This window comes from Orcinus orca, chromosome X (assembly GCF_937001465.1).
Source record: "Orcinus orca chromosome X, mOrcOrc1.1, whole genome shotgun sequence".
Lineage (NCBI taxonomy): Eukaryota > Metazoa > Chordata > Mammalia > Artiodactyla > Delphinidae > Orcinus > Orcinus orca.
In genome coordinates this window covers 132329715-132473893 of record NC_064580.1, presented here as the reverse complement: position 1 = coordinate 132473893, position 144179 = coordinate 132329715, and the positions used below count along the sequence as shown (strand labels likewise).

At 40.4% G+C, this 144179-nt stretch overlaps 1 protein-coding gene across 1 annotated transcript; it reads right to left on the bottom strand.

Annotated features, from left to right (window-relative positions):
• Positions 1 to 71957: 71957 nt before the first annotated feature.
• Positions 71958 to 139418, bottom strand: VAMP7 (vesicle associated membrane protein 7). The gene is made up of 8 exons (XM_004285939.3): positions 139258 to 139418; positions 124364 to 124518; positions 118798 to 118855; positions 116681 to 116818; positions 107073 to 107163; positions 85562 to 85629; positions 77885 to 77977; positions 71958 to 73767 (listed from the first exon to the last, which is right to left on the bottom strand). Exons 2-8 carry the CDS (start codon positions 124507 to 124509, stop codon positions 73699 to 73701), a joined length of 663 nt encoding a protein of 220 aa, XP_004285987.1. The 5' UTR covers positions 124510 to 124518; positions 139258 to 139418; the 3' UTR covers positions 71958 to 73698.
• Between the last annotated feature and the right edge of the window lie 4761 nt (positions 139419 to 144179).

Sequence of the window (144179 nt, the reverse complement as noted above, 5' to 3'; positions counted from 1 at the left end):
TAAAGTGAATTAAATGCTAAAGTCGTGTTTTGTATTTTTAATGACAATGAAAAAGTGCAGCACTGATATTTGTTACAAAAATAAACATTCTTAGTGAAAAAAGCCATACAGAAAAGCCCACCTAGATCCCATACTCATCTTGTCTGCTTCAAATCCATCAAGGTTGTCCAAATGAGGGAGAAACTCAGTAATGGGTCCAGAAAAAGAAAACTGGATCAGGATGGAAAAAGACATTTTCATACAGTTGGGACAGTAGGTGAAAGTTGAAGTGGGGCTGAGTATTAAATTATAATGTGGACATCAGGATTTCTTCATTTAGGGGTTATGTGCTGGTTCCTTGGGAAAAACACACTGAGCATTTTGTGTGAAGTGGCAAACGTGAGTACTTTTTGCCATGATTGCAACTTTTCGCTACATTTTAAATTACTGAAAACTAAATTACTTTTCTAGACAACCATGTCAATATCATGCCAGAAAATCAGATAACAGAGACATCAGATTTTGTGATAGAGGCCAAGACTTACCCAGACCACGTTCAACCAAAGTTGTGATACTTATTTCCCTTGTAGGACTCCGCATGGTATGAAGAGGCACCGTGGGAAGAGTATATTAGTAGCTACCATCTCTTGGGTCCTGTGGATTACCTGGAGTGCAGTAGAAACTGTGAGATTTTAGTATTGCAATTTTTCACATTACTTCAAAAAATATGTTAAAAAATAAATTCAGTAAAGTTGCAAAATACGGAATCAATATACACAAATCAGTTTTGTTTCTATACACTAATAATGAACCACCAGCAAGAAAAATTAAGAAAACAATCCCATTTACAATTCCATCAAAAAGAACGAACTATTTAGCAATAAATTTAACCAAGGACACGAAAGACCTATACTCAGAAAACTATAAAGCATTGATAAAGAAACTGAAGACACAATAGAAAACAATATTCCATGCTCATGCATCAGAAAAATTACTATTATTAAAATGTTTGGGAGAGGGGGAAGACGGCGGAAAAGTAAGACACGGAGCTCACCTTCCTCCCCACAGATACACCAGAAATACATCTACACGTGGAACAACTCCTACAGAACACCTACTGAACGCTGGCAGAAGACCTCAGACCTCCCAAAAGGCAAGAAAGTCCCCACGTGCCTGGGTAGGGCAAAAGAAAAAAGAATAAACAGAGACAAAAGAATAGGGACGGTACCTGCACCAGTGGGAGGGAGCTGTGAAGGAGGAAAGGTTTCCACACACTAAGAAGCCCCTTCGCGGGCGGAGACTGTGGGTGGCAGAGCGGGGCAGCTCAGGAGCCACGGAGGAGAGCGCAGCCACAGGGGTGCAGAGGGCAAAGCGGGGAAATTCCCGCACAGAGGATCAGTGCCGACTGGCACTCACCAGCCCGAGAGGCTTGTCTGCTCACCTGCCGGGGCGAGTGGGGCTGGGAGCCGAGGCGCAGGCTTCGGTCAGAGCGCAGGGAGAGGACTGGGGTTGGCTGTGTGAACACAGCCTGAAGGGGTTAGTGCACCACGGCTAGCCGGGAGAGTGTCCGGGAAAAGGTCTGGAGCTGCCAAAGAGGCAAGAGACTTTTTCTTCCCTCTTTGTTTCCTGGTGCGCGAGGAGAGGGAATTAAGAGTGCTGCTTAAAGGAACGCCAGAGACGGGCTCGAGCTGCGGCTAAAAGCGCGGACCCCACAGACAGGCATGAGACGCTAAGGCTGCTGCTGCTGCCACCAAGAAGCCTGTGTGCAAGCACAGGTCACTCTCCACACCCCCCTTCCGGGGAGCCTGTTCAGCCCGCCACTGCTAGGGTCCCGGGATCCAGGGACAACTCCCCTGGGAGAATGCACGGCGCGTCTCAGGCTGGTGCAACGTCATGCCAGCCTCTGCCGCCGCAGGCTCGCCCCGCATCCGTGCCCCTCCCTCCCCCCAGCCTGAGTGAGCCGGAGCCCCCCGAATCAGCGGCTCCTTTAACCCAGTCCTGTCTGAGCGAAGAACAGATGCCCTCCGGCGACCTACACGCAGAGGCGGGGCCAAATCCAAAGCTGAGCCCCGGGAGCTGTGCGAACAAAGAAGAGAAAGGGAAATCTCTCCCAGCAGCCTCAGAAGCAGCGGATTAAAGCTCTACAATCAACTTGATGTACCCTGCATCTGTGGAATACATGAATAGACAACGAATCATCCCAAATTGAGGAGGTGGACTTTGAGACCAAGATTTATGATTTTTTTCCCCTTTTCCTCTTGTTGTGAGTGTGTATGTGTATGCTTCTGTGTGAGATTTTGTCTGTATAGCTTTCCTTTCACCATTTGTCCTAGGGTTCTATCCGTCCTTTTTTTTCCTTTGTTTTTTTCTACTTTGTTAAAAAAAATTTCTTAATAATTATTTATTTTAATAACTTTTGCTTATTTTACCTTACTTTATTTTATTATCTATTGTCCTCTTTCTTTCTTTCTTTCTTTCTAATTTCTCTCCCTTTTATTCTGAGCCGTGTGGATGAAAGGCTTTTGGTGCTGCAGCCAGGAGTCAGTGCTCTGCCTCTGAACTGGGAGAGCCAACTTCAGGACACTGGTCCACAAGAGACCTCCCAGCTCCACGTAATATAAAATGGTGAAAATCTCCCAGAGATCTCCATCTCAACACCAACACCCAGCTTCACTCAACGACCAGCAACTACAGTGCTGGACACCCTATGTCAAACAACTAGCAAGACAGGAACACAACCCCACCCATTAGCAGAGAGGCTGCCTAAAATCATATTAAGTCCACAGACACCCCAAAACACACCACCAGACGTGGACCTGCCCACCAGAAAGACAAGATCCAGCCTCATCCACTAGAACACAGGCACTAGTCCCCTCCACCAGGAGGCCTACACAACCCACTGAACCAACTTTAGCCACTGGGGACAGACACCAAAAACAACGGGAACTACGAACCTGCAGGCTGCAAAAAGGAGACCCCAAACACAGAAAGATAAGCAAAATGAGAAGACAGAAAAACACACAGCAGATGAAGGAGCAAGATAAAAACCCACCAGACCTAACAAATGAAGAGGAAATAGGCAGTCTACCAGAAAAACAATTCAGAATAATGATAGTAAAGATGATCCAAAATCTTGGAAATAGAATAGAGAAAATGCAAGAAACATTTAACAAGGACCTAGAAGCACTAAAGATGAAACAAACAATGATGAACAACACAATAAATGAAGTGAAAAATACTCTAGATGGGATCAATAGCAGAATAACTGAGAAAGAAGAATGGATGAGTGACCTGGAAGATAAAATAGTGAGAATAACTACTGCAGAGCAGAATAAAGAAAAAAGAATGAAAAGAACTGAGGACAGTCTCAGAGACCTCTGGGACAACATTAAATGCACCAACATTCGAATTATAGGGGTTCCAGAAGAAGAAGAGAAAAAAGAAAGGGACCGAGAAAATATTTGAACAGATTATAGTTGAAAACTTCCCTAATATGGGAAAGGAAATAGTTAATCAAGTCCAGGAAGCACAGAGAGTCCCATACACGATAAATCCAAGGAGAAACACACCAAGACACATATTAATCAAACTGTCAAAAATTAAATACAGCAGGCTTCCCTGGTGTCGCAGTGGTTGAGAGTCTGCCTGTCGATGCAGGGGACACAGGTTCGTGCCCCAGTCCAGGAAGATCCCACATGCCATGGAGCGGCTGCACCCGTGAACCGTGGCCGCTGAGCCAGCGCATCCGGAGCCTGTACTCCACAACGGGAGAGGCCACAACAGTGAGAGGCCTGTGTACCGCAAAAAAAAAAAAAAAAAAAATTAAATACGAAGAAAACATGTTAAAAGCAGCAAGGGAAAAACAACAAATAACATACAAGGGAATCCCCATAAGGTTAATAGCTGATCTTTCAGCAGAAACTCTGCAAGCCAGAAGGGACAGACAGGACATGTTTAAAGTGATGAAGGAGAAAAACCTACAACCAAGATTACTCTACCCAGCAAGGATCTCATTCAGATTTGATGGAGAAATTAAAATCTTTACAGACAAGCAAAAGCTGAGAGAGTTCAGCACCACAAAACCAGCTTTACAACAAATGCTAAAGGATATTTTCTAGGCAAGAAACACAAGAGAAGGAAAAGACCTATAATAACAAACCCAAAACAATTAAGAAAATGGGAAGAGGAACATACATATCGATAATTACCTTAAATGTAAATGGATTAAATGCTCCCACCAAAAGACACAGACTGGCTGAATGGATACAAAAACAAGACCCATATATATGCTGTCTACAAGAGACCCACTTCAGACCTAGAGACACATACAGACTGAAAGTGAGGGGATGGAAAAAGATATCCCATGCAAATGGAAACCAAAAGAAAGCTGGAGTAGCAATTCTCATACCAGACAAAATAGACTTTAAAATAAAGACTATTAGAATAGACAAACAAGGACACTACATAATGGTCAAGGCATTGATCCAAGAAGATATTATAACAACTATAAATATTTATGCACCCAACATAGGAGCACCTCAGTACATACGGCAAATACTAACAGCCATAAAAGGGGAAATCGACAATAACACATTCATAGTAGGGGACTTTAACACCCCACTTTCACCAATGGACAGATCATCCAAAATGAAAATAAATAAGGAAACACAAGCTTTAAATGATACATTAAACAAGATGGACTTAATTGATATTTATAGGACATTCCATCCAAAAACAACAGAATACACATTTTTCTCAAGTGCTCATGGAACATTCTCCAGGATAGATCATATCTTGGGTCACAAGTCAAGCCTTGGTATATTTAAGAAAATTGAAATTGTACCAAGTATCTTTTCCGACCACAATGCTCTGAGACTAGACATCAGTTACAGGAAAAGATCTGTAAAAAGTACAAACACATGGAGGCTAAACAATACGCTACTTAGTAACACAGTGATCACTGAAGAAATCAAAGAGGAAATCAAAAAATACCTAGAAGCAAATGACAATGGAGACACAATGACCCCAAACCTATGGGATGCAGCAAAAGCAGTTCTAACAGGGAAGTTTATAGCAATACAGTCCTACCTTAAGAAACAGGAAACACCTCAAATAAACAAACTAACCTTGCACCTAGAGTAATTAGAGAAAGAAGAACAAACAACCCCCAAAGTTAGCAAAAGGAAAGAAATCATAAAGATCAGATCAGAAATAAATTAAAAAGAAATGAAGGAAATGATAGCAAAGATCAATAAAACTAAAAGCTGGTTCTTTGAGAAGATAAACAAAATTGATAAACCATTAGCCAGACTCATCAAGATAAAAAGGGAGAAGACTCAAATCAATAGAATTAGAAATGAAAAAGGAGAAGTAACAACTGACACTGCAGAAATACAAAAGATCATGAGAGATTACTACAAGCAACCATATGCCAATAAAATGGACAATCTGGAAGAAATGGACAAATTCTTAGAAATGCACAACCTGCCAAGACTGAATCAGGAAGAAATAGAAAATATGAACAGACCAATCACAAGCACTGAAATTGAAACTGTGATTAAAAATCTTCCAACAGACAAAAGCCCAGGACCAGATGGCTTCACAGGCGAATTCTATCAAACATTTAGAGAAGAGCTGACACCTATCCTTCTCAAACTCTTCCAAAATATAGCAGAGGGAGGAACACTCCCAAACTCATTCTACAAGGCCACCATCACCCTGATACCAAAACCAGTCAAGGATGTCACAAAGAAAGAAAACTACAGGCCAATATCACTGATGAACATAGATGCAAAAATCCTCAACAAAATACTAGCAAACAGAATCCAACAGCACATTAAAAGGATCATACACCATGATCAAGTGGGGTTTATTCCAGGAATGCAAGGATTCTTCAATATACGCAAATCAATCAATGTAATACACCATATTAACAAATTGACGGAGAAAAACCATATGGTCATCTCAATAGATACAGAGAAAGCTTTCGACAAAATTCAACACCCATTTATGATAAAACCCCTCCAAAAAGTAGGCATAGAAGGAATTTCCTCAACATAATAAAGGCCATATATGACAAACCCACAGCCAACATCGTCCTCAATGGTGAAAAACTGAAAGCATTTCCACTAAGATCAGGAACAAGACAAGGCTGCCCACTCTCACCACTCTTATTCAACATAGTTTTGGAAGTTTTAGCCACAGCAATCAGAGAAGAAAAGGAAATAAAAGGAATCCATATCGGAAAAGAAGAAGTAAAGCTGTCACTGTTTGCAGATGACATGATACTATACATAGAGAATCCTAAAGATGCTACCAGAAAACTACTACAGCTAATCAATGAATTTGGTAAAGTAGCAGGATACAATATTAATGCACAGAAATCTCTGGCATCCCTATACACTAATGATGAAAAATCTGAAAGTGAAATCAAGAAAACACTCCCATTTACCATTGCAACAAAAAGAATAAAATATCTAGGAATAAACCTACCTAAGGAGACAAAAGACCTGTATGCAGAAAGTTATAAGACACTGATGAAAGAAATTAAGGATGATACAAAGAGATAGAGAGATATACCATGTTCTTGGATTGGAAGAATCAACATTGTGAAAATGACTCTACTACCCAAATCAATCTACAGATTCAATGCAATCCCTATCAAACTACCACTGGCATTTTTCACAGAACTAGAACAAAAAATTTCACAATTTGTATGGAAACACAAAAGATCCCGAATAACGAATGCAATCTTGAGAACGAAAAACGGAGCTGGAGGAATCAGGCTCCCTGATTTCAGACTATACTACAAAGCTACAGTAATCAAGACAGTATGGTACTGGCACAAAAACAGAAATATAGATCAATGGAACAAGATAGAAAGCCCAGAGATAAACTCACACACATATGGTCACCTTATCTTTGATAAAGGGGGCAGGAATGTACAGTGGAGAAAGGACAGCCCCTTCAATAAGTGGTACTGAGAAAACTGGACAGGTACATGTAAAAGTATAAGTTTAGATCACTCCCTAACACCATACACAAAAATAAGCTCAAAATGGATTAAAGACCTAAATGTAAGGCCAGACACTATCAAACTCTTAGAGGAAAACATAGGCAGAACACTCTATGACATAAATCACAGCAAGATCCTTTTTGACCCACCTCATAGAGAAATGGAATTAAAAACAAAAATAAACAAATGGGACCTAATGAAACTTCAAAGTTTTTGCACAGCAAAGGAAACCATAAACAAGACCAAAAGACAACCCTCAGAATGGGAGAAAATATCTGCAAATGAAGCAACTGACAAAGGATTAATCTCCAAAATTTACAAGCAGCTCATGCAGCTCAATAACAAAAAACCAAACAACCCAATCCAAAAATGGGCAGAAGACCTAAATAGACATTTCTCCAAAGAAGATATACAGAGTGCCAACAAACACATGAAAGAATGCTCAACATCATTAATCATTAGAGAAATGCAAATCAAAACTACAATGAGATATCATCTCACACCAGTCAGAATGGCCATCATCAAGAAATCTAGAAATAATAAATGCTGGAGACGGTGTGGAGAAAAGGGAACACTCTTGCACTGCTGGTGGGAATGTGAATTGGTACAGCCACTATGGAGAACAGTATGGAGGTTCCTTAAAAAACTACAAATAGAACTACCATATGACCCAGCAATCCCACTACTGGGTATATACCCTGAGAAAACCATAATTCAAAAAGACTCATGTACCAAAATGTTCATTGCAGCTCTATTTACAATAGCCAGGAGATGGAAACAACCTAAGTGTCCATCATCAGATGTATGGGTAAAGAAGATGTGGCACATATATACAATGAAATATTACTCAGCCATAAAAAGAAACGAAATTGAGCTATTTGTAATAAGGTGGATGGACCTAGAGTCTGTCATACAGAGTGAAGTAAGTCAGAAAGAGAAAGACAAATACCGTATGCTAACACATATATATGGAATTTAAGGAAAAGAAAGAAATGTCATGAAGAACCTAGGGGTAAGGCAGGAATAAAGACACAGACCTACTAGAGAATGGACTTGAGGATATGGGGAGGGGGAAGGGTGAGCTGTGACAAAGTGAGAGAGTGGCATGGACATATATACACTACCAAACGATGGCTAGTGGGAAGCAGCCGCATAGCACAGGGAGATCAGCTCCGTGCTTTGTGACCACCTAGAGGGGTGGGATAGGGAGGGTGGGAGGGAGACGCAAGAGGGAGGGAATATGGGAACATATGTATATGTATAACTGATTCACTTTGTTATAAAGCAGAAAATAACACACCATTGTAAAGCAGTTATACTCCAATAAAGATGTAAAAAAAAAAAGAAAGCAAGGACTGGAACAGATATCTGTACCCCATATTCATAACAACATTATTCACAATAGCCAAAAGGTGGAAGCAACACAATGCATCCTTCAACAGATGAATGGATAAGTACAGTGTAGTATATACAAAATGGAATATGATTCAACCTTTAAAACTAAGGTAATTCTCACACATGCTACAATGTGGATGAACCTTGAAGTCATTATGCTAAGTGAAACCAGCCAGACACAAAAGGACAAATGTTCTATGATTCCACTAGTATGAGGTATGCAGATAAGTCAAATTCAAAGACAAAGTAGAATAAGGTTGCCAGGGGTTGAGGGGAGTTAGTGTTTAATGGCTACGGTTTCACATGGGGAAAATAAAGTTCTGGAGATGGATGGTGAGGATATTTTTACAACAATGTGAATGTACTTAAGGCCATAGAACTGTATACTTACAAATGGTTTAAATGGGGCTTCCCTCGTGGCACAGTGGTTAAGAATCCGCCTGCCAATTGCAGGGGACACGGGTTCAAGCACTGGTTCTGGAAGGTCCTGCATGCTGCAGAGCAACTGAGCCCGCGAACCACAGCTACTGAGCCCTCGTGCCACAACTACTGAAACCTGTGCGCCTAGAGCCCATGCTCCATAACAAAGGAACTCACTGCAATGAGAATCCTGCACATGGCAACTAAGAGTAACCCCCACTTGCCGCAACTAGAGAAAGCTTGTGTGCAGCAACAAAGACCCGACACAGCCAAAAAATAGAAAATAAAATAAAATAATTTTTAAAAAGGTTTTAAAAAATGGTTTAAATGGCAAATGTTATGTGTTTTTAATCCCAATGGAAAAAATGAATGAAATAATGATCAATGTTACAATGTGGATAAACACTGTAAACATCCCAAGTGAAAGAAGCCATACAGAAACCCACCCAGATCATGCTCATCTTGTACACTTTCAATCCAGCAAGGTTTTTAAAGTGAGGGAAAGCCCCAGTGATGGTTCCAAGAAGAGAAAACTGGATTCGACTAGAAAATTACATTTCCACAAAGCTGGGGCAGCTGGTGAAAGTTGAAGTGGGTCTGTGGATAGGATTACAATGTGGAAACCTTAATTATTCCTCACTTTGGGGTTATGTGCTGGTTCCCTGGGAGAGTGGCCCTCCCACTCTCACAGGGTAAAACAAACTGGAGTATTTTGTGAAGGTGGAAAACTTTATACTGCTATTTAAAGTCTTTTATACACTTGAAATTTACTAGAAATTAAAGTACTTATCAAAACAACCATGTCATACCATGCCAGAAATACAGACATCACACTCTGTTATAGAGGCCGAGCCCTACCCAGATTCAGTTCACCCACAGTGGGGATGCTAATCACCCTTGTAGGAGTCCACACACCACAAGAGGCACCATGGGAAGATTATATTGGGAGCCACTATGTCTTGGGTGCTGTGGATGACCTGGATGTAGATGAAACAGTGGGATTTCTGAATTCTAGTTTTCCACATTCAACCACCAAAAAACTGTTACAACTAAAAAATGAATTCAGTAAAGCTGCAGGATACAAAAAAAAGAAAAATCAATGCACAAAAATCATTTGTGATTTTATACACTGATAATGAACCATCAGAAAAAGAATTTTTAAAAAAAATCCCACTTACAGTTGCATCCAAAAAGATAACTAGGAGTAAATTTAACCAAGGACGTGAAGGACCTGCACACTGAAAACTGGAAGACACTGATAAAGGAAACCGAACAGACAAAAATAAATGGAAAGATAACCTGTGCTCATGAGTAAAAAGAATACTGTGAAAATATGCATTCTAAGGTGGGACTTCCCTGGCCGTCCAGGGGTTGGGACTCTGTGCTCCCACTGCAGGGGGCACGGGTTTGATCCCTGGTTGGGGAACTAAGATCCCGCATCCTGCATGCCACATGGTGTGGCCCCCAATTTTTTTAATTTAAAATATTTTTTTAAAAATATTTTTTTAAAAATATTTTTTAAAAATAAATTTTTTTTAATTTAAAAAAATATGTATTCTAGCCAAATTAATGTACACATTCGACGCAATCCTTACCAAAAGTCCAATGACATTTTCCATAGAAACAGAACAAATAATCTTAAGTTGTGTGTGGAACCACAAAGGACCCAGAAGAGCCAAAGTGACCCTGAGGAAGGAGAACGGGCTGGAGGCATCTCCCTCCCTGATTTCACACTTCATTACGAAGCTACAGTCCCCAAAAAGTGTGGGATTGGCACAGAAACAGGCACACAGACCAGAGGAACAGAGCAGAGAACCCAGGAATCAACCTACAGGCATGTGGTCAGTTAATTCACAAGAAAGGAGTCAAGAACATACACCAGGGAAAGGATAGTCCCCTCAATAAACAGTGCTGGGAAAACCAGACGCCACACTCCAAAGAACAACACTGCACTCTGTCTACACCACACACAAAAGGGGTCAAAAACCCAGTTTTCCACATCAAGCTCTTCCTCTCCTGGGTCCTCTGAAGACAGACACCCTCAGCGGTCAGCCACGCACAGGAACCTTCTGCCCACTTTTCCTCACCTTCTCCCTCAGCGGCATCACCTCCCAGCAGGTCCTGAGGAGACCAGGCTCCTGTCAGCATGAACTGGACCCCACGGTGTCCCAAAGCTGAAGGCCCAGCGGGTCCTGAGGAGACCCGGCTTCTGTTAGTGTGGACTCGACCCTGGCTTGTCCCGAAGCCCGGCCATCAGCGTGGACTCAGCCCCGCACCTTCCAGAAGCCAAAGCCCCAGCAGGTCCTGAGGAGACAGGGCTCCTCTCAGTATGAACATGAACAACATGATCTGAACAGACATCCCACCAAAAAAGATATACAGATAGTAAAAGTCATACAGAAACAAGCTCAACATCATATACCATTAGGGAACTACAAATTAAAATCATGAGATATCACAGCACACCTATTAGGACTGCTAAGCTCCAAAAATATGACAATGCCAATTGCTAGAGGGCGAGGAACAAAAGGAACTCTCCCTCATAGCTGGGGGGATGCATGTGCAGCCACTTTGTAAGACAATTTGGCAGTTTTTTCCAAAGCTAAACAAGTCTCACGTTGGGATCCAACAATCATACTTCCAGTATTTAGGCAACTGCTTTGAAAATCTATGTCCAAATGCAAACAAAGATGCAATTATGCACAGCAGCACTTCCATAATGGCTAAAAACTTGAAGAAATCAGGATATCCTTCAAAAGATGAATGCATAAGCAAATTGGGGTACATCCATGTCAAGGCAAGTAGAATATGCCACCCCAAAATATGTCTCTCTGGCATAAGGATTATTGGTCTGCTTAAAAAAAAAAAAAAAAAAAAGAGCTTCCCTGGTGGCTCAGTGGTTAAGAGTCCGCCTGCCGATTCAGGGGACACAGGTTCGAGCCCTGGTCCGGGAAGATCCCACATGCTGCAGAGCAAATAAGCCTGTGAGCCACAAGTACTGAGCCTGCGCTCTAGAGCCCAAGAGCCACAACTACTGAGCCCGTGTGCCACAACTACTGAAGCCCGCACGTCTAGAGCTTGTGCTCCGCAACAAGAAAAGCCACCACAATGAGAAGCCCGCACACCGCAATGAAGAGTAGCCCCTGCTTGCCACAACCAGAGAAAAGCCTGCACGCAGCAACGAAGACCCAATGCAGCCAAAAATAATAAACTTTTAAAAAAATCTCAGAAAACTGAGATTGCCGTTTTATGAAGGACATTTACAACAGAGAAATCTCCATTTATAAGGGTATGTCCCTCTTTGCACCAAAAATAGAAGGATAATTAAATCTTAAGTAACTCTTTTCAATGGGGAAGTCCTGACTTAAATGTGCAAACAATCATACCCTTGTTTACTGTGCTTTGCATGATAACCTGCCATAACTGGCCTTCCCCCCCTTCCCCAGCACCTTTCTTCTGTTTTTAGCTGAAGACGGTATTTAAGGGGATGGTTTTGGTCATTTCAGGGAGTGACTCAGTTTTCTGTGGTATCCCCCTGTATTCAGAAGGTATACATGTTATTAAACTTCTGCTTTTCTCCTGGTAATCTGTCTTTTATTACAGGGGCAGGGGGCCTCAACCAAAAACCTAGAAAAGTAGAGGGAAAATTGTTTTTCCTCCCATACACGTGCAGTGGAATACTACTCAGCAGAAAAGAATGTACCACCAACCTATGGAAAGACATGGATAAATCTTCAGTATATACTGCTAAGTGAAAGACTTCAGTCTGCGGAGGCTGCACACAGTATGACCCCATTGATGACGTTCCGGGAAAGGCAAAGCTACGTAGATGATAAGCAGATCAGGGGTGGGGGGTTTGAAGTAGTCCATGTGATACTCTAGGGTGGATACCTGTCACTATGCATTTGTCTAAGCCCACAGATGTGCATAGCCCATCTATGCAAGGGGCCAATCATAATCTATTCAAATTTAGTTATTTAGGATGTACGAGTGTTGCAGGATGGAATACATAATGTCACAGAATCTAACTGTATTAGAAATATATGGAAACAACTCACTGTAGGGGATGGGATAAAAGGTGCTGACCTAAGTCACCTTTGGAAATGAATGGAATCTGTAGACTGAAGGCAAAATGGACCGTATATAAACAGTGGGCTTTATTCTACGAAGTTCTTTCCAGGGTGTAGTAGCTAACAATTCTGAAACCTCTGCACATGTAACCTGGAAAGGAGCAATGCACAGATAAATGGCAGATGGTGGGAGCCAGGGAGCCAGCCACAGCCTTGCTGTGGGAGTGGGAAGTTACAGATAAGCAAGGGGAGAGCCTCTGCCCTTGTAATCCTGGATCTGGGCTTCCTGGGAGGATGTTGATGGGCCGAGGGAAACACACAGATATTCATGCTGGGAAGACCCTGCAGACACAGGAATTTCACACCCCATCTTTCCACCCATACCTGCTGGAAACACTCAGCCCTCCATAATCAGTCAATTGCAGCGTTTAAGACATTCTCACCCCCAGGCAGATAAAGGAGCATGAGGGTCTTGCTTACCCCTAAGCTGTCCCAGAATCCAGGCCCTGGGGGTGGAGCCAGGTTGGGGGTTCCTGGGCCTCTGACCAGCAGGTGAGAGGAGGGAGGAAGCCCCGTCCTGAGGACAGAGGTTCCCTCAAGTCTGTGAGCCCAGGAGCCCCGATGGGGTTCATTCCCAGTGCGGACATGGGCAGGGCCTGCAGTGGTTCTCTGTTCCCCCTGGGCCCTTTGATGAAGCCATGGCAGCACTGGGCCCAGACGTCTCCTGGCGGTGTCTCAAACTCTGACACAGCGGTTTTACAAAGGAACAAGAGAATGGAGCTGAGCCCCTGATGGCCACTCCTTTCTGGCTCTGAGTTGCTTCCAACAGGACCGCAGTCACCTGCACAGTCTGCTGTGACCGATCTGCCCCCATTGGCCTTTCCTCTCCCTCCCTGTGATGATTCCTGTGACATTTCCAGCCTGGACCCGTCTCCCAGGCCAGACACCTCTGTCCAGCCACTGCATCCCCGTCTCCCTTGGGGGCTAACAGGCCCCTCAGAGGACTGGGCCAGCAGCTCCCCACACCCAGGAGCAGCCCCACCTTCCCAGGTTGCTGAGCCCAGGCACCGGGTGTAACCAAGCAGGACCCTACGGGGCCTTCCCAGGACAGACCCCTCCCCCATACCCTCTGCTGCAGGTCCTCTCTGAAGTACCTGGATAACAGTGTCTGATGCACGCTTCCTCCACCACCAAGTGGAAGAAATTAACTACTTGATGATCATGAACAGGTAGCCCCGGAGCTTCTGGCGCCTAAGAATTTATAATGTTAACCGCCTGTTACCTCACCATCAACCAGAGAATTGTGCACCAGCTGATCACATACCCTGTGATGCCCCTCCTTCACCTGGCCTTTAAAATTGCTTTAATGAAATCCTTCAGGGTGTTTGGGGCTTTAGAGCACAAGCCGCCTGGCCTCCTTGTATTGGCACTTTTACAATTAAAGCTGCACTTTCCTTCACCACACCCGGTGTCAGTAGACTGGCTTTACTGCACTCGGGCAAGCGGACCCACGTTTTGTTCGGTAACACTGGGGTCTCCCAGGCTCCCACCCTCCTTGTGCCCCAGTGACTGTCACCTGCTCCTCCAGAGTCTTGTTGCAGCAAAAATAGAAATGAAGTTTTCCCTCCCCTGAGAACAAGGAAAACAAAGGGAACAGCGAACAGGCTAGAGAAGAAACATAACCTGGCCTGAAAGAGTTCATCACTCCTTGTTTTACTTTGTCACTCATTTGTAGTAACTAGATTTGTACTTTACAAAGCTAATCTCACTCCCTGACACTATGTAATTTACATTCGGCACCCATCACCCCTAACTCTGTGTGAGTTACATCCCCTGCCTCTCACTCCCTAACCTTATTATGTCCAGCATTTACATTCTATACGCCCCTCATAACAAATCACCCCCTATAGTTTTTCATTTCAGAAACAAGGTCACCGGCCGATAAACCAGAGGCAAACAGACGCAATTACCAGACTGCCGGACCCCAATTACCGGGCGGCCTGATGCCACCTATGACTGTTTTGAAATAATGCAAAGGAAAGGAGGAATGCAAGACCTTCACTACTTTGATCCTTATCCTATACCCCGGACTGCGGGAGACTCACATATAAAATCTTCCCTGATTTTCAAGGAGGGGATGCCCAGTTCTTCAGGCGCTAGCCAGCTGTGTCTTCCCTGCTGCCTGGCAGAAAAATAAAGCCATCTCTCTCTTCCTCCAAAATCCCTGTCTCCGTATTTCTGTTCGGCCTCGGTGCACAGGGAAGCCGAGATTTCGACAACAGTCTGTGGCCGGTTCCCACACTAATTCCCCTCTACGCCCACAGCCCTGGCCCAAGCCCGATCTGGTGCCTGGTTCCTCCATCAGGCCTGACAAAGCTCCCTGCCCGCACGGTGCGTCTCACATCCCACCCCAACCTGCTCTTTCTGACGCATAAACGAGACTGACTCTCTCCCACCTGTAATCCCCCAAATGTTTCCCCACTGTCGCTAGGGTATCTGCTGGGAGAGACACCTGCCAAGGCCCTGAGAGTCCCCGGCATCCCCACTAGGCTGCTGGCTCCTGAGTGCCCTGACAATGAGCACCTCAGCAGGCCAGGAGACGCGGCAGGAAACCCCAGAACTGCTCACCTCAGGACTGGGCCGGCACTGCCACGGCCTGATCAAAGAGAGCAGAGGAGGCTTCCCCGGCTGGGACACAAACTCTGCACGAGTGGCCTCTCCTTGAGCCATTACATCACCTCGTGTGACTTGAGGGAAGGAAGGACTGAAGCACACTTGGTTCCTCAGGAAGATGGTATAGGCTCAGTCACGTCCCCCCAAATTCACATGCTGAATCCCTAACCCCCAGGACCCCAGGATGTGGCTGTATTTGGAGATGGGGTTTTTAAAGAGGTGATCAAGGTAAAAATGAGGTCACTAGGGTGGATGCTAATCCAATAGGATTGATGTCCTACAAGAAGAGATTAGGACACAGATAGGCACAGGGGGAGACCATGTGAGGACCTGGGGAGAAGACGGCTGTCTAAGCACCAAGGAGAGAGACCTCAGGAGAAACACCTTGATCTCAGACAGCATCCAGGACTGGGAGATGTCTGATGTTTAAACTACCCTTTCTGTGGTATTTGTTATGGCAGCCCCGAGCAGACTCATACACAGGGTAAATCAGGTCTCAGACTGGACAGAACCCACTGTTCATTCCTCTCTATGTGAGTTACAGCAGCCTCAGGAACTGAGGAGGGGGTCCCCAAGGAGAGACACAAGATAGAAGTTGCTAGGCATTAACATGACTGCATTCATGTGAATTATGCCTGAACTACATTCACATGAGGTAGTTTTGTCCTATATGTACACCCACCTTCACCACCCTACTCAGCACCTTCAGTCTGAACTGCAGATCTTTGGATTCACCACCTCCACTGAGACCACTAGTTTCACCTGCCGTGAACCACCTCCTATAGGATTTCCAGAACTACAAAGCATGGAAGAGCTCATGCTGATGTGTAATCACGTTTCACAGTACCCACAGACTGTGCGCTAGAATCCAGGAGACCCCACCATGACATCCAGGTGACCCCGCCATGGTGGAGCCACCCAGTTGCCCAATAGAACCTGTTTTCCTTTTCCCTGTTCATGGCTACCCTGTACCTCCCAGCCTTCCCACCCCTTGCAGCTGGGGTCCAGTGTCTCGTGTTACCAACGGGAAGTGGTAGAGGTGGTGAGGCCCTTGGCCAGCCTGCATCCTAGGATGGAGGGCATGGTGCCCACGTGGTCACCCCACCCTGCTGGTTGGAGCCCTCCACCCAGAAGCAGGGAAGAGAAACAAGGTGTACAGAACCTGGGCCCTGACACCCACCTGCCCTGGACTCTCACATGAAGGGGACAGAGACACCTTGAGCCTCAGTCCATTTTGGGGGGAACACTTTTTGTTCCAGTAACAAACCTTTGCCCTAAAAGTCAAGTTGCTTTACAAACCCCTCCCCAGCTGTCACAGAAAGTCAGGCTTAACCTCACACACTTTTCTCAAACCCCATCTCACACTGAGACCACCACTCAGGTGACAGTGCTTCAGAGCAGCCCCTTTAAAAGATACCTGGAGTTCAACTCCCCCAGCTCTGCCTTCAGCTTAAAGGAGAAGTTTTCTTGACAACTTTGACAAACCTGCTCAGTTTCCTTGACATCAAAGCTTTGCAATCTCCCAAACTCTTCTCCTTCAAACATTCCTATTCTAGGCTTGCTGCACCTAAAGTGAAAGTGCTGTGATCATGTGCCAGAAAGCGATTCCTCCAAGCCTGTAGTTATTGGTTACATGATGCTATTGATGATGAAATCCCAGAAGAGCCACCTTTGCAAGGTAACTGCTTCTGGACTTGGCACTAGGTCTCCTTCCAAGGACAGGATGGAGTGGCTGTTTTCATGGGCCTTATGGTGGAAGAGCTCACCTTCTGATGAAGCCAGGCCTTGATACTTTCCTAGTGATTCCAGGGTCTTCATTCTCCCCAGACCCCCACCCACATGGCTGCTGTCTATGCCAGTCTAAACAGGACCTTGGTAATCTCCTAAAATGAGGGTTATATTATACACAGATAATGGGTTGAATGGTGGCCCCAAAAGATGTGTCCCCCCAGAACACATGAACAGGACCATATCTGGGAAAAGGGTCTTTGGAGATGTAGTTAAGGATCTCGAGGTGAGGTCATCTTGGGTTAGGGTGACCCTCAATCCAATGACAGCATCCTTATAAGAGACAAAAGAGGAGAGACACAGACACAGACTAGAAGGCACGTGAAGACAAAGGCAGACATGGGAGGAATGCAGCCACAAGCCTGGGGATGCCTGGAGCCCCCAGAAGCTGGAAAAGACAGAAAGAACCCTATCCTGGAGCCTCTGGAAGGACTTCAGCCCTGCAACACCTTGATCTAAGATATCTGGTCTTGGACTTCCCCGGTGGCACAGTGGTTAAGAATCCACCTGCCAATGCAGGGACACAGGTTTGAGCCCTGGTCCAGGAAGATCCCACATGCCATGGAGCAACGAAGCCCGTGCGCCACAACTACTGAGCCTGCACTCTAGAGGCTGCGTGCCACAACTACTAAAGCCCACATACCTAGAGCCCGTGATCCACAATGAGAGAAGCCACCACAATGAGAAGCCCGTGCACCGCAACGAAGAGTAGCCCCTGCTCGCCGCAACAAGACAAAGCCTGCGTGCAGCAACAGAGACCCAACGCAACCAAAAATAAATACATTTTTTAAAATAAATAAATAAAATATCTGGTCTCCAGGACTGGGTGAGGATGAATTCCCGTTGTTTTAAACCACCCAGCTTGTGGTCATTTGTTAGAGAAGACACAGAACAGTCACACAGACCCTGCTCTGTAGGATCCTGGAAGTGTGGATGTCACTACACGCAGACAGAGGCTGGATTACAGAACCCTTAGAGTCAGCATTGGGCCCTCAGAAATCCTAAAGCAGTGGCTGGACACCAGAATGTCGAGGGGTCAGTCAGAAGCCCATCCCTAAGGGTGCCGGCTGCACATGGCCTCCTCAGGTTTTTATGCCTGTACATGTTGGGGATAAGTATTTCCATCCTAATTCAGGACCTCTGATGTCACCGTTCACGTTGCTAATTAAGAACCCACTAGTTACAGAGATGAAAACCCTATCAGGACACTTGCTCCAGCGGTAAACAATTCTGAAGTTGGTCAGAGGTGGGGAATTGTCTCCCATGCAGCCAGCAGCCCCCTGGCAAGGAGTGTTATTGCAAAGCTGGTGGACCGTGCAGAGGCATCTCTGAGTAAACGTGAGCTGACCCCCAAGCCAGCTGCTCCTGAACCTTATCCCAGGTAAAACACCTAAATATGTGCAAACACCTTACAGGCTGGATGAAAGGGCCAGTGACAGCACGCTTGCTGAGTTAGCTCCTGCAGGCCATGTGAGATGGTCCTGGCCTGTATGCTTTTCTGAAAGCTTTCCATTTACCTGAGTTACCCCTCCTGTCCTGGCCCCCACTACCTTTTTCTTGCTTCCTCACCTCTGCCTGGGGAGAACTTCCAGTGGCAGGTACAGGCAACACATCCTCTTCCTCAGCAGGTAGCAGCCCGGCAACTCCTGCGGAAGGTCCAGCAGAGCCCCACTCACAGCAGGTCACCCGCAAGGCTATGGATCCTCACTCCCTTCCACCAGCCGAGCCCCACAGCCACTGACAGGGCAGGAAGTATGGCGTCAGGTAAGCTGCAAGTACTCTTGCTGCCTGGAGGGGTTGTTTATACAGACCTCAACTCAGGCACACCTGGGGAGGGCTGGCTGGCTCAGAGTTGCAGAAAATGGACCTTGCTGCACTGGCCCGGTCCAAGGAACAGGTGTGGGGTCCTGAGGATCAGGATAGACAAGGGGCTGCAGCTCTGGCTTGTTTTCTAATCATTTTAACTGGCCCATAAGTGGGATACAATTTCAAAAAGACCTTCTCCTCACAAGAGGAATCCAGGAGTCACGGAGAGGAGGGGTGGTGGGTGGAGACAGGGGCCTGGTGTCCCGGATGCAGTAGAAGCCTCTGTAAAGCCCAGTGGAGGGAGCCCACACAGAGTAGAGCTCAGGATCACAGACCTGTCCAGGAACTGCTGTTTGTTAGTTCAGGTCCTGCTCTGAGGTGCTCAGGGTCAGCTCTGACCAACAGGTAGGCTGGTGGTGGTCTGCAATGAGGGCTACATGCACGGTTCCTATGCGCCAAGCCCTGCCAGGGTGCCTGCCCAGGTGAGCTCCATATCCTGGGAGGGGCCTGAACACGAGAGCCCCGTGCACTGGGAGGGGTGTATGAACAAGCTCCCTCTCTTTGCAGCTGGCACAGAGTTGCTTAGGATGCAGATTAAAATCAGCCGAGGGCAGAAGTGAGGAGCAGGGTCGGGGTCCTTCAGCTGTGGCCACCCAGGGAAGCCCACCTGAATCCTGAGGTGCAGAGTTTATTGGGGTCTGTCACGTCAACATCGGGACCACCATGTGCCGGATCTCGGCTTTCAGTTCCCGGGGGGGCCTCAGGAAGCCCCACCAGGCCTCATGCCATCAGCACAGACCAGCCTGGAGCGAGGCCCACACAGCACAGACACTCCCATCAGACTCAAAGTGACCTTCTGGAGCCAGGAGCAGAGGCCCGGCCCCTCTGTGGGCAGGTGAACCCACACCGCACAGGCCCTGGTGCAGTGCCCGTTCCATGTGGTCAGCATGGGTGCATACGGGTCAGCCAGTGTCTGTGTGTCTCAGCCTGTAACCACTGACCACATTGTCCTGCTCTGCTCACAAAAGCGAGGCCAGTGGAGGGACAATGGAGACATGGGGTCAAAGCCGGGTCATGGTCAGGTGAGAAAGGGTCCGAGGAGACAGAATACTGCTGCTCTTGCCTGATGAGCTTGACGTCACCCTGTGGTCAGTCATGTCTCCCCACATCCCACGTTAGGGCTTCCTCTCCTGCGTCCTGGGGCATGGTCCTGCGTGGGTGAAGCGTTTGGGAGCGTCTGGAGGGAGCCGGCACCTGTCAGCACAAGTGGTCCGAGGACACCCCCAAGGATGGGCAGGCATGGGAGCCCAGGGGATGGTCCTGCATCAGCCCTGAGGCTGGACAGAGGCTGTGGAGCTGGGGTGATGGTGGTTGTGACAAAGAGCTTACCACCTGACAGGAGATAGGCCAGCCCGGGCAGCACGGGGAAGTGAACACTGTGCTCCACGGGAGGACGGAGAGACCAGTAGACTCAACCACTGGCGTGAATATCCGGGCTGCTCTTTGCAGGCCTGAACCCGGCCCCGCCCCCAGCGGCTGAACCTGGCCCTGCCCCCAGTGCCCGGGACCTGGCACCGTCCTCGGACCAATGGCCTCCCTCCAAGGCTGGGTCTATAAACACAGAGGCAGTCAGCTCCAGGTAATCAATGGATCAATTTATTATCAGGTAACTTACAAGGTGGTATCAGGATTGGGGGACAATCGGAAGGATGTGCAGCTGCGCTCTGCATGGCCACGGGGTCATTGGGACAATTTATAGTTAACACAGGGGGTTGCTTGGAAACAGTACGTGCATTCCTAAGTCAAGGTTTATGAATGGGTAACTGTTCTCATGGGCGCCGGGAACACGTCAGCAAAGGTTTTCATTGTTTGGGGACTAACAAACCATAGAGACCACCTGGTCCTAATGATTATTAAACAGTCTCTATTAACTAGAAAGGCCTTGAAGACAGAGAAGTAACAGACAACACAGTACAGTCCTGGGTAGGGTCAGTGAAGGACAGGAGGAGCTGTACGGACCCAGGACGGCATCAGTTATGCTGACAGCCTTACACGGGGGATGCAGGTCTGGGGAAGGTGCAGGCTTGAGTCCCGCAGGGGCCGCAGAGAAAGGGACGTGGGCCAGGCAGTGGGGCGGGCCTTGCACCTCGAAGGCACAGGGGTCGTGGCCCTAAGAAGTGACCTCACGCTTGCTCGTAGGGACCCCGCTGTGCAGGGTGGACACGTCTGTGTCCAGGGTCATGTCCTGCTGCTTTGGGACCTGACTGCTCAGACCTCTGCGTGACTTCTGCAGGCCATCCTGAGCAGGAGCATATTGTGTCAGGAGTCTCAGGCAGGACACATCCTCAGGGTTCAGAGAGGACCCCCAGGAGGCCTTGGAGGCCAATTCTGTTGGGGGAGGGGCGGAAGGGCTCAACTCCAAGCACCGTGGGGAAAGTGAGCAGGGCAGCGGGTGTCCCATGTGGACGGGGCGGTGTTATCAGCTCACCTAAGAAAATAACCTATCACGGCTCCTGTGCGTTATATAAAAATCACGTTTCTACCATGAAGTTCTCAAGTAACTGGAGGTGCTCTGGTCTTACTCTGCAGCCGTGCCCGTGTTTCAGCAGCGACCATGGACTGACGGCAGTGTCGTCCACTTCACCTGGTAGGCCCCAGCCTCGGGCTGAGAGGAGTCAGGCCACAGGCCCCAGCGTCCAGGGCTGCGGTCAGTCAGTCACCAGTGCATGGCCACCGGCCCCAGGAGGCTGTTCACACTTGATGATAAAGCTGGCCAGCCCTCCCAGTGGATTCTGTCCTGCGCTGCTGGGGCTGCGTCTACACTTGGGTTGAGCCCTGGGTCTGCCTCTGGACCGTCCCGGTGTGGGGTCATTCACTCCCTCCTTTACACTCCATGGTCCCCACATGGTCACCCAGGAACCACGTGGGCAAGCAGACGGGGTCTTTCAGCAGAAATGCGAGTTCCCTGTGGTGTCAAGTTGTTGATGTGATGAACGATGTTTTTTTTTTAAATTGTGGTAAGATATATGTAACATAAAACTCACCATTTACCATGAAAGTGGACAACTCAGTGGCATTTATCACGTTCAAATGTTGTGCAAGCACCACCTCTATCTGGTTCCAAAGCATTCTCAGCCCCCCAAAGGAGAACCCAGCCCCATCCCCATGAGCAGTCACTTCCCATTTCTCTTCCCCTCCCCCAGCACCTGGCACCACTAACCCACTTCCTGTCTCTCTGGATTTGCCTATTCTGGATGTTTCCTATAAATGGAACCATACAGTTTGTGGTTATTTGGGGGTGGATGTTTGTGTCCTCCCCAAAATTCACATGTTGAAATCCTAACCCCCAAGGTGATGGTATTAGGAGATGGGGCCTTGAGGAGGTGATGCGGTCATGAGAGTGGAGCCCCCATGAATGGAATCAGTGTCCTTATAAAGAGACCCCAGAGAGCCCCCTGGCCCCTTCCTCCATGTGAGGACACAGTGAGAGGACACCATCTGCAACCAAGAACAGAGCTTCACCAGAACATGACCATACTGACACCCTGATCTCAGACTTCTGGCCTCCGGAATTGTAGAAAATACATTTCTGTTGTTTAAGCCCTCAGCCTGGTATTTTGCTATGACAGCACAAGCAGAATAAGACAGTGTCCTTCTGTGCCTGGCTTCTCTCACTGAGCATCATGTTTTCAAGATTCATCCACGTTGTAGCCTGTGTCAGAGTTTCACTCCTTTTCATGGCTGAGTAATATTCTATTGTGTGGATGGAGCACATTGTGTGTATCTGTTCTCTATTTACCAGTTCATGGCCATTTGGGTGGTTTCCACCTTTTGGCTGTTGTGAATCATGCTGCTATGAACATGCATGTACAAGTGTTTGTGTGGACATGTGTTTTCCTTTCTCTTGGGTTTATACATAGGAGTGGAATTGCTGGGTCACGTGGTGACTCCATGTTTGACATTTTGAGAAACTATCAGACTGTTTTCCAAAACTGGCACCATTTCACATTCCCACAAGCAGTGTTTGAAGGTTCCAATTTTTCCCCTTGTTATTGTCTGTCTTTTCGATTCTAGCACCTTAGCAGGAATGAAATGCTATGTCATAGGGGTTCTGTCAGCCCATCAGTCCCTCACTCCTTTTGTATCAAGTATTTTGTGACACTCCCCTCACTTTCTGAAATCAAATGCAGAGGTAACGTAATCTCTATACACATATAATTTAAATATAATTATATTTATGTATCTATGCAGTTATAGTTACAATACAGAGGAGCATTAAAGGGAAATATATTTTAATGAAATAATACATAATTTAACAGGTGAGTGCTTGGCTTCAACTACACTAAATAATCAGATGTTTGCTTGAATTTTTCTTCAATTTAGATGAAGAAAAGGTAGATAACATTCAACTGAATTCAACCTTTATATTTAATGTTTGTAAATGAGAGCAAATAGACATCCTTGTATATAATTTGAATTACTGTTGTGACAGCAATCCTGGTGCATTTGCTGGCAATTCAGAAACTCTGAGCCAGGAGATACAATTTTCTAAAATGTTGGAGAATTCTTGTTAAAGTTCTGAATAACTATGAGAGCAAGCTTTCCTAGAATCACATCATTGTTATATTCCTGCATAATTTAGCGTATCTTAACGGCATATAGAAATAACTTGTGTGTAAAGTAGAACAGAGTCAGATTCTTGGCTCAGAAAATCACGAGCAGGCCCTTCCCAGGAAAGGTGGGGGGCACAGGGCAGCCCTTCCTGCAGGAGGCCTGGCAGCTCAGGGCACTGCCACAATGTGCCTGAGAACCCCAACCTTTGTGTCGAGCACAAGTGCACCACTCCACGTGTGCCTGGGAGAACCCAGCTGAGACCAGAGGTTCCCAAACAGGGACATGTGCCCCCTGTCCAGGGTGCAGGAGAGTGCATGGTTTGTAAGGGGGTCACTTTGCAGCTGCCCCTGAAACTGGCCTTCCTGGAGCCCCTGCTTGCAGAGCAGCTCACGTGCAGAGGGACTCTGGTGCAGTCCCCCCTTCCTAGGACATTAAATCCTTAAGGCCCCATAAATGCAAGACATCATAACTTGGTTACCATAACAAATACAACACACAGGGCTGCTTAAACAACAGACATTTATTTCTCACAGTCCTGAAGGCTGGAAGTTCCAGAGCAAGGTGTCAGTGGGGCTGGTTCCTGCTGAGGCCTCTCTCCTTGGTGTGTACACGGCCGTCTTCTCCCTGTGTCCTCATATGGTCATCCCTCTGTGTCTGTGTCCTAATCACCTCTTCCTATAAGGGCACAGTCACGTTGGAGTATAGCCCACCCTAGTGATTCCATTTTACCTTAATCATCACCTCTTTAAAGACCTTGTTCTCCAAACACAGTCCCATCCTGAGATCCTGGGGGTCAGGACTTAACATGTGAATTTTGAGGACACAATTCAGCCCACAGCAGGCACATGCCTTTCCTGGCCCGGGGATGTTTGTGTTAAGGGCGAGGACAGGAGATGGGACAGGTGGCCTCAAGGGAAGGCAGGAAATAAGCTGTTGGTGGAGCCAGGACAGTTCTGTCACGTGTGCCTCATCTATCCTCCAACTACATGAGAACCACTGCCCCCAAGTGGGAGCCCACTTGGACAAGGTGTCCACAGCGCTGGTGAGAGGGGTGAACACAAAAATGTGTCACTTTTTTAATACAAGCAGTTTTTTTCAGCTTTTCTCTACATGAAAGGAAAGATCCCAGGAAGGTCAGGACAGGATGGGTTGTCAACTGTCATGCTGTCCAGGGCTGCGGCTGTTCCCTGGAGCAAAGTGCTCTGTGACTTCTTCCTGGTGGGCGTGCTTTCCTGGAGCAGCCAGAGCTTCTTTTGTTTAGTTTCATGTGTGGCTGGTCCTCATCAAACCTTAGAAAATGTCTATAACTTTCTATTAATAGAGTATCTATCTGTACACTTTTCTATTAATACAGTGTATTCTACCTGCTGACCTGATCTGCCCTGTCCCACCTGCAGTAAATGCCTCTCTACTGCCTTGAAGTTTGACCGTGATAAAGTCATTGAAGGCATTTTTTTTTTTTTTTTTTGCGGAACGCGGGCCTCTCACTGTTGTGGCCTCTCCCGTTGCGGAGCACAGGCTCTGGACGCGCAGGCTCAGTGGTCATGGCTCACAGGCCCAGCCGCTCTGCAGCATGTGGGATCTTCCCGGACCGGGGAATAAAACCATGTCCCCTGCATTGGCAGGCAGACTCTCAACCGCTGAGCCACCAGGGAAGCGCTGAAGGCATTTTTAATCTTTATGTCTTCTTAGTTACTTATTCTGAAGCTAAAAACCAAAGTTTGATACAGCCACTCCCCACACTCACATGTACATTTCCAGAAAGTGCAAAGTAATCTGTAGTGATGGATAGCAGATCCAAGTTTGCCTGGATTGGGGAGAGCAGGAGGAAAGTTCTGGGGATGAAGGTATGGATGAAATAAAAACTCATATTTTAAGGCAAGACAAGACAAATTAAAAACATAAGCTTTTTCTCTACCCTTTGGCCTCCTCCCTCCCTACTAGTATGCATGTGCATTTGCATTATGTGTTCACCTGACCTCCCCAGTGACAGAAATATCTGTTCACACACAAAAATCATTTTTTCTCCTTCTGGCAACAGCCGTGTAACTCCTTATAAGGTGGCATTCCTTTCCTTATCCTGTAAGGGGTCACAATGACCCACCACTCACCTTGTACGTGCAGACGTCTTTGGTGGACTTTATGGATAAGGCCATTATATCATTTCCCTTAAAGATAATGATTGGTGCAGAACAGACAGGTCAGACGACCTGGGGAGATACTGGGCTGCACCTAAAAGAAGTTCTTAGCTTAAATACTTACTTATGACATTATTAAAGTCACTAGCTATATTACTTGTATTCTGCCTATTTTACAAGATTATTCTTTCTTGCATTACCAAATGTGTGACCGAGCGTCCGATAAAAATAATGATGACTACGTGACCTAAAACAATTGTCAAATACATAGTTCTATAAGATCAGTGATTGTAATAGTGTAACTCTAGATATGGGAAGAAGCCACAAGAGGGAACCATTTCCTGGACCATAACAGACTAGTAGGACAGGCGGCCCAGAGGCTTTGGGCTACTGTTAACAGGGCCTAGTCCAGTAACAGAACATTGAGTGGCCTATCAAGGAAATCCTCGCCTAAACTGGGAATGAGCATTCCTAGCACCGTGAGATAAATTGGTCACTAAAAGTCTCCCAAACCTTGGTCAAAATTAAGACCAAAAGGGAGGGGTTGTAACATGAAGAATGTTGCCCACCAACCAGTTCTACAAGAATTGTCATCACCCACCACAATCTCTGACTTACAGGACACGCTGAAAGGAATTCAGACAACAATCAGGATGCAGCACTTTGTGCCCTGGGAAAACTGGCCCGCAGAGAGTTCTATATTTTCAGGAGAAAATTTTTATGAACCTGGATTCTTGCCTCTTCCCACACTTAGAAAAGCACTAAAACCATTAAGGTATCTGTTCCTTGTGAATAGCAGTAACCTCCTACCAAGCTGTGTGCTTGGCTGCACGCACCCCTTCATCAAAATCACATATAAACTGGCTTCCCCCCTTGCCTCCTCAGGACAGTCCTCAGACCTTTCTGAAAAACTGTCTCCTGGGTTATAATCCTCAGGTTGGCTGGAATAAAGATTTCCATTTCTTTCTTAGATTGACCATTGATTAATTTTTCATTGACAGTATAATCATTATCTTGATGGGGTACATGTGTTTCCAAACCTATCAAATTGTACACTTTAAACATGTGCATTTGTCGTATGTCGATTACACCTCGATAAAGCTGTTAAAGTATCCCAGCGTTTTAGGTAATAATGCATCATTGCATGTTCAGCGGCTTAATGAGAAGTGACATTTTGATCTCTCCTGTTTCTCCAAGTTCACCCCAGCTCCATCATCTTATTCTGATCTCGGTGGGGCTGCTGTTTGCCTGCAGTTTGCCTCTCACCGGTTTGGTGAGCCTCCCCTCAACACAAGCACGCACTTCTTGCAGTGCACATTGAAATGAGTCTTAACTATCAGAGAATCCAACCAGGCCTGTTCAATTGTTGCAACTTTCCTGGGCCATCAGGTTAAGCAAGACTTTCTCAGTGAAAGAGTAGCTGGTCAAATTGACAGTTGCTCAATTGCTGAGCCTAATGAAAGCTTTGTCCTGCTTCCTAGACACTGAGAAGGGATTCTCATAAATCCTCTTGAAAGTTTTCCATGGTTTGCTTTCAGCAAGATTGAAAGAAAAGCTAATGACATCGTCAGCTGATAGATTACCAAATATTTTGTGTAATATTTAGGTAGGTAATTGGGAAAGAATAAGTGACATTTTTAAAACAAAACTCCCACTCTTATCTGAACAAGGTGTCTCAGTGCTAATGTGTAAAAGATACAAACTAGGAATAGATCCAATTTCTGAATCTTTTCTCTTCCTAGCAAATAGTCATGGTCATCCTTGAATGCATATAAAAAATAAAAGGGAAAAGTCACATTCATTCTATTAAAAGATATGTTTCCAAAAAGCATTTATCGGGCTTCCCTGGTGGTGCAGTGGTTGAAAGTCCACCTGCCGATGCAGGGGACACGGCTTCGTGCCCCGGTCCGGGAAGATCCCACATGCCGCGGAGCGGCTGGGCCCGTGAGCCATGGCCGCTGAGCCTGAGCGTCCGGAGCCTGTGCTCCGCAACGGGAGAGGCCACAACAGTGAAAGGCCCATGTACTGCAAAAAAAAAAAAAAAAAACCAAAAAGCATTTATTTTTAATAATTATAAAATATGTGTAATAATATATATACTGTTTTAATGAGTTGGAACTACTTATAATTGTAATAACAATTAAGAAAAAAATGCAACCCTTAGAACTCTATGATCATAGTAAATAAAACAAAAAATTAATAATCTATTTATAAACATAGATATGCTGGGTAGTCAGTGAGACTTCTAGGCATCAAAGTCCATTGCATTGGAATAAGTCTCTGAGTGACGTGGAATGAAAAGACAATTTCAAATAAAAAAAGAAGAACAAGAAGTTGGTCTGAGATGTTACATCCTGTGTGATTCCAACCAAATGACATATTGGGGAGGGCAGATTACAGAGACAGTAAGAGGATGGTGTTGCCAGGGGCTGGGGCATCAAATGGGCAGAGCACAGAGGATTTTTAGGGCAGAGAAATACTCTGTATGATACTATAATTGTGGATACATGACATTATGCATTTGTGTATATATGTATATGTGTGTGTGTGTGTGTGTGTATATATATATATATATATAGTGATGTATACACACATACATGTGTAAAATAACTCAATAATCAATAGCCATACATATGTCCCAATAATACATAGCCCAGTAGAAAACTGGGCCAGTCATAAACAACATTTCAGAGGAGAGCAAACTGAATGGGCCGGTCGACAGTGGTGAGAAGGTCCTCAACACGTGCCTTGACCTACGTGGTCTGAGGTCCCACATGGCTCTCCTTTCACCCACTGTGTTGGGGGAAGTTGAACCAGAATGTCTGGCCCTGTGTGTCTGACATGCCTCTACTGGCCCCCCAGATATGGGGCTCCTGGTGGGGGAAAACGCAGCCCCTCAAGTCCTTCTCCTTGGTCTCAGGTGCAGGGACCACCTCTCCGTGGGCCAGATGCCTTGGCACAGAGCAGCCACTGGTGGGGGTGGCCCTCGCTGAAGCAGCTGAAGAGGAAGGTCACCATCACCATGGAGGTGACACTCTTCAAGTAGTACTTGCCCAGGGGACATACTCTGCAGGTGCAGCCACTGAGGGGGACATAGCTGGGGACATGGGAGCTGCTGGGGCATGTAGTGGGGGAAGGATGCTCCACACCAGGCAGGGTCGGTGGCTCGAACCTGTGGCAGCTCTGCAGCCCTGTGGTGCCCTGCCCGCCAAGATGCCAGGTGCACCTGATCACGTGTGTTTGCACCACTGGTGCATCACATGTACCTGATTTCTCACACATGTGTGCTCACTGCTGACCCCACATGTGCCTGATGTCAGACACACGTATGCTCACCTGCTCACTGCAAACCCATCACATACACTTAATCACACTGCTCACTGCTCACTGCTGCCTGTCACCCCCAGACCACATAGGTTGAGTCCTATAAGGAGGACAGAGTTGCCCTGCTGGACTTCATCAGCTGGTCCAGTGCTGCTGCTGTGAACTGGACCCTCACACGGGTGCTTCCTGGCATTCTTCACACTCGGGTCATGAGTTGCACTCTCCTGCCCACGTCAATTTCCAAGACCAGGAGGGCTCAGATCTCTTCCAGGGGCTGGCTTAGGTAAGGGGCTTGCTTGTTTTCTGGGCAACATTATCTGTTATCTCAGAGTGAAGGGGTATCGTGTACCCCACAGGGAGACATCCATTTCCTGACCCCAGGGCCTCAGGACGTGACCTCGTTTGGAAGTAGGGCCTGGTCGTGTAAGTAGGTAAGACAAAGACATTAGGGTGGCCCCAATCCTGTGTAACTGTGTCCTTATAAGATGAATGGAGACACAGACACGGAGGGAAGCCATGAGAAGATGAAGGCAGAGATGGGAGGGATGCAGCCACAAGCCCAGGGACGCCTGGAGCCCCCAGGAGCTGGAAGAGGCGGGAAGGACCCTCCCCTGGAGCCTCCGCACTTTCCAGCTAGACGGCTACCATGAGTGGGCCTGAACTGAAGGCAGCACCGTGGCCCTGACCATTCAGTCTTGCCCGCGTGGTGCCCTGGGGAGTGGCTCTCACAGGACGCGGACCAGCAAGGTGTTTTCACATGAGACCGTAGGACACTGGTCCTGTAAACAGGCAGGCCCGTCTCACCTTTCCTTCTGGGCTCTGGTTTCACGGGGGACTGGGCACCGTGTGGGGTGGGCCTTCAGCCTCTGCACAGGACCCCTGGGTGTTGCTTAAAAGTGCAGGTTACACCCCAAGAATGACGGAAGGTGAAACTCTCATCTGTCTCTGTGGATCTGCCTGCCCCAGGGGCCTCGTGTGAGTGGAATCACACAGTAGTTGTCCTTTTGTGTCTGGCTTATGTCACTGAGCATAATGCCCTCAGGGTCATCCACGCTGTAGCCTGTGTGAGAATTCCCTTCCTTTTTAGGCTGAATAACATTCCTTTGTGTGGATGGACCATGTTTTGGTTTTCTGTTTAGCCATTAATGGACACAGGTAGTGTCTACGTTAATTTCTCATGTCTTATAATATTCAGGGAGTAACTTGCTCAGCACAGCCCCGACTCTGATGGGGTCAGCACCTCTTTCCTCAGAGTGTCCTACTGTTCAGTGAAGGGGGTTCATTCTCCTCAAACTCAGCATCAAGAGTTGGGGAGTTGACAGCCCCCACTGGGTCTCCTTCATGTGAGACTTTGCTTTTGAAAGAGCAGGCACCATGCACACAGGGGTGGTGGGCATGGGATATGGGCCCCTGGTGGACAGGTGGGTCACTGGGTGGAGATGGGGCAGTGTGCAAGGAGTTCAGCCTGAGGGTTCTCCACTTGGATGGCTTCCCTTGAAGAAGACAGTGCAGTGCCCATTCTGGGCATCATACTAGTGCAGGAAGTCACTTGACCAGAAGCCATAGGAGCCATCAGGCCCACACACACACACATGCTGCTGGGAAGCAGGACCTGAGTGTGGGGCTCTCGGTGACCCTGAATGTGCTACGTCTGGAGTCAACCCGTGGGATGGACTGTTCTGCCCAGGCTTCCAGTGCAGCTGCCTCCTGCTGGAAGCCCAGGACGCTGGAGTCAGGCTACTTCTGGTCTGTCCTTGCAGGAGCCTGGGCTGCACTACATGAAGCTCCCTGCTCACCCTGTTACCAAGTCCAACCTCACTCTGCTCACCACATGACAGGCCAATAAATTGGGAGACGAGATGTTGAGGCAAGGAATAGTGACTTTAGTTGGAAAGCCAGGCATCCGAGAAGGTGGCAGACTAATGTTCTAGAGTACCATCTTCTCAGGGCCTGGATGCCAGTTTCTTTTATAGAACAGAGAGGGGGAGGAGGTGAGGAAATAAAGTAAAAAGGCCATTAGTCTTGCAAAATATCTCCCTGTTTGGCCAGCAACAGGGAGGGGATGTGATGACTTCTTCTTTTCTGCAGCCATTCACAGGTGGGCAGGGTCAGAACCTCTCCCTGTGAGCAGAACAAAGGCACTTCAGTTTAACATTCAGGCAGAGGGGCAGGGTTCCCCGAGGCAGGCCATTATGTATGCTTACAGCTATAGACAGCATCCTTTTAATGATTATAATAACAAAAGCAACTAAAACAAATGTTAAAGTAAAAGAAACAGATCCAACATGGAGTGAAATTTTGTTCTTCCCTGTTACAATTCCCCACAGTCGATGTTCATTCCACAATCTTGTGGGAAAAGGGGCGATGACCACTCTAACTGCTTCCTGAGGTGTAAGGTTGACGAGGGGTGATCATGGAATAGAATTGATCAGCCTTGTGCAGGGAATAATTCTTAGAATTTTTAGTAAATAGTGAAACTCCCAACTCTTTGAACCTGATGCTGTGTTGTTCAGTTGAATAGGATTAAACAAGTAGATTAACCCACCCTTGTCCAACTGTAAGGAAATTACAATCTCAGGTTAAGGAGTTTAGCAGTTTTCTTTGTATGGGAAAACGCAAGAGTCTGGGCTCGCTGAAATCATTCCTTTGATATGCACCTCAGCTATCTGGGGACTGAATCCTGCATTTTCACATCCTGAGTTTCCTCAAGGTTCACCATAGGGAGTGGCTGCAGTCTGATGGCTGCTAGATGGCAGGCATTCTTCCTTCCACAGGGCTCAACAGCTCATGTTGGAGGGCTGCAATCACCAATGACTGTGGCAGGAAATATTCCATTTCTCAGATCCTCCTCTTGGTCTGGAATTCGACCAATATTTGGGAGACATTTCATGACCAAATTTTGTCCCACAGCACTGGGAAGGCTCATCCAAGATCAGGTGAAAATTCTTGTTGATATGCCACTCCAGGTGCTAATTTCCAGATTAAGCCCTGGTGATAATTAAAGATTCTCTGTCTTTCTAGTCTATTATGATCCAGAAAATGTTTTCCCTTATTGCTTCCTCACATACTTAGAATCACAGTATTACAATTATTCTATAAGAGTCATAAATGTGATCTATTTCCTCAAGATGTTGAGCTATCATCAATTGTGTTGGAAACCTGGTTACATACTAGGTACTCTAAGAGACAACAATCTTATAAAATAGACAGTATATAAGTAATGCAGCTAGTAACATTGACAAAGTCATAGTGCAGTAGGGAGACACAAAACATAAACAATTTGGAAACAAAGAACAAATTAAAACAATGCTTAATATAACTAGTTGTAAACCAGTTACAGTAAACCATCAAGTCCACAGGAGAGCTAGCTGGAGAAGCCAAATTCTGGCAGGATCAGGTAGAGAGAAAAAGCTAAATGTTTCACCTTTGTTTACAAGGGTATACTTTATCAACTTGTTGTAGGTCATAGCATAAGAGAAAAGGTCTTTCTGGAAAACAAAGATTAAGGCTAGTATATTTCCCAAAGTCATAAAATTATAAATTATATTTATCAGTTCACTCAGTCCCATGTAATTAATTCCTGTTGATCTAGATGAAGTAATGTTTTCCCATTAGTTTTGTCATTTGTTACCCAGTCTAATGGTATTATCTAAAGGCTATCAGAAACTTATATTTGTTAAAAAATTTCTTTTTATGAGCCTTCTTTTTTTAAATTAATTAATTAATTAATTTTTGGCTGCGTTGGGTCTTCGTTGCTGCGTGCGGGCTTTTTCTAGTTGCTGTGAGCGGGGGCTACTCTTCGTTGTGGTGCGCGAGCTTCTCATTGCGGTGGCTTCTCTTGTTGCAAAGCATGGGCTATAGGTGTGTGGGCTTCAGTAGTTGTGGCATGTGGGCCCAGTAATTGTGGCCCACAGGCTCTAGAGCGCAGGCTCAGTAGCTGTGGCACATGGGCTTAGTTGCTCTGCAGCATGTGGGATCTTCCCAGACCAGGGCTCAAATCCGTGTCCCCTGCATTGGCAGGCAGATTCTTTTTTTTTGTTTGTTTTTGCAGTACGCCGGCCTCTCACTGTCGTGGCCTCTCCCGTTGCGGAGCACAGGCTCCAGACACGCAGGCTCAGTGGCCGTGGCTCACGGGCCCAGCCACTCCACGGCATGTGGGATCTTCCCGGACCGGGGCACGAACCCATGTCCCCTGCATCGGCAGGTGGACTCTCAACCACTGCGCCACCAGGGAAGCCCCTGCAGGCAGATTCTTAACCACTGCACCACCAGGGAAGTCCCTATGAGCCTTCTTGAAGATGTGGCAGTTTTGCAAAGCATCACCTTAGCTGCCTATGAATGATAAAGGTCTTAAAAAGATAAGATTAAAGATCTGATTACAATTCTTCTTGGCAAAGAAGCTTATCGAAGTTGTTGTGACATACAACACTTTAAGGTAACAACTAAAACTATAAAATTATACCAGGATATATGCAAATTTCAGAAACTTTATATAATTTTTAGAATGTCTATATCAATAACATTTATTCATACTGTACAATCTGAGGAGGCTTATCATTCATTTGACAATGCTTTCCATGTAATTTAGCATACCAACCAATTCTAGTCAGTTTAATATATATATATATTCCCCCCCCACCCCCGCCTTGGAGGTGCCTCAGGGTCACAGTTCCCTAGCCCCAAAAAAGGAAGATTCCCAACCAGTGCCCCATCACTACAAAAGGGAAGAACCCCAACCAATGCCCCATTGGAGATGAAGCTGAATGAATGACCAAGGCTAGTTCAAAAGGGAAAATCCCAACCAACACTCTGCCATAGGCAAAACCTACACAATAGGGAAGGCTCTCAGGGGCCCTCTGAAGCATCCCAAAGCTAGCTGAAGTCAAAAGAACTTTAATTAGAATTTGATAGGAAAATCATCAAAAATATCAAAAAAAAATTTTTAAACATTTGGTCAGATAGAAAATTTAAGAACAAATACAGCTCAAAGGCAAGATAGTTCACACAATCTGTTATCAAAAGCAGCATTCTAAGTAAACTTGTTCTCTTAGCAAAGAGGCACAAAATCTGGTCCTGCACCAGTCTACTTTTAATAACAAAATCTATTTACCCAATTTAGTTTAATCCAATCTCAGCCTGACCATGCATAAAACTCCTTTTTACTCAAAACATATATCCCACTTTCCTATTATATAGTGAAATGTTTCATTATTTTTAGTAGTTTTAATTACATATTTAAATTAGAATCTCCAACTCTTAAAAACCTTAATTTCTAGTGAAAACCAAGAGGCAAGTAATAGTCACCAAATCTGGAGAGACTACTTTAGATAATTTTCAGAACATAATTATTCGTATAGAGTTTACCTAAAAGCTCTTATCTCGTTTACATTTACTTTAAAGTTTCATCATATCAAGTTATTTTCCTTGCAACAGATGTAATAAGGTCTTATTTGATTCCTACGTACAAAAAAGTATTATGCTTAATATTAATGACTCTGAAGACATGTCTATATTAATTAGATCAACAAGCTTAAGCCACCTTCAGTACCAGATATCAGTTTAATGTTGAATATTTTCTAGATCATGTGAACCTAAAATTCATTCTGTCCAGTTTTATATTCCTGAGTATTTATATAAGCACTTAATTTTTTAAAAGTCAATTAGGTAGAGCTCTTTTACGAATTAATTTTGGTAATACCATACATCTACAACACACATAGACACATACAAACACACAAACAGAGAGACATAGTTCTCGTTTCAAAATTTCAGCCCTGAGTCAGGTACAGCATGTAAAATCCATCAGTTTACAAAAGCGGTTGGATTAAAATTGGGTTCCTGGCAATGGAACAAATCAAGCTCACTTGTCTAGATGGCTAAATGTTTTTACTAATGTTTATGGAAAAGACACTTAGGATTTCTATTTATCCTTGACAAGTCAATTTCTAAATTACTTTACCCTCTTTTCAAAATTTGCGTTTTAAAAAGATGGCAGAGGTAAAGGGTTCCTGAGAAGACCAGGTAGGACATTTGCATCTTAAAGATATAGGCAAGTTTCCCCTAGGATGACTTTGTTTCCCCTTTGTTTAATACTTACAAGCCTGTTAAGATAAATAGGGAAGGTTTGGGGAGTGGTAAAAGGATTGGTGGGTTTCGGATTATTTTTGGAGCCACACCTCTGGCCCTGTAAAGACTAGATTTGTAAAACAAGAACAGTTTTTTCAAAGAATTAGGTGGCTACCTCAATGATATTGAAGGACTGACATACCCATTTACCTACTTTGGAACGTTTTACTCTTAGCTGCTGTGATTCTTCTGCAATAGGAATGCAGAAAAAAGGCATCTTTTAAGTCCAGGACTGAGAACCAGCCGTATTCTCCCAGAATAGTTGTGAGCAGAGTGTGTTGATTGGGCACCACAGGGTTTAAGTCTTGGACTACTTGATTTATAGCCCTCAAATCTTGGACAAAGCGATATTCTGCTGAGTTTGGCCTTTTGACCAGTAGGATAGGGCTGTTATATGGGGACCTTCAAAGTTTAATCAGTCCTGTTTTCAAAAACTTTTCCAAAATTGGCTGAATTCCCTTTTGGGACTCTTGTCTCAGAGGATATTGTTTTAGATTAGGTGTTCCAGCATTCCTTTTACAAAGGAGATCTCACCCTAAAAGGGGGATTGAACACTGGATGTTTCAGGGTGAGGTCCCCTAGTTGGCATTCTAGAGATTGTAAGAACGAACGCTTTTGTACTTCTCCAGAAACTCCCTTGACCAGGTTAGACTGGGATGTTTTCTGTGCCACCTTGGTGTTTACCACAGAATATGTGACACCCGTATCTATTAGAAAGTCAATCAACTTGTTCCCCACTGTCAAAGTTACCCAGGACTCCTGTGGGGAAATTAGAATCAGATGTGTCAAGCCCAAGGGAGTCCCCTGGCCTCTTCATTCATTAACAGAGTGTTCCTCTCTTTTTAACATATGAGAGGCTCCTGTCCTCCTTCTATTATTCTTTAGTCTAGGACAATCTTTTTTCCAGTGCCCTTCCTCCTTGCAGTAAGTACATTGTTCCTTCCCCAGTGTTGGCTTACCTTCCTTTAGGTTACCCCCCTTCTGGGAATTCAATGCTACTGCCAGAAAGGCTGCATTTCATTTTGCATCTTCTTGCTTCTGTCATTGTTCTCTGTTGTTGAATACTTTAAAAGCAACATCTACTAATTGAGAAGTGTTCATTCCAAATGCACCATCTAAATTCTATAATTTTCTGTTTATATCTGGGGTGCTTTGCCCGATGAAGGTCATATTTACCATCCTTAAGTTCTCAGGGGCTTCAGGGTCTGTATCTGTATACTGCCTATAAGCTTGATAAATCCTTTCTAGAAACTCTATCTTGGTAAATCCTTTCTAGAAACTGTAGAAATCCAAATGAGGATGGATCCTCATTTGGTTTTTGTTTTATCTCCTGAATTTTCTTTAAGCTCTTTTGTCTAGGTCCCCTCTTGGATTTTCTTTCAGACCACTGCACCATAAGGCGGCAGCCCTCTGATTCCTTTTCCTCCTGATGCAATAGCATAAAAGCTTCTACACATGGAATCTCATCTCTTTTCCCTGCTCTTTTGCAAAACACTTCTAATTGCAAGATCATATAATAATTGAGTGAGCCATTCAGGAGCCATCATTCTTCTATCCTAACATATATTCAGTTCACACCCTATTACAATAGTACATCATGTCTTTCTTAGTCCACCATCACAGCTATGTTTTGCCCATTTATCTAATATATGCCCCAAAGGGCTCTCCTTCAGGATAGATGGAGTATTTCCCATTTTTATAAGTTTGATAACACCAAAACACAAAAGATGCAAACAAATTCCAACACAAAAGCCAAAAATAAATTCCAGCATTGATGCACACAAAACCAAAACCAAAACCAACGAACCGCTTCCCAAATCAGGTAGAGTCCAACAACAATTCCCCTCTCCAACAGGTACCCTGACCAAACAAATTGGCTTGTCCCATAAAGGGAAAGCCAAAATTGAGGGGGGAATATGCTCCTGGGGTGCACACCAGAGTGACTTACCCTCCAAAATCGAGTCCATCAACTAGCATAAGTTTGTAGTTTCCTTGCTTCAACTGCCAAGCGCTGGGGTAGCAGGTGCTGCTTCATGGAGTTTGAAGAGAAGATCTTCAGGACAAATGGTCCCAGCAGCTGCTAGGGCCTTGCCCTAAAATTCCCTGACCAGGACTGGCTAGCCACGAGCAGGAAGGCTCCTGGCTGGCTAAGCCAAATTTGTTACCGAGTCCAAGCTCACTCTGCTCACCACACAACAGGCCAATAAATCAGGAGATGAGGTGTTAAGGCAAGGAACAGTGACTTATTTGGAAAGCCAGGCGTCTGAGAAGATGGTGGACTAATGTCCTAGAGTATCATCTTATTGGGGTCTGGATGCCAGTTTATTTTATAGAACAGAGAGGGGGAGGATATGTGGAAGTAAAGTAAAAAGGCCATAAGTCTTGCAAAATATCTCCTGGTTTTGGTCAGCCTCGGGGAGGGGATGTCTTAATTTCTTCTTTTCTGCAGCTATTCACAGGTGGGTAAGGTCAGAATGTCTCCCTGTGAGTGGAACAAAGGCACTTTAACATTCAGGCAGAGGGGCAGGATTACCCAAAGTAGGCCATTATGTATGCCAATGGCTATAGTCAACATCCTTTTAGTGATTATAGTAACAAAAAGCAACGGAGAGCAAAAGTTAAAGTAAAAGAAGCAGATCCAACATGGAGTCATATTTTACTCTTCCCTGGATCCCAACCATAATGTGGCCAGAGAAACTGGTAACATTTTTGTTTTGCATGCCAAAATGTTTAATGACAGAGAGATTTTGTTCCGTTTCCTGATGTGGGTGAAGTGTGGAGCCCAATGTTGATTTAGTCTCCAAGCAATGTACCATGAGAGTGAGCCCCCTGTCCAGAGATGAGAGACCCCACTTGTATGACCTGTCCTCCTAGGAGAGCAGCCCTAAGGTAGTTTAAACCTGACCAAGTTCTGTCTACACAGTAGATTTAGATCTCCCATATTCTATCTACACCGAGTATGTTTAGACCTGACCATATCCTGTCTACACTGTGATATTAAGACCCAAGAGTGATCTGTCTACACTAAGTACATTTATACCTGGCTATGTTCTTTCTGCACTGGAACATTGGAACATTTATCTGAAGGTGTCCTGTCTACACTGAGTATATTTATTTATTTATTTATTTTGGTAAGAAGAGATGCTTTTACTTCCCTGCTTTGTCCTCTGCTATTTTTTTAAATTTTTTAATTTAATTTTATTTATTTTTTTATACAGCATGTTCTTATTAGTCATCAATTTTATACACATCAGTGTATACATGTCAATCCCAATCACGTAATTCAGCCCACCACCATCCCCAACCACCTGTGGTTTTCCCCACTTGGTGTCCATATGTTTGTTCTCTACATCTGTGTCTCAGCTTCTGCCCTGCAAACCATTTCATCTGTACCATTTTTCTAGGTTCCACATACATGCATTAATATACGATATTTGTTTTTCTCTTTCTGATTTACTTCACTCTGTATGACAGTCTCTAGATCCATCCACGCCTCAACAAATGACTCAATTTTGTTCCTTTTTATGGCTGAGTAACACTCCACTATATACATGTACCACATCTTCTTTATCCATTCATCTGTCAATGGACATTTAGGTTGCTTCCATGACCTGGCTATTGTAAATAGTGCTGCAATGAACATTGGGGTGCATGTGTCTTTTTGAATTATGGATTTCTCTGGGTATATGACCAGTAGTGGGATTGTTGGACCATATGGTAATTCTATTTTTAGTTTTTTAAGGAAGCTCCATACTGTTCTCCATAGTGGCTGTATCAATTTACATTCCTGCCAACAGTGCAAGAGGGTTCCCTTTTCTCCACACCCTCTCCAGCATTTGTTGTTTGTAGATTTTCTGATGAGGCCCATTCTAAGTGGTGTGAGGTGATGCCTCATTGTAGTTTTGATTTGCATTTCTCTAATAATTAGTGATGTTGAGCAGCTTTTCATGAGCTTTTGGCCATTTGTATGTCATCTTTGGAGAAATGTCTATTTAAGTCTTTTGCCCATTTTTGGATTGGGTTGTTTGTTTCTTTAATATTGAGCTGCATGAGCTGTTTATATATTTTGGAGATTAATCCTTTGTCCATTGATTCGTTTGCAAATATTTTCTCCCATTCTGAGGGTTGTCTTTTCGTCTTGTTTATGGTTTCATTTGCTGTGCAAAAGCTTTGAAGTTTCCTTAGGTCCCATTTGTTTATTTTTGTTTTTATTTCCATTACTCTAGGAGGTGGATCAAAAAAATCTTGCTGTGATTTATGTCAAATACTGTTCTTCCTATGTTTTCCTCTAAGAGTTTTATAGTGTTCAGTCTTACGTTTAGGTCTCGAATCCATTTTGAGTTTATTTTTGTGTATGGTGTTAGGGATCGTTCTAATTTCATTCTTTTACATGTAGCTGTTCAGCTTTCCCAGCACCACTTGATGAAGAGACTGTCTTTTCTCCATTGTATATCCTTGCCTTCTTTGTCATAAATTAGTTGACCATAGGTGCATGGGTTTATCTCTGGGTTTTCTATCTTGTTCCATTGATCTATGCTTCTGTTTTTGTGCCAGTGCCATATTGTCTTGATTACTGTAGCTTTGTAGTATTGTCTGAAGTCAAGGAGTCTGATTCCTTCAGCTCCGTTTTTTTCCCTCAAGACTGCTTTCGCTACTCGGGGTCTTTTCTGTCTCCATACAAATTTTAAGATTTTTTTGTTCTAGTTCCATAAAAAATGCCATTGGTAATTTCATAGGGATTGCATTGAATCTGTAGATTGCTTTGGGTAGTATAGTCATTTTCACAATGTTGATTCTTCCAATCCAAGAACATGGTATATCTTTCCATCTGTTGCTATCATCTTTAATTTCTTTCATCAGTATCTTATAGTTTTCTGCATACAGGTCTTTTGTCTCCCTAGGAAGGATTATTCCTAGGTATTTTATTCTTTTTGTTGCAATGGTAAATGGGAGTGTTTCCTTAAGTTCTCCTTCAGATTTTTCATCATTAGTGTATAGGAATGCAAGAGATTTCTGTGCATTAATTTTGTATCCTGCAATTTTATCAAATTCATTGATTAGCTCTAGTAGTTTTCTGCTGGCATTTTTAGGATTCTGTATGTATAGTATCATGTCATCTGCAAACAGTGACAGTTTTACTTCTTCTTTCCCGATTTGGATTCCTTGTATTTCTTTTTCTTCTCTGATTGCCATGGCTAGGACTTCCAAAGCTATGTTGAATAATAGTGGTGAGAGTGGACATCCTTGTCTTGTTCCTGATCTTAGAGGAAATGCTTTCAGTTTTTCACCATTGAGAATGATGTTTGCTGTGGGTTTGTCATATATGGCTTTTATTATGTTGAGGTAGATTCCCTCTATGACCACTTTCTGGACAGTTTTTATCATAAATTGGTGTTGAATTTTGTCAAGAGCTTTTTCTGCATCTACTGAGATGATCATATGGCTTTTATTCTTCAGTTTGTTAATATGGTGTATCACACTGATTGATTTGCGTATATTGAAGAATCCTTGCATCCCTGGGATAAATCCCACTTAATCATGGTGTATGATCCTTTTAATGTGTTGCTGCATTCTGTTTGCTAGTATTTTGTTGAGGATTTTTGCATCTCTATTCATTAGTGATATTGGTCTGTAATTTTCTTTTTTTATAGTATCTTTGTCTGGTTGTGGTATCAGGGTGATGGTGGCCTCATAGAATGAGTTTGGGAGTGTTCCTTCCTCTGCAATTTTTTGGAAGAGTTTGAGAAGGATGGGTGTTAGCTCTTCTATAATTGTTTGATAGAATTCACCTGTGAAGCCATCTGGTCCTGGACTTTTGTTTGTTGGAAGATTTTTAATCACAGTTTCAATTTCATTACTTGTGATTGGTCTGTTCATATTTTCTGTTTCTTCCTGGCTCAGTCTTGGAAGGTTATACTTTTCTAAGAATTTGTCCATTTCTTCCAGGTTGTCCATTTTATTGGCATAGAGTTGCTTGTAGTAGTCTCTTAGGATGCTTTGTATTTCTGCGGTGACTGTTGTAACTTCTTCTTTTTTATTTCTAATTTTATTGAGTTGAGTCCTCTCCCTCTTTTTCTTATGAGTCTGCCTAATGGTTTATCAATTTTGTTTATCTTCTCAAAGAACCAGCTTTTAGTTTTATTGATCTTTGCTATTATTTTCTTTGTTTCTAATTCATTTATTGTTGCTCTGATCTTTATGATTTCTTTCCTTCTGCTAACTTTGGGTTTTGTTTGTTCTTCTTTCTCTAGTTCCTTTAGGTGTAATGTTAAATTGTTTATTTGAGATTTTTCTTGTTTCTTGAGGTAGGCTTTTATAGCTATAAACTTCCCTCTTAGAACTGCTTTTGCTGCATTCCATAGGTTTTGGATCATCGTGTTTTCATTGTCATTTGTCTCCAGGTATTTTCTGATTTCCCCTTTGATTTCTTCAGTGACCTCTTGGTTATTTAATAATGTATTGTTTAGCCTCCATGTGTTTGTGTTTTTTACATTGTTTTCCCTGTAATTGATTTCTAATCTCATAGTGTTGTGGTCAGAAAAGATGCTTGATATGATTTCAATTTTCTTAAATTTACTGAGGCTTGATTTGTGACCCAAGATGTGATCTATCCTGGAGAATGTTCCGTGCGCACTTGAGAAGAAAGTGTAATCTGCTGTTTTTGGATGGAATGTCCTATAAATATCAATTAAATCTATCTGGTCCTTTGCATCATTTAAAGCTTCTGTTTCCTTATTTATTTTCATTTTGGATGACCTGTCCATTGGTGTAAGTGAGGTGTTAATGTCCCCCACTATTTTTGTGTTACTGTCAATTTCCTCTTCTATAGCTGTTAGCAGTTGCCTTATGTATTGAGGTGCTCCTATGTTGGGTGCATATATATTTATAATTGTTATGTCCTCTTCTTGGATTGATCCCTTGATCATTATGTAGTGTCCTTCCTGTCTCTTGTAACATTCTTTATTTTAAAGTCTATTTTATCTGATATGAGTATTGCTACTCCAGCTTTCTTTTGATTTCCATTTGCATGGAATATCTTTTTCCATCCCTTCACTTTCAGTCTGTATGTGTCCCTAAGTCTGAAGTGGGTCTCTTGTAGACAGCATTTATATGGGTCTTGTTTTTGTATCCATTCAGCAAGCCTGTGTCATTTGGTTGGAGCATTTAATCCATTCACATTTAAGGTAATTATTGATATGTATGTTCCTATGACCATTTTCTTAATTGTTTTGGGTTTGTTTTTGTAGGTCCCTTACTTTTCTTGTGTTTCCCACTTAGAGAAGTTCCTTTAACATTTGTTGTAGAGCTGGCTTGGTGGTGCTGAATTCTCTTAGCTTTTGCATGTCTGTAAAGCTTTTGATTTCTCCATCAAATCTGAATGACATCCTTGCATGGTACAGTAATCTTGGTTGTAGGTTCTTCCCTTTCATCACTTTAAGTATATCATGCCACTCCCTTCTGGCTTGTAGAGTTTCTGCTGAGAAATCAGCTGTTAACTTTATGGGAGTTCCCTTGTTTGTTATTTGTCATTTTTCCCTTGCGGCTTTCAATAATTTTTCTTTGTCTTTAATTTTTGCCAATTTGATTACTATGTGTCTTGGCATGTTTCTCCTTGGGTTTACCCTGTATGGGACTCTCTGAGCTTCCTGGACTTAGGTGGCTATTTCCTTTCCCATGTTAGGGCAGTTTTCAACTATAATCTCTTCAAATATTTTCTCTGGTCCTTTCTCTGTCTCTTCTCCTTCTGGGACCCCTACAATGCGAATGTTGTTGCGTTTAATGTTGTCCCAGAGGTCTCTTAGTCTGTTTTCATTTCTTTTCATTCTTTTTTCTTTATTCTGTTCTGCAGCAGTGAATTCCACCGTTCTGTCTTCCAGGTCACTTATCCGTTCTTCTCCCTCAGTTATTCTGCTATTGATTCCTTCTAGTGTATTTTTCATTTCAGTTATTGTATTGTTCATCTCTGTCTGTTTGTTCTTTAATTCTTCTAGGGTTTTCTTAAACATTTCTTGCATCTTCTCAATGTTTGCCTCCATTCTTTTTCCAAGGTCCTGGATCATCTTCACTATCATTATTCGGAATTCTTTTTTTGGAAGGTTGCCTATCTCCACTTCATTTAGTTGTTTTTCTGGGGTTTAATCTTGTTCCTTCATCTTGTACATAGCCCTCTGCCTTTTCATCTTGTCTATCTTTCTGTGAATGTGGTTTTTGTTCCACAGGCTGCAAGATTGTAGTTCTTCTTGCTTCTGCTGTCTGCCCTCTGGTGGATGAGGCTATCTAACTATTTTATTTTTTTAATTTATTTATTTTATTCATTTATTTTTGGCTGCATTCGGTCTTCATTGCTGCACGCAGGCTTTCTCTCATTGCAGCGAGTGGGGGTTACTCTTTGTTTTGGTGCACAGGCTTCTCATTGTGGTAGCTTCTCTTGTTGTGGAGCACTGGCTCTAGGTGCATGGGCTTCAGTAGTTGCAGCACGTGGGCTCAGTAGTTGTGGCTCATGGGCTTCTAGAGCGCAGGCTCAGTAGTTGTGGTGCATGGGCTTAGTTGCTCCACAACATGTGGGATCTTACCGGACCAGGCTCGAACCCGTGCCCCCTGCATTGGCAGGCAGATTCTTAACCACTGCACCACCAGGGAAGCCCTACACTGAGTATATTTAGACCTAACGGTATTCTGTCACTCTGACCACATTGATACTTGATGAAGTACTGTCTACACTGAGTACATTTAGACCTGAGCTTGTTCTGTCTATACTGGAACATTTAGACCAGAATATTTTCTGTCTATGCTGGGAAATTTAGACCTTACCATCTTCTTTACACCAAGTATATTTAGACCTGACAGTGTTCTGCATGCACTAAGATGTGGAGACCTAGGTAGAGACCCAGCCTTGCCTCAGTCCTGGGAGCTTCAGGGTGGATGTGGAGACCTGGCCTGGCCTCAGCACTGGGAAGCTCTGTGCTTTCATCCAAATGTCAGTGCTCAGATGTCTGGGGTCTGGAGCTGATGTGGGCTTGTCTGGGTAAGAGCCTCTGCTCTGAGTGTGGTTACCTGGCCCTCCCAGGGGATGCATGCTGAGGGTCAGTGCTGTGGTAGAGGCCTCAGTTCTCATCCCTGTGAGGTTCACCTTCCCTAGGGCTCATGGAGATTCCTCAGGTGTGCTACCTGGTAATTATTCCTATTCACCAGCATGCACAGGGAGAGTAGGGAGGCAGGTTTACCTGGTGTGTTGACTGCAGGGCACGTGGACCTGGACTTAAGGCTGATGGGCAGCAGGTGAGGTTGCTTCTGCACTGTCCTTCCGGTCGACCATCCATCCCCACTCTCTGGGCCTGTCCTCCTTTTTCAGCCTTCCTGTCCCATGAGTTTTCTCATCACCTCAGTGAGAAAGGAAAGGGCTGAGCCTGCCAGAACCAAGGTGGTGTGTTCAACTTTAGCATGAAAGCATTAAAAACAATTAAAATAACATAGAACCAAAGTGGAAACAGGAGGGGACTGACTTCTCTGGGCCAAGTGTGGGGAGAGGAGATGGACCCTACACGTCTTTCTAGGGTCCCAGGAGGTCCAGGAACCTGCCTTGTTCACACATATGGCCCCACTTAGCACAGCCATGGTGTCCTGACCAAGGTAGATATGTGACCCCAGGTGTGGAGTCTGGGGAAGTGGGAGTCACTTGGTGAGTGTGGCAGGTAACCCCAGGTTCAGGGTCTGGGAAGGTGAGGGTCACCCTGGAGAGTGTGGACGTGTGACCCGAGGTGGGCAGTTTGGGGAGGTGGGGATTACCCTGATGAGTGTGGAAGTGTGATCCCAGGTGCAGTGTCTGGGTAGGTGGGGTCACCCTGGAGAGTGTGGATGTGAGACCCCAGGTACAGAGTCTGGGGAGGTGGGGTCACTCTAGGGAGTATGGACAGGTGACCCCAGGTAGGGAGTGTGGGGATTGTGTGGGTCTCACGTCATCTGCATGGGTCAGGATCACGTGTACATCTGCTTTTTGGCTGTAGTGTGTCTTGTGCCCTCTGAGATTTCCAACATCTGAATTGAGGCTGTTGCCCTGATTAACCTGTGGTCCCTTTTCTTGTCTTAATCTTGTCACATTCATTTGAGGACAGGCAACTTTGAGTGAGTTGCTGTTCTGTGTTCTGCTGAGTGACAAATAACCCTTGGTGGTATCATATTAATATCATAGCATATTGTATATCTAATCTGAGGGGTGTCACCACTGTCTGCGTTCCCCTGAACAGAGCTTAGGTATCACAGACTAGCCCCCCTAAGAATGGTCCCTCACGTGCCATGGGAGGGTACCATTATGGCCCCCAAGGTGATGGATGGTGCTTGGGCCTCACACATTTGTGATAAAGGAGAGTCTAACTGGAATCCCAATTAATACGACATCATTTAAAAATTTTGTTTTATTTTAAGTGAAATAAAACATACATTGCATACACTTTACAATCATCACCATTTTAAGTGCATGTTTCTGAGGCATCAGATATATTCACCTTCTCATGGAGTCATCACACCAACCCTAGAACTTTTCATCTTGTAAAACCAAAATTCCACAACCACGAAAGTCTCACTCCCATTCCCTCCCACTGTCCCAGCACTGCCGTCCACCTCAGTCCATGAGTTGTCAACTCCAGGGCCCCCATTTGAGTGGAATCCTGCAGTGTTTGCTGAGGGATCATTTTGGAAGAGCTGACTTTCAGTCTGAAGCTCTGCCTGTTTACATCTGAAGAATCTGCATTTAGGGAGAGGGTATATGAGGAAGGGGGTGTATGAAGGACAGGGTGTCTGGGGTGCAGATGAGCCAGGACCTGACCAGCTGCTTGTTGGGCCCTCTGGTCCAGTCTCTTGGGCTGTGCCTCATCTGTATCATCACTGTTCCCGCTGGCACCCCTGGGGTATTGTTGTCTAAGTGAGATTCCTCTGGTGACCCTGCTCTCCTCCCCTCTTCCTGTTAGTTGGGGAGGGGGCTGCTTGCTGGGTGGTCTCTACTCCTGTGGCAGGAAGGACCCTGCAGGGTGGACCCATAGATTGCGAGGTGTGGTCCCAAGAGCATGGGGCCCATGTTGGACACAGCATCAGGGCTATGCAAGCACTCAGATCACTTCATCACCAACACATAATGTTCCCAAGACTCCGCTCAGGAGGGCATGACGGGTGGTCTGGGACCCTGTTTCTGTCGTGGAGCTCAGAGAGCACGTCCCCCATGGGCTCCAAATTCACCCCTGCATCTCAGCCATCTCCTTCTGTCCTGTCTTTGAATGCAGGAAAACGACCTCTGCTGATCATTGTCCACAACATAACGCCAGGTCCTGTCAATATTAGGATTCTTTAATTTAAGTATTCTGGGATAGCAACTGTTTTTTAGGCCTAAGAAGGAACAGCTCATGAGTGTAAAACATTTTCAGATGAAATTAACATTTGATGATTATCTCTATGCTACTCCCTTATTGACTTCTTTTTTTTAATTCCATTGATTTCTTTTTATATATTTATTATTTATTTTATTTGTTTATTTTTGGGGCTGCGTTGGGTCTTAGTTGCGGCACATGGGATATTCATTGAGGCATGCACGATGTTTCGTTGTAGCATGCAGGCTCTTCGTTGCATGGCGCAGGCTTTTCTCTAGTTGATGGGTGCGAGCTCAGTAGTTGTGGCACGCAGGCTTAGTTGTCCCACAGTATGTGGGATCTAGTTCCCTGACCAGGGATTGAACCTGTGTCCCCTGCATTGGAAGGTGGATTCTTTACCACTGGACCACCAGGGAAGTCCCTTGTTGGCTTCTATTAGTTATAATTCTCCTGGTTTTAGATCTGATGTGGGGATTATAGAGGAGTCAACATTTAATTCTTCATAATCTGTGTATTTGTAGCTTCAGCATCATTACTGACCCCTAGTTTTTATGGTTTGGGAAAAGTTATTGATTTCCTGTATCATGCAAAGGATTCACAATGATGATAGGGCAATTAAGATTACAATGATGGCTGGCAAATTGTTCAACTTCTCTTTAACTGTGCATCTGTTTTACGCATATGAGTCAGTTTAGTTGTCAATATTAGTGAAATAATATAGAGGACTAGAAAACTTATTTTAAAAATTATTATTAATGTGTGATTATGAAAATGTAAAAGTTCTTCCATAATAGATGATGCTGCATCTTGAGAGCCTAGATGAAGTGGATGTGCCTTAGTGATACACAGGATTTTTGCCTATGATTTAACTTTGACAAAGTTATATAATTTTTTACTATTATCTCATTTATTGAGAAAGAAATAATGATTATGGTGTTGGCTTGACAGCAGTTGAAAACAATTCTATTCCTTCCTTATTTTAACTTTACATAGCAGTGTACGAACAGAGGTAAAATGACAGAGCTAGCATTAGACTGTAAATCTAAAGACAGAGATTGAGCTCTCTTTTTGCCAAACACTGTGGTGAATCAACAAATTGAATTGTAACTTCAAAGAAGCAGCTTCAGTTCTGCTGGTGCTTTTCCCACCTTTTTTTCCTTGATGGCAAAATTAAGATTGAAGCCAGTTGACTAGAGTACATACCTATTAATGAAAATTTCCTGGGGTGGAAGAACATCAATCTAGTAAGGATTTAGCTTAATTAAAGTGTTTTCTTGGCACTCAACTGATGTAGGATAGAGTCTTGCAATCCTTATTTTCAGGAATTAAGTAAATAATACTTGCTTAGGACTTTGAAAGCTCTTGGTCTAAACTAACCTAAATTCCTAGTCCAGCACTGATAGAAATCAGAGTTAAGGGTAGTAATCATGTGGCTATCACGATTAGTAATGATAGGAAGGTTATTTGTTTTGTATGTTCAAACTGTTGTTTTACTTTTGTGTTGTTTATTGAAGGGAATATAGTTAGTGACGTGGAGTATGTTAGCTGCAAGTAGAAATATATGCTGAGTACTACTATGATGGCTATTAGTGTTGGTAGAATGATGTTATCATTTTTGTTATCTCTTGGATAATTATTCATCTGGGTAAAAACCCTGATAGTGATGGGCGATGTCATAATGATACTATAATGGTGAGGAAAAGGATTGTGATGGGAGGTGTTTTATCTCATGTGTGTGATAATGATACTCTTGTAGTACATGATCTGGGCATAAATAAGAAGAGGAGAGTGTTGTTATGATATAAATTAGTATGTTTAGGATTGTTATAATTGGAATATACTTTATAATAGCTGTTATTCATCCTATATGGGCAATTGATGAGGAGGGTGTTATTTTTTCCAGGTGAGTATGGCTAAGTCTGCCTCAGCCTCCAGCTATGATTTATAATATCACTATGATTAATAGTATATTTAGGTTGATGGATGGTGACATGTGGTATAAAACTGATAGGGGTGCTATCAGGCTGATAGCATCAGGCCTGCTGTTCATGGGATGCCTTGTGTGACTTCAGACACTCAGAAGTGAAATGGGGCAAGTCCTACTTTTGTGACAAGGGCGATTTTCATGAGGGTGGATGCTGCTGGATTAAAGATTTGTGTTATTCTTTGTGTTCTTTGACCAGAGTATATTAGATTGATGATAATAGCCATTATAAGTAGTATTGATGTGGTGGATTGTTTTAGGAAATATTTGTTGAATGTTTCTATAGCTCATGAGTTAAATTTTTTATTATAATGGGGATAATAGTAACCAGTGTGAGTTTGTTACTACTATTATGGTTCCTGAGATGATGGTCAGTAGAATGATAGTAAAAATAGGGTTTCTTAGTACAGGAAGGATATACAACAACATTTTGAGGGGTATGGGCCCGATAGCTTATTTAGCAGACCTTACTATTGCATGTGGTGTTATGTGGTAGCATGGAGAATGTAAAATTCTTAAGGGTAGTTTCAATTCCTATGATTATAGGAATAAGAGCATTTAAACCTCTATTATTTACTCTATCATAGTGACTCTTTTCTCACACATATTACTTATGTTTGTGGTGTGATGCCTGATGTGATGAAACCTCTCATATATAATACATAGGGCTAATGTTAGTGGTAAAAAAATTTTATAAGAGATGTATGTCAGAAAGAGAAAGACAAATACCATATCATATCACTTATATGTGGAATCTAAATATGGTACAAATGAACCTATCTACAAAACAGAAACAGACTCACAGACAAAGGCAATAGACTTGTGGTTGCCAAGGGGGAGCAGTATAGAGGAGGGAAGGACTGGGAGTTTGGGATCAGCAGATGTAAACTATTATATATAGAATGGATAAACAAGGTCGTACTGTATAGCAGAGGGAACTATATTCAATATCCTGTGATAAACCATAATGGAAAAGAATATAAAAAATATCTATATGTGTATAACTGAGTCACTTTGCTGTACAGCAGAGATTGGCACAGCATTGTGAATCAACTATATGTCAATATAAAATAAAATTAAAAAAATAAGAGATGTATAAGTTGATCCTTTCAAAATTGTGCATACGATGCTCGAATTCATAGAAAGGAGACTGTTAGGAGTGGTTTTTTTTGTTTTTTGTTTTGTTTTGTTTTGTTTTGTTTTGTTTTTGCAGTACGCGGGCCTCTCACTGTTGTGGCCTCTCCCGTTGCAGAGCACAGGCTCCGGACGCGCAGGCTCAGCGGCCATGGCTCACGGGCCCAGCCGCTCCGCGGCATGTGGGATCTTCCCGGACCGGGGCACGAACCCGCGTCCCCTGCATCGGCAGGCGGACTCTCACCCACTGCGCCACCAGGGAAGCCCTGTTAGGAGTGTTTTAATGATGACATTAGCTGTATATAATTCTGGAAGGAAATGCGAAATTCTCCTAAAAATAAGATTGTTATGAAAATGTTTCTTATGATGATATTGACATATTCTTCTAGGAAGAACAGGGCAAATTGTCCGGCTACGTTTTCTACATTGAAGGCAAATACAGGTTTCTCCTTCTGTTAAATCAAATGGGGCTCCATTGGATTTCTGCTAGAATAAACGATTTATGGATGGGGTCAGGAGGAAAATTAGTTACAGGTGTTCTTGTGTGCCAGATAAAGGTTGGCACTTGCCACCTATCTCTACAAGGATTAACTCACAAGCTGCTGAGACCACTGACTTTCAACAACCCCTGAAAGGAGTTCAGGGCAGAGATCAGGAATGAGGCCCTCTGTGCTCTGGGGAAAACTGGCAGAACAGGCCTTCAGAAATTAGGTATTTTCAGGAGAAAATTTTATGAGCCCAATTCTTGCATCTCCTCATATCTAGAAAAGCACCAAAATCTGTCATGGTGACATCTGCTTCATGAGATTAGCAGCAGCCTTCTGAAAAATCACATATGTACTGACCTTCCTCCCTACCTCTTTGGAGCAGTTTTTCAGAGTTGTTTGCAATGCTGTCTCCTGGGCTATAGTCCTCATTTTGCTCCAAATAAAACTTAACTCACAACTCTCACGTTGTGCATTTTTTTCAGTCCACATGTGTAATAATTGCTGTTGAAAGTGTAAATGATCCATTTATCAGTAGGACTGATAAGAGAATAACTGCTACTGTTACTTCATATGAAGTTTCCTGTGCTACTGCCCATAGAGCTCCAATTACTGCATATTTTGAATCTGAAGTTCATCCAGGTCAGAGGATGGAATAAATGGCTAGGCTTGATATGGCTAATATAAATAGTATGCCTAGTTTATATTAATAAGTGAATAAGGTATAGGAAGAGGAATTCATATTGTGAGAGCCAGGGTTAAGGCTAGCATTGGCACAATAATAAACATATAAAGTGATGATGTTGATGGTCATAGTGGTCCCTTAATAAATAATTTGACTGCATCAGCAGTAGGCTGTAATAATCCATAGGGGCTGGTGATGTTTGGCCCTTTCTGGATTTCAATATAGCCTAGGATTTTCCATTCAGTTAATGTAAGGAATGCTATGGTGAGTAAAATTGGGTAATTAGTGAAAGAATGTTAATTATAAACATATTCTTAGGAAGAGGACATGAACCTCTGGGAATAGAGGTTTAAGTTTTATGCAATTGCTGGGCTCTGCAAACCCTAACAAACCCTGTCTACAATAGGATATGTATAAATTAATTGAATGTAGATTTTATCATCATTTAGTTTGAAGGTGCTTTTGTAAAGTGGGCCTTAGTTCTTTCATCCTTTCATACTGAGACAAATGTATAATAGATAGAAACCGACTGGGATTACTCCAGTCTGAACTCAGATCACATAGGACTTTAATCATTGTACAAACAGACCATTAATAGCAGTCACACCATTGGGATGTCCTGATCCAACATTGAGGTCATAAACCCTATTGTTGATATGAACTTTAGAAGAGGACTGAGCTGTTATCCCTAGGGTAACTCGTTCCATTGATCAATATTTTGAATCAATAAGTGGTAAAGCATTTTGACTAGTTGGTCTAAATTTTAATCACTCGGAGGTTGTTTTAATTCTTTGAGGTCACCCACCCAAAATTGTTAATCCATTAAAAGTGATGTTAGCAAAAAACAAAAAAAGTGATGTTAGCCCTTAAAGTTTATTGTTTATTTTTTGGATTAATTAATTAAAGCTTCATAGGGTCTCCTCATCTTATTTCCACCTCTTCACAGGAAGGTCCATTACACTGATTAAAAGAGAGAGTAAATCCCTTGTGTGACCAGTCATACAAGTCCTTCTTTAGAGAACAAACGATTAGGCTGTGTTCCCACAGTTGGGATACCACAGCCATTAAAGAGATGTCACTGGGCAGGCAGTGCCTCTAATACCAGAAGTGCTAGAGGTAATGTTTTTGGTAAACAGGCAGGGTTTGTGATTGCCAAGTTCCTTTTACTTTCTAAAATCTTTCCTTAAATGCATACTTGTGTTGGGTTAACAGTGTTTGAATAGATTAAGTATTAGTTTAGGTTTATTGTTAACTATCAGTGGGCTATCTGTTCTGATATAAGCTTATGCATGGAGAAATATTTCTTGTTACTCATATTAACAGTATTGATTCTATTAATTAATAGATTAGTCCAGTATTAAATTAGAAGTTGGTTTATTTACTATTGGTATTAAGATGAATGTGTTGTTGACCTTGAATGCTTTCTTAACTGGTGGCTGCTTTTAAGTCAGCTATGGTGATATTTATGCATACTCTCTAAGGAAGGTTGTATCTTATATCTAAGAAGCTCTACCTTTTTATAATAACATTTAAAATTATGTTAAAAGTTATGTTTTTAAAGTAATATTTAAAGTTAAACTAAAATTCTTTTCTGGACCACCAGCTGTCACCAGGCTTGTTAGGCTTGTCACCTCTACTCATAAATCGTTTCCACTATTTTGCCATAAAGATGAGTTTGTTCTTGTAAACTGTTCATAAGTAGCTTGTCTGGTTTCAGGGTATTTAACTTAAGTTCTCTTTGTTAAAGTTTTCTAGTTAAATCATTATGCAAAAGGTAAAAGGGGTAAGTTTTTGCTACTTTTAATACTTCTTCCATCATTCCGTTATGGTACTTTATAGCACCAGACAAATTTCTATATCCTATACTTAAGATGTTGAATGAATGTTTTATTTAATTTACTTAATGATAGTTGAATTTGGTGGGAAGTTTGGGCTACTTGTAGTACAAAGTGTTCATGCAGTATGAATTCTCTTGGGTGTGAACTAGGTGCTTTTCTTTTCTTATTTATTTTTTTAATTTTGGCTGTGTTGGGTCTTCGTTGCTGTGCACGGACTTCAGTAGTTGTGGTGTGCGGTCTCCAGTAGTTGTGGCACTCAGGCTCAGTACTTGTGGCTCGCAGGCTCTAGAGCGCTGGTTCAGTAATTGTGGCGCACGGGCTTAGTTGCTCTGAGGCATGTGGGGTCTTCCCAGGCCAGGGATCGAACCCATGTCCCCTGCATTGGCAGGCGGATTCTTAACTACTGTGCCACCAGGGAAGTCCCTAGGTGCTTTTCTTTAAGCTACACTTTGGTTCATCCAAGCACACTTTCCAGTATGCTCACCTCCTTACAACTTATCTCCTCTTATATGTCTGGAACTTATTACTGGCATATGAAATTATCAGTATTGGAGGGGAAGTGACAGTCAGTGTGTGTGTGTGCTTCATGGCCTGATTCATTTAAGCACTCTATTCTTAATTTACTACTAAATCCTCCTTTGGTTTTATTTCATAAAATCTTTCATATAAATTATTTATATTCTTGAGGTAGAAATTGTAGCCCATTTCTTCCCATTCCATAAGTTACAACTTGACCTCAATTTTTTTTTTTTTTTGGTACACGGGCCTCTCACTGTTGTGGCCTCTCCCATTGCGGAGCACAGGCTCTGGACGCGCAGGCTCAGCGGCCATGGCTCACGGGCCCAGCTGCTCCGCGGCATGTGGGATCTTCCCGGACCGGGGCACGAACCCATCTCCCCTGCATTGGCAGGCGGACTCTCAAACACTGTGCCACCAGGGAAGCCCTGACCTAACATTTTTATGTCTTGTAATTATGCTTACTACTGTTCCTTTCTAGGGTTTCCTGAGGATGGTGGTGTATATGTTTGGTGAGGTTTATTGGGGTTTATTGATTATAGAACAGGCTCCTCTAGCAGGGTATGAAGCACCACCAGGTCCTTTAAGGTTTAGGTTGATGCTAGTAAGTACTCTAGTGAATAATTTTATTGTTATAATTATTTGAATTTAGGGCTAAGCATAGTGGGATAGCTAATCCCAGTTTAGATCTTAGCTGTCATATAATCAGAAATGTTAAGTCACTTTTATAGCTTATTTTTATTTTAGCTAGGGCTTTTTAGCTTAGCTAGGATTTTATTTTGGGGTAATCTTTAACATGCTTTACTCTGTAGTTCTATTAATATGGGTTAATCTTATGACCAAGGTGGCTGATATGAAATTTGCCAGCCCTAATTAGTTAATATAACTTACTCAAACTTTCTTTTATGGCTTAATTTTTATCACTGCTATTTTCCATGGGGGCGAAATTAAGCAAGGCATTGTGAGCTACTTTTTAGTGTGCTTGATGCCTGCTCCTTTTAATCTTTTATGATTTAGAGGGCATTCTCAATGGGACGCAGATACTAGCATCTGGAATTTTATAAGAAATTAATAGGCTGGGATCACACCTATGTGTTTATGGAGTTAATAAATTCATCTAGGCATTTACAGTGCTTCACTTTAATTATTAAGCTACATTACAGGTTAAGCAGGACTTTGTACATATAAGATTTCTGTATTTAAGTGATATATTGGTATTTGGTTTAGTCGTTTGGGTTGTGTTAAAATTAGTATTGAAATATTTAATATTTTTTTCTTATGCAGAGTATTAAAATGTACTTTATTATTTATTTTGTTTGAAGTAAATGGCAGATCTAGGGGGATGTCTTTCTATATAAGACTTCTATAGGTAATTGGTATTATGAGGAGGCTAGTTTGTAGTTATACTAACTTTGGGTTGGTGAGGTAAGGGCAATATGTTTGTTAGATGAGTTAGTTGACTCCTGTGTAGTTATATGCTTTGCCTTGTTTGGGGGGGTTTGGCAGGGCAATAATGGCATACAAAGTATGAGATTTAGTGGGAAGTAGGAGGGTTTGATTAAGGAAGCTATTTACTTGAAACACATGTGCATATGTACATATATGTGTAATTGCTCTATGTACTATGACCATTGACTCAATAACACATTATAGTTGCTTATTGGCAAATAATTGGTAAATAATATTCAATTTAAGCTCAGTTACAAGTTGCTTGACTGTGTTAAAGCCTCTGATGGCCATAGCTGAGTCACAGCACCCCCCAAAATTTAAAAATACCAAATGCATGAAACCTGTTATGTGTTAACATGGGGTAGTTAGTCATTAGTCCATCAAGATGTCTTATTGAAGTAGAATGAGTAGGCAATTTTAGGTGAGATGGCCCTTAAGTAAGATGCAGATGCCAGATATAGTTCATTTACAAAAATCCCCATGGTTCATGGGCCCAGAACAAAGAGAGAGGCATGTTTGTGGGCGGGTTTATGATTTACTGTGGCTTACTGATTAAGCTCTCATTATCAGTTATGATAAACATGTTGACTGGAAATGATTTGACTTTATGTGGTATATATGATTAATAAATGTATGTCCTATGTAATATTAATCACTTCAATTATCCCTATGAATATCCTTAGGGGCTGGAATCTAATATGCATTGAACTGTTTTAATGTGTTATGTAATATTAATAGACTGATGTACATGCTTATATGCATGGGGTAGATAATTAATTCACAATTATACATATATGTACCATGTATGATAAAGCATATTATGTGTTTATACATGTGGGAGGGCACAATGCACAAATACATAGTAATGTTAGCTTTTATGATGTCATTTTTAAATACTTATATATTACTTAAAGATAGCGTTTATGTCCCATAGCAAATTGTTCAGGGCATAGTTTAAGTAAAATTTCATCTTTGGGTCCTGATGGTGGAGCTGGAGCTTCTTCCTTGAGTCTTAGTGAAATATGTTCTCCTGGGCTTCCCTGGTGGCACAGTGGTTGAGAGTCCGCCTGCCGATGCAGGGGACATGGGTTCGTGCCCCAGTCCGGGAAGATCCCACATGCCGCAGGGCGGCTGGGCCCATGAGCCATGGCCGCTGAGCCTGCGCATCCAGAGCCTGTGCTCCGCAACAGGAGAGACCACAACAGTGAGAGGCCCGCGTACTGCAAAAAAAACCAAAAAAAACAAAAAAAAAGAAATATGTTCTCCTTTTCTGGTTTACAAAACCAGAGTAATAAATATACTACAAAGACTCTTCATTTTAGGGGGTTGCTTTCAATAATGCTTGTTAGTGGTATTAGAAGAAAGTATAGAATAGATGCTGGTTGTCCAATGATAATAAATGAATCATTAATGGGTTGTCCTCCAATTTATGTTAGTGTTAATAAGCCTGCTACTAGTACTCAGAATAAGTATTGGCTAAGAGGTCAGAATGTTATACTCTGTTGTTTTGATGTATGAAATATTTGGACAATTGCTAAAATTAGGATCGAGAAGATTAAGGCTAGTACACCTATTTTTTGTGAATGGATCATAGAATTGTGTATGCAAATAAGAAATATTACTCTGCTTTGATGTGTGGGGAGTGTTGGAGGGGTTATCTGGAGTATAATTGTCTGGGTCCGCTAGAAGTTCAGGTGAAAATACTACTAGTATTAGTAAGATTAGAAATAGGAACAAGGCACCCAAGATATCTTTAATTTTGCAGTATGGATGAAATGTGATTTTGCCCATATTGGATGAGATTCCTGTTGGATTATTAGAGCCTGTTTCATGAAGGACTAATAGGTGAACAGCTGTTAAAGCTGCAATAAAAAATGGGAGGATAAAGTGGAAAGTGAAGAATCAGGTAAGGGTGGATTTATCAACTGAGAATCCTTTTCAGATTCATTTGACTAGGCTGGGGCCAATGTAAGGAATTGCTGAAATGACTGTTGGTCCTCAAAAGGTATTTAGCCTCATGGTAAGATGTAATAACCTATGCTGTGGCTATTACTGTAAATAGTAGGATGATTCCAATGTCTCATGTTTCTAAGAAGGGTGCAAAATCCATAATACAGGCCTTCACCCTACATGAACAAATAAGCAAATAAAGAATATGGAAGCTCCACTTGCATGTAAGTATCGGATAATTCATCTGTAGTTTACATCTTGGTAGATATGCATTACAGATGAGAAAATGGTTATTGTATCTGATGTATAATATATTGCTAGGAATAAATCTGTTAATATTTGTAAAATTAAACAAATACCAAGCAGGGAATAGAAACTTCACTATGATGAGATATTTCATAGGACTGGTAGATCAATAAACTTGTCATTAGCAATTTTGATTAATGCGAGGGATTTTTGAATGTTGATCATTAGTGTTCTTATAGTTGAAATACAGTGAGGATTTTTCATGTCATTGGCCATGGTTACATTCCATGTAAGAATAATGATGACATACACTGTATTTAAGTACTATTTTTCTAGTTACTCGTATAGGCTTTTCTTTAAAACCTTCACAAATTTATTGTGAGCTTGTGTTAATTGTGAGTGTTAGAACTGGTTGTGGTATTGTAATGAATTTTGGTGGCTCATTTTTGGGCCTAATGGTTTTTTTTTTTTTTTTTTGCGGTACGCGGGCCTCTCACTGTTGTGGCCTCTCCCGTTGCGGAGCACAGGCTCCGGACGCGCAGGCTCAGTGGCCATGGCTCACGGGCCCAGCCGCTCGGCGGCATGTGGGATCTTCCCGGCTCGGGGCACGAACCCGTGTCCCCTGCATCGGCAGGCGGACTCCCAACCACTGCGCCACCAGGGAAGCCCGGCCTAATGGTTTTAAACATGTATTTAGGGTAAATGTTAATAGTTTGGGGTTATACAACAGCTATGGCTACTGAGCAGTATCCTGAGATTTGAGTTTCTAATAAAACCATCTTAGGTATATTTTTCATGTTATGATGGAAACACAAATTAGAACACAATGCAATATATATTCATATACACTAAATGGTTATAATCAAGAACAAACAAATAAACGTGTTGGCAACAACGTAGCAAAACTGGAACCCTTACACATTTCTTATGGAAATGTAAAAGTTCAGACCATATGTTTGGCATTTCCTCAAAGAGATAAAAATTAAATTACCATTTGGTTCAACAACTCCACTCCTAGATACAGGCCTCCAAAGAATTGAAAACAGGTGTTCAAACAAAAAGTGGTACACGAATATTCATAGCAACTGTGTTCACAATAGCCCAAAGGTAAAAACAATTCAAATGCCCATCAGTGGATGAATGGATAAGCAAAACAGGGTAGATCCATAAACTTCCATATTATTCTGCCATATAAGAAATAAAGTAAAATGGTGCAGCCACTGTGGAAGACATTATGGCAGTTTCTCAAAATCTTAAACATAGAATTAACATATGATCTGTCAATTCCACTTCAGAGTATACACCAAAAATGTTTGAAAGCAGAATCTGAAACAGATATTTAGACACCCATATTCATAGCAACACTATTCACAATTGCCAAAAGGTGGAAGTAACCCAAATGTCCAAAGATGAATGAATCCATAAAAAGAATGTGGTATATACACAAAGGAATACTATTCGGCTTTATAAATGAAAAAATTTCTGACACATGCTACAACGTGGATGAGCCTTGAAGTCATTATGCCAAGTGAAATAACCTTGTCACAAAAGGTAAACGTTATATGATTCCACTTATAAGACATATTCAGAGAAATGAAATTCAGAGACAGAAAGTAGAATGTGGTTGCCAGAGGCTGAGAAGCGTTTGTGTTTAATGGAGGCAATTTCACTTCGTAAAAATGAAAAAGTACTGGAGATGGATGCTGAGGATATTTATAAACTCCTGACTCTTTCTCTTCCCTGGAACACTCTTTCAGTTTCACCGGAATTGCAATTCTTTTTTTTTTTTTAATATTTATTTATTTATTTGGCTGCGCTGGGTCTTAGTTGTGGCATGTGGGATCTTCATTGCCGAGTGCGGGACCTTCATTGAGACATGCAGGATCTTTAGTGGTGGCATGCATGCGGGATCTAGTTCTCTGGCCAGGGATCAACCCCGGGCCCCCTGCATTGGAAGCATGGAATCTTAACCACTGGACCACCAGGGAAATCCCTGAATTGCAATTCTTAAGACCTCAAATAAACTCTTCTTATTTGCAGCCTTCTGCATTGTTTTTTGGTCCACACTTCATATAGGCTTCTTGGCCCTGAATTCCCTATCTCACAGGATAAGGGTGTCTCTTTACCACCCTTATGGGAGTGCACCTTTCATAAGGGAGATGTATTTCCTGCTTTCAGGGAGATAGAGAGGAAGGTCAGCCATTTCTTAAATAACTTTAATTCAAAATAATCACTATGCCATTGTGGCATATTTTGGAGTGGGCCAAGCTAAGCTTCAACAGTACACATAGGTTGGATATATTTTCTTGCATTGTCATTGGGGCACATTTAGCTCCCACATGTACATTTTTAATACCATTCTCTAATAAAATGAACCAGGGCTCTTTGAAGAAATGGCTGATGCTAGGACTGAGACAGTAAATATATAAGCCAGGATAATCTTGAAAGTAAGGAAGTTCCAAAAAAAAAAAAACCCCACAAGATGGAATTATGTCAAAGGAAAACAGGAGCCAATGGAAAGACCTCTCAATAGTCAAATCAAGAATGAACTGGGGTGTATGTATCTTTTCAAATTAGTGTTTTTTGGGGGTTTTATTTTATATTGGAGTATAGCCAATTAACAATGTTGTGATAGTTTCAGGTGCACTGCAAAGTGACTCAGCCATACGTATACATGTATCCATTCTCCCCCAAACTCCCCTCCCAACCAGGCTGCCACATAACATTGAGCAAAGGTCCTGTGCTACACAGTAGGTCCTTGTTGGTTATCCATTTTAAATATGGCAGTGTGTACATGTTGATCCCAAACTGCCTAACTATCCCTTCCCCCCAGTAACCATAAGTTCATTCTCTAAGTCTGTTTTGTAAATAAGTTCATTTGTATCATTTTTTTAGATTCTGAATATAAGTGATATCATATGATATTTGTCTTTCTCTGACTTACTTCACTTAGTATGGTAATTTTTAAGTCCATTCATATTGCTGCAAATGACATTATTTCACTTTTTTTTTTTTTTTTTGTGGTACATGGGCCCCTCACTGTTGTGGCCTCTCCCGTTGCGGACGCGCAGGCTCAGTGGCCATGGCTCACGGGCCCAGCCGCTCTGCGGCATGTGGGATCCTCCCGGACTGGGACACGAACCTGCGTCCCCTGCATCGGCAGGGGGACTCTCAACCACTGCGCCACCAGGGAAGCCCTATTTCATTCTTTTTTATGGTTGAGTAGTATTACATTATATATATATATATATATATATATATATATATATATATATATATATATATATATATACCACATCTTCTTTATCCATTCATCTGCTGATGGACACTTAGGTTGTTTCTATGTCTTGGCTATTGTAAATAGTAGTGTTATGAAGACTGGGGTGCATGCATCTTTTCGAATTAGACTTTTCATCTTTTCCAGCTATATGCCCAGGAATGGGATTGCTGGATCATATGGTAGTTCTATTTTTAGTTTTTTAAGGAACCTCCATGCTGTTCTCCATAGTGGCTTTACAAATTTACATTCCCACCAACAGTATAGGAGGGTTCTCCTTTCTCCACACCCTCTCCAGCATTTATTTTTGTAGACTTTTTGATGAAGCCCATTCTGACTGGTGTGAGGTAATATCTCATTGTGGTTTTGACTTGAATTTCTCTAATAATTAGTGATGTTGAGCATCTTTTCATGTGCTTATTGCCCATCTGTATGTCTTCTTTGGTGAAATGTCTATTTAAGTCTTCTGCCCATTTTTTGATTGGGTTGTTTTTTGATATTGATCTGTATGAGCTGTTTGTATATTTTGGAAATTAAGCCCTTGTTGGTCGAATTGTTTGCAAATATTTTCTCCCATTCCACAGATTGTCTTTTTGTTTTGTTTATGGTTTCCTTTGCTGTACAAAACTTATAAGTTTGATTAGGTCCCATTTGTTTATTTTTGCTTTTATTTCTTTTGCCTTGGGAGACTGAACTAAGAAAACATTGCTACAATTTATGTCAGAGAATGTTTTTCCTATGTTCTCTTCTAGGAGTTTTATGGTGTCATGTCTCATTTTTAAGTCTTTAAGCCACTTTGAGTTTATTTTTGTGTGTGGTGTGAGGGAGTGTTCTAACTTCATTGATTTACATGGAGCTGTCCAGCTTTCCCAGCACCACTTGCTGAAGAGACTGTCTTTTCTCCATTGTATATTCTTGCCTCCTCTGTCAAAGATTAATTGACCACAGGTGTGTGGGTTTATTTATGGGCTCTCTATTCTGTTCCATTGATCCATATATCTGTTTTTGTGCCAATACCACACTCTTTTGATTACTGTAGCATTGTAGTACTGTTTGAAGTCTGCGAGAGTTATGCCTCTTGCTTTGTTCTTTTTCCTCAGGATTGCTCTGGCAATTCTAGGCCTTTTGTGGTTCCATATAAATTTTAGGATTATTTGTTCTAGTTCTGTGAAAAATGTCAGGGGTAATTTGATAGGGATCACATTAAAACTGTAGATTGCTTTGGGTAGTATGGCCATTTTAACAGTATTAACCCTTCCAATCCAAGAGCATGGGATATGTTTCCATTTCTTTGAATCACCTTCAATTTCCTTTATCAATGTTTTATAGCTCTCAGTGTATAAGTCTTTCACCTCCTTGGTCAGGTTTATTCCTATGTATTTTTTTAATGCGATTTTTAAAAGAGATTGTAGTTTTTACTTTCTCTTTCTGATATTTCACTGTTAGTGTAGAGAAATGGAACCGATTTCTGTATGTTTATCTTGTATCCTGCTAGCTTGTTGAATTCGTTTATCAGTAGTAATAGTTTTTGTGTGGCATCTTTAGTGTTTTCTATATAAAGTATCATGTCATCTGCATATAATGACAATTTTACCTCTTCCCTTCCAATTTAGATATCTTTTACTTCTTTTTCTTGTCTGATTGCTGTGGCTAGGATTTCCAATACTATGTTGAACAGAATTGGTGAGTGGGCTTCCTTGTCTTGTTCCAGATTTTAGCAGGAAGGCTTTCAGCTTTTCATTGTTGAGTATTATGTTGGCTATGGGTTTGTCATAAATAGCTTTTATTATGCTGAGATATGTTCCCTCTACACCCACTTTGGTGAGAGGTTTTTTTTTTATCATGAATGGATGTTGAATTTTATCAAATGCTTTTTCTGCATCTATTGAGATGATGATGTGTCTTTGATGATCATCTTTTTGTCTTTCCTTTTGTTGATGTTGTGTATCACATTAATTGATTTGCATATGTTGAACCATCCTTGTGACCCTGGGATGAATCCAACTTGATCATGGTGTATGATCCTTTTTATGTGTTGCTGGATTCAGTTTGCTATTTTGTTGAGGATTTTTGCATCTATATTCACCAAAGATGTTTGCCTGTAATTTTATTTCTTGGTAGTGTCTTTGTCTAGTTTTGCTATCAGGGTGATGGTGGCTTCATAGAATAACTTTGGAAATGTTCCCTCCTCTTCAATCTTTTGGAAGAGTTTGAGAAGGATGGGCATAAGTTCTTCTTTGTATGCTTGATAGAATTCCCCAGTGAAGCTATCCAGTCCTGGACTTTTGTTTGCAGGGAGCTTTAAAATTACAGATTCTCTTTTCTTCTAGTATCAGTCTGTTCAAATCATCTATTTTTTCTTGATTCAGTTTTGGTGGGCTGTATGTTTCTAGAAGCTTGTCCATTTCTCCTAGGTTGTTCAACTTGTTGGCATATAATTGTTCATAGTATTGTTATAATTTTTTGTATTTCTGCAGTATTGGCTGTTATTTCTCCTCTTTCATTTCTTATTTTGTTTATTTGGGTCCTCTCTCTTTTCTTCTTGGTGAGCCTGTCTAGAGGTTTGTTGATTTTTTTATCCTTCCAAAATACGAAATCTTGGTTTTATTGATTTTTTCCTATTTTTTATTTCTATTTATTTCCTCTCTGATCTTTATTATTTCCTTCCTCTGATGGAAGGAAATAATAGTTTTGTTTGTTCTTCTTTTTCTAATTCTTTTTGGTGGTAGGTTAAGTTGTTTATTTGATATTTTTCTTGTTTTTTTGAGGAAGGCCTGTATTGCTATGAACTTCCGTCTTAGGATTGCTTTTCCTGCATCCCATAGATTTTTGTATGGCCGTGTTTTCATTGTGATTTGTCTCAGAGTATTTTAAAATTTCTGCCTTGATTCCATCATTGACCCACTGGTTTTTTAGTAGCATGTTATTTAGCCTCCATGTAATCTTTTTTTTTTTTCCTCATTTTTTTTTTTTTGTGGCTGATTTCCAGCTTCATGCTATTTTGGTCAGAAAGGATGCTTGAAATCATTTCTACCCTCTTATATTTGTTGAGGCTTGTTTTGTGTCCTCGTATGTGATCTATCCTAAAGAATGTTCCATGTGTGCTTTTTTTAAAACATCTTTATTGGAGTATAATTGCTTTACAATGGTGTGTTAGTTTCTGCTTTATAACAAAGTGAATCAGTTACACATATACATATGTTCCCATATCTCTTCCCTCTTGCATCCCATGTGTGCTTTTAAAGAATGTGTATTCTGGTTTTTTGGATGTAATGCCCTGAAGATATAAATTAAGTCTAACTGTTCTATTTTGTCATTAGGATCTCTGTTGCCTTATTGATTTTCTGTCTGGAAGATCTGTCCATTGATCTCAGTGGGGTGTTAAAGTCTCCTACTATTATTGTATTCCCATCAGTTTCTTCCTTTATGTTTGTTGATATTTGTTTTATGTATTTAGGTGCTCCTATATTGGGTGCATATATGTTAATGAGTGTAATATCCTGTTTTGCATTGATCCTTTTATAATTATGTAAGTGTCCTTCTTTATCTTCCTTTACGTCCTTTGTTTTAAAGTCTCTTTGTCTGATATGAGTGTTGCTACCCCTGCTTTCTTGTCATTTCCATTTGCATGAAATATCCTTTTCCATCCCCTCACTTTCAATCTATATGTGTCCTTCACTCTAAAATGGGCCTCTTGTAGGCAGCATATTGTAGGTTCTTGTTTTATTATCCAGTCTACCACTCTGTCTTTTGATCAGAGCACTTAGTCCATTGACATTTAAGGTAATTATTGATAGATAAGTATTTACTGCCATTTTAAACCTTGTTTCCTGTTGATTTCATACTTCTTCTTTGTTCCTTTCTTTTTCTTTTTGTTTTTCCTTTTGTGGTTTGATTAGTTTACTTTTGTATTACGTTTGAGCTCCCTTCTTTTTGTTTTTTGTGAATCTATTGTATGTTTTTGATTTGTGGTTACCCTGGTTTTCAAGTATGTTAGCCCATTACTATATCTACTTACTTGAGACTGGTAGTCATATAAGCTCAAACACATTATTTAAAAAATCTACATTTTCTCACTCCCCTCCCCCACACTTTATCATTTTGATGTCCTATTTTACATCTTCATGTTTATCCTTTTGCTATTCATTGTAGTTAAAACTGCTTTCACAAATTTTTTTTTAAATCTATACACCTGCTTATATAAGTGATCTATAATCCTTTTATACATTTGCTTTTCCTACTGTGATTTTCCCTTTCCTACAGATTCTTGCTTCATTTCTATTTAGAGATGAAAATAAATATTTCAATTTTTTTTTTTTTTTTTTTTTGGAGTACACGGGCCTCTCACCACTGCGGCCCCTCCTGCCGTGGAGCACAGGCTCCGGACACGCAGGCTCAGCGGCCACGGCCCACGGGCCCAGCCGCTCCACGGCATGTGGGATCCCCCCGGACTGGGGCACGAACCCACGCCCCCCGCATCGGCAGGCAGACTCCCAACCACTGTGCCACCAGGGAAGCCCTCAATATTTCTTTTAGGATAGGTTTAGTATTGCTATATTCTTTTAGTTTTTGCTTGTCTGAGAAATTCTTTCTCTTCTATTCTAAATGATAATCTTGGTGGGTAAAGTATCCTAGCTTGCAGGTTTTTCCCCTTCAGGACTTTGGATTCATCTTGCCACTCCCTTCTGCAAAGTTTCTGTAGCAAAACCAGGTGATAGCTTTATGAGGGTTCCCTTGTAACTAACACTTTGTTTTTCTCTTGCTGCCTTTAGAATCCTGATATGCCTTGGTTTAGGTCTGATTGGGTTCATCTTGTTTGGGACCCTCTGTGTTTCCTGTACCTGGATATGTTTCTTTCTTTAGGTTTGGGAAGTTTTCAGCTATAATTTATTCAAGCACATTTTTGATCCCCTTTTCTCTTTCTTCTCCCTTGGGGATCCCTATTGGCATGCTTTATATTATCCCATAAGTCTCATATGTTGCTTTTATTTTTTTTCATTTGTCTTTCTGTCTGCTGTTCTGATCAGATGATTTCCATTATTCTATCTTTCAGATCACTTATTTGTTCTTCTGTATTATTTACCTTGCTATTTATTGCCTTTAGCTCAGTTTTCATCTTGGCAATTGAGTTGTCTAGTTTTGATTGACTTCTCTTTAAAGTTTTTAGTTCCTTGTTACAGTGATCTGCATTTCTATTGATAGCCTATCTTAATTCCTTCAGCATTTTTATTACCTACTTATTGAACAAAGGGTCTGGTAGACTGAAGGTCTGTTTCATTGTTTGTTCTTTCAGGGGATTTCTCTTGTTCTTTTAATTGGGAGTGGTTCCTCTGCTTCTTCATTTTGCTTATATTTCTCTGACGCTATGAATTTAGGAGAAACAGTTATCTACTGTTGTCTTGAAGGCCTGTTTTTATGTGGGGTCATCCCTGTGTAGCCTGCACAAGTCTAATATTTTTGGTGCAAGGGCTGTTTTTGGTATGGATGCCTGCCATATCTTTCCTCAGGATGTGTTGGTCATTATCCCCTTGATAGGGGGCATGATAAGTGCTGTGGTGACCAGAGTCTGCACTGGATGTTAGACAGGGCCTCCTCTTTGCTCCATGGTTGTCACAGCCCTTTTGGGGACAGGGTCTGCTCTCCAGTTTTTGGAGTACAAGTCCCCAGATCCAGTTTTAAGCTGAGATGTGAGGTAGGTGGAATTGGAGTGCTCCTGCTGGGAAAGGAGTCACTGTGTATTCCTCTCCAAGAGCTGTCCTCCAAGACTTGTACTCTGTGATGTTGCCTGTCACCCACTGTGTGTGCTCACAAAGTACACTGTTGTTGGCACTACACTTGGGTCCACCTCTGCTGTGGAAGCACTTGCAAATCAGCTCAGATTTCAGCCCCACCTCTGTGTGTGTGCACCCATAAAGCCTGCTGCTGCTGGTGCTGGACCCACCTCAGCTACGGGAGCACCGGTCATCACCTTGGATGTCCCCCAGGTGCTGCGCTCACAAAACTGCCAGAATGAATCTGCCAAAGTTGCACACCCACTGGGAGTCAGCTCAGAGTTCAGCCCTCTTGCCCCCAGAGCTTGCGTGCTCCAAGAACTCATAGCAGTGGAGCTAGGCCCATTGTGAGCAAGCTAAGAATGAGGCTGCTATGGCGGGGCCACACCCCTCCCTTCAGGCAGGCATTGATCATGGGGCTCTTATTGTGGACCTGAACTCCATCCTGCTCACACCACCAGTTGTGGCTCAGACCACACTCCAGGTCCTTTGGGCTGTCTCCACAGAGCCAAACTGAGTCCTGTCCCTGGGTCTGTCCACTGAAGCCTGGATTTCAGCACCCAGCCGATGCATACACTGGCAGGTACACATCTCAGGCTGGGGTGTTCAGTGAGGTGGCCAGGTGGCCTTCTGTGCAGGTCTATCTTTGTTCTGCCTGCTGCAAGCAGGCTGCTGCACTCTCCTCTGAGCCTCTGAAGCTCTCTATCTGTCCAGCTAATCTCCCAGCCAGTGAAGGGGGTTCCCAGGATGAGGGCACCTTTCCCCTTTCAGAGTTCCCTCCCTGGGGCATAGGTTCTGTCCTGATTCCTTTTTTTTTTTTTTTTTTTTTTTGCCCTTTCGTCCTATCCAGTTATGTGGTGATCTTGCAGCTCTGGTTGTATGATATCACCTGCCAGTGTTCAGCAGGTATTCTGTGAGAATTATTCCACATGTAACTATTTTTTATACATTTGTGGGAGGAGGTGACCTCCATGTCCTTCTATTCCATCTTGATCTCCTGTCTGCTCTCAATTGCTTTGCTCCATTATCTACATCGTAGGCTTCGTCCCACACACTCTGTTCTATATATAGCCTGTCCCTTTAGGGATAGCTTTAGAGCCTTCTATCTCTTGCCTCTCTCCCTGGGTGGAATATCTAAGGCACTTCTCTGGAGCTAGGGACAGGAACCCACTTCCCTCAAAGTGATACCTGTGCTTTCTGACAGGGTGCTGAGCTGGAGTGGCAGCCTGTTTGCCTTGGCACAGAATCTGTACTCTACAATTGACCTGGGGTGAGGGAGATTGGAGCCCCAGTATTTTCATCATGCTGCACCTGAGGTGGAGCCTCTGCCCTATGAAGGGGTACTAGGTGGAGGAAGGGAGCCTTGATTCTTGGCTGCACTGACCTAGGATTGAGCCTCTGTAATGTGCAGCTGGGGACATAAGAAGGGCTGGCAGCCTGACACTCCTGGGGAGATTCCATATCTCTTGACTGGAGCTGGAAGAGGAGGGATACCTATCTTCTAGCCTCACTCCATCAAGCTTGAGTTTGGAGGGGAAGAGAGGGAGTGGGTCAGGGTTAACGTGCCACAGAATCTCACTGTTCTTACCAAGATGTAGCAGACTTTCCTGATTTTTTTTCATGTGCTGACTGCCCTTAAGTCAATTTCCAGGACTGCAATGGTTGTTTTTTTTTTTCTTTACAGTTTTCACCAGCGTTGCTTGTTTTACTGGTGTGTGGGTCAAAGTTGATCTTTGTGTGCTCAGTTTATTTACTTCAAAAGCCACATGGAGCCATCAGAGAAAAAGTGGCTTTCAGAAATGTTAGCGCTAATCGGAAACCCAGTGTTCATTTTCCTCAGGATTGTTGTGTATGTTTTACCTGTAGCAAGTATTTGCAGACCATAAAGCAAATAATTAAATTAAAATTCATGCCTCTACATTGTAACCTTTAACGTATTTATCTGTGCTTTATCTATTTATGCACAATGATGAGCAACTGAACTGCCCCTAACCCTGACCCCTACCCCTACTCCGGACAACTACCCGTGGCCCCTGATTCTGACCCTTACCCTGACCCCTATGGAGTCCTTAACCTGATCATAAACATGAACACTGGAAAATACTTGTAATTTTCTAATGGCACACATTTTTGGGATTGTAGTTATGCAGTAATATATAATTGATAAAGGTATACTTTTGATTTCTCATGTCTCACTGTACCTCCAGTCACAATTCTTTACTAGGGTTAGTTTCTAAGCAAGAATCTGAAGTACAAACCAACCTCTAGTATTTATTTTTTTCCCCATATTATAGGGCTGCAGTTAGAGGTGACCCCAAACCTATCCCCCAATATTAATCCCTATACCCTGACCCCCGATGAATTGACACATAAACTCCTTCATCCCTGGATACTCTTTGCTCTGAAATCTACTTCATCTGATATTACAATAGCCATTCCAATTTTCTTGATTGGTGTCAGCATGTATATTGTTCCATATTTTTACTTTAACCCATTAATGTTTAAAGTGAGTTTCTTATAGGCGTTTAGAGTTGACTCTTCCTTTTTTAAAATTCATTTTGACATTTAACAATGTATTTAACTGGTATGTTTCATTCAGATAGTTTGTATTGCTATGTCTTCAAGGTCAATAATCTTTTCTTCTGAAACGTCTATGCTGTCACTAATTCTATCCAGTGTATTTTTTATCTCAGAAAACCTAGCCTTCATCTCTAAAAATTCAATGGGCCTTTTCAAATTCCATATTTTACTTACTTTTTGGAACATATGAAATATAATATTAACAACTTTTTATGTCTTTGGTAATTCTAACATCTGTATCAGTTCCACGTTTATTTTAATTGAATGGCTTTTCCCTTATTATTGGTCATATTTTCTGCTTCTTTGTGTGACTGGTCATTTTTTATTTGCTGCCCTGCCCAACACTCTTTTACCTTGTTTATATTCCCACAAATATATCCTTAAGCTTTGTTCTAGGACAGTTACTTGGAAACAGCTTCTAAGGTCTGGATTTTAAGATTTATTATCCTGGGTGAGACTGTTAAGTCTAGGCCAGTGGTTCTTTCTTCTTCTTTCTTTTTTTTGCGTTATGCGGGCCTCTCACTGTTGTGGCCTCTCCCATTGCAGAGCGCAGGCTCCGGATGCACAGGCTCAGCGGCCATGGCTCACGGGCCCAGCCGCTCCGTGGCATGTGGGATCTTCCCAGACCGGGGCACGAACCCGTGTCCCCTGCATCGGCGGGCGGACTCTCAACCACTGCGCCACCAGGGAAGCCCTAGGCCAGTGGTTCTTAACCAAGGTTGATTTTGTTCCCCACCCCAACTTTGCAGGAACATTTGGGACATTCTTAGTTGTCACAATTGGAGAGAGGGTGCTCCTGGCATCCAGTGGGTTGTGGTCAGGGATGCTGCTAAACATCCCACAATGCACAGGACAGTCTCAAAGAACATCTGGCCCCAAAGGCCAACAGTGCCAATATTGAGAAACCCTGGTCTATGCAAGACCCTTCTGAGTACTCTACCCAATACCCTGTGACTCATGAGGTTTTCCTGTCTATCTCCTATCTGTAGGGTTATTCCTAGCCCTGTGTGGGTGTAGGATATTCTTCCTTCTAGTCTTTGGGTGGTTCTTTCCCTGCCATTGGGTAGTTTCCTCAGATCTCTAGAGTCCTCTCTCTGCAGCTGTCTCATTTTTAGTACCATGCCCTGCCGTGCAAACATCTCTGGGTATCTGTCATGTGTCAACTTAAGGAATCTTCCAGGCTCTTCCTGGGTTCCTTCTCACTCCATTGTAGCCTGGATACTCTCTCAACATAATAAGCTGGGGCAATAATTGGGTTCACCTCTTTGAAATATCACTGCCCTTCATTGCCTGGAGTCCAGTGTCTTAAAAACAGTTGTTTCAAATATTTTGTCCTTTACTGGGTTATTTCAGGTAGGAGGGTAAATGCAATCACTGTTACTCTATCTTGGCCAGAAGTGAAGTCTGTAAGGGGTATTACTGAATTTAATGTTCTCTCTCTGTGCATGAGACTTTTAAACTTTTCTTTATGCTGGTTCAAATTGGAATGCAAATAAAAAACAAGTAAATCAGGGTGTCAACCTGTGCATATGAATTTTCTTTCACAGTTATTCTTTTTGGAAGAGATGTAACAAGTCACAACATATTTTGAATTTAGACGTTTTGTTTTAGTAAACAACAAGCATCCAAAATAATTTTGTACAATGTACCTTGACCAAAAGAATGCTTTAACTTCCCAAATGGTCTTTCTCCCTAAGATGAAGCAGTTGATCTTAAAAATGAATATAGGAAGAACTTGACTGTGCTAGACTGGCACCACTGTTCTTGCTAGAAGCTGGGAATTTCATTAAAATTCCCTTCCCTATATGCTTTTAGAATTGTTTTGCCAGTGAAATGAACTCACGTAAGACTTGGAAAGCAGAAGGAAAGTGGAGGCCAATACTCTTTGAAGGTCAGGGCAGTCAGACATGAAGACGCTAAGGTGCCTGACATACCCTAGCTTTTTCTCTATCTCCTCCACTCCGCATCCAGCTCATCCTCTTGACTACTGGCCCTGCTGACCAACTGGGGACACAATTGGGTACTTGGCATCAGGTTTACTGAGCCTGTGGCTTCTTTTCCACACAACTCTTGTCACACACCTATTTTGGCAAACAGACGTGTAGGGATTCTCAGGTTTTCCAACAAGCTCCAACCTGTTCAACAGCACTAGCACTTTAAGTGGAAATGCTTAGGACTGTTCCTCTGATCCCCTGGCACCTCCCTTCCAGACTTTATCTTCCTACTTTGTCATACACCTGTATAAGCTTGAAGACAGTATTAAACCCCTTGTTTCAGTAATACTTGTGTTGGCTCTGTTTTACTCATTGAATTCAAACTGAATCATAGGTTAACCACCACCACCACCACCACTCTACCCCATTTATTATTTTTTAAAAGATGGAGTAGTCAGAAACAGATCTGCTTCTAATGTAAAACACTGTAGGAGGGTCTAGGGCTGTTATTTCTGTTGTTATATCAATTTCATTAAGATATCCAGGGAAGCAACCCAATTTCTTCGTCTATCTTGAGGCTGGGAAAGCAGAGTTAAGCAAGGAAGAATCATTATCTGATGGAAGCCATATCCATCTATTCTGAAGGAAACTTAGGGACTGTGACACTATTTGACCTTGTGGCCAAGGGTTCGAAGTAAAGAGAAATAATTAGCTTTTAACCACTTCTTTCTTTGTTCATAACAACCAAATAGCCTTTTTTCCCCCTCTGTCTGGTTAGGGAATGCACACTTCAGTTGAAACCTGGATGAGGCCTGGGGAGAGTTAAATGGGCTGTTTTTGAGTTGCTCTAGCATGTACAGAAACATATTCTACCATTCTTGACTTCAGTTACCTAGGTTCAAAGGCCCAAAGTGACAGATTATTGTTTCGTTGTGGCCCAGTTTTTGTACATTTCATCTTTGCCACTCTTATTTCTTTTTTTCCTTACCCAAACCTGTTTTGCTCCAACAAATTATTCTCTCTCACCCTCAAATGCCTTCCTTTGAGCCATCTATTTCAGAACCAGTCAGTTGTGTTGAACTGGATTACAGTCCCTGGGGTTCTTTTCCTGTTCTGTCTCAACCATGGTCTCAGGATGATGGCTGTAGAGGCTGTGTGGTCATTTCATGATCTTTCATTGTTTTTGGTATGCCCTACATACTTTTTTAACTTCTTTTGTGTCTTTTGGTTTTGAAGAAATTTTTTACACCTGAGACAGTGCTACAGCTCTTTACTGTAAGGCTCCAGGTCACACTTTTAAATGTATTTTCAGCATAAGTAAAATACTTTTGTTCTGTAAACTATAGTAAAATGTCATCAGAAGAAATCAGACTGCAGGAAGAAACTCTAAAACAAGCAACTCATTGTATTACTCTTAAATTTTATTAATGCCTTCAGTTTGTGCATCATTTAAAACAAGATATGTGCTTTAAAAAGCATTCTTATACATAAATAGATCAAGGGATGGTTAAGTAATTTATCCCTAAAACATGCACATCATTTTTATTCAGGTGTGTATAAGAAAGGGAAATAAGCTTTAAGTCTTTTTCTTTGGATTAAAGACATTTGGAAGTTATTATTAAGGAATGCCAAATGTTTTCATGGAACAAATGTGTTTTCCAATAGGAAATGCTGATGTAATTAAAAGGCATTAGTGTTGATAAAGAGGACTGAAAAAACATTTTCACTATACATGTTCACCAGGAAAAGAGTCCCAAGGGGTTGAAAATATGTCAAATAAACGAATCAGCATGAATTGAAAGATATAGATGGAAGAACAGGTAGCAGGTGCCAGATTATGTGACACATAAATATTCAAGGCACATGATTAGGCTAAAAAGGTGACTAGGTTTTACAGACCAATTTGTTCTTTCATTGGGAAAATAGTCAAATGTAATATAATTTCCATTTACTGGCATTTATTGATAAATAAATGCAATTAGATCTACAGCAGCAAATGCTGTCCTTTCAGATACACACCAAAAGTACACACTAGCTAACAGATGCCAGAGTAGCCAAAGCAGTATGATTACACTCCAGTTATTTCACACTGCAGTTACATGGATGTTAGCTAAAATGTCTTGTACTGTTTCTATGTATCATACTGTCTACTCTCAAGTTTCCCAAAAGAATTCTTCAAAACTAGGCAGATTAAAGAACTTACTAAACCACAAAGGATGCGCAAACTACTATTCAACACCAGTCAAACCCAAACCCTGGAGTTGATTGCTGACTATATTCAGTTTGGGCTTTTCCACTGTGGTTCTCTTCCTTTTCTTTGGTGAGCCAGAGGAATGTGTCTCCCCACTCCCTCCACTATCCATTCTATTATCTACACAATTGCCCTAAATACCCACCAAAGAAAAAGGAATATGTAAAAAACCACAACCTTCAACAATATTTAAACCACCGTCTTCTCAAATCAACTGCAATGGAGAAACAGAGACTATCAAGCTCTGTGAGGTTTGTGAATGATCAAAACTTTCTTCCTAAAAGTTAATAATAGGCAGACAAGGATAATTCTGTTTGCTTCTAACAGGCTAGCAAAACGTTCCCCATCTGACTGAGATAAAATGTTTAATACTTTACCTGCTTGGGCTCCTAGAAACACCAACAATTAATTACAATTCCCCAAATAACAACAATTTTCCATGTATTTTATTTTCAAGCACTTAAAACCCTTCAAAATCAAAAGACATTAAGACGAGATGTTAGCAATACTGTCTCTTAAACTTTTGTGTGCACAAAGGTCATCCATAATTTCAGTAGACAGCTCATAAGACAGGTGGTTTCTACCTTGGTGATAGCTTTGTGCAGTTATAAACAAAAATGTATCTATAAGTAGATGACACTAGTTAACAAACCAAAGAAACAAAATGCCTTTTTAAGGCTACTGCTGCAATAAATGGTTCAGTCTGAAGTGCACTGGAATAAACTGGTTGATAGGACAAAGATAAATCTGGAGGCATAGAAGAATATTAAAAAAAGAGAAAGAAGAGGGTTGAAGAGACTGGCAGACACCATCTGTCAGTATTAAAAGGCTTGAATCACACGGATTGCTTTTAACTCTTTGTTCTCTCGTATCCTTGGTTAATGATAACTTTTTTATTTCTTCACACAGCTTGGCCATGTAAATCCACCACAGAGTGGTGACACAATAATATAGATGAATACCTGGGGAGGGGCAGAGAAGGCAATTTTATTTTCTTGAATCCATCATAGGCTCCTAAATAATATATAAAGACTGATGAACAAATATTGGTTCCATTAGAGTAGGAGTTGTGTAATAATACAATATACTAATCAAGTATTTTCAAACACAGAAGTGGAATTAAAATGATCTTTTTTGATATAACCCACATCCACTTGAATTCCGCTGTTTTCTTTTCTGGTAGGGAAAGCAGTGGGGTTGTTTCTCTTCACTGGGAAGCAGGCAGAATGGAATTATATAAGCAACTCTACTGATAACATCACTGTCATAAAGATCACAGATTAGCGTGATCCCCTTAAGTATGATTTTATAATTAAGTATATTTTTAGGCTTTTGCACATGGATTAATTTTTCATTATCAGGATGATTAAAAATATTAAAAAGCATGAGTAGACTCTACATCTATATCACCTATGAGCAAAAATGTTGCCATGAACCTTTCAGTGGATTACAATGATAATTATAATTACCCAATTATAAGTAACACAGCAAAAATACTAGTCCTAATAAAGATGTACTAGCGTTTTAGGACTCAAAACAGGATACACTGTATGATTCTGTTACGTGAAGTCCTAGAAGAGGCAAAAGTAGTCCACAGCAAAAGAAATCAGAACAATGGTAGCCACTCAGCTGGGGGTGGGGGTTGACTGAGAAAGGACATGAACCGTCTTTCTGGGGATGAAAACACTCTGTATCTTGATAAAAGTATGGGTTACACAAATGTGTGAATCTGTCATTGAACTGTATGCTTAAGATATGTGCATTTTCCTTTAAGTATCTCAATTTTAAAAAGCTTTAAAAATTGAAAAAACAAAAAAGAGGTATTAGCTTTTTAATTATGGTATTATAATTTTAAATTATGATATTCTGCATGGCATATGCTTGCTCAGATTACTACATTCCAAAAATAGATTCATTGTAAAATTTAGGTTCGCATTAAATCAGTCATTTTGTTCTGATTTAAATTGCAACTTTCTAAGATCTTTAAGTGACTGATTTCATTACTCACACACTTAGAAAAAAATACATTATGAATTACATGCTCCCTACCTAAAGTCAGCAAAGTGTTTTTCCTTACTTCTCTATAAATGTTGGGGGTAGGGGTTATAGAAAATTCTGGTTATTAATAAATAGGCTAAACTACTCAACATATTCACATAAACACAGATATTCCAATTTGATAGAAAGTTACTCTTTGCCACAGCTAAAATATAAGGATTTTTAAAGCTGAAGTACAATATGTTAGGTGACAACACCTTCTGGTAAAGGGTTGGCAAGTTGGCAAAGTACTCTGCATGTAGTAAGTAATCAATAAATATAATCTGAATTTAGTAATAATCTACCTGTATAAATCAATCTAAATTCCTAGACCAAAGAAGGAGGAAGAAGCTAAGCTGAGAAGCCAAGAATGTGCCACCTGAGGATCCTGAACAAGGGAACAATCAAGGCACAATTTCCAGTACAACATTAATAGAGCTACAGCTGCCCTTCTCTGCTAGGCAAGTCCAGCTGTCTAAGGTGGAAGACCTTCAATAGGGGTCAAGGAGAAGTGGAGCTGAGTCAGAGATATCTGCTAGGAGTTAACTTTGGGCATCTGTAAATGAAAAAAGGATGAGGAGGAAATGCTGCTTTGCCCAGACACAAACTACCCCCAAAGCAAAGGATCCCTCCCCCACTCCTTAGAGCAGCAGCTCTCAAGCTTTTGGTTCAGGACTTCTTTACACTCTTAAAAATTAGTGAGGACTCCAAAGACCTCTTGTTTAGAGGTGGGTTATAACTATCAACACTTAACCATATTAGAAATAAAATTTTAAAAATATACCCATTACGTATAAACATAACTAACTACATTTCTGTGAGGTCAGTTTTGTGTGTCAACTTGGGGAGGCTACACTGCACTGGTATCCAATCAAACACTAATCAAGGTGTTGCTGTATTTTGTAGATGTGATTAAAGCTCATAAATCAGTTGACTTTAAGTAAGGCAGATTATCCTACATAATCTGAATAAGCCTGATCCAAGCAGTTAAAAGGCCTTAAGAGTGGAGCCAAGGTTTCCTTGAAGAAGATATTCTGCCTCTATATACAGGTTTGCTCCTGCCCCTCAGGTCCAGCCAGCCCTTCCTGACAGCCTGCTCTGTGGATTTTGGACTTGCCTAGCCAGCTCTTGCCCTTGCAGAAACGAATTCCCTATGATATATCTCTGAATATATATCCAGACAAATTCAAGGAGAGAGTATATTTGTTAACAAGTACAACTTCTATGAAAAAAAAAATGTTAAAATAAGAATAATAAAAGTTCTTAGAAATTTAAAGCATGACTTTAAAAAATAAACATTTAAAAATTAATTTTTAAAAAGAAGAACTGGATAGCAGAATGAACAGAGCTGGAAGAGTTAGCTGAATGATTCACCCAGAATGTGTTGCAAAAAGGAGTTTAAACATATTAAAAAGGTTACCAGACATGCAGGATAGTTCAAAGAGGTCCAATATCTTTTTATATTGGGGTTCCAAAAGGAGGACAGCATACAGACTACATTTTTTTTTGTTTATATTGATGTGGACCATTTTTAAAGTCTTTATTGAATTTGTTACAATATTGCTTCCGTTTTGTGTTTTGGATTTTTTGGCCACGAGGCATGTGGGATCTTAGCTCCCCAACCAGGGATTGAACCTGCACCTGCTGCACTGGAAGGCAAAGTCTTAACCACTGGACCACCAGGGAAGTCCCTAGACTACTTTATATTTATAGACAAGGGTAAGTAAGTAAGTATTAGGAAACTGAACTCACCATGCATTAAAAGAATACTACAGGCTTCCCTGGTGGCGCAGTGGTTGAGAGTCCGCCTGCCGATGCAGGGGACACGGGTTTGTGCCCCGGTCTGGGAAGATCCCACATGCCGCGGAGCGGCTGGGCCCGTGGGCCATGGCCGCTGAGCCTGCGCGTCTGGAGCCTGTGCTCCGCAACGGGAGAGGCCACAACAGTGAGAGGCCCGCGTACCACAAAAAAAAAAAAAAAAAAGGAATACTACATAATGACCTCTTAGTACTTATCCCAGAAATGAAAGAATAGTTAATTATTAGTGCTTTCATTAATGTCATTCAATATATTATTAAATGTTGTTATATTATCAATTCATTGGGTAGAGAAATACCATTTCTTAAAAAAAACTTTTAGCACTCTAGAAATAAAATGTTCTTTAACTTCACAATAAAAGTGACAAGAATTCATAGTAAATATCACTCATAAATATTAGAAGCATTCCAATTAAAACCAGGAACTAAATAAAGATTCCTACTGATACCACAATTATTCAGCACCGCTTGTAAATGAAATGTGTGTGTGTGTGCGTGTGTGTGTGTGTGTGTGTGTGTATAAATAAATGATGAGGTTAAGATTATTAATAGACAATATCATAATTTATCTATAGCAGGAGTCAACAAACTACAGCCATTGCTTGTGAGCTAAGAATGGTTTTTATATTTTTCAACAGTTGTTTAAAAAAATAATATGTGACAGAGACTGTATGTGAACTGCAAGGCCTAAAATATTTACTATTTGGACCTCACAGAAAGTTTGCTGACTCCTGATCTACAGCACACAGAAGAATCAACTGACAAACTATTACAACTACTAAAAATTATGCAAGGTTGCCAGAAACAAAACAGATGAATTAGAAAAGAGAAAACAGAAACAAAGGAACAGAAAACAGAATTAACTAGAAAACAGAAATATAATTAGAAAATATTCACTCAATTAGAAAATGCAAGTTTAAAAGAGTCCCATTTCAGCAGTGAGAAAACCATTAAATAATCAGGAATATCTGGAATGCCTTAAACGACTACTTACATATAAGAATTCTCAGTAGGGAAATAGGGTTTAAGTAGGGATGCTATGACACAGTAACTTCATAGGAAAGCTAATCCCTGGTCATGTGTTTCACCATTAAAATTTATATGTAGCTCATTTCAGAGGGCTAATCATTTTTTTTCAGAGTGCTAATCACTGAGAAAGAATTCCAGCACCTAATTTCTTAGAGATTGAAAAATAAAATCATATATTAAACGGACAAAAACTTACGACTGATATGATGATGATGATGATAGTGAGCTTGAGATTCTTCATACACATGGCTCGGGCAAGATTTCTGCTGGTTGTTTTGAAGGTGACAGACTAGAAAAAAAAAAGCATGAATTGTCTGATCCCTGGCATTGACTACATGATTGATTTGCAATAATACCTGCAAAACTTTTACTTTCATTAAATTCTGTTTCAATGGTTTTTACCCCTTCCCTCTCCACAGGTAGAGACTGGCCATTCATAATCACTAGTTCCACAAAGCAGGACTCTGCCACATATATGGTAAGCAGTATGAGCCCACTGGAAAGGATTCCCTCCTTTTTCTTCTCCACCACAGCAATGCATGTGATGTTGAGCACTAGAAGTAGTTCTTCGTGATAGCAGAAAAGCCTTTTCATCTTCATGCTTCCAATAAGAAAGCATGAGCTAGTTGGCTGCAAACACATTTGCCTATTCTGCCCAGTATAATCCTGGCATTGTGAACCATAAGAACCTGTTCAATTTCCATAGGAAGATATGTATTTACTCGTATGAGGGCCCAAACCCAAAGAACTTCACTCCTTCAGTTATCCATTTTCTGTTGCAGCATCAATTTCTCAATAACTACTGAACGATTCCCACCAGGACACAAGCAGTTTAAAACAAACAAACAAACAAAAATCCCTAAGAGCCCAGCAATTCCACTCCTAGGTATATACCCAACAGAGATATTACATGTATAAGTTCATCTAAAGACATATACAAAAATGTTTCTAACTGAACTATTTGTCTAATCTCAAGACTGGAAACAACCCAAATGCCTACTAAGTGTACTGTATCATAAAGAATTTAACCTTGCCCAAACAGGGATCTGACCTTTGCTCTCAGCTCCTGGGAGGTAACCTTTTCTTTTCTGGGGGCCATGGGCTAGCCAAATAGTAACAATGTGATTTAGTGCAGGGACTACTCACTCTAGAAAGCCCAACTATATGATTTAGGATAGGGGCTCTGGGTCTCTAGAGGAGCTAGAGACTGGAGACTCAGATTAAGCAAGTAGGCAATCAGTCAATCATGCTTATGTAATGAAACCACAATAAAAACTGAAAAATGAAATAACAAGGTCCTACTGTATAGCACAGGGAACTATGTTCAGTATCCTATAATAAGCCATAAAGGAAAAGAATGTGAAAAAGCATACATATATATATATATATATATATATATATATATATATAACTGAATCACTTTACTGTACACCAGAAACTAATGCAACATTGTAAATCAACTATACTTCAATAAAAACAACAACAAAACTGAACAATGAAGCGTGGGCAAGCTTCCTTGTTGTACAATGCTCTGTGTATTTTGTGAAATAAAATTCATATTTTATGGCAAGACAAAAATTTAAACATAAAAATTTTTCTCTGCCCTTTGGCCTCCTCTCTCCCCACAATGTGCACTGTGTATCTGCATTATGCATTGACCAAACCTTCCCCATCAGCAAAAACTCCTGCTCAACCATAAAGACCAACATTCTCCCAGCACCAACAAGACAACTTAAAGATAACATTCCTTCTTGATCTTGTAAGGGGTCACAGTGACACTTAGATCTGGATTGTGTAAGTGTCAATAATATGTCATTTAATGTCCAGTCCTCTGTCTCAAAAGCCTTATAGAACTGTGACTTGACTTCTAACAGGCGGAACAGTTCTCTGAGCTTTCTGAGATTCTCTTCCCTGGTTATAATTCTCAAATTTGGCTCAAATAAAATTTTCCATTTCTTTCTTAGATGGACTGATTAATTCTTTGTTGACAATGTCATCACACATCTATGCTGGGAGAGTAATGAGCCCATGGGGAGAGAACAACAGAAACTGTGGGTTTGTTACCTCTCCAACTCCACCCCATGTGCTGCTTCTTTTGGCTGAGCTTAATCTGTAACCTTTGCCTGTAAAAACCATAACTATAATAGCTTTCATAGAGTTCTGTTAGTCCTTCTAGTGAGTTATCAAACCTTAGAATGGTTTGGGGAATGAACAAACTTGCAGCTGGTGTCAGAATTGAGGGAGGCTTGGGGACTGTGCCCTCTAAATTGTACATAGTTGGTGAACTTCTCAGTTGCCCAAACTCTTTTCAATTACTCACAAACTAAGTCACAATAAAGACTCCAAGAAGGAGGAAGATAATATGAATAAGAAAAAGTAGTGAGCAATGAAACTAATAAACCTAAATACAGTTATGTGATTCAACAGGTTGGGGTGACGATTTCTCCACAATCCTCAGGTCAGTATTTGAACACTGATATATCACCTGTTTAAAACCAGTTCAACTATAAAGAACAATTGTTACACCTTACCAAAGCTTCCCTTGGGGATGGGTGGGGGTGGATGTAAGTAGAAAAGAACAAAAAGATATAAAAACCCCTGTGAGAATGACAAGGGCAAGCTGAACAGCCTGATGGCCTCTCCACTTCATGTAGATGGTTTCACTAGCAGCTGATGATGCACTAAAAATGGGCAAAGGACTTGAATAATTTCTCCCAAGAAGATATACAAATTGTCAATAAGCACACGGAAAGATGATCAACATCATTAGTCCTTAGGGAAATGAAAATCAAAACCACAATGACATACCACTTCATACCCACCAGGATGGCTATAAGAAAAATACGGAAAATAACAAGTGCTGGTGAAGATGTGGAAAAACTGGTATCCTTGCACATGTTGGGAATGTAAAATGGTGTGGCAGTTATGAAAAAATGTTTGGTAGTCCCTCAAAAAGCTAAACATAGGATTACCATATGACCCAGTAATTCCACTCCTAGGTAAATACCCAAAGGAACTAAAAGCAGGGACTTGAATGGATACTTGTATGCCAATGTTCATAGCAGAATTATTCACAAGCGCCCAAAGATGGAAATAACTCAGTGGTCCATCAACAGATGAATGGATAAATAAAATGTGGTATATCCCTATAATGGAATATTATTCAGCCATAAAAAGAAATGAAGTCCTGACACATGCTACAACATGGATGAAACTTGAAAATATGATGCAAAGTGAATTAAGCCAGACACAAAAGGACAAATTATTGTAGGATTCCAATTATAGATCTCTAGAATACGCAAATTCATAGAGACAGAAAGTAGATAAGAGGTTACCAGGGGCTGGGGGGAGTGGGAATGGGAACTTATTGGTTAACAGTTACAGAATTTGTTTGGCATAATGAGAAAGTTTTGGACATAGATAGTGATGATGGCTGCACAACACTATGAATGTAATTAATGTCACTGAATTATACACTAAAATGGTTAAAATGGCAAATTTATTATATGTATATATTTCACCACAATTAAAAATTATAATGTAATATGCCAAAACCCATTGAACTGTACACTTTAAATGGGTCAACTGTATGGTCTGTGATTTATTGATCAATAAATAAATAATTAAATAAGGTTGTTAGAAAAACCAAGAGGTGATAAAATGAAACAATTTTTTAAACATTTGAATAAGCAAAATAAAAAAGAGGAACAAAGAGGACAGAGCAAATAAAAACCAAAGAGCAACATAGCTTACTTAAACTCAACTCGATCAATATTTATATTACATGTAAGTGGAATAAACATTTCAATTATAAATATACTTTATATATTAAGCAATGTAGAGGAAAGCATGCAAATGTTAAGGAGACACATGAAAGACATAAAAAAGATCAAAATCAAACTTGTAGACATGAAAAATACACAAAATGGGAGTAACAGATTACAAACTGCAGCATAAAAAGATAAGTAAACTTGAAGACACTGTAATAGAAACTATCCTAAATGAAACACAGAAAGAAAAAAGACTGAAAAAAACGAACAGAGCATCAGTGAGTTGTGGGACAACTTCAAGTGCTTTAATGTACACATAACTGGAGTCCTAGAAGGAAAGAAGGACAGAAAAATATTTGAAGAAATAACAGCTGACTGTTTTCATAATTTGATAAAAACTACAAACCCACAGTTCAACAAACCCAGAGCTGAAGAAACATAAAGAAAACTACACCAAAGTATATTATAATCAAATTTCTTAAAACCAATGATAGAAAAATCTTATAAGCACCCAGAGGAAAAAAAGACAAATTATATATGTAAAAACAACAGTGGAATTTTTGTCAGAAAGAAGATAAAAGACAGTGATGAAACATCTTTCAAATATTGAAAGAAAAAAATAATATAGAATTCTATTCTGTGAAAATATCTGTAAGAAAAGGAAGTGAAATAAAGACTTTTCTGATATACAAATACTGAAAGAATTCATTACTAGCAGACCTACACTACAAGAAATGTTAAAAGACATCCTACAGGCAGAAAGAAAATGTCACCAGATGGAAATCTGGATCTACACAAAAGAATGAAGAGTTACGAGAAATATTAACTACATGGATAAATAGAAAAGATGTTTTTCTTATTATTTAAATCTCTTTTGAAGGTTATATGTGTGTATAAAAGTATGACAAAAATAGCACCAAGGCCAGGTAAAAATTGGAGGTATACTATTATAAGGTTCTCATACTATTTGTGAAGTGGGATAATACCACTTGGAGGTAGACTATCATAAGTTAAAGCCTTATACTGTAAACCTTAAAGCAATCAAAAAATAACAAAACAGAATAAAAATGGAATTTAAGACATACTCATTAATGGAACAGAAGGCAGAAAAAGAGAGTGAAGGGAACAAAGAACAGATGGTAAAAAAAAAAAAGGAAACAAATAGTAAAATGGTAGATTTAAAACCTTCCCACAAAGAAAACTCCAGGCTGAGACTGCTTCACTGGTGAATCCTTCCAAACAGCAAAGAAGCAAATAATATCGATACTACCTAAACTCTTTTGGAGGATAGAGAGAGAGAGGTAACACTTCCCAACCTGTTTGATGGGGCCAGTATATCCCTGATACCAAAGCCCAAAAAGAAAAATAAATTATAGACTAACATCCCTCATGAACACAGATACAAAATTTCTGAATAAATCAATAGCAAATCCAGTAAGGTATTATATAAAAAGCATACTGTATCATGATCTTGCAGGAATGCAAGGTTAGTTTAACATTCAGAAATAAATATTAGTTTAGTAAGTTAGGTTCAGTCATATTAACTGATTAAAGGAGAAAAACCATATAATCTTCTCAATATATAGAGAAAAAATATTTGATAAAATTCATGAATAAAACTCTGAAATGAGGAATTGAAGGAACTTCTTTCACCTGATAAAGGGTACCTATTAAAAAATCTACAGCTAACAACATAATTGTGAAAATACTGAATTTTTCCCCATAAGATGTGCTTCATTCAAGAATGTCCAGTCACAACTTGTCTTCACTATTGTGTAGAAGGTTCTAGCCAGTGCAATAATACAAGGAAAAGAAATAAAATGTAAGCACCTACAAAAAAGCTTGTAGAACTAATAAGTGAATTTTGGAAAGTTGAAGGATACAAACCAGGTCAATATACAAAAATTAATTTCATTTCTATATAATTAGCAATAAATATTGGAAAACAAAATTTAAAATAGAATGCAAAAGCATGAAATTCTCAAAGGTATATTTCACAAAATATGTGCAAGACTTGTACACCAAAAACTAAAAAGCACTGGTGAGAAAAATTAAAGAAATCCTATGCAAAAGCAGACATATGTCAAGTTTATGGATAGGAAGACTCAATGCTGTCAAGATTACCAATTCTCCTTAAGTTGACCTATCAGTTAAATGCAATCACAATCAAAGATACAAATTTTTTTTAAGGATGGAAAATAACAAGCTTATTCTGAAACACAAACGGAAATGCAAAGGACCTAAAATGGTGAAGACAGTCCTGGTGAAGGACTTAGGGAATTCTATAAAGCTACAGTTAGCAATACAGTGTGGTACTGGCATAAAGACAGACAAAGAGAACAATGTAACAAAATAGAGAATCCAGAATTAAAACCCCACAGAGGAGGATGGATAAATAGTGGTAGGTAGACTTATACAATGGAATATGTAGTACAAAACAATAAAAAAATAATAAATTATTACTACATTCAACAACATGGATGAATCTCATAGGCATACTGGTGAGTGAAAGGGGACAGATGCAAATATATAACATACGTTTCCATTTTTCTATACATTTTAAGAATGGGAAAAACATTATCTAGGGTGATATAAGTCAGAAAAGTTACTTCTGTTGGGGATTATTAACTGGAAGGGGCTTGAGGCTGCCTTCTGAGGTGCTGATAGTGTTTTATATCTTGACCTAGGTGGTGGTTACATGGGTATAAACATATGTAAAAAAATAACTGAGCTGCACACTTATTAAAAGTAGTACATTTACTGCACTTTATTGTATTTGTTATTCCTCCATAAGAAGAGGCAGCAGTTAATGAGTACCTTTTGTTAATCTGGGTGATGTAGTCAACAAAATTAAGAAAGCTTTTTTTGGAAAGTGCAGACTATACTAGTACTGGTCAAACACAGGCCACTCCAGCTAAATAAGGTCATCTTCAGGGACTAAGGATACCTAAGAGATAGACTGGAAGTACAAAAAAACTTGTCATCAGATCTACAGACACCTGTCTCTCTTTGTCCCCAAGCAACAGTTTACAAAGTGAGCCATTATAGAACCCTGGTGTCTTAACTTCCTGTATGGTGCCACTCTTCCTCCAATTTCCATGTACTTTGGTGAAAAAACTATTATCCTCCTAAGACCTACCGTTAATAGATGTCTCTGTAAAACTAACAATAACAATAAACCTTTAAATAGCTCTTACTATGTATCAGACACTGTGTTAGGGATTTTGCATGCATTGTGTGCTTTAACCCTCAAAACACTATGAAGAAGATTCATCTTCATTTTACAGATGATGATGACTGAGGCATAGAGAGTTTAAGTAACTTGCCTAAGGTCACACAACTAGTGAGTGACAGAGCTGGGATTCAATCCCAGGCAACCAGACTCTAGAGCTTGTGCTCTTAACCACTACAATCTACCTGTCAGTAAGAATGAACAAGATCACTCACTGATATCTGTTTCAAGGGGTAAATTTCTACTCTTCATGTAAATTTGTAATTGTATAGACCCAAATTGTAACTGATCTCTGCCCTCCTTCTATTCACTGTATATGTATCATCTTCCCTGAAAACTTTCATCCACCAACCAGATGGAAAATGCAGAGACACACGTAATTGTAGCATAAGTAGGTTACAGGGACACATCCTTCCCTATCAATCTCTGCCTCTTGCTTAATACAAGAAAAGCTCAAGCTGTCACGGTAAGCAAGAAAGTGACTGAACTGTCTGATTTTTAGGATCCACAATGGGTCACAACTGGCCCGCACTTTTGTTTTGTGTTTTACGAATATACAGAGAACAGACTGGTATATGTAGCTAAGGTGCTAAATTATGTAGGCATCAATCCAAAGCTTTAAAAAATTGTTTCTTTATATTGAGTATGTTTTCCAAATGAAAGCTTCCTTAATGGCTATTAATTGGTTATGGCTTTTTTCTATGCCTCATTGATATCCTCATGATCACAATGTAGTCACATAATGGGGGTTAGAATGGAAAAAAAACCCCACTAAAGTATTGAATTTAAGACATTTCCCTATTATATTAGCCATCAACCACGGTTTCTCTAGTTTACACCCTGGAAAAATATTACCATACCCCATACTTACCGAATCCACGAGATTTTCTGTTTTATCTATCAATAATTCCAATCTTTCACCTCGCTGAGCTACCAGATCTGAAAATGTTGGAAAAACAAAAAATATCATGTTTATATTACAAATCTACTAATTTTGCCTTTAAGCCAAATCTGATTTTAATTATTGTTGGTATTCTTGACAACTCATATTTACTATGGAAGCACTTATATCTTTAAGTAATGAAAGACTTTAGTAAAGCTTATCAACTAAAGTAGGTGTTGTCAGTTTTTTTGTAAAGGGCCAGACACTAAATATTTTAGGCTTTGTGGGCCAAATGGTCTCAATTGCAATTACTGAACTCTGTCAGCCATAAACAATAAACGAATGGGCATGACTGTGTTCCAATGAAACTTTATTTAGAAAAAGAGGCCAGATTTGATCCAAGGGCTGTAGTTTGCAAACACCTGAATTAAGGGTATGATCTGAGAGTAAAAACCAAAAAAGAACCTTCAAAATAAATGAGTTGGACATTTCCAGAACTGCAGTGTGAGGAGCTCCACAGAGCCTCTCTCCAATAAAACCACCATAACTGGTAAAAATTATAAAAACAAACAAAAACAAGTTAAAGTCTCTGAAAACTGTGAATGTCCTAAGGGCATAGAGCAAATGAAGAAACATTTACACAAGAAAATCAATGAATTCTTAGTAAGAAAAGTGAGAGTCTATGGTATTTGAGACATGATCTACTCCATGCTTCAGTTCAGTGAGATGGAAGCTCTACTCCTGGCAAATAAAGCCTGGGAGCGCTCTTTCCCCTCAGGTCCCATTCAAAGGCTATGCTTTGCCCCCAGGAGGAGCAACTCATCAGCATTTCTCCTCCTACCTCACCCCATCCCCAGGTCCATAAGGCAGAAGCTCTATTCTAGCATGGCATGACTGGTAGGTGTGAGGCTTCCTCCATCTACCTAGCCCCCATGCACAGGGCAGAAGCTCTACCGCAGGTGGAGGCCAAGAATAGTGGGCTCTGAGTGCCCCTGCCCTGACGTAACTCATAGAGTAGAGGTTCCATACTGGGAGAGGCAAGCCAAGAAAACCAGGGTTACCCAGCACTCCACTGGTAGGGCAAGGGTGTCACTCCAAGAGAAGCAGTCCACTGTCCCTATCCATAGCTCCAGAACAGTGGTTCATAGATTGTTCCCAGGGGGAAAGGCAGGACTTAAGAACAGAGAGCTTTCCTAAGAGAACAGACTTTATTTGGAACAGAGTATGGGGAAGTTCAAGCCTAAGGGTGCTGTCAAAAACAATGGAGATTTGAGAGATGAGCAGTTACAGGAAGCTGGGAGCTTCATGAGAATAACAAGCTAAACCATGTGACAGCTAGAAGTTTAACAGAGTACCTGGGGGAAGAGTCAGCTAAGAAGAACCCTCCTGAGGTCCGAACAAATACCTAAGACTGGCCTCAAACACAAGGGAACCCAAATCTAATTAGATCACTGGAGGACTTTATGTATGGGAAACTGTCAGAAAAATAAAAATGGAACAATTAGTCTGCAATTAGTGGAGCCTAACAGCTGGGTGAGGTACCACAGAGGCAGGCTTAATAGGGAGATTAGGAAAAGAAACAAGAAAGCTGTGTCATTCCAGGGTGACTGTGTGCATGCCCAAGGCTGTTCCCTCTGAGAGGTGACATTAGAGGCTGCACACTGTGGGAGAAATAGACTTCAAAGAAAAAGTGCAGCCAAGTCACTAAACAAGTAAACCAGCAAACAATACACCCTAGGGGTTGGGAATCAGTACCCAGAATTGCTACATTATTGAAAATGTCCAATTTTCAAAAAAAGTTATGATATGAAAAGAAACAGGAAAGTGTGATCCATACAGAGGAAAAAGAGCAGAAATTAGAAACTTGCTTTGGGGAGGGGGAGCTCAGCTGCTTCACTCAACAATGAAATGAAATTAGAAATCAATAACAAGGAAAACTTATGGGATTAAGTAAAAGCAGTGAATAGAAGGAAATTTATAGCAGCAAACACCTACATTACAGAGAAGAAAAATGTTATAGACTGAATTGAGTCCCCACAAATTCATATATTGAATCCCTAACCCCTAATGTGATAGTACTTGGAGATGGGGCCTTTGGGAGATCATTAGATTTAGATGAGGCCATGAAGGCTTATGATGGGATTAGTGGCCTTATAAGAAGAAACACCAGAGAGCTTGCTCCCTGTCTTACTTCCAGCCATGTGAGGACACAGTGATAAGGCACCATCTGCAAGCTGGGAAGAGAGTTCCCATCAGAGCCCAACCATACAGGCACCCTGACCTTAGAATTCCAGCCTCCAGAACTGTGAGAAAATCAATTTCTGTTGTTTAAGCCACCCAGTCTATAGTAATTTTTTATAGTACTCTAAGTTGACTAAGACAAAAGATCCCAAATTAATAACCTATTGTTCTATCTTAAGGAACTGGAAAAAGAAGAGCAAACTAAATCCAAAGCTAACAGAGGGAAGTAGATAATAAACATTAGAGCAGAAAAAATATATAGATCATAAAAGAAAAATAGAGAAAATCAATGAAACCAAAAGTAGGTTTGAAAAGATCAACAAAATTGACAAATATTTGCATAAACAGACCAAAAAAAGAGAGAATACTCAAATTACTAAAATAATAACTATCAAATTCATAGAAATGAAAGGGATCCTAAGAGAATACTATGAACAAGAGTATGTCAACATATTAGATAAATGAAATGGATAAATTCCTAGAAAGACACAAACCACCAAAACAGACTCAAGAAGAAACAGAATATCTGAATAGAGCTACAACAAATAAAGAGATTGAATCAGTAATTTTTAAACTTTGCAGAAAGAAAAGCACAAGCACAGATGGCTTCAAGGGTGAATTCTACCAAACATTTCAAGAAGAATTAATACCAATTTTTTACAAATTCTTTTAAAAATAGAAGAGGAGGGAATACTTGCAACTCATCCTATAAGGTCAGTATTACTCTGGTATCAAAACGAGATAAAGGTATCACAAGAAAATAATAGATCAATATCTCTTATGAATAAAGACATAAGAAGTCCTCAGTAAAGTACTGGCAAAATGAATCCAGCAATATATAAAAAGGATTATACACCATGATGAAGTGGCATTTGTTTCAGAAATGCAAGGTTGATTTAGTATTCAAAAGTCAATTATTGTAATGTTTTAATAAAATAAAGGACAAAAACCAATATGATCATTTCAATAGATACAAAAAAGGACTTGACAAAAACCAACACCTTTACATGATAACTCAACAAACAAGAAATAGAAGGGAACTTCCTGAACCTGACAAATGGCACCTATGAAAGAACCACAGCTAACATCATACGTAACTGTGAAAGTCTTCCTAAGATCAGGAATAAGACAAGGATGTCCACTCTTGCTACTTTCATTCAACACTGTACCAGAGGTTCTAGCCAGGGCAATTAGGCAGGAGAAAGAAATGAAAGTTATCCAGATTGGAAAGGAAGAATTAAAACTCTACTTTCAGATGGTATGATCCTATATATATAAAATCATATGGAACTATTAAATGAGTTCAACAAGATTGTACAAGATCAAAATACAAAAACCAACTGTATTTCTATACATGAGCAATGAAAAATCCAAGAAAAAAAGAGAAAAATTCAATTTACAATAGCATAAAAAAATGGGAACAAGGCAAGAAAGATGTTGGAAGAGAGATACTATTAAAAAGAAATTATTCTGAAAAAAAAAAAAAGAAATTATTCTGGCACTTGTCAAAAATGGTAAGAAAGACTTTATTCAAGACTATTGCAATAGGGGTCAAGATTATTGGAATAGGGGAGAGAGACTGAGCTCAACTCTGAATATAACAAGGACAAGTGATGTCAGCATCATAGTGGCATAAGATATTCCTTTCTGTCCCCCCTTTTAAACAACTAGTTAGGCATCCATCCATGAACAAAAGTCCCTCTGTTAGAGTTCTGGGATCCAGATATGCCAAGGGACCTGGGAGGAGTCTCATCCACCTGTGCATCAGTAATAGGCAGAAAGACCATTGTATGAGCTGTGGAATCAGCAGGACTGGTGAACCTGCCCCAATCCCTCTTGGCCATGGTTGGGCTGGGGAAAACCTGAAGAGTACTGACTTGAGCAGGCACCCAAGGACAAAAGAGAATTTGTATAACTCCAGCCTTGCTGAGGGGAGATTCCAGCATGCTACTGGAGCAAAACAAAACAAAACAAATTTGAGGCTGGGACCTCCATGACTGGGGGAAGGGGGAAGGGAAGAAATCAGGAAAGAAGCAGGTAAGAATATCAATATTAAAGGGATATAGTTCCTGATGACTGTGTTCAAGACTTCAGTGGAAAGTCCATCCATGAGCTTCTGGGAAACCCTCACCCATGATCCCCTCACCAGTCCCACAGTCACCCCCAATGCCCAGAGGGCAAGACTCACACCTCCCCCCACTCTCCGGCCAGCTCCTTATATGTGCTCCTGAGTTCAGTGGCAAGAGCAAGCTCCAATAAAAGAAGTGCTCTCAAAGTACCTGACCAGGGTCTATGTGAAAGGGAGAAACCAAAAACTTGAACTGTAGTGCTACCTTCTGAAAAACAAAAGAGAGGTTTCTAGCAGACATCCTGGTGAGCTGTAAGACCAGACAAGACATAAAAGAATAATTATGCCACAAGAGGGAGCAAGAAGCATGAAGCAGGTATATCCACACAAGGTCAGAGAAAACCCCCGATGTAACAGGACGTATGAACAATATTTCCCACCTGAAAGCAATTAGCAAAGTTTTGAGGAAGTGTCTGCTACTTCATGTGTGAAAGCAGTGACACAAAACTCCAAGGAACATGAAGAATCAAGGAAACATGATATCACCAAAAGGTAATAATCAGCGCTTCCCTGGTGGCGCAGTGGTTGAGAGTCCGCCTGCCGATGCAGGGGACGCGGGTTCATGCCCCGGTCCGGGAGGATCCCACATGCCACGGAGCGGCTGGGCCCGTGAGCCATGGCCGCTGAGCCTGCGCGTCCGGAGCCTGTGCTCCGCAACGGGAGAGGCCACAACAGTGAGAGGCCCGCGTACCGCAAAAAAAAAAAAAAAAAAGGTAATAATCATTCACCAATAACCAAAGACATGAAATTTTAGGATCTAGCTGATAAAGAATTCAAAATAGCAGGTTTTTGTTTATTTATTTATTTATTTATTTTTAGCTGTGTTGGGTCTTCGTTTCTGTGTGTGGGCTTTCTCTAGTTGCGGCGAGCAGGGGCCACTCTTCATCGTGGTGCACGGGCCTCTCACTGTCACGGAGCACAAGCTCCAGACGCGCAGGCTCAGTAGTTGTGGCTCACGGGCCTAGTTGCTCCACAGCATGTGGGATCTTCCCAGACCAGGGCTCAAACCTGTGTCCCCTGCATTGGCAGGAAGATTCTCAACCACTGCTGCCAACAGGGAAGCCCAAAATAGCAGTTTTGAGGAAACCAAAAGAGCAGCAAGAAAACACAGAAAGACAATTCAACAATATCAGGAAAACAGTACATGAACAAAATCTGAAATTTAATAAAGAGATATAAATTATGGAAAATAACCAAACAGAAATTCTGGAGCTGAAGAATTCAATGAGTAAAATGAAAAATGCAATAGAGAGCATCTATCTCAGAGTAGACTGAGTGGAAGATAGATTAAATGAGCTAAAGGATAGGAAATTTGAAATCAGAGGATAACGAAGAAAAAATAATGAAAAAGAGTGATTTAGAAAGCCTATGTGATCTATAGGACTCCATCAAACATACAAATATTATAATAACTGGGGTTCCAGAGGAAAAGAGAGGGATAAAAGGCAGAAAAGTTATTAAAGATATAATAGCTGAGAACTTCCCAAACTCAAGGAAAGACTGGGACATCCAAATTCATGATGCTAATCACCCTATTATCTCAATGCAAAAAGACCTTCTTAAGATAAATTACAATGAACCTGTCAAAAATCAAAGAGAAATTCCTAAAAGCAGCCAGAGGGAAAAGATTGTGACCTACAAAAGAACCCCCATTAGGTTATCAGCAGTTTTCTCAGCAGAAACCCTATGTGCCAGGAGAGAGTGGAATGACATATTCAAAATGTTGAAAGAAAAAAACTGTCAGTCAAGAATACTCTATATGGAAAAGTTATCCTTCAGATACGAAGGAGAAATAAAGATGTTCCCAGACAAACATAAGCTGAGGGATTTCATCACCACCAGACCTGCAATGCAAGAAATGCTGAATGGAAAAGACTCTAATTAGTGAAATGAAAACATATGAAAGTATATAATACACTGGTAAAGGTAAGTATGCAGATTTAGAACACTCTAATTCTGTAATAGGTTGGTGTGTTAAACACAACTACAGTATAAAGGTTAAAGCAAAAGAGTATTAAAAATAACTACAGCTACTGGAGAGGAGTCAAGATGGTGGAATAGGAGGACATGGAATTTGTCACTCCTCACAAGTACATCAAGAATACATCTACAATACAATACATCTCTCATAGAGCACCTGCTGAACATTAGCAGAGGACTTCAGACAACCTAAAAGGACAAGAAAAATTCCCTCACAACCAGGTAGGATGAAAGAAAGAAGAAAAAAAGAAAAGAGGAATCAAAACAGGGACCAGCAATCTGGCGGGAAGCTGAAAGTGAGGAGAGGTCCCCACACTCAGAAAAACTCCCTCACAGTGGGGAAATCAGCTGGGACAGAAACGGATCTTTGGGGGATCAAAGGAGAATGCAGTGGACACTCTGTGGAAGGCAGGACAAAGACTGCATGCATGGTCTACACTGCAGCTCTGCACATTCTGGCCTGAGTCGTGAGTTGCCTGTTGTGGAGGGGGGCTGGGTGCTGCAAAGTGGGGTTTGGAGTGCAGACCCAGGGAGGGGGCAGCTGTTGGCTGTGAAAAGACAGTCTGAAGGGACAGGAGTAAGGAGCTCCACAACTGGGAAAGTCTGTGGAAAAAATCCAGGATACCATAGAATCAAGGTGTCATTGTTCAGTGGTGCGTGAGGGGTGGAGCCGCCATTACAACCCCTTTCCCCACCCACCAGCTTCTTCAGCCTCTGCAGGCACTGAGAGGGGCTCCCATCTGAGCAGGCCCACTTGCCTCTCGAGCTGGGGTCTCTGCCCGTGGGCTCTGGGGGACTGAGCGCTGCACACCCCAAAACCTCCTTGGGAACCAGCTCTGGGCACCCCTGCCTGGTACAAAAAGTCTGTCGATGCTGGTGGGGGCTGAGAACTAAAGTGTGGGGTTGGAAGAATGGGTCTGGGGAGAGGAGTACTGTTGGCTGTGTGGATATAGCAGAGGGGACAGGAGTGAGGGGATGCGCAGCTGGGAATGCCCCTAGAGGAAGTGTGGTCTGCCTGGAAAATGAGGCACCATTGTTGAGAGACACGTGGGGGGCAGGGCCACCATCGCCCCCACATTCCAGCTCCTGCCTCCGCGGGCACTGGGAGGGACTCTCACCAGAGCGAGTGTGCCAGTCTGTTGCAACTGCCTGCTGGTTCTGCCACCGCAGGCAATTTGCACACAGCCCAATTGTGGCCGCTGTACCCCTCCCTGGCCTGAGTAAGTGGGCTGCAAGCAGCCACTGCTTTCGCCTCCCTCTCGCCTGGGCAAGGAACAGATGCCTGAGGGTGGTGCACACGCAGAGGTGGGGTCAAAACCAAAGCTGAGGCCCAGGGGCAGTGCGACTAAGGAAGAGGAATGGAAATGTTTCTGTGCAGCTGTGCAAGCCACGGATTAAATCCCTGAGGTTGGCTTGCTAAATCCTGTGTCTGTGGAATACCTGAGTAGACAACGAGTGTTCCACAACTGAGACCAGTCTAGCCTTTGCAGCAGTGGACTCTGGGGGCAAGGAGTCTGGCCAGGTCAGAGTCTGAGTTGGCCCCACAGTACCCACAGCAGGTCCCGAGGCCTAACTAGAGGTATTGGAAGGCCTCCTGGGGAGACAGGGATTGGCTCTGGCTCACTGTGGGGGCAAGGACACTGACAGAGGAGGCCCCAGGAAAATATTCTTATTACTATTATTCGTTTTTGGTTTGTTTCATTTTGTTCAGTTGTTGGTGCTGTTGCTTTTATTATTTTATTATTTTTTACCTTTCTATTCTTTATTTTTATTTAAAAATAATTTTTAACATATATATATATATATATATATATATTTTTTTTTTTTTTTTTTTTTTTTTTTTTTTTTTGCGGTACGCAGGCCACGTTGTGGCCTCTCCCGTTGCAGAGCACAGGCTCCGGATGCGCAGGCTCAGCAGCCATGGCTCATGGGCCCAGCCACTCCACGGCGTGTGGGATCTTCCCGGACCAGGGCATGAACCCATGTCCCCTGCATCGGCAGGCAGACTCTCAACCACTGCGCCACCAGGGAAGCCCCTAACATATATATTTTAAAATTTTTACTTTACTTTTTTGTTGTTTTGTGGGTTTATTCTTGTTTTTGTTCTTTCCCTTTTACTTTTTTATTGTTTCTATGTCTCTATTTTGTTTTCTTCACTTTTTTTGCTGTTTGCTTTCTGTTTTAGTTTTATTTTTCATTTTTTTGTTTTTGTTAGTTTAGTCCTTATGGACTATTCTCATCTTTGAATTCCTTTGCTTGTGCTCTTGTTTTGTTTTTATTTTATTTTATTTTTTCTGTGTGTGTGTTTGTTGCTGCTGCTGTCTCTTTGCTGTTGTTTTTTCTATTTGTCTTGGATTTTGTTTGTCTGTTTGTTTTCTTTTCTATTTTTCCTTTTTTCTCTGGCCGCTCTGTGAAGTTTGCGGGCTCTTGGCTCCCTGGCCAGGGGTCAGGCCTGGGCCTCTGGGCTGGGAGCGCCTACTCCAGGACACTGGACCGCCAGAGAATCCCTGGGCCCAGGGAATATTAATCGGTGCACGTGCTCCTGGGGTATCCACATCAACACCAGGACTCAGCCCACACAACTGCCTGCAGGCTCCAGTGCTGGACACCTCACGCCAAACAACCAACAAGACAGGAACACAGCCCCACCCATCAGCAGACAGACTGCCTAAAGTTGTACTAAGCTCACAGAAACCCCAAAACATACCACCTGACGCGGCCCTGCCCTAAGAGGGAAAAGACTCAGTTCCACCCACCAGAGCACAGGCACCAGTCCCTTCCACCAGGAAGCATACACAAGCCCCTGGACCAACTTCACTCACTAGGTGGCAGACAACAGAAGCAAGAGGAATTACGACCCTGCAGCCTGTGGAAAGGAGACCATAAACACAGCAGGTTAGACAAAATAAGAAGACAAAGAAATATGTTGCAGATGAAGAAGCAAGATAAAAACCCACAAGACCAAATAAATGAAGAGGAGCTTGGAAATCTACCTGAAAAATAATTCAGAGTAATGACAGTAAAGATGATCCAAGATCTCGAAAACAGAATGGAGGCAAGGATAGAGAAGATACAAGAAATGTTTAACAAGCACCTAGAAGAACTAAAGAACAAACAATCAGTGATGAACAACACAATAACTGAAATGAAAAATATACTAGAAGGAATTAACAGCAGAATAACTGAGGCAAAAGAACGGAGAAGTGAGCTGGAAGATAGAATGGTGGAAATAACTGCCGTGGAGAAGAATAAAGAAAAAAGAATGAAAAGAAATGAAGACACCCTAAGAGACCTCTGGAACAACATTAAACACACCAACATTTGAATTACAGGGGTCCAAGAAAAAGAGAAAGGGAAAGGTACTGAGAAAATATGTGAAGAGATTGTAGGTGAAAACTTCCCTAACGTGGGAAAGGAAATAGTCAATCAAGTCTAGGAAGTGCAGAGAGTCCCATACAGGATAAACCCAAGGAGAAAAAACAGAGACACATATTAATCAAACTAACAAAAATTAAATACAAAGAAAAACTATTAAATGCAGCAAGGGAAAATCAACAAATAACCAAAAAGGGAATCCCCATAAGGTTATCAGCTTATTTTTCAGCAGAAACTCTGCAGGCCAGAAGGGAGTGGCAGGACGTATCTCAAGTGATGAAAGGGAAAAACCTACAACCAAGATTACTCTACTCAACGAGGATCACATTCAGATTCGATGGAGAAATCAAAAGCTTTACAGACAAGCAAAAGCTAAGAGAATTCAGCAGCACCAAACCAGCTTTTCAGCAAATGCTAAAGAAACTTCTCTAGGCAAGAAACGCAAGAGAAGGAAAAGACCCACAAGAACAAACCCAAAACAATTAAGAAGACGGTAATAGGAACATACATTATCTATAATTACCTTAAGTGCAAATGGATTAAATGCTCCAACCAAAAGACACAGACTAGATGAATGCATTCAAAAACAAGACTCCTATATATGCTGTCTACAAGAGACTGACTTCAGACATAGAAACACATACACACAGAGAGTGAGGGGATGGAAAAAGATATTCCATACAAATGGGAATCAAAAGAAAGCTGGAGTAGCAATACTCATATCAGAAAAGATAGACTTTAAAATAAAGACTATTATAAGAGATAATGAAGGACACTACATAATGATCAAGGGATCAATCCAGGAAAATATAACAATTGTAAACATTTATACACCCAACACAGGTGCATCTCAGTACATAAGGCAAATGTTAACAGCCATAAAAGGGGAAACTGACAGTAACACAATAATAGTGGAGGACTTTAACACCCCACTTACACCAATGGACAGATCATCCAGACAGAAAATAAATAAGGAAACACAAGCTTTAAATGATACAACAGACCACATAGACTAAATTGATATTTATAGGACATTCTACCCAAAAGTGGCAGAATACACTTTCTTCTCAAGTGCTCACGGAACATTTTCTCCAGGATAGATCACATCTTGGGTCACAATCAAGCCTCAGTAAATTTAAGAAAATTGAAATCATATCAAGCATCTTTTCTGACACAATGCTATGAGATTGGAAATCAATTACAGGGGAAAAAAACTGTAAAAAGTACAAACACATGGAGGCTAAACAATATGTTACTAAATAACCAAGAGATCACTGAAGAAATCAAAGAGGAAATCAAAAAATACCTAGAGACAAATGACAATGAAAACACAGTGACCCAAAACTTATGGGATGCAGCAAAAGCAGTTCTAAGAGGGAAGTTTACAGCAATACAACCCTACCTCAAGAAACAAGAAAAATCTCAAATAAACAAGCTAACCTTACACCTAAAGCAACTAGAGAAAAAACAAACAAAACCCAAAGTTAGTAGAAGGAAAGAAATCATAAAGATCAGAGCAGAAATAAATGACATAGAAATGAAGAAAACAATAGCAAAGATCAATGAAACTAAAAGCTGGTTCTTTGAGTAGATAAACAAAATTGATAAACCTTTAGCCAGACTCATCAAGTAAAAAAGGGAGAGGATCCAAATCAATAAAATTAGAAATGAAAACTGAGAAGACACAATTGACACCACAGAAATACAGAAGATCATAAGAGACTACTACAAGCAACTCTATGCCAATAAAATGGATAACCTGGAAGAAATGGACAAATTCTTAGAAAAGTACAACCATCCAAGACTGAACCAGCAAAAAATAGAAAATATGACCAGACAAATCACAAATAATGAAATTGAAGCTGTGATTAAAAATCGTTCAACAAAAAGAAGTCCAGGACCAGATGGCTTGACAGGTAAATTCTATCAAACATTTAGAGAAGAGCTAACACCTATACTTCTCAAACTCTTCCAAAAAACTGCAGAGGCTGGAACACTCCCAAATTCACTCTGCGAGGCCACCATCACCCTGACACCAAAACCAGACAAAGATACAAAAAAGAAACTTACAGGCCAATATCACTGATGAACACAGACTCAAAAATCCTGAACAAAATACTAGCAAACAGAATCCAACAACACATTAAAAGGATCATACACCATGACCAACAGGGATTTATACCAGGGATGCAAGGATTCTTCAACATATGAAAATCAATGTGATACACCATATTAACTAATTGAAGAATAAAAACCATATGACCATCTCAATAGATGCAGAAAAAGCTTTTGACAAAATTTAACACCCATTTACGATAAAAACTGTCCAGAAAGTGGGCATAGGGAGAACCTACCTCAATATAACAAAGGCCATATACGACAAACCCACAGCAAACATCATTCTCGATGGTGAAAAACTGAAAGCATTTCCTCTAAGATCAGGAACAAGACTAGGATGTCCACTCTCGCCACTATTATTCAGCATAGTTTTGGAAGTCCTAGCCATGTCAATCAGAGAAGAAAAAGAAATACAAGGAATCCAAATCGGAAAAGAAGAAGTAAAACTGTCACTGTTTGCAGATGACATGATACTGTACATAGAAAATCCTAAAGATGCCACCAGAAAACCACTAGAGCTAATCTATGAATTTGGTAAAGTAGCAGGATACAAAATTTATACGCAGAAATCTCTTGCATTCCTATACACTAACAACAAAAGATCAGAAGGAGAAATCAAGGAAACAATCCCATTTACCATTACAACAAAAAGAATAAAATACCTAGGATAAACCTACCAAAGGAGGCAAAAGACCTGTATGCAGAAAACTATAAGATACTGATGAAAGAAATCAAAGACGACAAAAACAGATGGAGAGATATACTGTGTTCTTAGATTGGAAGAATCAATATTTTGAAAATGACTATACTATGCAAAGCAATCTACAGATTCAATGCAATCCCTATCAAATTACCAATGGCATCTTTCACAGAACTAGAACAAAAAAGTTCACCATTTGTATGGAAACACAAAATACCCCAAATAACCAAAGCAATCTTGAGAAAGAAAAACGGAGCTGGAGGAATCAGGCTCCCGGACTTCAGACTATACTACAAAGCTACCGTAATCAAGACAGTATGGCAATGGCACAAAAATAGAAATATAGATCAATGGAACAGGATAGAAAGCCCAGAGATAAACTGACATACCTATGGTCACCTAATCTATGGCAAAGAGGCAAAAATATACAATGGAGAAAAGACAGCCTCTTCAATAAGTGGTGCTGGGAAAACTGGATAGCTACATGTAAAAGAATGAAATTAGAACACTCCCTAACACCATACACAAAAATAAGTTCAAAATGGATTTAAGATCTAAATGTAAGGCCAGACACTAGAAAATTCTTAGAGGAAAACACAGGCAGAACACTCTTTGACATGAATCACAGCAAGATCCTTTTTGATCCACCTCCTAGAGTAATGAGAATAAAAACAAAAATAAACAAATGGGACCTAATGAAACTTCAAAGCTTTTGCACAGCAAAGGAAACCATAAACAAGACAAAAAGCCAGCCCTCAGAATGGGAGAAATATTTGCAAACAAAGCAACTGACAAAGGATTAATCTCCAAAATATACAAGCTGCTCATGCAGCTCAATATCAAAAAAACAAACAACCCAATCAAAAAATGGGTGGATGACCTAAATAGATATTTCTCCAAAGAAGACATACAGATGGCCAAGAGGCACATGAAAGGATAATCAACATCACTAATCATTAGAGAAATGCAAATCAAAACTACAATGAGGTATCACTTCACACCGGTTAGAATGGCCATCGTCAAAAAATCTACAAACAATAAATGCTGGAGGGGGTGTGGAGAAAAGGGAACCCTTATGCACTGTTGGTGGGAATGTAAATTGATACAACCACTATGGAAAACAGTATGGAGGTTCCTTAGAAAACTAAAAATAGAACTACCATATGACCCAGCAATCCCACTACTGGGCATATACCCTGAGAAAACCATAATTCAAAAAGAGACATGCACCCCAGTGTTCATTGCAGCACTATTTACAACAGCCAGCACATGAAAACAACCTAAACGTCTACTGACAGATAAAGAAGATGTGGTACATATATACAATGGAATATTACTCAGCCATTAAAAGGAATGAAACTGGGTCATTTGCAGAGACGTGGATGGACCTAGAGAATGTCATACAGAGTGAGTAAGTCAGAAAGAGAAAAACAAATATCATATATTAACACACATATGTGGAATCTACAAAAATGGTACAGATGATCTTATTTGTAAAGCAGAAACAGACACAGACATTGAGAACAAATGTATGGATACCAAGGGGGAAAGTGGGGCGGGGGTGAGGAAATTGAAACTGATACATATACATTAGTGATACTATGTATAAAATAGACAACAAATGAGAACATACTGTATAGCACAGGGAACTCTACTTAATGCACTCTGGTGACCTAAATGGGAAGGAAATCCAAAAAGAGGCAATATATGTGTATGTATAACTGATTCATTTTGCTGTACAGTAGAAACTAATACAACATTGTAAAGCAACTATACTCCAATAAAAACTAATTAAAAAATAATTACAGCTACTATAATTTGTTAATGAATGCACAATATAAAAAGAGGTAAAGTGTGATGTCAAAAAGATAAAATAGGGATAGTAAATGGGTGGAGAGTTGTATGCAAAGTTAAGTTGCTATCAGCTTAAAATGGACTATTTTATCTATAAGAGCCTTTATGTAAGCCCAATGGAAACCACAAAACAAAAATCTATATTAGATTCACAAAAGACAAAGAAAGGGGAAATAGAGGACACAACCACAGAAAATCACCAATTTCAAAAGGTAAGCAGAAGTAGAGGGAAATAGGAACAATGAAACTATAAAACAGGCAGAAAGCAATGAATGAAATGTAATTAGTAAGTCCTTCCATAACAATAATTACTCAAACTGTAAATGGACTGAATTTACCAATCAAAAGGCACAGAGTGGTTGGACAGATTAAGAAACAAGACTCGGGCTTCCCTGGTGGCGCAGTGGTTGAGGGTCTGCCTGCCGATGCAGGGGACATGGGTTCGTGCCCTGGTCCAGGAAGATCCCACATGCCGCAGAGCGGCTGCGCCCGTGAGCCATGGCCACTGAGCCTGCGCGTCCGGAGCCTGTGCTCCGCAACGGGAGAGGCCACAACAGTGAGAGGCCCACGTACCGCAAAAAAAAACAAAACCAAACAAACCAAACAGAAAAAAAAACAAGACTCAACTACATGCTGCCTACAAAGAGACTCACTCCAGATTTAAGTCCACACACAGGCTCAAAGTGAAGGGATAGAAAAAGATATTCCATGCAAGTAGAAACCAAAAGAAAGTGGGTATAACTATACTTATATCACACAAAATAAGACTGTACACCAAAAATGGTAACAAGAGACACATTAGGTCATTATAAAATAATAAAGTGGTCAATTCATTAAGAAGATATAACAATCAATGATATGCTCACATGATATCAGAGCACCTAATTATCTTAGGCAAATACTAAAAGATATGAAGGGAGAAATAGACAATACAATAATATTAGGGGACTTCAATACCCCACTTTCAGCAATGGATAGATCATTCAGACAGAAAATCAAAAAAGAAACATTGGACTCAAAACACACATTAGACCAAGTGAACCTAACAGACATGTACAAAACAATTCATCCAACAGAAGCAGAATACACAGTCTTCTCAAGTGCACACAGAACATTCTCCAGGATAGATCATCTGATAGGACAAAACAAGTCTTAACTAACTCAAGAAGATTGAAATCATACTATCTGTTTTGTCCACAATGGTATGAAACTAGATATCAACAATAAAAGGAAAGCTAGAAAATCTACAAATATGTGGAAATTAAATAACACACTCCTGAACAACCAATGGGTCAAACCAGATATCAACAATAAAAGGAAAGCTAGAAAATCTACAAATATGTGGAAATTAAATAACACACTCCTGAACAACCAATGGGTCAAAGAATAAATCAAAATGGAAATAAAAAAATCTTGAAACAAGTGAAAATGGAAAGACAACATACTAAAACCTATAGGATGCTGCAAAAGCAGTCTCAAAGGGAAATTTATAGTGATAAATGCATATATTAAGAAAACAGAAAGACCTCAAATAAACAACCTAACTTTACACTTCAAGGAACTAGAAAAAGAACAAAGTAAGCCCAAAGTTAGCAGAAGAAAGGAAATAACAAATATCATGGTGGAAATAACTGAAATAGAGACCAGAAAAACAATAGAAAATATCAGCAAAACTAAGAGCTGGTTTTCTGAAAAGATAAACAAAATTGACAAAGCTTTGGCTAGACTAAGAAAAAAAGAGGACCCAAATAAATAAAATCAGAAATGAAAGAGAAGATATCACAACTGATAGCTCGTATGATAGCTCAGAAATACAAAGGACCATAAGAGACTACTATGAAAAGTTATATGCCAACAAACTGGATAACCTAGAAGAAATGAATATATTCCTAGAAACATACAACCTACCAAGACTAAATCGGAAAGTAATAGAAACTCTGAAGATTCTAATAATGAACAAAGAGATTGAATCAGTAATCAAAAGCCTCCCAACAGAGAAAAGCGCAGTACCAAATGGCTTCACTGGTGAATTCTACCAAACGTTTAAAGGAAAGTTAATGCCAATTCATCTCAAACTCTTTGAAAAAAACTGAAGAGGAGGAAACACTTCCAAACGCATTTTACAAGGCCAGCATTACCCTGATACCAAAGCCAGATAAGGACACTATGAGAAAACAAAACTAGACCAATATTCCTGATGAATATAGGTGCAAAAATTCTCAAAAAAATATTAGCAAATTGAATTCAACAACACATCAAAACAATCATACACCAACTAGGTGGGATTTATCCTTGGGATGCAAGGATAGTTTGATATACACAAATCAATACATGTGACATACCACGTTAATAGAATGAAAGATAAATATTTATGATCATCTCAATAAATGGGGAAAAGACATTTGACAAAATTCAGCATAATTTCATGACAAAAACTCTCAACAAACTGAATATTGAAGGTGTTTACTTCAACATAATAAAGGCCATTATGTCACACCCATAGCTTAACATCATACTCAATGATGAAAGATTGAAAGCTTTTCCTCTAAGATCAGGAACAAGACAAGGGTGCCCACTCTCATCACTATTATTCATAAAATACTAGAAATCCTAGCTAGAGCAATCAGGCAAGACAAAGAAATAAAAGGCATCCAAATTGGAAAGGAAGAAGTAAAATTGCCATTATTTAAGATGATATGATATTATACATAGAAAATCTTAAAAGATTCAACCAAAAAAACTGTTAAACTAATCAATGAATTCAATCAAGTTGCAGGATATAAAATCAACATACAGAAATCAGTTGTTTCTATATAATAACAAAATATCAACAAAAGTAATAAAACTATCCCAGTCAGAATACCATAAAAAATAATAAAATATTTAGGAATAAACTTAACCAAGGAAGTGAAGATCTGTGTGATAAAAGCTACAAGACTTTGATGAAAGAAATTACAAACAAATGGAAATACATCCCATGTTCATGGATCAGAAAAATTAATATTGTTAAAATATTCATAGTACCCAAAGTCATCTACAGATTCAATGCAATCTCTATCAAAATTCCAATGGCATTTTTGACAGAAATAGAAAAACCAATCCTAAAATGTATATGAAACCACAAAAGATCCCAAATAGCCATAGTAATCCTGAGAAAGAAGAACAAGGCCAGAGGCATTACACTTCCTGATTTCAAACTATACTATAAAGCTATAGTAATTAAAACAGTATTGCTGGCAAAAACAGATACATGGACCATTGGAACAAAACAGAGAGACCAGAAATAAACCCCCACATATAGAGTCAACTAAGATTTGACAAGGGAGTCAAGAACACTCAATGGGGAAAGGATGGTCTCTTCAGCAAATGGTGTTGGGAAAACCACATGGATAGCCACATGCAGAAAATTGAAATTGGATCCCTATATACATCACTCAAAAAATTAACTTGAAATGGATTAAAGACTTAAATGTAAGACCTGAAACCAATAGAACACCTAGAAGAAAATATAGGGAAGAAAGTTCTTGACATTGGTCTTTGCAATGATATTTAGCATACCAAAAGCACAAGCAATAAAAGCAAAATCAACAAGTTGGACTACATCAAACTACAGAGATTCTGGACATGAAAAGAAACAATCAACAAAATGAAAAGGCAACTTATAGAAAGGGAGAAAATATTCACCATATATTGGATAAGGGGTTATCATCCAAAATATATAAAGAATTAATACAACTCAGTAACAAAAAAACAAACAATTGGATTAAAAAATGGGCAGAGGAACTGAATAGAATTTTTCCAAAGAAGATATACAAATGGCCAACAGGTACATTAAAAGATGCTCAACATCGCAAGTCATCAGGAACATGCAAATAAAAACCACAATGAAATATCAACCTCATACCAGTTAGAATGGCTATCATCAAGAAGAAAGAGATAAGTGTTGGTGAGCATATGGAGAAAAGGGAACCCTTATGCACTGCTGGTGGGAATGTAAATTGGTTCAATCACTATGAAAAACAGTATGGAGTCTCCTTAAAAAAATTAAAAATACAACTACCATATATATCTAGCAATTCCATTTCTGAGTTTCTATCTGAAGGAAATGAAAGCAGGATATTGAAAGGATATCTGTACTCCCATGTTTATTGCAGCATTATTTCACAACAGCCAAGATATGGAAACAAGCTAAGTGTCTATCAATGGATGCATGGATAAAGAAGATGTAGTGTACATATATAATGGAATATTATTGAGCCATGAGAAAAATGAAAATCCTGCCATTTGAAACAACAGGGATGGATCTTGAGGGCACCATGCTTAGTGAGATAAGCTAGTCAAAGAAAGACAAATATTGTATGATATTACTCATATGTGGAATCTAAAAATGTGAACCTTATAGAACCAGAGTAGAATGGTGGTTACCAGGGGCTGGGGGGTACAGGAATTGGGGAGATGTTGTAAAAGGGTACAGACTTGCAACTAGAAGATTAGTAAGTTCTGAACATCTAGTGTACAGCACACTAATTGTAGTCAACAATACTGTATTATATACTTCAAAATTGCTAAGGCCACATTTTATATAACTCCATTTATATGAAATGTCCAGAACAAGCAAATCTATACAGACAGAAAGGAGATTAATTGTTGCTTAGGTCTGCAGGTTGAGGGGAAAAGAGGAATGACTGTAAATGGGTAAAGAATTTCTTTGGGGGGTAATGAAAATATTCTAAAATTGATTGTGGTGATAGTCACACAACTCTGTGGACATAGTAAAAACCATTGGATTGTATACTTTAAATGGGTAAATTGTATGGTATGTGAATTATATGTCAATAAAGCTGTTAAAAAATCAAAGGGAGATGATTAGAAAGGTTTTTGCTACATTTTTAATTTGCTATTTCTGTAATTCTAAACATAAATGTCATTTAAGAGGAGTTGATTAAAAAGGTTCATTTTCTGGAAACATTATGCATCTGCAATAAATACTATTGTAGCAGTTGGCTGCTTCCACTTTTAGGCCAAATAAATATATTTGGTGACCAAAAAAAGAGAAAAATATTAGTAGTTTTTCAATAGGTATATTGAAAGATATATTTAAAAGTTCTCTAGTCTGCATCTAGACCTATATTTAAAACTAAAATCAATGAAAGGAAATCACTTCAAATAACCCAGAGACATACATATTAAGAAATATAGGGCTTCCCTGGTGGTGCAGTGCTTGAGAGTCCACCTGCCGATGCAGGGGACATGGGTTCGTGCCCCGGTCCGGGATGATCCCACATGCCACGGAGCAGCTAGGCCCGTGAGCCATGGCCACTGAGCCTGCGCATCCAGAGCCTGTGCTCCACAACGGGAGAGGCCACAACAGTGAGAGGCCCGCGTACCACCAAAAAAAAAGAAAAGAAAAGAAAAAAAAGAAATATAAAAATGTTTCTGCCTTTTGATTATTAATCCCATTCCTGGGAACTAATCTCAACAAAATAAGAATATAATAGGCACAGAAACATTTATAACAGTACTGTTACTATAACACAAACTCTAAATCAGTGCTACCTAAGAGTGTTTGCTACTGCTCAACTAAGTTTCCAAGTATAGTGTTCAGTCAAATTGACATTTTCATAGCAAGATGTTCTCAATGAAGGAAGCACAGCATTGACTTCTATTCTGGAGCAAGCTCCTTGCTGGTTGTAAAACAGCACTCTGAGTAATAATGCTCTAAAGACCCAAAGTGTCCAACATAAGGACATAATTGGTAACCTGTGATATAACTCAAAGAAATACTGCATGAGCATAAAGTAGACTAACAGCTAACAATCATTCAGCTCTTACTATGTGCCAGGGACTGTACACAGTGTTTTACATACATTACCTCTTTTATCCTGGTAATCTCAGGTTCTATTACCTCCTTTTTGCAGGTTAAGGAGTAAAGGTCAGAGAGGTTAGAGGACTGATCAAGGTTTAACAGCAGGTAGGAAGTGAAATCAGGACTCAAACTCAGGCATGTATGACTCCAAATCTTGATTACTCTATTATACTGCCTCCACAAAACTGAATATAAACTATGATTAACTATGTATACATGTAAATAAAAATTTAAAGGAAAGAAAATGTAAATAAAACTTTAGGATGGTGAGACAAAGTAAATTTTTTAAAATGTCTTTTCATAACTTTTAAGAGTTCTAATAATAAATGTAAAATTCAAATAGTAAATTCAAAATTATAACTAAATGGACATTTATGAAATGACATCTCAGTTAAATATCTTGTAAAGCATTTATATACTAATTTTTGTTCAATTTTATATTAAGAATTTATTCTCTGCAAGACATTCCTCTTAGAAGATATATTTAAGAGTGGTTCTATAACTTGAGTGTGCACTGGAATCCTCTGGAGGGCTTGTGAAAACACAGATTTCCCACTCCAAGAGTTTCTGATTCAGTAGGCTTGGGGTGGGGCCTGAAAATTTGCATTTGTAACAGGTTCCCAGGGGATGCTGATGCTGCTGGCCCAGGGACTATATTGTGAGAACTGGTGCTATTAAAAAATTAACATCATCCTAAATCTAAATACCACTGTTATAATCAATTAAAAAATAAACAGTGCATTTCTCTGGATTACTTTAATGTGGTAAATAGGTTCTTGACAAAACACAGGCCAATGGAATTCATGCCATAGTTCATTCTCTTGAAGAATACAACAGTTTTTTGGTCCAATTCTTTCTCAGTCAAGAGCTACAAACTTTCTAAGGAGGGCAAATAGTTATACTTTAAGTGTCTATACTGATGATATCAACTATCTGGGTATTTCCAGCCAAAACTGAGTAAATTATTCTAAGTTGCTGAACTGTTTAAGGGTCTTGGAAATTAGTCTTGCTAAGCAAGCTAGCAAATTTAGAATGAATAGTCATAAGTGCTAAAAAGAAACCATCATACAGCAGGCAGTATCATAGGTAAGTAATATCCATATCTCAGCTGACAATTAGCTTCCAATATTAAGAATAAGGAAGTGCTATTTCCGCCTCTCTAGAATGATTTGACCCCAATCAAGTAATCTATTATCATTTTTGCCCTCATGCATGCGGAGTATGCCATGAAACATACCTATGTTTCTGACCATGATTCCTTTAAGTTCATCCACTTGGGCTTGAGTCTCCATCACTTTATCTAGGCCCTTATTCTCGGAGTGATGCTTCTATAAAAGAATATGATTTAACTCATGATACCCAGACATTATTTACAATACAAAAACAAAAAGAAGAGGAATGACATTGAAGAATGCTATAAAACTGTCTTTATCTTTGGCACAAAAGATAGATGTCACTTCATTCAAAAATTGTTACCAAAAATATAGGCAAGCATAAAACTTGCTACCATATGAAATATAATTGTTATAGTATAAAAAGATCACCTTATTTTAAATGAAATAAAGCTAAACGTGTTACATCAAATATACATCTGAGACTCCTGGGGCAGAAGTAGGGTGTTATATAATCTGTGCTCAGACAAGGAAGAAAGGAGAAAAGACTGTAGTGGGGGCAGGGGGAACAGGACAGGGAAAGGGTACTCTAAATTTTCCCCCATTTCTTGGGTATGATGAGGTAGGGACTGGCCCAGCTTCTGAGCATCTGTTCTTGTTATCTGTTGGGATCAGAGTATGCATCCTATTTTCATTGGCTTCTTATAGGATCTAGAAATGTAAGACACTGAAGATAGTATATATATTTTGAAATTATTATCTATAGCAAACAATTGTGGACTGCTTAATACACAATATGCCAGTCACTTCACTGTGCTAAGTGCTTCAAATAAGGGATATTATTTAATCCATGCAAAAACTCTATGACGAAGATGCCATTTTTATTATCTCCATTTATAGTCAAGGATCCTGGCACAGATTTGTTTAGAGGTTCACACACACATCTGGAGCTAAAGACAAACCAGCTAAATTGAAAGTTTTGCTGCCAGCTAACCCTATTTACCTTTTTCCCCCCTTGTGATGAGAACTCTTAGGATTTACTCTCTTAACAATTTTCATACATAACATAAAGCATTATTAATTATATTTATCATGTTGTCCACTATATCCCCAGTATTTATCTATCTTATAACTGGAAGTTTGTACTTTTTGACTGCCTTCATCCAATTCCCCTCCTCACAACTCTGCTTCTCTGATCTATCTTTCTATGAGTTTGTTTTTAAAGTATGATTGACCTATAACACTATGTTATTTCCTGTTACACAACATAGTGATTTGATATTTCTACACATTTCAAAATGATCACAACAATAAGTTTAGCTATGATATGTCAAAATTCAAAGATATTACATAGTTATGACTATATTCCCAACACAGCACATTTCATACCTGTGACTCATTTATACTGCAACTGGAAGTCTGTAACTCTTAATCTCCTTCACCTATTCTTTCCTACCCCCAACATTCTCCCCTCAGGCAACCTATTTGTTCTCTGTATCTATAACTCTGTTAATGTTTGGTTAAGTTTGTTCATTTGTTTTGTTTTTTTAGATTCCACATATAAGTGAAATCATAGTGTTTGTCTTTCTCTGACTTATTTCACTTAGCATTATAGCCTCTAGATCCATCCATGTTGTTGCAAATGACAAGATTTCATTCTTTTATATGGCTGAGTAATATTCCTGTGTGTGTGTGTCTGTGTGTCTGTGTGTGTGTGTATGCCACATCTTCTTTATCCATTTATCTCTTGATGGGCATTTAGGTTGCTTCTATATCTTGGCTGTTGTAAATAATGCTGCGATGAACATAGGGGTGTATGTACCTTTTCTAATTACTGTTTTTGTTTTCTTTGGATAAATACCCAGGAGTGGAACTGCTGGATAATACAATAGTTCTATTTTTAACTTTTGGAGTAATCTCCATATTGTTTTCCATAGTGGCTGCACCAATTTACAATCCCATCAACAGTGCAGGAGGGTTCCCTTTTCTCCACATCCTCACCAACACTTGTTATTTGTTGCCTTTTTTGAAAATAGCCATTCTGACACGTGTGAGGTAATATCTCATTGTGGTTTTGATTTGCATTTCCCTGACAATTAGTGATGTTGAGCATCTTTTCATGTTGGCCATGAAAAGATGTTGGCCATCTGTATGTCTTCTTTGGAAAGACAGCTATCCAGCTCCTCTGCCCACTTTATAGTTGGTTTGTTTTTTATATGTTGAAGTTCTATCAGTTCTTTGCACATTGTAGATATTAAGCCCTTATCGGATATACTGTTTGCAAACATCTTCTCCCATTCGGTAGGCAGCCTTTTCATTTTGTTGGTAGTTTCCTTCACTGTGCAAAAGCTTTTCAATTTGATAAAGTCCCATTTGTTTATTTTTGGTTTTGTTTCCTTTGCCTGAGACATATCCAAAAAAATATTATTAGTACCAATGTCAAAGAGCATACTGCCTATGTTTTCTTCTAGAAGTTTCATGGTTTCAGGTTTTATATTTAAGTCTTTAATCCATTTTGAATTTATTTTTGTGCATGGTGTAAGAAAGTAGTCCAGTTTGATTCTTTTGCTGTAGCTGTCCAGATTTCCCACACCATTTGGTGAAGAGGGAAAAAGACAGCTTTTCCCCCACTATATTCTTACCTCCTTTATCGTAGATTAATTGACCATATAAGCATGGGTTCATTTCTGGTCTCTCTGTTCTGTTCCATGGATCTATGTGTTTTTGTGACTGTACCATGCTGTTTTGACTATTGTAGCTTTGTAGTATAGTTTGAAATCTGGGCGTGTAATACCTCAAGCTTTGTTCTTCTTTCTCAAGATTGTTTTGGCTATTCTGCAACTTTTGCATCACCATACAAACTTTAGAATTATTTGTTATAGTTCTGTAAAAAATGTCATTGGTATTTTGATAGGTATTGCATTGAATCTGTAGATTGCCTTGGGTAGTATGGTCATTTTTAACAATATAAATTCTTCAAATCCATGAGCACAGTATATCTTTTCATCCGTGTCTTCTTCAATATCTTTCATCAGGGTCTTAATAGTTTTCAGAGTACAGGTCTTTTACCTCCCTAGTTAGATGTATTCCTAAGCATTTTATTCTTTTTGATGTGATGGTAAGGGGGATTGTTTTTAAATTTCTCTTTCTGATAGTTTGTTGTTAGTGTATAGAAATGCAACAGATTTCTATATATTAATTTTGTATCCTGCAATTTTACTGAATTTACTATTTCTAACAGTTTTTCTGGCAGTATCTTTAGGATTTGCTATATATAGTATCATATCATCTACAAAGAGTGACAGTTTTACTTTCGAAGTTGGATTCCTTTTCTTTCTTTTTCATGTCTGATTACTGTGGTTAGGACTTCCAATACTATGTTGAATAAAAGTGGCAAGAGTGGGCACCCTTGTCTTGTTGCTGATCTTAGAGGGTTTTAGCTTTTCACCACTGAGTATGATGTTAACTGTGGGCTTGTCATATACAGCCTTTATTATTTGGGGGTATGTTCCCCCTTTGTTCAGAGGTTTTATCATAAATGGATGTTGAATTCTGTCAAGCTTTTTCTGCATCTATTTAGATGATCATATGGTTTTTATTCTTCAATTTGTTACTGTGGTATATCACATTGATTTCCAGATACTGAACCATCCTTGCATCTCTGGAATAAATCCCACCTGATCATGCTGTATGATCCTTTTCATGTATTGTTGAATTCAGTTTGTTAATATTTTGTTGAGGATTTCTGAATCTATGTTCATTAGTGATACTGGCCTGTAATTTTATTTGTGATATCTGTGTCTGGTTTTGGTGTCAGGGTGATGCTGACCTGTAGAATGAGTTTGGAAGTGTTCCTTGCTCTGCAATTTTTTGGAATAGTTTATGAAGGACAGGTGTTAACTCTTCTTTAAATGTTTGGTAGAATTCACCTGTGAAGCCATCTGGTCATAGACTTTTGTTTGTTGGAAGTTTTAAAATTACTGACTCAATTTCATTATTGGTAGTTGTTCTGTTCATGTTTTCTATTTCTTCCTGGTTCAGTCTTGTGAGATTGTACATTTCTAGGAATTTGTCCATTTCTCCTAGTTTGTCCACTTTATTGGCATATAATTGTTCATAGCAGTCTATTATGATCCTTTGTATGTCAGTGGTATCTGTTGTAACTTCTCCTTTTTCATTTCTGATTTTATTGATTTGAGACCTCTCTTTTTTTTCTTGATGAGTCTGGCTAAAGGTTTATCAGTTTTGTTTATCTTATCAAAGAACTAGCTCTTAGTTTCATTGATCCTTTCTATTGTTTTCTTAGTCTCAGTTTCATTTATTTCTGCTCTGATCTTTATGATTTCTTTCCTTCTACTAACTTTGGGTTTTGCTTGTTCTTCTTCTGGCTCCTTTAGGTGTAATGTTAGGTTGAGATTTTTCTTGTTTCCTGAGGTAAGCTTGCATTGCTATAAATGTCCCTCTTAGAACTGCTTTTGCTGGATCCTACAGATATTGAATCATTGTGTTTTCATTTTCATTTGTCTCCAGGTACTTTTTTAATTTCCTCTTTGATTTCTTCAGTGATCCATTGGTTGTTTAGTAGCATACTGTTTAGCCTCCATGTGTTTGTGTCTTTTGCAGTTTTTTTTCTTATAGTTGATTTCTAGCCTCATAGCATTGTGGTCAGAAAAAATGCTTGATATGATTTCAATTTTCTTAAATTTGCTGAGGCTTGTTTTGTGGCCTAGCATGTGATCTATCTTGGAGACTGTGCCATGTGCACTTGAAAAGAATGTGTATTCTGCTGATTTTGGATGGAATGTTGTATATATGTCAATTAAGCCCATTTAGGTCTAATGTGTTGTTTAAGGCCAGTGTTTCCTCATTGATTTTCTATCTGGATGATCTGTCCATTGAGGTAAGTGTGGTGTTAAAGTCTCCTACTGGGCTTCCCAGGTGGCACAGTGGTTAAGAATCCGCCTGCCAATGCAGGGGACATGGGTTCGAGCCCTGGTCCGGGAAGATCCCACATGCTGGGGAGCAATTAAGCCCGTGTGCTACAACTGAGCCTGTGCTCTAGAGCCCGAGAGCCACAACTACTAAAGCCCTCAAGCCTAGAGCCCGTACTCCACAACAAGAGAAGCCACTGCAATGAGAAGCCCGCACAACCCAACGAAGACCCAATGCAGCCAAAAGTAAAAAAATAAATTAACTTTTTTTAAAGTCTCCTACTATTATTGTGTTGCTGTCAATTTCTCACTTTATGTCTATTAATATTTGCTTTGTGTATTTAGGTGCTCCTATGTTGGGTGCATATATATTTACAATTGTTATATCTTCTTGGATTGATTCCTTTATCATTAAGTAGTCCTTCTCTGTCTCTTGTTACAGACTTTGTTTTAAAGTCTATTTTCTCTGATATAAATATTGCTATCCCAGCTTCCCTTTCATTTCCATTTGCATGGTATACCTTTTTTATCCCTTCACTTTCTGTTTTCGTCTTCAGATATGAACTGAGTCTCCTGTAGGCAGTATATATATGGGTCTTGTTTTTGTATCCATTCAGCCACTCTATGTCTTTTGATTGGAGCATTTAATCCATTTACATTTAATTATTGACAGGTATGTACTTATTGTCATTTTGTTAACTGCTTTTCAGTTGTTTTTATACTTCTTTTTTGTTCTTCTTTTGCTCTCTTCCCTTGTGATTTGATGAGTATCTTAGTGTTATGTTCGGATTCCTTTCCCTTTTTTGTGTGTGTATCTAGTATAGATTTTTGGTTTGTGGTTACCATAACGTTTATATGTAGCAATCTATATATACATACGTGATTATTGTAAGTTGCTCATCTCTTAAGTTCAAATGCATTTTAACAACCCTGCATTTTTATGCCCCCTCCCACCACATTGACATATTTTACATCTTTTTTGTTTTGTGTATCCTTTATTGTGGTTATAGGTGATTTTACTCCTTTTTCTTGTAATCTTCCTCCTAGCTTTATATGTGGTTGGTTTACTACCTTTACTGTATATTTGCCTTTACCAATGAGATTTTTCCTTTCATAATTTTCATATTTCTTCTTGTGGCCTTTTCTTTTTTGCTTGGAGAAGCCTCTTTAACATTTCCTGTAAAGCTGGTTTGACGGTGCTGAACTCTTAGCTTTTGCTTTTCTGTAAAACTTTTGATTTCTCCACCAAAACTGAATGAAAGCCTTGCTGAGCATTCTTGGTTGTAGGTTTTTCCCTTTTATCACTTTAAATATATCGTGCCACTTCATTCTGGCCTGCAGGGTTTCTGCAGCAAAGTCAGTTGACAGCCTTATGGGAATTCCCTTGTATGTGACACTTTGCTTTTCCCTAGCTGCTTTTAATATTCTTTCTTTAACTTTTGCCATTTTAATTACAATGTCTTGGTGTGGTCCTCTTTGGATTGATCCTGTTTGGGACTCTCTGTGCTTCCTGGACCTAGATATCTGTTTCTTTCCCCAGGTTAAGGAAGTTTTCAGCTATTATGTTTTCAAATATGTTCTCTGCCCCTTTTTCTCTCTCTTCTCCTTCTGGGACCCCTATTATGCAAATGTTAGTACATTTGATGTTGTTTTAGAGGTTTCTTAAACAGTCCTCATTTCTTTTTATTCTTTTTTCTGTTCCACCTCAGTGATTTCAACTACTCTGTCTTCCTGCTCACTGATCCATTCCTCTGTATCATCTAATCCACTGTTGATTCCTTCTAGTGTATTTACTTCAGTTATTGTATTCATCTTTGTTCGGTCATTGTTTACACTTTCTCTTTGTTAAAAAATTCTAACTTCTCACTCTGTTAATCCAATCATCTCCTGGGTTCTTTGATCATCTTTACAATCACTACCTTGAACTCTTTATTCGGTAGATTGCTTATCTCCACTTCACTTAGCTCTTCTTCTGGGATTTTATCTTGTTTCTTCGTTTGGAACACGTTCCTCTGTGCCTTCATTTTTCCTAATTTCCTTTTTTTATTTCTATGTATTTTGTAAGTTGATTACATTTTCCGACCTTGAAGAAGTTGGCCTTTTCTAGGAGACGTCCTACGAGTCCCAGCAGTGCACTTCCCTCTGGTCACCAGAGCCGTATGCTATAAGGATACCTCCTACATGGGCTGTGTGGGTCCTTCTGTTGTGGCTGGCTGACTACTGTGGATAATCTGGTAGGCATGGCTGGTCCCCAGTCTGGCTGGTTGCCAGATCCTGCCTTGTGTGGAGGCTGCCAGCCGCTGGTGGGCAGGGCCAGGTCACAAGGCAGCTGGCTGTAGAGGTCCAGGGGATCCTGGGGTCTCTGGTTGCAGGGCCCTGGGGATCCCAGAGCTGGTGTTGGCCTGCTGATGGGCAGAGCTAGTTTCTGAGATGGCTGGCTGTGGAGTGTGGGGTGTCCCGAAGTTGGTGTTGGTCTGCTGGTAGGCAGGGCCAGTGCCCAGCGGGTCCTAGGGCTAGTGCAGGCACACTGCTATTCAGGGTCAGGTCCTGGGCCCTTTGTTGGGCAGAGCCAGGTCCTGGAGTAGCTGTAGGCTCAAGGGTTCTTAAGGCAACCAGCCTGCTGGTGGGTGAAGGTGTGTCCCTGCCTGGCTAGTTGCTTGGCTTGAGGTGTCCCAGTACTGATGCAGATAGGCTGATGGGCAGGGCCAGGTCCTGGCATTAATACGCTAGAGGGAAGATTCTAAAATGGTGCTTGCGAGCTCCATTAGTAAAGGATGGTAGAACAAGCTCCCAAAAAAGGCTGCCACCAGTGTCTATGTCCCCAGAGTGAGCTCCAGGTGCCTCCTGCCTCTCCAGGAGACTCTCCAAGATCAGCAGGTGGGTCTGATCCAGGCTCCTTTCAAATTACTGCTTCTGCTCTGGTTTCCAGAGCATGTGAGATTTTATACATGCTCTTTAAGAGTGGAGTCTATTTCCCACAGCCCTCTGGCACTCCTGAAATTAAGTCCCGCTGGCCTTTGAAGCCAAATGTTCTGGGGGCTCATCTTCCCCATGGAGGACCCCAGGGCTGGGGAGCCTCATGTGGGGCTTGGACACCTCGCTCCTTGGGGAGAACCTCTGCAATTGTAATTATCCATTTGTGGGTCACCCACCCAGAGGTATGGATCTTGATTATACTGTGTCTCTGCCCCTCTGTCTTACTGTGGTTCCTTCTTTATATCTTCAGTTGTATAAGATCTTTTCTACTAGTCTTCTGTTCTTTCTCATCAATAGTTGCTCTGTAAATAGTTGTAATAGTTGTAATTTTGGAGTGCCCATGGAAGGAGGTGAGCTCAGGGTCTTCCTATTCCACCATCTTGGCCACCAACCTGACCCTATTTACCTTCAAATGGGCACTGGTATATATTTTGCTGGTGATGTTTTACATAGCTTCACATATATGAATGTTTCCTAGTGGAAGTATGAAACAAACCAACTGATTGAATAATAAAGATTTATAACTATTTAAAGGAACTTCATCCCTACAGGATGCATATTTAGAAGTGTAATCCTCAAAAAGGGTATTAAAAAGGAGAAGTGAAAAGGAACGTATTCAATTACAGTAAGTCTCTTTTTCTCATTCACAACACCATCACAGATAAAACTTATGTCTTTGCACTCAAATAGTTTCATGGATAAAAGGTAACTAAGCATTTTTTTAAGGTCTCCACATCCTTAGTCATCAGGGAAATGCAAATTAAGACCACAATGAGATATCATTACACACCCACAAGGACGAATTACATTAAAAAGACAGACCATAACAAGTGTTGGCAAGTATGCAGAAACACTGCAAGTGCTAGTGGGAATATAAATGGTACAACCACTTTGGAAAAACGTTTGACAATTCATTATAAAATTAAACATCATTCACCATATGACCCAGCAATTCCATTCCTAGGTATTTACCAAGGAGAAATAAAAACACGTCTGCACAAAGATTTGTACATGGATGTTCATAACAGCTTTGTTTGTGATAGCTGAAAACTGGAAGTAACTCAAATATCCAGCAACAGGTGAATGGAGAAACAAATTGTGGTGTATGCATACAATACTACTCAGCAAAAAAGGAAACTACTGATTTATACAACATGGATGAATATCAAAAAGCTTACACTGACAAAACAAGGAAGACACAAAAGAGTATATAATGTATGATTCCATTTATAGGAAATTCTAGAAAAGATAAAACTAATTTATGGTGAAAGAAAATAGAGCAGTGGTGGCCTCAGGCAGAGTGATGGGGAGGGAACTGACTGCAAAGGGATATGAGGAATCCTTTAGGGTCATGGAGATGTTTTGTATCTTGAAAAGGGTGGTATTTCACGGGTGTATACATATGTACAACTTTACTGAGCGGATAATTAAGTATTCATACAGATGAACAGACTTTCAAATGACTGAGCTGTTCAAAAATTAAATTTGCCTCGTGGGAGGGTAGAGGTTAATGTATAGGTTAAGAGGCCATTTGGCATGTTGAGTGGATTTACACATTAAATGGGTAGTTGAAGTAGATGATCTTTAATCTCTTTCCCAACCCTGAGATACTCTGAGCACCATTTATAGAGAATATCACCAATTATTCACTTTCCATCCTAAAATGGCCCCTGTATATATTTTTTTAATCAGGGAAGTTTTACTATCTTGGCATATAATAACACAATCAGAAAAATACACTGCAGGTCAGAGTCCCCTATATTCATGGTGCTTTAAGGTAATAAAGAAGATATGAATCAAATACTATATCCTGAGAAAGATCTTACCAGCTGTGCAGCCAAGACACTTGAGAACTCACTATTCATGGCATATGGGAGCGCTGTTTGTGCTCTTGAACCATATGTAGTCTGGAACCTCTTTTTTATCTCATTCAGAAAATTAAAGGCTCTGGAACGCTCAAAATCCTGAAAGGAGATCAACACTGAGTTTACATTACAGTAAACAAAGACGATATGGATGATTAACAACAACCAGAAGAACAGCTAACATTTACTAACAACGATTCTATGAGGAGGAACTGACCTCATTTTACTGATAAAGAAACAAAAGCTCTGAAAAGGTAACTAACTTGCCAAGGGTGAAACAACTAGTAAATGAAAGAGCTGAGAGTCTAATCCAAATATGTTTGATTACTGCCAACTAAGATAACAGTACCTAGGTTAGCTTCTTGAGAGCAGGAATTGGGTTTTACTCCATCTATATCTTTCACAGGATCTATTAGAAAGCCCAGCACAAGAAGATGCTTAAGAAATCCATAATAGTACAGTCTTTCACATACAAAGATAACACTATTGACATAAAGTTTGAATTGATTTTTTTCAATAGTGGTGGTACATTTGAAAAGATCAAGGGATGTACTCTTATCTAGTCCCAGTCAAAATGTGTGTGTGTGTGTGTGTAACATATATACAAAAATATAATTATAGCTCAAGAAATATAAGACTCAACTCTGAGCATCCCAAATTTAGTGATACTTCTCACCTACTCCAAGCACTTTCACATCAGTCATTTCAGATATAGCTGTATTTTTAAAATAATTTTAGAAAATACTGTGAAATCAGGGAATATAAATCATTGTGATGATCACTGTGGTTGACACTCATCTCCATTTCACCTAAGATGATTAGTCTAAGCCAAGAGTTCTTAAAGTGGGGTCAATGGTCCAAATTCAAGGAGCTGATGTACTTGGATAGAAAAAAAAATCTCATCATTATTTTCACCAATCTTTAACTCAAATTTCAATTGTGAATGTGGTAACAAACCGGAGAAGTATTTAACAGTACCTGTGACTTTGTCACCAAGAGAAGTCTTTTTTTCATATACCATCAGTTATAAACATCTCTCAAAATATTATTTATACTCATCACCACATCAAAATAATTTTTATTTATTAGACCCATGAGTAGAACTTGTTATTTAATGAATTCATAAAGAAGCATATACATTACTATATCAATATTTAACATATTTTGAATACTGTATTTCAATATAATTGGTTTTGTTTATAATCACACATTTAAAAAAATTCTGGGAGGGGCCCATGAGTGCCAAAGGGGTCTGTGACACAATAAACGTAAGAACCCTGACCTATGGCAATCATGCCAATTCCATGCCTCTTGTCAGTGATCAATTTAGAAATAAATACTTAACCTAGTCCTAGCCAATAAGTCATGAAAAGAAGTCTACTTTGAAAGCGCGGGGAGGGGAGGGTGTGCATCTGGGAAGTTTCCTCATTCATACAGTAAGAGACTTGAGAAGACATAGTCCGTCTTTTTTGGACACAAATAAATAAGCATGTGGCTCCATGCAACCATAAGGGGAATGTGTCCAGGAAGAAGCTAACACTAGGATTGCAGAGAGGAGAAAGGACCTTGATGACCACCATTAAGTTATTGAGCATTTTCCATCTAGAAGCTACAAATACTCAAAAACAACCTACCAATGTGAACTACAGGTTTACAAAGCTGATCATAATGTATTGTGATTTTGTTTTCCCAAAGTCCACATACATTAAAAGAAATTCACTATTGATTGGAGGAGTGAAATAATCTATTTACTATTTCAGATAAATAAATTTTGAGGGGGTCTGATACCAAAGAATCATAATTATGAACACCAATTCTCACTACACAATAAAATAAATGTAGAAATTACAAGAGGTTAAGCTAAAACTCTACAAAACCAAGCTGATTTGCATATACCCAGATATCAACTTTTATTTTGTTTTGCTGCTCTATATGATAAATACAAAGTATAGAAAAAAATTTCCAGCTACAGACATTATATTCACATCACCTTTACCCACCACAGATACAGATAATTAAGAACCAGCTCTATTAACATTACACATACTTAAATAGCAACATGTCTTCAAGTTACTTACATCATCAGTGATACAAAGATATACAATCCTGTCTTGGCAGATGTAATGAAACAAATAACTGTAGAATAAAAGATATAAAACTTACTGTGGTTATGAGTAATATCTCTTTCACTTCTATCTATGTATAAGAAATTTTAGTACTGCCAACGTGACCATATTATTTATAGATACTGTCTATTCTCCCTCTCCCCTATATACATGTTCCTCTGAAGTCAAACTGATAGAAATAAATAAGAAATTAAAACAAGCTACATAGTGCAATGTTATGCACATTACCCATTAAAATAATAACTGCAAAAGCATAATTGGACTTTTTTTTTTTTGGCTGTGCCACGTGCCTTGCAGGATCTTAGTTCCCCAACCAGGGATTGAAACTGGGCCCTGGCAGTGAAAGCGCCAAGTGCTAACCACTGGACCGCCAGGGAATTCCCAGATACTTAAGGTTTGAACAAGAGATGACATCTGAGGGACACGTAATTAAGAATAACCCCCAAATGGGCCATACAGTCTTCTTTGACTTCTCCTAAGATTTCATAGCAAACACTTTTTCTACTGAATACTCAACAGTAACATTTATTTGTCATCTACTTTGAACTAGTCACTGGGCTAGGTGCTGAGGATACAAATAAGCAAAACCATCAGTCCCTGCCTTTACAGAGATGAAAGTGCAGGCAATTGTGGAACAAACATAGTAAGCAGGATGATAAGGAGTTAAGGGTAGTACATGGTGCTGTGAGGACATAGAGGTGACACCTAACAGAGTTTGTCAAAGGGTAACAGGAAAACATCCTGGAGCAAGTGATGTTTGAGCTGAGACCTGAAGACTAAGTAAGAGACGGCAAAAAGAACAAGCAAGAGTGTTCCAGAGTGAGAGAACAACAAGCTTAAGGGCTTTGAGATAAAAGAGCAAATACTGGGTTTAAAAGTAAAATTAGTTAATATGACTAGAGCAGTTGTCCCCAACCTTTTCGGCACCAGGGACCAGTTTCGTGGAAGACAATTTTTCCACAGGCGGGGAAGGGGTGATGGTTCAGGCGGTCATGCGAGCGACTGGGAGGATGGTTCAGGTGGTAATGAATGTGAGCGAGCAATAGTTCAAGCAGTAATGCGAGTGATGGGAGTGATGGGGAGCAACAGATGATGTTTTGCTTGGTCACACGCCACTCACCTCCTGCTGTGTGGCCCGGTTCCTAACAGGCCTTGGACCACCACCGGTCCGCAGCCTGGGGCTTGAGGACCCCTGGACTAGAGTACAGAATGTAAGGAAAAAATAAACTGCTTGCACAAATGAGGTTGTAAGTAAGCAAATACCATGCTGTATAAGACTTTCAAACCTCACTATGCATTATCCTAAGAACAATGAACAAGCATGAAAGGGCTTTAGCCTGGGAGTGTGATCAGATTTGCCATATAAAAGGATGCTTAGGCTAAAGTGTGGAGAACTGACCGAAAGGAGGACCAGACAGAAGACTATTGAAGTAGAACAGTGAGAGAAACAAACTAAAGTACTATGGGCAGTGAAGAAGGGACTGAGAAGAAATAATAGAACTTGATGACTGGCTACTGGGGGTGAGGCAGAGGGATAAGTCTATTTTGCTTCCCAGATTTCTACCCTGGGCAAGTAGATAGACAAGAATACTTGTTGAATTGTATTATTAATGTTCACATAGAGGCTTGATATGAATTACAAGGAGGTATGGGAACTCAGGCAAAATGTCTTCCTCCACCACTGAAATTGCTGATATCAACTCCACCAATGATTTCCACACTGCATATTCAGTGGCTCTCTCTGACACATTTGATAGTGCTGATCACTTCCTTCCTCTAGGAAGTGTTTTCTCTCCACTAGATTTCTTAACACCAGGCTTGCCTGGTTTATATGGTAGTCTCTTTCGCTCTCTGTTGATGTCTTGCAGCATCCGGAGCCCCCTGCTTTTCTCACACACATTCCCTGGAGGGTGGCATCCACTCTCTTGTTTTGCTGTCGATATCTGTTTTCAGCTACTACAATAATAATGATTCCCAAATCTAAATCTGACCTATCTCCCGAGCTCCAGGCCTGCATACGCTACTGTCTACTAGACATATCCAACAGGAGTACCATAGACAACTTCAACACTACAGGTGCAAAAATGAAAGTCATCATTTCCCCCACAAAATTTGTTTCTCCTAAACCACACTTGGGAGTATGTTGGTGCAAAGACCACAGAAGGTAATGAGATATGGTCCTTGCCATCAAGGAGCCTATAGTCAGAGGACAGAGACAAAAAATAAAGATAGCAATTATAACACTGCTTCATAAGTGTTACAATATGAATAAACACAGGATGCTATGGAGATACACAAAAAGGGGGCACCTGGCCCAGTCTTGGAATTCGGGGGTTTCCAGAAGAGGAAACGTATAAGCTCAGGAAGACAAACTCAGATTTTTAAAAAGTAATAGCTATTGCAAGGCTAGGAAGAGAGAAAGAACCCAACACTGAAATGCACGTAGCTGAGTATGGCTGGAGAACAAAACTGAGGGCTCAAGTAAAGAGAGATAAGGCCAGAGAAGGGAGCAGGGGCAGATCTTGAAGAATCTTTCAAGTAGTGTTAAGGAACTTTACCCTGAGTACCTGCTGAAGGAAGGGACATGATCAGAACTGCCCTTTAATCAGAAGGATTAAAGTGACAATTAAGAAAGTATTTCATTTGGAACCTGTAAAATGAGCAAAAATTTACCGGGGGCCTAGGAATGGAAGGACATTCCAAGACACAAAATCATGAAAAAAGTATACCAAAGCTTGAAATAACATAGATAGGTCAGGTAATGACAAAGATTTCTATAGAGATAAGGAAAGAAAAGTCAGGAATAGACAAAATTGTGAAGGCTGAGTTTGGGCTTTATTCTAAAAGCAATGGGTTTTAAGCAAGAAAGTATAATCATAGGAAAGTGAAATACAGATTTAAGGAGGGATCAACTAGAAGCAGAAAAACCAGCTAGGAGGAGGTTATTAGAAATGCGAAACAATGAATGCCTGAACAGACGCTATGACAAGTGAGGATAGAGGAGATTGAAATACCTCCTGGAGGAGAATGGCAAGGATTTGGTTAAGGAGTCAAATATGATTCTGAAGTTTTAGGCTTAGCCAACTGAATGACTGGTGATGCTATTAAAGAAAGAAAGAAATAGCAAAAGGAAGGTCAGATTTCAGGGAGAAATGATTTTCATACAGTAAAATGTACTTTTTTCTGTTGGTGTACAGTAATAAAAGATATTTTATTCCCAAACTGATTGGGATGATGGAACATGATTATAGGAAAGAAACTAAGGCAGAGGGTTAAAAAGAAAAGACAACTCAGTGATAGAGACTTACTCCAAAGGATACCGGGTAGGACTGGGTCAGGATGCTGGTGGAAAGACACAGCAGATGGATAACATCACTTTCTTGCACTATAACCACATTTTCATTGGATTACATAGTCTAGCTTCTCTTGTAGCTATAGATATGGCTAGTGACTAAGTTCTGCCTGATAAAATATGAGTGGAAGAAACATGCCCTACTTCCCAGCCTTGCCTCTACAAAGATGACATGTGCTTTCCCTGAGCACTTTCCTGGGAACTGACTAGAAACACGATCGTTGAGCCCAATAAATTTTTGAAGAAACCCTAAAGCCATACTCACAAGAAACTGAGGTCATTTAACCCAGAGGTAACTTCTTAGCCCCTAAACTACACCAGGAAGTGACAGACTACAAAACCTATACAGTTCCCAAAGATGACACATTAACACCCATTCTGGATGTGGCCAGAGAGGATAATGGACCAGGAAGAGCCTCCTGGAGAAGAAACGGAGAAAAGATGAAGAATTTCTTCCAAGAAAGCAGAACCACTAACCACTCCCAGGTCAGAATAAGAGTCTCTGAAATTGCTGTGGAGTAGTTATTTGAATATTGCTAAGAAGCAGTGACATCTATGTGTTTCTTGTTCTTCCCTTTTCTAAATCGAGGTTTACAACTTCCACTTGGTGATGCTGTTCTTATTCCACCAATGTCTATTGGGTTGGTCTGATGAAACAGGGAGATCATATGACTTGTCTTTTAGTTTGTTGTTAATGGGCCACAGGAGCCACTCCTGTGCATGATGGAGAGGACTGCGTATCACTCGGACTGTCTGGACCTGGAGCTGTACACAGCGATCAGATGAGTCTTTGGGGCCACCTCCTGCAGAGAGGAGGTATGCTCCATGTTTGGGAAGAAGAGTACATCCTAATATTTTGGTGGCCCAGAAGAGTAGACTGGAAGATTGCAAGTTGTCTCCTGATGTCCTATAACTTCCTCCAGAGTAACAGAGTTTTAGCTGAGCATATGGCTGCACAGCTAGAGATGACAAATTCTAGTCTCCACTCCAGCTAGGTTAGCTACATAACTATGCAGTCAACAATAAACTGTCAGGCCACTTCTGGGCTTTGCCTTTAAAAATACTGGGCAAGCACAGGGAAGTAACAAGAACAGAAGAAGCTGCCTTGGCCAGAGTTGGAAGGCACTAATTAAAAATGGCAGAGCCACCCCACCAGTCCCGAAGTACTCATCTCTGGGCTATCTCATAAACTAATACTGTATTTTGGGTTCTCTCTCTTACAGCAGCTTAGACTAGATCCTAAATTATACAAGGAGTTGGCCCTGGAAACCAATAAGGACCTCCTTCTGAGATAGGGTCTAAGGAAATTAGGATGAGTTAGGTAACCAAAGATTGTTAAGTACTGAGGAGGAAGGTTGAGGCACTTTTTATGATTACTAAGATTTCCCACCTATGCCCCCTCCAATTCATTCTCCAACCAGCCACGACAGTGATTTTTCTAAAGCAAAAGCTTACCAAGTCACACCCCAGCTGAAAACTTTCAATGCCTTCCCATTGCCCATACGGTAAAGTACAACCCCTTAACATGGCCTATGAGGCCCTACAGGACTTCTCTTCTGTTGGTCTCTCTAGCTTTATTTTCACCATGTTGGGCACCAGTCACAGACAAACACCTGCAGTTCGCTAAATATGCCTCCATACTTCTCTACCAGCTGTTCCTTCTACCTGGAATACCATCCCCCTATCCACTAGCTTCTACCCTCTACTGTGATTACCTATGGATTTGACTGTCTCCTTCATTAAACTATAACCTTCTTGAGGGCAAATACTGAGTGATTTCTTGTATCCCCAGCACCAAGCAAAGCGTCTGGCGATAGTCAAGTGCTCAGTAAATATTTACAGAAAGAATGAAAGAAAAAAATATTCTTTATCTTAACTACATCAAGTTTCACATGTACTAGAGCTCTATAGCAAAGTCACTTTTATATCTAACATTTCCATATCTTTCTTTAAAATATTAATATCACTTTGATGACAGAATAAAATAATTTTTAGTTAAATTTAAAATTAATAGAACCAGACATTTTCTAAGCTGGTAAAGATTATTGTTCTGTCAGCTTATTCAGATTATCTACTGAGAAGCTTGCTTTTCTAGTTTTCTACTTTTCTGATTATAATAATATAATTCACTTCTTTCACCCGCTACCCACACAGAGCAGAACTCACTTGCCGTGTGAGTACGTTAGCTTGTTATTTTCAGAAGGTATCTTAGCCAGAATCTGCTCTGTCACCTCCAGGAAGTTGCCTCCACACCAAGCATGTTTGGCAAGGATAGTGGTTCCCCTGGCAACAACAGCGAAAAGAATGGCCATGGCTTCGATCTATCAAAAGGAAAAAAGACACATAAGACTTAGAATATTTCTTTGACATAATCTTTCAAAAGTAACTTACTATCGTTATCAACATCCATCTGGAGACAGTACTGACCAAGGCACTGTAACATTAAACAGAACAGACTTAACAACAGACTTAACAAAATCACAGTCTTCTACAAACTTATAACCTAAACCACACTGATATGCATTCATATTTAGAGAAAAACCAAATGCATACGCATAATATATTTTTATGTGTGTGTGTATATACAATGTAATGTATATGTGATACATGCATACATACACATACATTACACTGATACACAGGTTGCATTTACAAATTACACAGCACAAACTGTTATCATCCTCTGAAAAGCAATGACCATAGATGGCAAAGGGACATAAAAATGTCTTCATCGGGCTTCCCTGGTGGCGCAGTGGTTGAGAGTCCGACTGCCGATGCAGGGGACACGGGTTCGTGCCCCGGTCCGGGAGGATCCCACATGCCGCGGAGCGGCTGGGCCCGTGAGCCACGGCCGCTGAGCCTGCGCGTCCGGAGCCTGTGCTCCACAACGGGAGAGGCCACAACAGTGAGAGGCCCGCGTACCGCAAAAAAAAAAAAAAAAAAAAAAATGTCTTCATCCTTTAATAAAGTAATCCCATCCTGAAAATTTATCCTAGGGAAATAGTTCAACAGCAGTTAGATTCTATATTCACTAATATACCTATTAACAATAATAATAGCCCATATTTATTAAGCACTTACTATGCACCAGGCACCATTTTAAACACTTAATTTAATCCTTACATCAATGAAATTAATACACTATCATGATACTTACATTAAAATGAGGAAAATGAAGTATAAATGACTTAAATAATTTGTTCAGAATTACAGAGCTAGTAAGTGGTAAAAGATGGTATTTAAACCCAGGCAGTATGGTTCTAGAACTCACAATTTTATCCCTATACTATATTCTGCCTGTCCTACGAAGGCATTATCCATCACAGAAATAAACTGAAAATAACCCGAATCTTCTGCAAGAGAGGAATGGTTCTATAAATTATGGTAAGATCCTTTATAAACAAAATATTTCTAAAACAATACAGAATGAGTTTAAGATTACAGTAATACCTTGGAGGTATTGCAAGTTCAGTTCCAGACCACCGCAATAAAGCAAATATCACAATAAAACAAGTAACATGAATTTTTTGGTTTCCCAGTGCATACAAAAGTTATGTTTACACTATGCTGTAGTCTATTAAGTATGCAATAGCATTATACCTAAAAAAACACAATGTACATGTCTTAATTTTAAAAAACTTAATTGCTAAAAAATGCTAACCGTCATCTGAGCCTTCAGGGAGTCACAGCAGTAACACCAGAGATCACTGATCACAGATCACCATAACAAACATACTGAAAAAGTTTGAAATATTGCAAGAATTATTAAAATGTGACACAGAGACATGAAGTATGCAAAATACTGTTGGAAAAATGGCACTGACAGACTTGTTCAATGCAGGGTTGCTACAAACCTTTGATTTGTTAAAAAAACAAAAACAACAACAAAAAACCCCAGCAATATCCGTGAAGCACAATAAAGCAAAGTGCAATAAGAAGAGGTATGCCTGTATTTTCCTCATGTTTATGAATTTGTACTATTTTTTTTCCCCACAGAATAGCCTGGTTTCTCTTATTTAATGGCATGAACTTATAAAAGAGATGAACAAATATCTTCCTATTCTTCAACTAACTCTTCAACCTAATGTTATTTGTTAACATGTTCAGTTTCATCCAATAAGCCAGAGTCATCTTGGGTGGCAAAGTGAGAGTCACTTATTAAAAATTCAAATCCTTGGTATAATTCCCTGAAATTCTCATTCAGTAGGCCTGAGGTGGGGCCCTGGAATATATACTTAAGAGCCAAGCCTGTCTGGATGCAGGTGATTCACATGACCACATTTTGTGAAACACAGGAACTATAAAATGCTTGAGGTCAGGGAATCCACTGATTCCCTCTTGGAATGCCTTTGGTATGAAGGACAGCATACAGAACAGAAATGCTCATGTGTCTCTTGAGCTGAACTCCTCTTGGAGTCTCTTCATTGCACTCTCTAAATGAAGGTGTTTCACAGGGTTGTGTCCTCAGCCATCTTCTTTCTGGATTTCTCCACACACATATGTAGTAGCATGTTATAATTTCCAAATGACTTTCTCATACACTATATCCCTTGAACCTAAAAGCCTCAACTGACCATGTAACATGCTCCAGGTACTGTTCCATTTCTTAAAATTATCATCTACACACTATCTCTGCTTCTCTATCTTCTTTTAATTCTTCTCTTCTATAATCTGGCTTTTCCCCTCAACACTCCACAAAACCATGCTTGTCAAGATCACCAACAGCCTCTACATTGCAAACTTCTGTGGTCATTTCTCTATTCTCACCTTACTTGACCTCTCAGAAATAGTCAACACATCTGAATAACCCTCCTTCTGGGAACACTCCTAAATGTCTGGCTGTTCCTTCTGTCTTCTTGCTGAATCCTTCTCCTCTAGCTGACCTCTAAATGTTGACTTTCCATGGGTACTGGTTCTACACTCTCTTATCCTAGATGAGCTCATCTAGACCTGCCATTTTAAACATGCTTTATTTGCTGAAGATACATTGCATACAGAAAAAACCAAAGGTACAACCAAAGTTGAGGGAAAAACCAAAGACAAAACACAAGGCATACCAAATAGTTGAGGGAAAGGTAGATGAATAGAGACCCACAAAGAAGATGGAGGAGGACCAACCAGGAAAGTGAAAGGAAAGCCAGAAGAGTATGGTGGCCTTGAAGCCAAAGGAAAAGAAACCTTGAAGAAGGAACAAGTGTCACCTCCCAGCTCTGTTCACTGATACACAGTATTAAGACTATAAAACAGTCACTGAAATTTTATAAGGAAGGAGGTCATTGGTAAGGGTCAAAGAGACATGCAGTAGAGTGGGAAAAAAACACAAAGAGAAACAGAGATGAGAAATCATATGGTCCCTGAGACAAAGAGATGAAAAGGTAGCAGCCTCAGTCCTTTAGCAGCTTCAAGAAGAAAACTGAGTTTAGCAACAATACAAAAAGATCTAGTGTGCTAGCGGACCATAAGTTCGTTATGAAGTGTTATGATGTAATTGCTTAAAATGCTTATGTAATCTTAAATTACATTAAGAAACAGGGTATCTTGATCTCTTTAAGTACTATTGCCATTATACTCTGTGCTATTTAGAACACATGTGTAATACTGAGTTCAGTTCTAGGTACAGTATTCTAAGACTGGACAGAAGGGCAAAGTATGGTGAGAGACCTGGAGATTGTATCACTTGAAGAATGGCTAGAGGAACTAGAAATATTACACATGAAAAAGACAGCAATCTTCAAGTTTATATAAAGTATAGTCACCTAGAAGAGGGAGGACATTATTTGGAATATAACTAGGAACAGTGAATATAAGTTATAAGGATAGCTATGTAAGTTATGCATAGCAGTGTTTTATTCAATAAAAGCAGTCTTCAATTTTAAAAATGCCTATTAAACATTGGGTACATCGCAACCGAAACTTTACTTTCCTCTCAGATGTCACTAATAAACATTTCTTGAGGGAACCTTCAAGATAGCACAGGAGTAAGATGTGAAAATCACCTTCCTCCCCACAAATATATCAAAAATACATCTACATGTGGAACAACTCCTACAGAACACCTACTGAACACTGGCAGAAGACCTCAGACTTCCCAAAAGGCAAGAAAATCCCCACGTAGCTGGGTAAGGCAAAAGAAAAAGGAAAAAACAGAGACAAAAGAATAGGGATGGGACCTGCACCTCTGGGAGGGAGCTGTGAAGGAGGAAAAGTTTCCACACCCTAGGAAGCCCCCTTCACTGGTGGAGATGGTGGGGGAAGCTTCAGAGCCACGGAGGAGAGCGCAGCAACAGGGGTGCAGAGGGCAAAGCGGAGAGATTCCTGCACAGAGGATCGGTGCCGACCAGCCTCACCAGCCTGAGATGCTTGTCTGCTCACCCACTGGGGTGGGTGGGGGCTGGGAGCTGACTGGACCTGCCTAAGAGGCAAGAGACCACTGTTTTGGGGTGCGCAAGGAGAGGGGATTCAGAGTACCGCCTAAACGAGCTCCAGAGACGGGCGCAAGCCATGGCTATCAGCTCGGACACCAGAGATGGGCATGAGATGCTAAGGCTGCTACTGCAGCCGCCAAGAAGCCTGTGTGCAAGCACAGGTCACTATCCACACCTCCCCTCCCGGGAACCTGTGCAGCCCACCACTGCCAGGGTCCCGAGATCCAGGGACAACTTCCCTGGGAGAACACACGGCGTGCCTCAGGCTGTTGCAACGTCATACTGGCCTCTGCGGCCACAGGCTTGTCCCACATTCCGTAACCCTCCCTCCCCACACTGGCCTGAGTGAGCCACAGTCCCCTAATGAGCTGCTGCTTTAACCCCGTCCTGTCTGGACAGGAACAGATGCCTGAGGACGACCTACATGCAGAGGCGGGGCCAAACCCAAAGCTGAACCCCAGGAGCTGTGCGAACAAAGAAGAGAAAGGGAAATTTCTCCCAGCAGCCTCAGGAGCAGCAGATTAAATCTTCACAATCAACTCGATGTACCCTGCATCTGTGGAATACCTGAATAGAAAATGAATCATTCCAAAGTTGAGGCGGTGGACTTTGGGAGTAACTGACTTGGGGTCTGCTGTCTGGAACTGATTTCAGATTTTTATGTTTATCTTAGTATAGTTTTTAGCACTTATTATAATTAGTGGATTTGTTTATTGGTTTGGTTGCTCTCTTCTTTTTTTCATTATTACCTTTTTATTTTAATAATTAAAATTTATTTTTATTTTAATTATTAAAAAACTTTTTTTTATTATTCTTTTTTTCTCTTTTTCTTCTGAGCCGTGTAGCTGACAGGGTTGTGATGCTCTGGCCTGGTGTCATGCCTGAGCCTCTGAGGTGGGAGAGCTGAGTTCAGGACATTGGACCACCAGAGAACTCGTGGCCCCACGTAATATTAATCAGCGAGAGCTCTCCTAGGGATCTCTGTCTCAATGCTAAGACCCAGCTCCACCCAACAGCCAGCAAGCTCCAGTGCTGGATGCCCCATGCCAAACAACTAGCAAGACAGGAACACAACCCCACACATTAGCAGAGGGGCTGCCTAAAGTCATACTAAGTTCACAGACACCCCAAAACACACCACTGGTTGCGTCCTGCCCACCAGAACAACAAGATCCAGCCCCGCCCACCAGAAAACAAGCACATGTCCCCTCCACCAGGAAGCCTACACAATCCACTGAACCAACCTTACCCACTGGGGGCACACACCAAAAACAACGGAACTACGAACCTGCAGCCTGTGAAAAGGAGAACCCCAAACACAGTAAGTTAAGCAAAATGAGAAGACAGAGAACACAGCAGATGAATGAGCAAGGTGAAAACCCACCATACCAAACAAATGAAGAGGAAATAGGCAGTCTACCTGAAAAAGAATTCAGAGTATGATAGTAAAGATCCAAAATCTTGAAAACAGAATGGAGAAAATACAAGATATTTAACAAGGGCCTAGAAGAACTAAAAAGCAAACAAACTATGATGAACAACACAATAAATGAAATTAAAAATTCTCTAGAAGGAATCAATAGAAGAATAACAGAAGAACAGATAAGTGACCTGGAAGATAAAATAGTGGAAATAACTACTACAGAGCAGAATAAAGAAAAAAGAATGAAAAAAATTGAGAACAGTCTCAGAGACTGCTGGGACAACATTAACCACACCAAGACACAAATTATAGGGGTCCCCAGAAGGAGAAGAGAAAAAGAAAGGGGCTGAGAAAATATTTAAAGAGATTACAGCTGAAAACTTCCATAACATGTGAAAGGAAATAGTCAATCAAGACCAGGAAGCGCAGAGAGTCCCATACAGGATAAATCCAAGGAGAAACACATCAAGACACATATTAATCAAACTATCAAAAATTAAATACAAAGAAAAAATATTAAAAGCTGCAAGGAAAAAGCAACAAATAACACACAAGGGAATCCTCATAAGGTTAACAGCTGATCTTTCAGCAGAGACTGTGCAAGCCAGAGGGAGTGGCAGGACATATTTAAAGTGATGAAAGGGAAAAACCTACAACCAAGATTACTCTACCCAGCAAGGATCTCATTCAGATTAGACAAAGAAATCAAAAGCTTTACAGACACACAAATTTAAGAGAATTCAGTACCACCAAACCAACTTTACAACAAATGCTACAGGAACTTCTCTAGGCAGGAAACACAAGAGAAGGAAAAGACCTACAAAAACAAACCCAAAACAATTAAGAAAATGGTAATAGGAACATACGTATCAATAATTATCTTAAATGTAAATGGATTAAATGCTTCAACCAAAAGACATACACTGGCTGAATGTATACAAAAACAAGACCCATATATATGCTGTATACAAGAGACCCACTTCAGACCTAGGGACACATACAGACTGAAAGTGAGGGGATGGAAAAAGATATTCCATGCAAATGGAAATCAAAAGAAAGCTGAAGTAGCAATTCTCAGATCAGACAAAATTGACTTTAAAATAAAGACTAAAACAGGAGAAAAAACGGACACTACATAATGATCAAAGGATCAAACCAAGAAGAAAATATAACAATTGTAAATATTTATGCACCCAACCTAGGAGCACCTCAATACATAAGGGGAAATCGACACTAACACACTATTAGTAGGGGACTTTAACACCCCACTCTCACCAATGGACAGATCATCCAAAATGAAAATAAATGACACATTAAACAAGACAGACTTAATTAAAATGTATAGGACATTCCATCCAAAAACAACAGAATACACTTTCTTTGCAAGTGCTCATGAAAAATTCTCCAGGATAGATCATATCTTGGTTCACAAATCAAGCCTCAGTAAATTTAAGAAAATTGAAATCATACCAAGTATCTTTTCCGACCACAACTCTATAAGACTAGATATCAATTACAGGAAAAAACTGTAAAACATACAAACACATAGAGGCTAAACAATACGTTACTAAATAACCAAGAGATCACTGAAGAAATCAAAGAGGAAATCAAAAAGTACCTAGAAACAAATAACAATGAAAATACGATGACCCAAAACCTACGGGACACAGGAAAAGCAGCTCTAAGACGGAAGTATATAGCAATGTGATCCTACATCAAGAAACAAGAAAAATCTCAAATAAACAACCTAACCTTACACCTAAAGCCATTAGACAAAGAAGAACAAAAATACCCCAAAGTTAGCAGAAGGAAAGAAATTATAAAGATCAGCTCAGAAATAAATGAAAAAGAAACGAAGGAAACAATAGCAAAGACCAATGACATGAAAAGCTGGTTCCTTGAGAAGATAAACAAAATTGATAAACCACTAGCCAGACTCATCAAGAAAAAAAGGGACAAGACTCAAATCAACAGAATTAGAAATGAAGAAAGAGAAGAAACAACTGACTCTGCAGAAATACAAATGATCATGCGACAACTACGAGCAACTGTATGCCAATAAAACGGACAACCTGGAAGAAATGGACAAATTCTTAGAAAAGTATAACCTTCCAAGACTGAACCGGAAGAAAGAGAAAATGTGAACAGACCAATCATAAGCACTGAAATAGAAACTGTGATTAAAAATCTTCAACAAACAAAAGCCCAGGACCAGGTGGCTTCACAGGTGAATTCCATCACACATTTAGAGAAGAGCTAACACCTATCCTTCTCAAACTCTTCCAAAAAATGCAGAGGAAGGAACACTCCCAAACCATTCTACAAGGCCACCATCACCCTGATACCAAAACCAGACAAAGATGTCACAAAAAAAGAAAACTACAGGCCAATATCACTGATGCACAAAGATGCAAAAATTCTCAACAATATACTAGCAGAATCCAACAGCACATTAAAAGGATCATACACCACGATCAAGTGGGGCTTATCCCAGGAATGCAAGGATACTTCAATATACGCAAATCGGTCAATGTGATACACCATATTAACAAACTGAAGGATAAAAACCATATGATAATCTCAATAGATGTAGACAAATCTTTCAACAAAATTCAACACCCATTTATGATAAAAACTCTCCAGAAAGTGGGCATAGAGGGAACCTCCCTCAAAATAATAAAGGCCATATATGACAAGCCCACAGCCACCATCATTCTCAATGGTGAAAAACTGAAAATATTTCCTGTAAGATCAGGAATATGACAAGGGTGCCCACTCACCACTATTATTCAACATAATTTTGGAAGTTTTAGCCACGGCAATCAGAGAAGAAAAAGAAATAAATGGAATCCAAATCGGAAAAGAAAAGTAAAACTGTCACTGTTTGCAGATGACATAATACTATACATAGAGAATCCTAAAGATGCCAACAGAAAACTACTACAGCTAATCAATGAATTTGGTAAAGTAGCAGGATACAAAACTAATGCACAGAAGTCTCTGGCATTCCTATACACTAATGATGAAAAATCTGAAAGGGAAATTAAGGAAACACTCCCATTTACCATTGCAACAAAAAGAATAAAGTATCTAGGAATAAACCTACCTAAGGAGACAAAAGTCCTGTATGCAGAAAACTATAAGCCACTGATGAAAGAAATTAAAGACGATACAAACAGATGGAGAGATATAGCATGTTCTTGGATTGGAAGAATCAACATTGTGAAAATGACTATACTATGCAAAGCAATCTACAGGTTCAATGCAATCCCCATCTAACTACCAATGGCATTTATCACAGAACTGGGACAAAAAATTTCACCATTTGTATGGAAACACAAAAGACACTGAAGAGCCAAAGTAATCTTGAGAAAGAAAAACAGAGCAGGAGGAATCAGGCTCCCTGACTTCAGACTTTACTACAAAGCTACAGTTATCAAGACAGTATGGTACTGGCACAAAAACAGAAATATAGATCAATGGAACAGGATGGAAAGCCCAGAGATAAACCCATGCACATATGGTCACCTTATCTTTGATCAAGGAGGCAAGAATAGACAATGGACAAAAGAAAGCCTCTTCAATAAGTGGTGCCGGGAAAACTGGAGAGCTACATGTAATAGAATGAAAATAGAACACTCCCTAACACCATACACAAAAATAAACTCAAAATGGATTAAAAACCTAAATGTAAGCCCAGACACTATAAAACTCTTACAGGGAAATATAGGCAGAACACCTTATGACATAAATCACAGCAAGATTCTCTTTGACCCACCTCCTAGAGAAATGGAAATAAAAACAAAAATAAACAAATGGGATCTAACGAAACTCAAAAGCTTTTGCACAGCAAAGGACACCATAAACAAGACTAAATGACAATCCTCAGAATGGGAGAAAATAGCTGCAAATGAAGCAACTGACAAAGGATTAATCTCCAAAATACACAAGCAGCTCATGCAGTTCAATATCAAAAAAAACAAACAGCCCAATCCAAAAATGGGCAGAAGATCTAAATAGACATTTCTCCAAAGAAGATATACAGATTGCCAACAAACACATGAAAGGATGATCAACATCACTAATCATTAGAGAAATGCAAATGAAAACTACAATGAGGTATCACCTCACACCAGTCAGCATGGCCATCATCAAAAATCTACAAACAATAAATGCTGGAGAGGGTGTGGAGAAAACGGAATCCTCTTGCACTGTTGGTGGGAATGTAAATTGATATAGCCACTATGGAGAACAGCATGGAACTTCCTTTAAAAAACTAAAAATAGAACTACCATATGCCCCAGCAATCCCACTACTGAGCATATACCCTGAGAAAACCATAATTCAAAGAGTCATGTACCACAGTGTTCACTGCAGCACTATTTACAATAGCCAGGACATGGAAGCAACCTAAAGTGTCCATCAACGGATGAATGGATAAAGAAGATGTGGCACATATATACAATGGAATATTACTCAGCCATAAAAAGAAACTAAATTGAGTTATTTGTAGTGAGGTGGATGGACCTAGAGTCTGTCATACAGAGTGAAGTAAGCCAGAAAGAGAAAAACAAATACCGTATGCTAACACATATATATAGAATCTAAAAAAAAAAAATGGTTCTGAAGAACCTAGAGGCAGGACAGGAATAAAGACACAGACATAGAGAATGGACTTGAAGTCACGGGGAGGGGGAAGGGTAAGCTGGGATGAAGTGGGAGAGTAGCACTGACATATATACACCCCCAAATGTAAAACAGATAGCTAGTAGGAAGCAGCTGCATCTCACAGGGAGATCAGCTCGGTGCTTTGTGACCACCTAGAGCGGTGGGATAGGGAGGGTGGGAGGGAGACGCAAGAGGGAGGGGTATGGGGATATATGTATACATATAGCTGATTCACTTTGTTATACAGCAGAAACTAACACAACACTGTAAAGCAATTATACTCCAATAAAGATGTTAAAAACAAATAAGCATTTCTTACTCTCTCCTATACTGCTAAAAATCACACCTGTAATCAAGTCTCACATGGGCCCACTATTATTATCTTGCAATAGAATCTGTAATGTCTTAATGAATATTGGGACAATAGAAACAACTGTGGCCAAAAGAATACTGCATTTGAAGTCCAAAAACATGGCTCTGCTAATTATTAGCAGTATGTGAATGTCCATTAAATGATAAAGTGCTATATAAGATCAGATTCAAGAAGAAAAAGAATTAAACTATAAGCCAGAAAGAGAAGAAAAAAAAAAGATAATGGAATATAAAGGAAAGTTGTCTTAACACTGTCCCTCCCTGTTCTCTTACTCACTCCTTGCTTGGTCCCATAGCCATCATCCCAATTCTACTGCATTCCTGCTAAGAATCTTGTATGAGTTTCCTGTGGCTGCGTGACAAAGTACCAAAAGATGCAAGGCTTAAAATAACAGAAATTTATTGCCTCATAGTTTGGGAGGCCAGAAGCTCGAATTCAAGATGTTGGCAGGTCCATGCTCCTTCTGAAATCTGTAGGGGAGAATCTCTTCTAGAATCTCTTCCTAGTTTCTGGTGGTTTGCTGGCAATCCTTGGCGTTCCTTGGCTTGTAGCTGCAGCACTTCAATCTGTGCCTCCATAGTCACATGGCATTCTCCACGTGTGTCTATGTCTTCACATGGTAGTCTCTGCGTCTCTTCCCTTCTTATAAGGACACCTACTCCTGTATGACCTCACTTTAACTTACATCTTAATTACATCTGCAAAGACCCTATTTCCAAATATGGTCCCATTCACAGATAGCAGGGGTCAGGATTCAACATCTTTTTTGAGGACACAACAAATCCCATCTTGGGAACTCACCAGTCCTCCCAAATCACTCCTACTCTCCCCTCTCCACATATTCATATCACCCCAACTTGCCTCCCTCTCTTCTCCAAAACCTCTGTCTCACATCCTTCCATAATCATATTAGAGGCCTGTCCTTAGAACGATGGGCCAGAAGAGCAACCTCCAACAGCTTAGAGTTAGAAAGACCAGTTTCTACTGCCCAGAAAGTTTTAAGGAAAGAACATTTTTGTTTCAGTTGCTGGGATTCCAAAAAAAAGATATGCTACGGGGGAATCCGAGTGAGAATTCTGAATGTAGTTTTTTATAGAGGAATTATTAGAAATTGTGGTGAAGGTCTTTAAGTCCATTAAAGGTTATATATGATGCTATTCGTTGGCTTAACAACCGAAATGTCATAAGTAGCATTATTTATAGAAAAAAATGCACCCAGAGTTTCAAACAATAATCTTACAAAGGAAATTCTGGGATATATCCATTTGTAAGGGATTGCCTGCATTAAAAATATTGCTAACAAAATAGCACAGCAACAACATAAATGTCCCTCCTCAGTGGAGGCATCTTCAAATGGAAGTTGAAGATGGTTTCAGGGAACTGAGTAGGGTAAAAGGACGAGTCAGTGTTTCTCACACTCAAGTCTTTGTGTTCTGAGAAATTTTTTAATTCTGTATTTTTATTTTGATAACATTAAAAATATATACGAATACCCGGATTATCTACATGTATACCATATAAATGAGTGATGGCAAACAATTCAGTGCTGCATTTGCATTACGAAGGCATAGGTGCCAAGAAATTCCCTAAAACAGTGCTTAATTTTTAATGTATTGGAGGCATGTCTGGCTGCTCCTAGGCTGACACATCCTAAAATCATAATGACAATCATGACTCAAGCACTCTTGTATTCCTGTTGTGTTTTTTAATCAGTTATAAGGACAAAATTTATACTTTGCAGTAACGATTTACATCTGAAAGATATCTGCATGGAAAAAGACTTTTATTTTTAAGAACTGAGACTTAGTTTTCTGACATTCTGAAAATGACAGTGTGGAAGAATAACTAACTCATAAATTATCTCAAGCTAAGCAAAAAATAATACTCAAAGGTGTTTGTACCAAATGGAACCCAAATGATACTATAATGTGCTATATGAATAAACACTGCGCAACTATTCAAACAGAAGAAAGAAATGGAAGAATTAACTCGTCACATAGCGCATGGCAATAGCCAATGCCAAATCAAAAGAAAGCATTTTGTATCATTATCTGTATTACTGCAAGGAAATGTATTATGTTTAATCCTTGCAACAGTTCATTAGCAGAATGTTTCACAGGAAATACATTATGGAAATTAAATTTTTTCCACCATTGTATCATGGGGCATACTATTAAATTGTCCCATTAAATTAAATGTGGGGGGCATGGAAGGTGCTCAGGAAAAAGATGGGAACTCATTTTAGGAGACAGGTATGAAACAAGAGAAGGCACAGAAGTGAGAACATGCTTGAGAAGGTAAATAAACTAGCCTGATGAGATGGAATGGTCCACATTTGGCAAATGAGAAGGTTTTGGGATAAGTCTAATGGCCATATGTAAAAAGAAGGCCTTGTATAAATTAAGTAACTTGTATTTCCTCAAATAGTTTTTCTATTTCAGTTCAACACATGTTCTAAGGCTTCACTATATGGCACCCAATATAGTAAACACTGGAGGTATGAAGACCAGCAAGAAAGGACGTCTATACTCAAGGAAACCATAGTAAAATATGGAAGACAGACATAAACAAATAAATGCAATAGACTTTAAGGGTGAATAATCTAAGAATGCACCAACTGTTTAGAAGATTCCTTAAAGTTTTGTGATTATCTCATCTTGGATGAAGAAAAAAAAATGCAGGTGTCAGCCTATGTATTGGGAATTCCCTCAGTATACAATTATTTCTTCTTGGAAGAGAGGTCAAAGTCTGTTTTATCCTTACTAGGTTCTCAATGTCCAGCACAGTGCCTGACATATAATAATCCCTCAAATATTTAATAAACACTGAGCATGCTTTGGTTTTAAATATACTATAAATGACAGATAACTTTATATTCAGTAGGACCTGGCAGGAACAATAGTTTGATTACCAAACTATCTCCCTAAGATAAAGGAGTCGAGCTGAGAATAATCCAATCCTCAACTCTTCTTAGGGAGGAACTAAGCAAATGACAGAAAAGCCACCAATTCTGATGTAATAACCTTGGAGGAGACAGAAGAATGAAGAACAAACATTGATATGAGAGAGAAAAAGAATAAGTGTTTATGAAAATCCTGAAGTCTGGTCACAGATCAAGACTATTCTTGTTGGTATTACAAATATTCTTTTGGGGTGATGCTCTGAGACCCAACCCAACCCTTCTAACTTTCTCAGGACAGGAGACTACCCTGTCAAGTAAAACATTTGTTCTATTTTCCTTTAACCACCACCACCATATAACATCACCTTGATTCTCGTTTGCCCCTTCCACACACACTCACAAATATGTAAGCTACTGAGAGTAGCGATCTCCTATGTCTTGTTTCCAGCTATATCCCTTGCACTTAGAAGAGTGTCTAGCACATATTAGCTGTTCAATAAATGTGTGTTAAACAAAACATATGAGTGGCTCTGCTCTCACTCACAGCTTTTCAAAGGGAAAAAATGTCCGAAACATGACAGTATACTCCGGGATCAAGGGTGGGACAATGGAGGTACAGGTAGTTGAGAGCAATTAATAAGACAAAAAGAAAAGGACTTGATAACTGATTGTTTGTGGGGGTTATGGAGGAGGGAGGTGTAAAGCGTTTACTAAAGAGTCTGGTACGTGGTCAGTTTCTTGAATATTGGCCAATAGTAATAAGAAGAACAACACTGTACAGGTCTGACGCTGAGGAAATAGGTCGGGGCAGAGATATAGAGCTCCTATCCGAACTGAGGAAGAAGAATTACAACACTGGGCCTTGGAGGAAGGGCACGCAGAGGGCTAGGAGCCTAGAAGTAGGAGGTTAACCAGAAAGTGACGTCATCGAAACAAGGGCGTAGAGAGTTTTTAGAATATTCAAGAAATCTCAAGATATTCAAATGGTACAAAGAGGTCTTGCAGAATGCAAACTGAGGGAAAGTTAACATTCTTTTTTCCTCTGTAACAACTTAAGTGACGCATTCTGACTCTTTCACTCGAGGCCCTGTTAGCGGCATAAAACGCACTTCACCAAAACTGGACCTGTCCGACAATTCGAACTGTCGACACCAGAGAAGCCCTAGTCAACCTTGCAGTGCCTCCTAATTCCACCTTCCCGTCGACACCTCTGCCCTCCCTCTGCCATCGTCTCCCCGCCTTCGGCCCAGCGCTCCCCGCTGCTTTTACCTGTCTGGACACCGTGTGAGAACTCGGGGATCGGGACAGAGTCGCGCCGCTTAGCGCGGGGTCGCCAACTGCCTGCTCCCGGAGGAGGCTGAACCAGACGCCGCCGGCTTCCGCAAAAGCGCCCCGCCCGCGCGCGGCTTCCTGGGAATGTGAGCGCTCCTCCAATGGGAGCGAGAGGAGGGGAGGGGCCTGCTGCGTTCCCAGCCTCCTCACTTCCCAGGAGCCGCACTGCATTCTGGGAGTGGTAGTTTCGGCTGGCCTATCGCCGAATCTGTCACTCGCTCCATCAACAATTCTTGTCATAAACAACATCAAGCGCTGTTCCTTAGAGAAAGCGAGAGAATGCCCGGCCACAAAAAGTCCACCGGCGGGATAAATGAAGAGCCGAGCTTTCCCCACCGTCTCCCTGCTTAGTCTCAGCAGGTAACGTCGCCTGTTACTTCACAGACAAGATAGAATTCATCTGACAGGAATTCCCTCTACTTTCGCCACGAAATTTTTTTAACCTCCTTGGATCCCTCAGCAATCCTTTCTCCCATTCTTTTGCAATAATAAAAATGGTAATAATAATAATAAACCAACTACTTCTCCTTTGATGTAAACTCCCTCATCCCCTTTACATCCCTATTCCTTCTTACTTACTCAGTCGAGCTCCACTAATAAACTAGTCTGTCTCGTGTCTCAACGGCTCCCTGCTTATTTGCCCTTTATTATCAGCATTTAAAGATTGTCAAAGTTTCTCTCATCTAAAATATTCCAAAGTCAGCTTTCTCAACCCCACACCACCCCAAACCTCTCACCACACACAGACTTAACTTCTCCTTTCCAGTCAAAATTCTCAACCGTGTTGCTAGAATAGACACTTTTTAACCATTACAATACTTCAACTCTGCAGGATTTTACATTGGTTATTCCCTCCTTCTTGAAACCCGCTTAGTTTGGGCTACTTTAACAAAATACCTCAGACTGAATGGCTTAAGCAGAAATTAATTTTCCACAGTTCTGGAGGCTGGCAAGGTTCAGACTAGGGTGCCACAGTATGGTGGGGTTCTGGTGAGGACCTGCTTCCTGGCTTGCAGACTGCTGCCTTCTTGTTGTGTCCTCATGTGGTGGAGAGATAGTATCTCTCACACATCTCTTATAAGGGCACTAATCCCATTCATGAGGGCCCCACCCTCATGATCTAATTAACTCCCAAAGATCCACCTCCAAATACAATCACATTGAGGATCCAGGCTCTAATATATAAATTGGGGTGGGAAGAACACAAACATTCACTTTATAGCACCCTTTATTCTCTTAGCTTTTTCTAAGATGCTGCACTCTTCTGGTTCCCCTCCCACTTTTGTGGCAGATCCTCATTTTCCTTTGAAATGTTCATTTTCCATAGGGCTCTTCCTTACACTCTCTTCTTTTCTTAGTCGTCAAACTTTTCTTGGGTGATCTTAACTAATCCCATTGCTTTGATTATCATCTGTATGCTGATGATTCTCACATATAGGAAGCCCGGACAAGACTCCTGTAACCCAGACTGAAATATCTAATGAAAGCTGGGCATCTCTTTCAGGCACCTAAAACTTAATGTAGTCTTTAGTTGACCTAATACATTTCTACTCTCCCCTCTCCCATAAGCTGCTCCTCCTTCTCCTCTAATCCCATCTCAGTAAATGGCACAACCATGCAATCAGTTGCCCACACCAGAAAGCTGGGTATCATTTTGAATGCTTTCACTCCCTCATAGTTCACATCCAAATAATCAGCAAGCCATGTTAATTCCATTCCCTAAATATCTCACTTGTCAAACTTCAGTTTTCTCATCTTTGAAATGAAGATAATAATGGCACCTGTCTTCAAAGATTGCTGCAATGATAAATGAGCAATACTGCCTGGCAAAGAGTAAGCACTCAAGGACAATAAGCATTTATTGAACAAGCATTATATTTGTCATTAGTTCTTCTTTATTAGGTCTTACATAATGATAGCTAGCATTTACTTTATACTTAGGGAGAAAGAAAAGGAAAATGAGAAATGGTGAGATATTTTGTGTAAGTTACAATCCACTGCATTCCTCAGTATTTTTCCAATCATGACAAAAATATAGCAGTAGTCACGAGGCACTATACAAACTGTTCTACTCTAATGTGTGCAATATATACCATACCTTATTTATTGTTATCAGCTCTGGCTGGGCTATAGACATTAAAAAAATCATGACAAATGATCTGAGCACTAGAAACCAGAAGTAATATCTCTGTACCTACAGTATCTCCTTCACCATCTCCCTCCCACCCACTCCTCATCACTTGAAATTGTTCTATCTAAAACAAAATCTGATCATTTCCAACTTCTACTTAAAATCTTAATTCACTCCCCATTATGTAGAGGATAAAGTCTAAGATTCTAAACGGAGAATTCAAGGCCCTCAATGACCGGACCTCTCTCTACCTTCCCTGCTTCATATTCTGCTTCTCTCACCAACACATCCTGTGCTCAAGCCTACTCTTGTATGGTGTCATTCACTAATTCATCCATCTATCTATTCCTCCAACAAATATGTACTAAGTGCCTACTATGAGCCAGGCCTATTCTGGATTCTGGTGATATAGCAGTGAACAAGACAGACAATGTCCTTGCCTACTGGAGTTAACACTTCAATGCCATGCTCTTTCATGCCTCAGTGACTTTGCACAGGCTGCCTCCCTTATCTAAGTCTTATTTACCCTTCAAGACATATCTTAAATATCACCTCTTAATTTTCCAGCCAAGTACACGCTGTTTTAAGCTTTTTCATCCTCTGCAAAGGTTTACTTTTCATCTTAATATTAATTTAATTTTATTCAATACCTATTATTTGAGATGTTACTTTTTTAAAAAAATTATTTATTTACTTTTGGCTGTGTTGGGTCTTCATTTCTGTGCAAGAGCTTTCTCTAGTTGCGGCGAGCGGGGGCCGCTCTTCATCGCGGTGCGCCGGCCTCTCACTATCGCGGCCTCTCTTGTTGCGGAGCACAGGCTCCAGACGCGCAGGCTCAGTAGTTGTGACTCACGGGCCTAGTTGCTCCACGGCATGTGGGATCTTCCCAGACCAGGGCTCGAACCTGTGTCTCCTGCATTAGCAGGCAGATTCTCAACCACTGCGCCGCCAGGGAAGCCCGACAGCATAGTATCTTAGAAAGAGAAGTTTTGGATCCGGACAGTCCTGAGTTAATAGCTATATGAACTCTAAATGTTGCCTCAATTTAGAGGTTTTAGAGCTCTATCAAAGCCCCTCTTGTTACTCTATATTCTCTCCTAAAGTAATCTCACCTGTGCTTCAAAATTTGTATCTCTAGCACAAGCATTTATACTGGGAAATCAGGGAAAGTTCTCTCTGATGGGGTAATATTTAAGCTGAAATATAAATGTCAAGAAGGAATCAGCCATAAGAAGATCAGAGGGAACAGAAATAAAGCCATAGTGACTGGAGGGTAGTGGAAGTGAGGGGAGAGTAGTAGGAGAGGAGATCACACAGGCCTTTCTGCTCCTCAAACATGTCAAGCTCCTCCTCACTTTATATCTTTGCACCAGCTCTCTCTGCTTGGAGTTTGTTCCCTCTTATCTTTTTGTGGCCAGAGGGTCTTGCAAGGCTGCGTAAGCTAGAAGAAGGAGTTTGGACTTTATTCTAAGTGTAATGGGAAATAGAGAGGTTCAAGCAAAGGAGTGAAATGATGTATGGGTTTCAAAAAATTATCTGGCTTTATTTAGCATACCAATATACTGTCTACCCTGGTAATAAATTAATATGTACAGTTTTCAAAATATGTTGGGTAGTTTCCAAGAGGAGTGCTTCTGGATGTGTATACTACAGTGCATGCAGAACCATTTAAATAGGTGACTTTATAATTTGATAATTTTCAAATTTAGAAGTTCTGTTACCATTTCATCAGGTTACTGAAAAATGGATTCTCTTTTTTTATAATACATGATTTTAGATAGTATGAGCTTATGGAGTAAAGGTTTCAATTTCCATTTCAGTTCCTGCAGCTACCATACCTGGAATTATAGAACTGATGGTTTAGATAACCTAATCCAGTCTCCCAATTATACACATGACAAAGATTACAAAGCTAAGAAGAGATGGAGCCTGGATTACAAACTAGCTTTCTTATAGTAGATGCTCCAGAACTGTCTGTTGTGCTAAAATAAGATACATATGTCATACAGAACTCTAGTCATATCTGAGAGATCCTGGTTTTACATTCTGCTTAACAGGATTGGATCGTGATGTGTTATTTTGTAGTTCACAAACAAATCTAGTGACTGTTGTTTTGGCATCAACATCATTCACATTATTGCAATTTATCACTGATCACCAGTGCTATTTATGCTTCTTTTCTCCTGGATATTTGGACTTGGGCAAATTTTCTTCCTGTTCGTCTGTGCTCAAAATAGATCTACCTTGAGAATGCCTGTTCTCCTTTGAAATTCACAATCAGTAGAGGGAGCTAACACATTATCAATATCTACAAAATCATTGACATTTGAGTATGGGACAGTTTGTTTCTCTTTGTAGCTCATTCCAGTTAGTGTCATCACACTTCCTGCTCTGTTGGCCTTAGCCATCAATGGTTCCAACACCAGCTTTGGCAAAGCAGCTGTGGATTACTTCTGAGGTTTCTATCCCACATAGCAATGAAATTTCTCATCATACGAAGGACATGCCGTTTCTTTACATCTGCAATAGAACAGTGCTTCTCATAACATACCAAGCATTTCCATCATCCAACTTTTGATGATTTATTATTTCTCAGTCAAATGGCTACACGTAGCCATGGTGCTGGCAGGCAAAAATAAAAGACTACAAACGTTTTAATTTAAACCTCTTGTTTCCATGTGCAGCTAACAGTAATAGAATGTTCACATTCTGGTAAGCCATTTTACTT

What these genes read in the sequence shown, in the direction of transcription:
- VAMP7 (XM_004285939.3), bottom strand. Translation starts at nt 124,509, where the DNA reads ATGGCCATTCTTTTCGCTGTTGTTGCCAGGGGAACCACTATCCTTGCC. An exon ending in AATCATGGTCAGAAACATAG is followed by an intron (nt 85,630 to 107,072) that starts GTATGTTTCATG and finishes CAACATTTTCAG; the next exon opens with ATCTGGTAGCTCAGCGAGGT. An exon ending in CAGAAAATCTCGTGGATTCG is followed by an intron (nt 77,978 to 85,561) that starts GTAAGTATGGGG and finishes TTTTTTTTCTAG; the next exon opens with TCTGTCACCTTCAAAACAAC.